The sequence below is a fragment of the Polypterus senegalus genome, chromosome 12, assembly GCF_016835505.1.
Source record: "Polypterus senegalus isolate Bchr_013 chromosome 12, ASM1683550v1, whole genome shotgun sequence".
Lineage (NCBI taxonomy): Eukaryota > Metazoa > Chordata > Cladistia > Polypteriformes > Polypteridae > Polypterus > Polypterus senegalus.
The window spans coordinates 123,161,865-123,306,043 of record NC_053165.1 but is presented as its reverse complement, the minus strand read 5'-3'; the positions used below and the strand labels follow the sequence as shown (position 1 = coordinate 123,306,043).

General features: G+C 38.8%; 3 protein-coding genes across 3 annotated transcripts in view; 2 read left to right on the top strand and 1 right to left on the bottom strand.

Moving 5' to 3' along the window:
* Window positions 1-21,310, top strand: part of LOC120540515 (guanosine-3',5'-bis(diphosphate) 3'-pyrophosphohydrolase MESH1-like) — a 73,479-nt gene extending 52,169 nt beyond the window's left edge. Inside the window, exon 4 of the mRNA XM_039771357.1 lies at window positions 20,807-21,310. Within this exon, the coding sequence (XP_039627291.1) occupies window positions 20,807-20,937 (131 nt within the window). The 3' untranslated portion in view covers window positions 20,938-21,310. The remainder of the gene's footprint in view (window positions 1-20,806) is intronic.
* A 38,787-nt stretch (window positions 21,311-60,097) lies between these two features.
* Window positions 60,098-91,416, top strand: mfap1 (microfibril associated protein 1). The gene is made up of 8 exons (XM_039773356.1): window positions 60,098-60,292; window positions 66,845-67,061; window positions 67,829-67,961; window positions 68,403-68,590; window positions 78,911-79,180; window positions 79,280-79,439; window positions 81,967-82,056; window positions 90,687-91,416. Exons 1-8 carry the CDS (start codon window positions 60,211-60,213, stop codon window positions 90,864-90,866), a joined length of 1,320 nt encoding a protein of 439 aa, XP_039629290.1. The 5' UTR covers window positions 60,098-60,210; the 3' UTR covers window positions 90,867-91,416.
* Window positions 91,417-104,163: 12,747 nt separating this feature from the next.
* Window positions 104,164-132,505, bottom strand: hypk (huntingtin interacting protein K). The gene is made up of 4 exons (XM_039773355.1): window positions 132,303-132,505; window positions 110,263-110,318; window positions 109,927-109,978; window positions 104,164-104,478 (listed from the first exon to the last, which is right to left on the bottom strand). Exons 1-4 carry the CDS (start codon window positions 132,462-132,464, stop codon window positions 104,383-104,385), a joined length of 366 nt encoding a protein of 121 aa, XP_039629289.1. The 5' UTR covers window positions 132,465-132,505; the 3' UTR covers window positions 104,164-104,382.
* Between the last annotated feature and the right edge of the window lie 11,674 nt (window positions 132,506-144,179).

Genomic DNA, 144,179 nt, shown 5'->3' with positions numbered 1-144,179 from the left:
CGGATGAGTCGTCTCTGCGCTCTTGGGGTAATTTTGGTCGGCCGGCCACTCCCTAAGGTTCACCACTGTTCCATGTTTTTGCCATTTGTGGATAATGGCTCTCACTGTGGTTCGCTGGAGTCCCAAAGCTTTAGAAATGGCTTTATAACCTTTACCAGACTGATAGATCTCAATTACTTCTGTTCTCATTTGTTCCTGAATTTCTTTGGATCTTGGCATGATGTCTAGCTTTTGAGGTGCTTTTGGTCTACTTCTCTGTGTCAGGCAGCTCCTATTTAAGTGATTTCTTGATTGAAACAGGTGTGGCAGTAATCAGGCTTGGGGTTGGCTACGGAAATTGAACTCAGGTGTGATACACCGCAGTTAGGTTATTTTTAACAAGGGGCAATTACTTTTTCACACAGGGCCATGTAGGTTTGGATTTTTTCTCCCTAAATAATAAAAATCATCATTTAAAAACTGCATTTTGTGTTTACTTGTGTTATATTTGACTAATGGTTAAATGTGTTTGATGATCAGAAACATTGTGTGTGACAAACATGCAAAAGAATAAGAAATCAGGAAGAGTGCAAATAGTTTTTCACACCACTGTATGTATGTATGTATGTATGTATGTATATATATGTATATATATATATATGTATATATATATATATATATATATATATACACACATACACACACACACACACACACATATACATACATATAAATATACATATATATATATATATATATATATAGATATACATACATATATATATATATATATATATATATATATACACACACACACCTCAACATATATATATATACATATACATACACACATACATATAGATATATAGATATAGATCTACACATATATACAGTGGGTACGGAAAGTATTCAGGCCCCCTTTTTTCACTCTTTATTATTATATTGCAGCCATTTGCTAAAATCATTTAAATTAATTTTTTTCCTCATTAATGTACACACAGCACCCCCATATTGACAGACAAAAAAAAAGAATTTTTTAAATTGTTGCAGATTTATTAAAAAAGAAAAACTGAAATATCACATGGCTCTAAGTATTCAGACCTTTTGCTCAGTATTTAGTAGAAGCACCCTTTTGAGGTAATACAGCCATGAGTCTTCTTGGGAAAGATGCAACAAGGTTTTCCCACCTGGATTTGGGGATCCTCTGCCATTCCTCCTTGCAGATCCTCTCCAGTTCTGTCAGGTTGGATGGTAAACGTTGGTGGACAGCCATTTTTAGGTCTCTCCAGAGATGCTCAATTGGGTTTAAATCAGGGCTCTGGCTGGGCCATTCAAGAACGGTCACAGAGTTGTTGTGAAGCCACTCCTTCGTTATTTTAGCTGTGTGCTTAGGGTCATTGTCTTGTTGGAAGGTAAACCTTCGGCCCAGTTTGAGGTCCTTAGCACTCTGGAGAAGGTTTTTGTCCAGGATATTCCTGTACTTGGCCGCATTCATCTTTCTCTCGATTGCAACCAGTCGTCCTGTCCCTGCAGCTGAAAAACACCCCCACAGCATGATGCTACCACCGCCATGCTTCACTGTGGGGATTGTATTGGACAAGTGATGAGCAGTGCCTGGTTGTCTCCACACATACCACTTAGAATTAAGGTCAAAAAGTTCTATCTTGGTCTCATCAGACCAGAGAATCTTATTTCTCACCATCTTAGAGTCCTTCAGGTGTCTTTTAGCAAACTCCATGCGGACTGTCATGTGTCTTGCAAGGAGGAGAAGCTTCCGACAGGCCACTCTGCCATAAAGCCCTGACTAGTGGAGGGCTGCAATGATGGTTGACTTTCTACAACTTTCTCCCATCTCCTGGCTGCATCTCTGGAGCTCAGCCAAAGTGATCTTTGGGCTCTTCTCTCCCGGTAGCTCAGCTTGGCCGGATGGCCAGCTCTAGGAAGGGTTCTAGTCGTCCCAAATGTCTTCCATTTAAGGATTATGGAGGCCACTGTGCTCTTGGGAACCTTAAGTGCAGCAGAAGTTTTTTTGTAACCTTGGCCAGATCTGTGCCTTGCCACAATTCTGTCTCTCAGCTCTTCAGGCAGTTTCTTTGACCCTTTGACCTCATGATTCTCATTTGCTCTGACATGCATTGTGAGCTGTAAGGTCTTATATAGACAGGTGTGTGGCTTTCTTAATCAAGTCCAATCAGTATAATCAAACACAGCTGGACTCAAATGAAGGTGATCTCATGGATGATCAGAAGAAATGGAAAGCACCTGAGTTAAATATATGAGTGTCACAGCAAAGAGTCTGAATACTTAGGACCATGTGATATTTCAGTTTTTCTTTTTTAATAAATCTGCAACAATTTCAAAAATTATTTTTTTGTCTGTCAATATGGGGTGCTGTGTGTACATTAATGAGGAAAAAAATTAATTTAAACGATTTTAGCAAATGGCTGCAATATAACAAAGAGTGAAAAATTGAAGGGGGTTTGAATACTTTCCGTACCCACTGTATATACATATCTATATATATATATATATATATATATATATATATATATATATATATATATATATATATATATATATATATATATACTGTATTATAGCAAAATCCTTCATGCTGACGAAGAACTGCTTTTAAATTTTTATTAAGAAGAAAAGAAAACCTTTTTAAACTAAGGGAAAATATACCAATAACTATCTGTTAAGGATCTCTTTGTATACCACGTTATCAGTTCAGCACTCTGGTTGTAATATGACCAAGCTGTGCACTGAGATTACTTTTGAGAATGCAACGTATAGGTTTGTCCAGGAGAAAAGCAATGTTGCCTCATATCAATGGCAACCTTTTGTAGGGTCTGTCCCTGAGACTTATTAATTGTCATCGCGAAGCAGAGCCTTACTGGAAATTTGAGGCATTTCAATTGAAATGGGAGATCAGAGGGTATAACGGTGATGCAAGGAATACATTCAGAGTGTGGCGCTCTGCTGTTTTTTTGTGTAGCTACCTTCACACAGCTTCTCCGCTGCTTTATAAACGATCGCCATATAAGGCCGTCGTTCCTCCTTGCTTCGCGGTTCTGTACTGTTTTATTGTTCGTTTATTACGATTATTATAGTTATTGTGTAGCTATTCGAGACTTACTTTACTGTTCAGGTACCCATTTCCTTTATTTAATCCACGGCTTGTACGCTATTTTTTGTTCGTTTTTTTTACGATTATAGATATTTATTGATTCCCTTCTTTAGCTGACTGCCTGCTCTTATAAGGCGCTCCACTGTTTTTTTGTGAAGCAGCCTTTACACAGCTTCTCCGCTGTTTTATAAACGAACGACATATAAAGCCATCCTTTTTCCTTGCTTTGCCAATGAAGCTGCCTTTTTATTTAATCCACGGGTTCTCTGCTGTTTTATTGTTCATTTATTACGATTATTGTAGTTCTCTTTATATATCATGTTGTCAGTTCAGCACTCTGATTGTAATATGACGAATTAAAATGGGAGATCAGAGGGTATAAAGGGGATGCGAGGAATACATTGAGTGTGGAGAAACTCTAGAGACACCGTGTGTATTAACTTGTGGATTTTTCTGTGAGTATTTGGTGGCAGCGTGACGAAGTTGCTTCCGCAAGACCGCGTTAGCTGTGGAGCTCAGCTCGGAGCATATTCTTTTCCTACCTTGTCAATTGTGTAATGCGTTTTTTTAAACAGGTTTGATGCATGGAAGTGATCACTCGTACTGTGTTCAGTCAGTTCACGTGAGCTGCTCTCTTGTGTGATGTTGCGATGTCCACGGCTTTATTTAATGTTAGCTAAGACCTGGCACTTAAAAGTTTCTCGCTACAGCAATTTTAACTCCGTTACAAAGTGATCCAAAGTCTCGTTTATACCTTGTGTCTTCTCATTAAACTTGTATCTCGCGAATAAAGTATTCGCCGTTTTTCTTCAGCGCTCTTTGGGAGCTCTCTCTTCTTTTCTCTGTACTGCGGTCACAGTCAGTTCACGTGATTACGTGGGAGGCGTGATGTCACACACAGCTCCGCCCCCACGGCCATCGAGCTAAAGTCCATTACAGTATATGGAGAAAAATAGGTTCCAGTTATGACCATTACACGTAGAATTTCAAAATGAAACCTGCCCAACTTTTGTAAGTAAGCTGTAAGGAATGAGCTTGCCAAATTTCAGCCTTCTACCTACACGGGAAGTTGGAGAATTAGTGATGAGTGAGTGAGTGAGGGCTTTGCCTTTTATTAGTATAGATACACCCATTTTACTGACAGCACAATAACTGAGACCTGTTGTCTTATGAAATTTAATGGGCAAAGTCATGTAACACAGCATGGAAAAGATAGAAGGGATGAAACAAGTATTTGCTTTAAATTACAAAGAGTCTGCTTCTCAAGTTGCTGTAGTAGCTGGCATCATTAGCAGATATGAATTTATGAGCTTAAGAATAGGATAGCTGACCTGTTTTGCAATTGAGAGCTGAAGGAACTTGCCTAGATGTCCTTTCGATGTAGTATATATAATATATTCTTAGGTGGTGTGAAAGGGGAATCCATTTCAGAGAATTATGGAAAAGATGCAGATGGAACTAAGTTGTGCATAAATGATGTACAGTATTCTCAAATCTTCCTAAACAAATTAGGGATCACAGAGTGTGCCTGACCTTTCCCAGCAGCTATACAAAACAAAACAATTTATTTTTGTATAGCAAACAATCACACAAGAAGTGCCGCAATGGACTTCAACAGGCCCAGCCTTTTGAAAGCCCCCCAGCCTTGACTCTATAAGAAAACAAGGAAAAACACAAAAAAAATCCCTTGTAGGGAAAAAAATGGAAGAAACCTTGGGAAAGGCAGTTCAAAGAGAGACCCCTTTCCAGGTAGGTTGGGAGTGCAGTGGGTGTCAAAAAAGGGGGTCAATACAATACACAGAACACAAGTAATTCTTAATACAATAAATATAATAGTGCAATAGAAATATTACAAGTACAGAGCAGAATTCAACAGTTGATGATATTGCATAATGCACTTTGGATTTGTTCAGAGTCCTGGAGACCTCCGCCATCAAGCTGCCTCCCCCTATTGGCCATTCCACAGCTGAGTCAGTGCTGGGTCAGCCAGTCCGATGGAAGGACCCCTGTACCCGATGATTCCTGCAATCCTACATTAGAGATGACTTTACCTTAGGCAGGCAAAACAACTTGGCAGGTGGGCAGTGGCACCAAATGCCACTTTTGATTACTGAGAAGAGACGCAGAATAGGTAAGGGTTACTAACAAATTATAACTATCATATTACTTATGTTTTACTGCTAATGACTAGCAACAGAGATGCAGTCTGTACAGTTAATCAGCTCTACTCGGCATATGCTAAACTGAAATAGTGAGTCTTCAGCCGGCATTTGAAAGCTGAGACCGAAGGGGCATCTCTTATAGTAGCAGGCAAACAATTCCACAGTTTACGGGCCTTGTAACTAAAAGCTTGACCTCTCACTGTTGTTTTATTAATCCTTGAAAATAATAAGCAGACTGGTTTGTAAGTCGTGATAAGGTCAGATAAATAAGCCGTATTTTTGCCATTTAACACTTTAAAGTGTAAAAGCAGGATTTTGAAATCTGCCCTAATGATAGATCCCAGTGGAAGCATGTGAAATGAAAACAGTAAAGGTTTCAGTACTGAGCCCTGCAAGACACCTTATCTCAGTTCTGTGTATAATGATGGAGTACTGTTGGCACATTTCTGTATGTATTCTGTACTCTCGCCAACACCCCCAGGGGCCTGCACTACGCGTCAGCCTTTTCGCGTCTCTGCCGCTCGTGTATGTGGATTTCACTTTCACCAAACAACAAATCTTTTAATTCTTGCAGATACGCCTCTTCGTTGGGAAGAAATGCTACTTTTCCCAGATGGCAGCACAAATTGAACGATCTACAAGTCTCTGACTTAAAGTTTAAATCTGAACAATATATTCAATCTCTTTTTGCTGTTCCATTATTTCACCGAGTAATATTTTCCGTTTGTTTGTGCTAATGCGGTCTTTACTATAATTTTTTTTAGAGACTTTGGATTTTAGTACTTTCATTATCTCTTACCCACTCTGCATCTGTAATTCGCCAACGTTTTTGATTTATTTACGACATTCTACTTTGTCATCTACTCTTTGTCTTTTACGAGGTGTGGCAGAAAAGTAATGAGACTGATTTTTTATTTACCAAAGTTTTTATTTTTTTCAAACATCAATGTTATCCCTTCAAAGTAGTTCCCTTGGGCAGCTACACACCGATGGAGACGTTGTTCCCACTGTTGGTAGCAGCGCTGGAAGTCTTCAACCGGTATGGTCTTCAGCATGTCCGTTACACTCTTTTGGATTTTTTCTAAAGTCCCGAAATGACATTATTTGAGGACATTTTTCAGTTTAGGAAAAAGTCACACGGACTGAGGTCAGGTGAATAAGGGGGCTGGGGAACCACAGGAATGCCTTTTGAGGTCAAAAATTCTGTTATGGAGAGGGCAGTTTTTCGGCACCATTTTGGCACAGACCTTTTGCATGTGCAAATGTTCAGTCAAAATTTGATGAACGGTAAATCTGTTCAAATTTAATTGTTCACTCAACATTCTTAATGTTAAACGACGGTCTGATCTCACAAGAGTGTTCACACATTCGATGTTTTCATTGGTTTTCGAAGTTGAAGTCCTCCCTGAACGGTGTTCATCTTCAACGTGTTTTCTGCCATCCAAAAATGATTTGTGCCAGCGAAAAACTTGAGCTCGGGATAAAGAATGTTCCCCATAGGCCTGTTTTAACTTTTCAAACGTCACACTTACCGTTTAATGGCACAAAGTTGCTCCAAATTCCGATGTTCCATTTTGCGTGACACACAACCAAAAACACAACTTCGCTAATAGCAGTCACAAAAATCACGTAGTTAACGGAAGGAGTTGAAACTCGCACTGAGCTATGGGAGGGTACTGATACACGTGCTCTATTAAGGACAACAGTGCAGCATTGCCAGATCGCTTGCAGTGTTGCCAGTCTCATTACTTTTCTGCCACACCTCGTATTTCCAGCTTCAGGCATGGTTAAATCTCTTGGCACAAAGTCTCGTCTCATGGGACGTGAAAGTATCTCTGAAAAAGTCATGTCTTATCCCATGCTAAAAAATATATAAAATGTGTGTGTGTGTGTGTGTGTATATGTATGTATGTATGTATATATATATATACAGGTGCCGGTCATAAAATTAGAATATCATGAAAAAGTTGATTTATTTCAGTAATTCTATTCAAAAGTGAAACTTGTATATTAGATTCATTCATTACACACAGAGGGATGCATTTCAAATGTTTATTTCTTTTAATTTTGATGATTATAACTGACAACTAATGAAAGACCCAAATTCAGTATCTCGGAAAATTAGAATATTGTGAAAAGGTTCAATATTGAAGAGATCTGGTGCCACACTCTAATCAGCTAATTAACTCAAAACACCTGCAAAAGCCTTTAAATGGTCTCTCAGTCTAGTTCTGTAGGCTACACAATCATGGGGAAGACTGCTAACTTGACAGTTGTCCAAAAGACGACCATTGACACCAAGGAGGGCAACACACAAAAGGTCATTGCTAAAGAGGCTGGCTGTTCACAGAGCTCTGTGTCCAAGCACATTAATAGAGAGGCGAAGGGAAGAATAAGATGCGGTAGAAAAAAGTGTACAAGCAATAGGGATAACCACACCCTGGAGAGGATTGTGAAACAAAACCTATTCAAAACTGTGGGGGAGATTCACAAAGAGTGGACTGCAGCTGGAGCTGGAGCAGCTGGAGTCAGTGCTTCAAGAACCACCATGCACAGATGTATGCAAGACATGGCTTTCAGCTGTCGTATTCCTTGTGTCAAGCCGCTCTTGAACAAGAGACAGTGTCAGAAGCGTCTCGCCTGGGCTAAAGACAAAACTGCTGCTGACTGGTCCAAAGTTATGTTCTCTGATAAAAGTAAACTTTGCATTTCCTTTGGAAATCATTGTCCCAGAGTCTGGAGGAAGAGAGGAGAGGCACAGAATCCACGTTGCTTGAGGTCCAGTGTAAAGTTTCCACAGTCCGTGATGGTTTGGGGTGCCATGTCATCTGCTGGTGTTGGTCCATTGTGTTTTCTGAGGTCCAAGGTCAACGCAGCCGTCTACCAGGAAGTTTTAGAGCACTTCATGCTTTCTGCTGCTGACGAACTTTATGGAGATGCAGATTTCATTTTCCAACAGGACCTGGCACCTGCACAAATTGCCAAAACTACCAGTACCTGGTTTAAGGACTATGGTATCCCTGTTCTTGATTGGCCAGCAAACTCGCCTGACCTTAACCCCATAGAAAATCTATCGGGTATCTTGAAGAGGAAGATGCAATATGCCAGACCCAACAATTCAGAAGAGCTGAAGGCCACTATCAGAGAGCAACATGGGCTCTCATAACACCTGAGCAGTGCCACAGACTGATCGACTCCATGCCACGCCACATTGCTGCAGTAATCCAGGCCAAAGGAGCCCCAACTAAATATTGAGTGCTGTACATGCTCATACTTTTCATGTTCATACCTTTCAGTTGGCCGACATTTCTAAAAAATCCTTTTTTTGCATTGGTCTTAATTGATATTCTAATTTTCTGAGATACTGAATTTGGGACTTTAATTAGTTGTCAGTTATAATCATCAAAATTAAAAGAAATAAACATTTGAAATACATCAGTCTGTGTGTAATGAATGAATCTAATATACAAGTTTCTCTTTTTGAATGGAATTACTGAAATAAATCAACTTTGTCATGATATTCTAATTTTATGACCGGCACCTGTGTGTGTGTGTATATATATATATATATATATATATATATATATATACACAGTGCATCCGGAAAGTATTCACAGCGCATCACTTTTTCCGCATTTTGTTATGTTACAGCCTTATTCCAAAATGGATTAAATTCATTTTTTTCCTCAGAATTCTACACACAACACCCCATAATGACAACATGAAAAAGTTGACTTGAGGTTTTTGCAAATTTATTAAAAATAAAAAAATTGAGAAATCACATGTACATAAGTATTCACAGCCTTTGCTCAATACTTTGTCGATGCATCTTTGGCAGCAATTACAGCCTGAAGTCTTTTTGAATATGATGCCACAAGCTTGGCACACCTATCCTTGGCCAGTTTGGCCAATTCCTCTTTGCAGCACCTCTCAAGCTCCACCAGGTTGAATGGGAAGCGTCGGTGCACAGCCATTTTAAGATCTCTCCAGAGATGTTCAATCAGATTCAAGTCTGGGCTCTGGCTGGGCCACTCAAGGACATTCACAGAGTTGTCCTGAAGCCACTCCTTTGATATCTTGGCTGTGTGCTTAGGGTCGTTGTCCTGCTGAAAGATGAACCGTCGCCCCAGTCTGAGGTCAAGAGCGCTCGGGAGCAGGTTTTCATCCAGGATGTCTCTGTAAATTGCTGCAGTCATCTTTCCCTTTATCCTGACTAGTCTCCCAGCATGATGCTGCTGCCACCACCATGCTTCACTGTAGGGATGGTATTGGCCTGGTGATGAGCGGTGCCTGGTTTCGTCCAAACGTGACGCCTGGCATTCACACCAAAGAATTTAATCTTTGTCTCATCAGACCAAAACATTTTGTTTCTCATGGTCTGAGAGTCCTTCAGGTGCCTTTTGGCAAACTCCAGACGGGCTGCCATGTGCCTTTTACTAAGGAGTGGCTTCCGTCTGGCCACTCTACCATACAGGCCTGATTGGTGGATTGCTGCAGAGATGGTTGTCCTTCTGGAAGGTTCTCCTCTCTCCACAGAGGACCTCTGGAGCTCTGGCAGAGTGACCATCGGATTCTTGGTCACCTCCCTGACTAAGGCCCTTCCCCCCCGATCGCTCAGTTTAGATGGCCGGCCAGCTCTAGTAAGAGTCCTGGTGGTTTCGAACTTCTACTTACGGATGATGGAGGCCACTGTGCGCATTGGGACCTTCAAATCAGCAGAAATGTTTCTGTAACCTTCCCCAGATTTGTGCCTCGAGACAATCCTGTCTCGGAGGTCTACAGACAATTCCTTTGACTTCATGCTTGGTTTGTGCTCTGACATGAACTGTCAACTGTGGGACCTTATATAGACAGGTGTGTGCCTTTTCAAATCATGTCCAATCAACTGAATTTACCACAGGTGGACTCCAATTAAGCTGCAGAAGCATATAAAGGATGATCAGAGGAAACGGGATGCACCTGAGCTCAATTTTGAGCTTCATGGCAAAGGCTGTGAATACTTATGAGTTTCAGTAGAACATACAGAAAGCAACTGTCAAAAGAGGTGTTAGATTGATTGATGACTTTAAGCCCCGCCCCAAATATGAAAATATAATTTATGAAAATACAATTATATAAAAATATGAAAATATGATTTATGAAAATATGGACTACGTCAATATGATTTATAAGCTATAAGATTTTGACTCATCGCTCTAAGTTATAAACTAATAGTAAGAAAATTAATTTTGTAAAAACGATATAAGATATTGACTCCCTGCTCTAAGTTATAAGTTCACGACACACGTCTTTATTTTATAAGCACTTATCTTTCCTGCATAGCCATAACTAAAACGATATTCACCCCCCCACTCACTCTTAAGTTATAAACTAATAGTAAGAAAATAAATATACAATTATCTGGCCGACCGTTTCTAAAAACGATATAAGTTGCACTAGAATTAAAAGGAAGAAAATACATAGCCACTCCTCATGCCTGCGCGCATCTTTGTAAATTTCACCAGTTCAAAACAATTAATCAAAAAGACTTGTTTTTCAATTACTTACCCCATCGGAAGGCGCCAAATATGATTTCAACCATATGATCGATCACAGCCTGTCTCTTTACACTTTAATTTAATTACCATGCCGTAAGAAGGCACTGCCTTTCTGATTACATCATAATAATCTAAAATGCGTACCTGCTGTTTTATACCTCAGCAATAAGACACCCAGACGTTGCAACAATTATGTCCCCACAGGGAGACGGCGCCTTTCTGTTTTCATGTTATCAACCTAAGCAATTAACAAAAGTCTTAATCTAATTTAAATGTGTTCTATTTTTTATATCATAAAGTAAAATACTTATTCTCACCCTGAATCAAAGCAATTAAGGACATATACACTCCCGATTTTTACTAAAATTCTTAACACGCTTTTCAGCACTGGCTCTGCAAACTTAATCACAAGACTGTTTTTTAAAAACTATAAAGGTCAAAAAAGACTTTTTACATTCCTATGGTCTAAGAACAAAATTATTAAATGAAATATTTTCCACTAACGACTCTCATATTCACAATGATCTTTACAAGCTCGCAAGAAAAGTTATTAAAACAGTTCTCGCTGTCTGTGGAACTTGATAAAAAGTTGTTTATATACCGAGTACAAACTCGGCTCTTTCGCCGGTATTTTAGCCTCGTTAATCGGGTAAATGTCAAAATAGACTTTACTTCACATTTACAGTATATCAACTTTAAAATACACGTGGCGATCTAAGAAACGGCTCTTTCCGATACTGTATTTTAGCCGCGTTAATCGTGTAAATGTCAAAATTGATCATGTTTCAAATTTACAGTATATCAACCTAAAAATACACGTGGCGATCTAAGAAACGGCTCCACATATCAAACGTCTGCGTTTAGCACATCGATCTCTCGGTAAAACAAAGTATTTGCTTAGATGTGAACCTTACAGCTGTGTGCGTTTGAAGGAGGCTTCCTTGCCGCTAGAAAGGGTCTCCCCGCCCCTTAGAGGAGGAACATCAACAACTCTAAACCTATGAGCTTTCTAACAAATGTCCCGCGTGTTACGCTCCGCCCTTCCAAGGTGGTACAGAACCCTAGGTGCTGCATAAAGTGTTCTTCTTAGCCTTCTCCCGCCACACAATCTTTTCTAGCATTCCAAGTGTCTCCAAGAGCTTTCCATAAGGTAGGCGTTTTCGCTTTTTTCTTCCGCAATGGCTGGCATGGCAAAAAATACTTTTGTGATTGTTGGTAAGTGTAGATTATCAAAATCTGTGCAGTTAATGATCGTCTCTCTTCAAACTGATGAAATGATGTTCTTTTATAAATCCGCTTTCTGACCGGTTGGTTGCGCAAAAAGTGAGTCAGTTCTTCTTTCGGCCGTACTTTTAAGTCAAAATGTTGTTTATAAGACCCCTAGATTTAATGTCTTTAAGTATGTACAAACGTAATAGTTTTTAATGGCAATGTACATTTCATGCTGATTACCTTTAATGGAAATGCACAAACGTATTACTTATATGAACGTTCAGGCATGTCCCTGTAGCTCCCACTTCTGCTCCATCTACTTTAGTATGCCCCTTTGCCCCCTCTGTTCCAGTCCCTGTAGCTCCCTCTACTTCAGTAGGCCCCTGTGCCCCCTCTGTCCCAGTCACTGTCTCCTCTGTTCCAGTCCCTGTAGCTCCCACTTCTGTCTTGGTAACCTCTGCTCCAGTCACTGTTTCTGTCCTTGTAGCTCCCTCTACTTTAGTATGCCCCTGTGCCCCCTCTGTTCCAGTTCCTGTAGCTCCCACTTCTGCTCCCTCTACTTCAGTAGGCCCCTGTGCCCCCTCTGTTCCAGTCCTTGTATCTCCCACTTCTGCTCCCTCTGCTTCTGTCTTGGCAACCTCTGCTCCAGTCACTGTCTCCTCTGTTCCAGTCCCTGTAGCTCCCACTTCTGCTCCCTCTACTTTAGTATGCCCCTGTGCCCCTTCTGTTCCAGTCCCTGTATCTTCAGGCCCTGTCTCCTCTGTTTCAGCCCCTGTAGCTACCACTTCTGCTCCCCTTGCTTCTGAGTTATTCTCAGACTATATCAAGCTTCATCTAAAAGGCAAGCTGGAGGCCTCGGGCTATCCTGCCTGGTGTACAGATGAGGCTTCCCGAGACCGTTATATTTTAGATTATTATCAGAAGGAAGGTGTACAATTGGACCGCGATAACATTGCCATAAATCCAGCCAAAAGACAAATTTCAAAGTTGTTTTTAAATTCTCTTTGGGGTAAATTTGGGCAAAAACCTCTCCATCTCACTACTAGCTTAGTCAAAGACGGTGAGGAATTCTTGCAATATATTTTCTCCAAACAGTATAATGTTTCTTATTTTGAATTTATCGATGATGAGATTGCTCAAATACAATGGAAGTACACTGATGAAAAGTATACCCTACCTGGTAGTGTTAATGTTGTCATTGCTGCTTTCACCACGGCCTATGCCCGGTTAGAGTTGTACGATTTACTGGACAGTCTGGGAGAAAGGGTGTTGTACCACGACACCGACTCAGTTATTTTTACTTCTCAGCCTGGTCAGTACAATCCTCCTCTGGGTGACTATTTAGGAGAGCTCACCAGTGAGTTAAATCCTGGTGATTATATTACTTAATTTGCTTCAGGCGGTCCAAAGACGTATGGGTATAAAATGGCACAAGGCAAAACGTGTATGAAGGTAAAAGGTATCAAATAAAATTATAAACCTCGAGTCACTAACCAATCTAGTTCAGAATTTTGTGACGTCTCATGAAGTCCCTCCTCAAGAGTTACTGGTTCATGGTAAGCAGATCCATTGATATAAAAAACGTTTCACTTTAGAAAACAGACCACTCAGGAAGAAATTCAGAGTGGTGTATAACAAGAGGGTTCTCCTAAAAGATTACAACACAAGACCTAAAAGAGATTTTGATGCCCGCCTTCAACACCCCTTCGCTAAAATTATCTCAGGACCCTCTTGTTCCGGTAAATCCTATTATGTGAAAAAATTATTGGAACATTCAAACCACGTTGTGTCTCAATCTTTTCAAAATATAATTTGGTTTTAGAGTTGCTGGTAGAAAATGTACGATGAGCTATTGGCTAAATTTCAGCAATTAAAATTTATTGAGGGGCTCCCAAAGTCTTTATGCGACGACGAAATTCTCCCTCCTGAGAAAATAAATTTGGTCATTATAGATGATCTGATGGAATCGGCTAGCGAAAGCCAGGAAATAGAAAAAGCTTTCACAAAATATACTCATCATCGGAATCTGTCTATCATTTACTTGGTTCAAAATTTATTCTTTCAAGGAAAGAAAAGCCGAACGATTAATCTTAGTGCCAATTATATTACTCTTTTTAAAAACCCCAGGGACAAATTGCAGATTACTACTTTGGCCTGCCAAATGTATCCGAGGCGTGTTAAGTTCTTTTTGGAGGCTTTCGAAGATGCTGCAAAACTACCGTACAGCTATCTCTTAGTGGATTTAAAGGCACAGACCCCCGACGACCTGCGTTTAAGAACAGGTCTGTTTCCGCCTGACTGGCTGGTCGTGTACACTGTGAAAAGATAAAAGAAGGTGTTCTGAGTCAAAGTTACATATTCTGTCAGCATGTCGGCCAGAATAAGCAGAAACTGCCGTAAAATTCTTATAAACACCTCTTCTGACGATTTAATTAATGCTTTGTCTGAAATAGCCTGTAATACTTTAAAAGGTAATATACCTCTTTCGCCCAAACAGTTTAAGCAACTGAAGAAGCATAAAACATCTGTCAGAAAAATAAGTGACAAAAACTAACCTTAAAAAAGAAGAAAGCTATTCTGAACCAGAAAGGAGGCTTTTTGGGAGCTCTTTTAATCGCCATGCCATTCATATCCAGTTTACTAGCTTCTAGAACATAAACATGGAATACGCTCAAAAAATGTATTTGGTCCCGCAGCAACAAATGTCTCTTTTTCAGCAAAAGAGTACTAACCCGAACAACCTCTTGAGTGCCACGGAAACTGAACTGGACAAAGAAATGAGAAACGTCCTGCAGCGCTGTGATATAGGGGTTGACGAGAAGGTAAAGCTTTACACTTCTATCTTGCAGAGATATCTGACACTAGTTAAAAAGGCCGATAAAGAAACTAGCAGTCTGACGCTCGTATTACCAAAAGAAGAAAATGGTGAAGGGGCCTGGAACAGTCAAGGTGTCTGAGGACAAGGTTTGGCTAGAGGTTTTGAGAAGCGCGCCTGTAAAATCAAAGAAAAATGTTGAATTTGTTTTACATAAAATGTCCGTTAATCCCCATCACGCGTTTTGGAATAATCGTGGAGAGCTGTTAGAAGGTAAACCTTTGGTCGGATCCAACATGGTGGATTTGGTCCGTAATCTGACCGCTTCTCATACAATACCTGAACATAGGAGACCGCGGGTGTGGAAGGAATTTGTAAACGCCATGGCCGGTTTGAACATTCCATTTTCTGTCGTACCTAATGATGAAACGAGAGAACTCCTTGAAAGTTTTAAGCCACCCGCCCCCCCCTCCCTGCCCATCAAACAGAAGTTAGCCCCTACAGACTGAAACAGAGAAAAAAAAGACTGGAATGGATTGCTTATTAATTTGTAAAATTATTTGTTTATTACATACAATTTTATCACATTACAGAGTCTCGTCATCCTTTAACCGTCTATTGAAATATTTATAGGTCTCTGATCTTTGCACGCAAGGGTACTGATAAAAACAGAGTCCCGGTGAAGGAAGCCAGGAACGAACAAATTTAGAGACCATAGAGTCATTACTGTTCACGTCCTCAGAATACTTTTTTATTACAGAGGTGTATGGGAGACCTTTTCCTCTCTGATGCAGATGGAAGAGGCAGTGTTGACCGCATTTGTCCGAGAACCAACTTTGAAGCTGTCGGTTATTGTAAATGATTTGTTTACAGTTTTGCTTAAGAAATGGTAAATGTCTTTCGGGAAGTAGATAAAGTCCGGGGGATTTCCATAGGAATCAAAAAACTCCCCCTTTCCGTCTTCTGTGAGGTAAATCCCCAGCCAGTGTTCTCCGGGTTGGGTTTGACGGTGAGTATTCACTACAAACATGGCAGCAAGCCGTTATTTTTTTCCGGTAGTTGATCACACGCCAGCACACCGCGGAAATATCTTTCGGTGTAGGGGTCTTGGGACAGTAGTTCTGTTAATTGTTTTGTATTCATGGTGTTTATTAGTAGTCATACAGAACATTACGTCTCTGGTTGATTTCAATGATGTTGTCAAAGACCGCATATACTATTAGATTGACGGTCCGAGGGAGAGGGACGCGGAAGCGTAATTCAAATCTCATGTTTCCAGTTTTAACTAATGAAAAATGATCGCCGCATTCTTGATCGGGGGTTAGATCAAAAGCGAAAAGAGTATATCCTTGCGAGAACTCTGAACGGCTGATAGCCAGAGCTTGATCCTTCAAATGCTTACCAGTGGCCAATACCAGGTTATAATATTCTCTGGCACTATTGCCGCTTACAAAGTCTGGTTGAAAAGGTTTGGCAGGAATCTGTTCACCGTCCATGTACAGAGCCAGGAACTCTACATCATTGTGTTTGAAATTGAACGGATTCTGTGTATAAGACCCGAAAAGGCCTCATTATCTACCATGCCAATCACCACATACTTTGGTAGTTGACCCAGAAACAGGTTTTCTTGATTGCATACGGATCCCTGGGCATACTGAATACTTTCATATTCACCCTTTCCACAGGGTATTTAGCATTGGCTGATGTAAGGGCATGAGCGTGTCCTAATTTCACGGCCGGTGAAACTTTTACTTTTTTTACAAACAGGGAGGCTGATGTTATGATTACTCTGTAACGTTCGGCATCACCGGACATTAAGCAGAATTCATCTTTGTTCCGAACCATTTTAATCTTCACGTCTAGGCCGTTCAATAGTAGTTTTTCCTGGAAAAAGAGATCTGTATGTATGTGCCCCAGAAGTTCAACAGTCCTGCTACCGGCTGTATAGGCGCTTCTGTTATTAAAACCGATGTTTTCTCCGTCGGGGTCTGTCTCTTCCAATTTGTTAAGTGTATCTTTGTAAAAAAGTCCTGTAGCAAACTGAGAATGAAGAGTCTCTTGGCTGTAATTTAGCAGGCCTTCTAAGACAGCTCGGTAAGGATAACAATTTGAACTCTGGGATATTAGACGGTCCCCAGGGTGACATCAACTTGGGAAAACAAACTGGCTATAGGGTAGTTGACAAATCCGACCTTTGCCCGGCAGGTATGTTAGTCCTCAGCATTCACTATCTTTCCCCTTAGGTGTAGAAGAGTGTTATTCAAGTCCAGGTAATCTTCCCCATTTCCGGCTATGAGAAATTCTAGCGGGGCTACTTCAGAGAGGGCTGAGAGTGGTGGGACTTCAACGTATATACTTTTATCTACACTCGTTTGAGTGAAAGGCACGTAAACAGATCCAGTTCAGATTTGACACACTCTTCGGACATTCTGTGTACGAAAGCCATCTTTTCTTAAAAAATGTCTCTCTTCTTTTTGCTTGCTTTAGTCTTGTTCCTCTTCTGACGACGTTTAGATAATGCTGCAAAAATAGTGCGCCTGGCCTTTTTAGCTGGCGGGGCCTGACGCGACCCCGGTGGTCTCTTGCGTTTGTCTTTCTCATGACCATCAAGCCCGCTCCCTCCTGTTTTCTAGGACTCCACCTGCAGCACTGGATATAGCCCGTGATCACATCTTTTACAATATTTTTAGACGCGGATTTGATATGTGGTTTTGCGATGTCAAAGCCTTTTTTCAGGAGAGGTAAAGCTCTTCTAAACAATCCTCGAAATATGCCTCCAATCCCCCCACCATACATTACAGGGGATCCAGAGACCCGCTTGGGTCTGATAATATTGGATGTAAGGTGTTGGATCCTGGTAAGACCTCATTGTTTCAGTCATGCATACAATGCCTGACGGTCTGAAATGCAACTTCACTATCACCTTACCAAACTGAAATGGCACGTTTTTGTTCTGGTCCGTCTTTATTTCAATAGTCACTGTGTCAAAATGATTCTTGCTGGCTGGGGCATAATGCGGTTTGTCATATGTGATGGTTGTAATTTTATTCGCCTGATCCTCTATATGAACACACCTCAAAAGGGTGCGTAGCTGTCTCTGACTCTCTGATGAGATACCATATCCCATACACGCATACAAAGTGTAAAAGCCGGCCCTGATGTCGGGGGAAAGGAGCCTTATAAGTTAAACCCGAGTCTGATCAGGATGCGCTCCTAATATTCGACCCAGCTGTCCTTTTAAGTGTATAGTTTCATCCTTTTCACCAGGTACCACGTAGACTCTTCTTTCCACAGCATTATAACTGAATTTCGCAGGGGTCTCAGAAGGGACAAATCCAGCTGCAACATGGAAGGCTTAAGGTTGTCGAATTCATAAAAGTTCAAATAAATAAATAAATTCGTGAATGCCTTTGTAATATCCGCATGGAATGTAGTAATGTTTTTTTTCCCCCCGGAGCTGAAACGTAGAATTCACTATCGGTTTGTCTATGGTATTCCACGTATGTGGGTACTGAAATTCGGCTAGACCGACTTAACAAGAACCTTCTAATTCTATGGGTTTAGCAAGCTTCGCCGTGAAATTGGAAATGTGTTGTTAGGGAAAATGTCTGAGAAGCGTTGCTTGGAAGAGTCACAAAAACTTTTGCTCCATCGTATACCGCTAGAGAATGAAGAGTCGATTAGGAGCACTGTGGATTTTATTGAACATCTTGGGCATGGCTCTCCGGTATCCAGCTGTTAAATTTTTCTGGCCAGCCGAGCCATTTGACTAAAATGAGTCGTTTTTTATTCTTAACTTTCCTAGCCAGTATTTTTTCGATCCTGTAAACATCTGTGGATCCGACTTTAAGTTTCTGTAATTCAGGGTCGTAAAAGGATCCTACAATCTCTTCACCATCATAGTCTTTCAGTTTGTATACCGCCGGCCCTAGGTACAAGTTCAGATACGGTAAAGATTTCATCTAAAAATGTATGTTCATAACCTTTCTCAAAAGGATGTCTGGTTTTAGACACCCTAACTGTGTCTCCTACTTTGAACTTAAACAACGGCGGACCCCAGGGGGTTGGCTACGCCATATAAATTTTTGAAAACTTTTCAGGAATTTAACGTGTTTACATCGGAAGGAGCCATTTTTATGCTTCGATGATAACTTTTGTTGTAAGAGTATACTAGATCCGGCAATTTATCGATGTAGGTTCTCGTGTTATAAGCTGAAATATTTCCACATTTTAGATTTTAATGTCGGTTAAATCTCTCCACCACAGAGGCCTTTAATTCGTTTCCTGTGGTGAAATGTTTTATTCCGATCTTCTTTAACAGCTTTTGAAAATCTTGGTTGAAAAACTCTTTCCCCTTATCGGTCTGGAGCTTCTTTGGAGTACACCCGGTGCTCAGAATGTCTTGGAAGGCTGTTGTCACTTCCTTACCCGTTTTGTTCTTCAGGGGTCGTACCCCACGTACTTAGTACGTCGATACATGTTAACAAATATTTATAACCCAGATTATGCTAGGACACATTTGTCATGTCCGCTAAATCCATCTGCCATTGTGAGTCTATATCGGATACATAAACCTTATTTCTCCTAAAATGCCTTCTAGCGGGTTTGTGAATTGTATAAGCATATTGACCGGATAACCAATCCGACACCTGTTGGTCATTACTTTTCTGACCGAAACCTCAAGAGCTCTTTTCAAAGAGTCTTTTCCCCCAAAGCTACCAGGATTTGCCGGGTTATAATAAACTTTTTTCAAGTAACCCTCCATCGCCGACAGTGAAAGAAAAATGTCAATGGTTTAACAATCAAATGAGGCTTTATTGGTAATTTTCAAAACATTATTAAAAATATTAAATTTCATAGCACCGGCACATTGAGTTCAGACACTTTGTCTGATTTTTCTATGTCGTACTCCCCGTAAAACCCCAAAGGTGCATCAGTCATGTCAAGTACAGAAAAATGCCTTTTAGAGAAAGCATCAGCTATTTCACGTATTTTTGAGTAAGAGGGATCGTCCATGTTGTGAAAGGCTTGTACAATAGCCTCGCTAATAGAATGTTCATTTTCCAGTTCATCTACAGCATTTTGAAGAAATGAATGAACCTTGTGAAAAGGCGGAAAGATGTTGTAGCATCCCAGAGTCTTTATGACCAGGCTCCTGAGCCACGGTTTGCGGAAAACAGTCAGAACCTCTTGAAAGCGGCCAACCTGATAAACAGAGTCAGGCTCAAACAGACACATATGCTGCGTCTGGCTGGGGTGGTCTATGAAACAACCTTGACAGGTGCTTTTTAGCTCCCAATCGACTATTATGTGCAGCAGAGCCGCAATCAAACTCTTGATCAGTTTCAGAGTCTTTCGAAGTGTTTCACCCAGGGGCCCATCAGTTTGTTCAATGTCCATGCCTACATGCACTGTTTTTATATATATATATATATATATATATATATATATATATATATATATATATATATATATATATATATATATATATATATATATATATATATATATATATATATTTATATAATGTTAATTACAATTATATAAACTCAATACAAATGAAAAGAACAAATTATCCAATATATGTAGACGACAAATGATAGTTAACCTAAAGTCTATGTGCCGTGCTTTGGTAGATTGGCCCCCTTTTTCAGGGATTGAGGTTAACACAGCGGGACAATAATCCACATACAAAAGAGAAAATAGGCAGAGAATATGCAAAATGTTTAAAACTAGTATGTTCAGTAAACCAGTAATAAACATAACCATGAAAGGAACAAAAGACATTATCTACAGTTATGTAATGGAAATAAATCAGTTTTAACAGTGCTTTATATAATATATAATAATATAAATATATATTTTTTTTTCTCCTCTCACTGTACTTTCTAGTTTACAAGGATTTTTTCTTTATTTTTAAAACTGTTCTGTAAAGCAGTCATGTATTGTACCTGTATGTTTTTCTTTACAGGATGGTCTGAGCAGCGTGTTCAGGAGTATTTTATATGGGCAGCCCAGGTGATAAAAGGTTTGCGAGGAACCAGTGCAACACTTGAAGAAAAACTGAATCAACTTTTTAAAGAGCGGGGAATTGAGATGTAATTTCCAAAAACTGAGACTGCGGCTAACAACAAAAGAGGAAATAGAAAAGTTCAAAACAGTGTCTAGAAATTCATTTTCCTTTTCAATACGTGCCTTGTGATGATTTATTATATGAAAATTACTATATAAAATAGTACTAGTACTTCTGTGTTGACGGTGAAAGTGTTGCAGAAGCAGTTCCCTGGTCTCACACACCTGAGGCCTGCATGTTAGAAAATTCAGCACCCAGTTCCGGAGAGAGATGTTCACTCCCAGGTCTTTAAGCTTTGTTGCCAATAAGTGGGAGACAATGGTGTTAGAGAAATGTAACTGTGTTCAAATATCATGTCAATACATGAATTTGTGAAATAAATATTGTTCATGTTGGATGTCATGGCTGTATCTGTTTATTTTTAAAATACATTTTATTTGCTCTTTACATGTGAAAATGTGTCTGATCTAAGCAGGAGGATGAAAACAATGTCATCAATATCCATTTAAAGTGACACAATACAAACGCATCTCTGTGTAAATCCTTCTCTATGTATATCTGGATTGTCATCCTCTTCTACTGGAGGATCTGGGTATCTATGAAGTTTCATATAGTTGTAAAAACTGCTATAGCAATGATGACAATGAAGCATCTTTTTTGGTTTGAACCCAAGTATTTTTTTTTACAAAGGCACCAAACATGCACTCTAGTACGCATATGAGCCTGGCTGTAGTGTAATCGCTCTGTTGTTGTTGGGTGAAAGTGTGGTGTGAACAAAAAAGAAATTCTGAACATACCAACTGTTTTAAAGTGTGGTACTAATGAATATCAATCCCCCCAGGTGACCCAAAATATTTACGAGAAAGCAGGCAGGAGGAAGCTTAAACCATAAACCATTTATAATCTTAAAAGTGGGAGACCTCCAACTACAGGATGGTGTGACTAGATGCACACAGCATACTGTAACAAGTGGCACACCTTTTCTGTTTGCTGAGGTCTTTTTATACACAAATAAAATGCACAAAGATTAGATAAATCATACAAAGTTTCTTATCATCATTGGCTGTTTCCAGTTGCTAGCTGGACACAGGGCAAAATTAACCAAACTAAATTATAAGTAAGCATGGTCTGCAAAAACACATACAATTTTCCTATAGACAGATTATTATTTTCCAGCATTGTTTTTGAGCTTTGCCATTTTCAGCTCCTTTCTTTATCGGCACATAAGCTGAAGGCACCTTCCTATTTCATTCAATAAATAAAACATATTTCCTGCTGTCAGCCTATCGTAGTCTGCTTGTGTCCTGTCTCAGCAGCCCTATGTTGCTGGAAAATGCCTTTCAATCACATAGTAAATGCACTAAATGTGCTTAATTACAGTATGATATAAAATTCAAACTTCACAACTATTAAAAATATAACAGGACAATAATCAGCTATGATCTCCTTTTATAAACTGACTAAAAAAAGATGACAAAAATCTGTGAATCACAAGTTGCAACTTTCCAAGATGCAACAATGATTGAAAACCAAAAGGGAAGTGCATACACCTTGGACATTTATAGAAAATCAGTTCTTGTGGCATCTGTATTCTTCAGCATCTGGATTAAAGGAATGATTTATGGGAATATGGGTTCCGACTATGCAGGCTGTGACTCCTGGGAAGTTCCCATATTCATAGAATTGTACCTTGGCCTTTTAGAGACCTAAAAATGGCTGTCCACCAACGTTTACCATCCAACCTGACAGAACTGGAGAGGATCTGCAAGGAGGAATGGCAGAGGATCCCCAAATCCAGGTGTGAAAAACTTGTTGCATCTTTCCCAAGAAGACTCATGGCTGTATTAGCTCAAAAGGGTGCTTCTACTAAATACTGAGCAAAGGGTCTGAATACTTCGGGCCATGTGATATTTCAGTTTTCTTTTTAATAAATCTGCAACAATTTAAAAAATTCTTTTTTTTGTCTGTCAATATGGGGTGCTGTGTGTACATTAATGAGGAAAAAAATTAATTTAAATGATTTTAGCAAATGGCTGCAATATAACAAAGAGTGAAAAATTGAAGGGGGTCTGAATACTTTCTGTACCCACTGTGTGTATGTATAATATACTAGGCAGTTATATAGTAATAATGTTTTTTTTTTTCTTTCTAGCAATATATTCATCTTGATTTTCATTCTACTTTTCCAGGTGTTCTAATTGTATAATTAATGCATTATTTACTAATTAGTTAGTCTGATGCTAAAGTAGTTGCAGTCTTTGATTCGGTGTGGTTTGCCTGGGTGTCTGGAAGCTACACAGGGAAAGGGTGAAATATAATGAAAGCAACAAAAGGGAGTTAATCATTTAAATCTATAGCAAAAGCAGAAATATTTCTAAATGTAAAAATCATGCCTCTGTGCTTTGTTAATGTAGAATAAGAGAAGAGAAAAAAAAAATACCAGCTAATTAATTGAGATCAGTTGTCACCGATTATAAATCTGGTTGGAACAAAAACCTGAAGCCACAGTGGGTCCCCAGGACCGACTTTGAGAAGCTCTGATATAGCGGGATGGACGATGACTGACTGACTGAATTTCATGATATTTTAAAATAAATCTTAGCTCTATTTATGATATATCTATACTAATAAAAGGCAAAGCCCTCACTCACTCACTCACTCACTGACTCATCACTAATTCTCCAACTTCCCGTGTGGGTGGAAGGCTGAAATTTGGCAGGTTCATTCCTTACAGCTTCCTTACAAAAGTTGGGCAGGTTTTATATCGAAATTCTACGCGTAATGGTCATAACTGGAAGCTGTTTTTCTCCATTTACTGTAATGGAGATGAGCTTCAACGCCGTGGGGGAGTTTAGTGTGACATCATCACGCCTCTCACGTAATCACGCAGTACATAGAAAACCAGGAAGACCTCAAAAAAGCGCTGAAGAAAACATGCATTATATAATTGAGAAGGCAGCGAAACAATAAGAAGCGAGCGAGTGACATATACAACCATGTTCATGAGTTCTGCTACTTCGGAAACAAAGCACGATGTAAACCTACACTTTAAATTAAGTTCATAGACAGGCTGCTGCTGGCGTTTGTAATTTAGTGCCTGCCCATATAAGGCCGTCCGTCAGCGGCAATCAATAGCAAACTCCACTAAATATTCACGGATGAAGGACTGTGCTTATGGAGAGGAAGATGAGATGGTCAGGGTGGTGTTTGACACAAACTCAGCGAAACTGCGAGAGAAAGTTTTAAGTGCCAGGACTAAGGTAACATTAAATACAGCCATGGACATAGCACGAGATGACACCAGCACAGCTGGGAAACTTCGATGCATGTACACCGAGTGGCTCACGTGAACTGGCGCAGTGCACAGATAAAAGCAACAGTTCCAAAAGCTGAACAAAACCGAATTACACAATTGAAAAGGCAGCAAAAATATGAAGCGTCTGATACATACAAGCATATTCATAAATCCAGCTACTGCGGAAACAAAGCACACGTTGGAAAAAGTCAATGTCCGCTAAAGGAAGACAGTGTAAAAAACCCGTGCATGCAGTGTGTCAGGTCTCAGATAAAGAAGAAGACGAGCTGTTTATTGATGCAGTAAGAAACGAATCGATGAATGAAACCTGTCATCTTTACAGCGATTGACAAACACGGAATGTAACTTGAACACAACACATCCTACAAATACGAACCTGATTGAAAGAAATAATGATAATCAAATCCTTGATGACAGCAACACTCAGTAACACTCACAAAACAAATACTGTATATTGACAGTCATGTTACGTTATTTTTAAAATGTTCCCTTTTCTTTTCTAGCTTTTTAACACACTACTTCTCCGCTGCGATCTGGCGGGTATATATATATATGTATATATATATATCCCGATCTACATACTCGAATAATGGATACTTTATTAGCCATCAATGATTGTTTTGGTAAAGCCATACTCAGTGTATTCATTAGATGAGCGGTAAAAAGTAAGAGCGAGGGAGGATGCAGGCTGTAGTCTTGGCGTCAACTCTATCTGAATTGCGATCACATTTGAAAAAATATATCTTTTCAAGTTCTATTTAGTCCATATTTGTCAAACTCAAGGGCCACGGGCCACATCCGCCCGGTGTAATTATATCCGCCCGAGATCATTTTATATACTGTATTATTGTTATTAATGGCCCAGGTATATGAAGCGCTGGTAACACAATAAACTACAGATCCCATAATGCAGCGCTTCAGCTGCCTTGCCGAACACTTACGCGTTAATCAAGTCTAGCTTATGATGCTGCAAGTTATTGCGAAGCTAGCTCACACGATGCTGAGAGAAAAGTTGATTCTGAAAATAGAGCCTTTAAAACCGATGGGAGGCTGAGTATATGTTTACTGAACCCGTGTGTCTCATTTGTGGAGCTAATGTGGCTGTAATTACAGAATTTAATCTAAGGCGGCACTATGAGACAAAACATCAGGGTAACCTGAATGCAATGCAGAAGATACAGAAAGCAGAATAATTAAATAAGAATCTGACACTTCAGCGGACGTTTTACCCGTGCACAATCACAAAGTGATTTCAAGTGAAGCTGCTTTTATGGGAGACACAAATGCACCAGTGCACCTTGCCCCACTTTCCCTGTTGCCAAGTAATGTTAAACCAAGTCGTCACTACGGTGTTCCCAAATCGCACTTTGCTGATAAACTGGCGCACTGAGTTTGCACGGCGCTTTGGTGACTTTGAAGAACAAAAAGTCCGTCTACATGCGGCTCGAACCTTGTGCATGTTTGGTAGCACATATCTGTGTGAGAAGCTCTTCTCAGTGATAAAGACGAACAAAACAGCACACAGGAGTCGCCTCACTGATGAGCACCTGCAATCCATCCTGAGAATCTCCACAACACAGAACCTCACACCAAACAGAAACGAACCTGTGCCAAAAAGATGCCAGGCGTCCAGCTCTAAAATGACATATGAGCAAAGACAACTGAATGATTTGATTTGTTATTGCTGAAAGGAACACATTTTATTTATATTTCCAGGTTTTGTTATGCAGCATGTTCATATTTGAATTTGTATAATTTTGACAGGATATATTTTTATGGAGAGCAAAATCTTTTGGGATATTTAAAATCTAAGTTTATTTTTATATAAAATTACATAAGAGTAAAGAAATTTGAATGTTTGTTCTTTTAATGTTTACTTTATTTCTAACTTGTATAATTTAGACAGGATATATTTTTATGGAGAGCAAAATATTATAAGTTGTTTAAGGTTTGAGTTGATTTATTCAGGAATAATATTCCTGTCTGTTTTACCATTCCTACCAAAGATATTTCTGTCGACTAAATAAAAATTCCTTCTATTTAAAATTTAAATAGAACTTGAACAAATCGATAGTTCATAATATCCACGCAGACTTGCGTAAGGCGGGAGTTATCCGTTTTAACAAGCAGCGTATTGCACTGATACTGAAATAGCTGTGTGTGTATATATGTAGATATGTATGTATATATATATATGTATATATATATATATATATATATGTATTTGTGTGTATATATGTGTGTGTATGTATGTATGTGTGTATGTATATGTATGTGTATATATGTAGATATATATATGTATGTATATATGTATAGATATGTATATATATATATGTTTATGTGTGTGTGTGTAATATATATATATATATATATATATATATATATATATATATATATATATGACAACAACACTCATCACTCACAACAGTGACAAAACAATTACATTGACAATCATGTTACGTTATTTTCAAAATGTTTCCTTTTCTTTTTCATTGCTTCTTTAACACACTACTTCTCCGCTGCGAAGCGCGGGTATTTTGCTAGTAACATATATATTGTCACACACGTGCACATGGGAAGCAGCTAAAGGGCTCAAAAGTAGGTAATTCCACTCCAGGCCAGGGAGTGGCAGAGTATACTAATCATTTCTCTTTTATCCCTGCAAACCGAAACAGGGAAATTCTGCCTGAAACCAAGGATGTCACTTCCAGTTCTGGGCCCGATGATGTCACTTCCAACTCAAATTACATCACTTTCTGGTTCCGGGACTGATGACACCACTTCTGGTTCTGGGCCCGATGACATCACTTCCGGTACCTTGCCTGATGACGTCACTTCCCCTGACTGACCTTAAAAACTGACAAAATCCTCCTGTTTGTCAGTTTTGTGTTGGACTCTTGTCTGTAAAGACCTTCAATTGCTACTTTATACCATTTTTCAGACCTACTTCAAGTATGTGGGGACTCGGAGGCTGCCTGAAATCTTTTTGTGGTGTCAAAGCATTTCATTTCACAATATATATATTGTAGCGACCCGTGGTCGAGTCTTGAAGTTTTTAAAGCCGATCTCTGCCGTGCACCTCTCCCAAGCTGTCGGCTAGCGGATTGCCAGCGTTGTGCACGCAGTTGTACCCAGCTCTTTAAGTAACGAGCACTCGTGTCCCATACACCGCACGACTACGAGTGTTCGGCAGCACGCAGCTGTACCCAGCTCCTTAAGTAACGAGCACTCGTGTCCCATACACCGCCGCGACTCGAAAGTGTCTCGGCATTAATTGCTTAGATGAAATCTTAGCAATGAATACAGCTCTGTCCTGTTGTATCTCTTTATTCACAGATAGCCAGTAAACAAAGCTTGACATTATTGCACGGCCATTGTCAAGGTCATGCACGAAGACACATTTCACATCACTGGTACTTTTTACAAAATAAATAACCCCGGACGGCGATGACCCAAACCCACCCAACTAATTGAACACAAACACAACATTATTTACAAGTTAAGAAATTAATAAATACAACAGGAAAAACATTAGCAAAATCAGTGAACGTACAACCTTCCCACAATGCATCACTCCGCAGCGCTGACTGCCGGTCGCTACATATATATATATGTATATATATATATATATATATATATATATATATATATATATATATATATATATATATATAATGTGTCTATTATATAAAAAATTTTGGGGTGAGATGTAATCATCTCGGGAGACACTTTGAAGTCCTGCGAGACCCTTTTGCACGTCACGCCCTACTTACAAACAATTACTTGGAGACACTTTCATCCCGGGAGAAAAGGAAGTGAGACAAAAGGGCGGTTGCTGTACAGGCTTTTAAATGATCGTTGTGCAGTGCAATATGCAGAACACGCAGCTCGGTAGAAGTAGCTGCAAACCAGCAACTGACAAATCAGCATCTCCTTAGCGTGCGTTCAGCATATATATATATATATATATATATATATTGTGAGTTGGAGGGCTGATCGCACCCCAAGAAGATACAGATGCCCCTGGGAAAACCCCAATCCCTGAAACACATACTATCCTCATCATTGCTCCTTACCTTCTCACTTGTGCTATAACACGTAATACAAGCCTCGCGCAATACTCCACTAACTTAAAAGCCTTGTGCAGCGCCTGTCAGTTTTGGAATTGATTGTTTTGCTTTTATCTCTCTCTCTCTCTGACATTCTCTGCTCCTAGCGGAACTGTCATCTCTGACTTGTCATGGAGCACGTTTAAGCTTTTGAAAAAGAAACAAATGTTTGTTTGCAGTGTTTGAATAAAATTCGTGTTTTCTACAACCACCTGTCTCTCTGTGCAAATCTGTGACCCAAGCGTGACAAGTGGTACCAGGAGTGGTTGCACAGATGGATACCGCCGAAGACTTATTTCAAATGGCTAAAAGTTATGCACTTAAAGACTGGAAATTAAACATGGATGACCCAATCCGTGCGCAAATTCAAGATTTGATACATTAAGTGCACTGCTGGTTTGAAGGAGACATGATGGAAAAAGTTGTCATGATTATACTACTGACCGGGATACCTGCAGTTCTTCGAGATGAATTTCTGCGTTATGATATTAAATCATTAACGATTTTGTCAAGACAATTGGAGGGTTCACAGTCCGCTTGGAGAAAGAGCAGTGGATTTGGTGCTGCTTCGCAACCTATGAACAAACGTCCAGGACATTCTCCTCGCTTCGATCGACGGCAACAACATCGACAAGCTGCCGGACCTGAAAATCGAATGGGGTCAGGTAGGACCGCAGGGAATCCAGTCGTAGAAGAGATGCCTGTTTCTAAGGAAATGGCAACAGCGGGTTGAGGAAACCGTGGACATCGCAGAGGATATTTCTGAAGCGGAGCCGACCATAGATGTTTCCTGTGTGATCAACTCGGCCATTTGGCAAGAGAATGTCGCTTGTCTCCAGCTCAATCAATGAAAGTTGGACTGGCCGAAGTTTGTTGCGCAAATATTACATATTCTTCAGATAGAAAAGATGGCTTGTTGATCCCGGTGAAATTGGGGGGCAGAGAAATCTCAGCTTTGTTAGACTCAGGAAGTGACCTTTGTATTGTAAGATGAGACTGTCTTGATGAACGATGCCTTAAAGACTGTGAGACTGTAAAAATACGCTGTGTACATGGTGATGTTAAAGATTATCAGACATTACTTCTTCCTTTAACTTATAGGGGTCGCCACTTTAAGGTTTGGTCTGCTGTTTCAGACTCGTGCCCATGGCCATTACTCATAGGACAGAGAAATGCCCTTTTTCCTAAACTGATTAATAAATGTCAGGGACCATTAGTCCAGTCCAATATTGCCCCACAGAGAAGAAAACCAAGAAGAACAACTGGTAGCGGCCGGGGAAAATCTAAAGCCCAACTTAGATATTGAACCCGATCTCTCCAGTGAGACGGAGGTCACTCCCGACAATTTTCCAGAATGGGCTGGTCCTTCTACATCTTGCCAGATTGCAAAGTCCTCCAAACACAAACCAAGCATTAACAAACAATCAGATTTTGTGCGTTTGCAGCATACTGATAGCTCATTAGAATATGCATTTAAACAGGCTCGCTCTGCCAATGACTCTTATTACCAAGAGCATGATTCCGTGGGCGTGAAAACCCCGCACTTTATAGAAAAGGACGGTTGCCTTTTCAGAGTGATCTCAGATCATATAAAGGGGGAATTTATTGAACAACTGGTTGTACCTGAAGCACATAGGGAAGCTGTTTTGCATCTGGCATATTCTCACATCTTGGGAGGGCACCACAGTGCTGACAAAACCAGAGGGCAGTTATCAAAATGATTTTATTGGCTTAATATGGGAAAAGATGTTGAAAGGTTTTGTACTTCATGTCCAGGAATGGGTTAACACTTCCTTGGCTGCTGTTTCTCAGACCGATGTTGCCATTGGTAACGATCTTACTGACACGCAAAAGACAGTACTGTTATCTTTGATAGAACGGAACACTGATGTCTTTTCAGATTTACCAGGCAAGACTAACATTACAAAGCATAAAATCACTACTGAACCTGATGTTCGCGTACAGATGCAGCCGTTCTGGATACCAGAAGCGTGGCGAAATATAGTGCGCGAAGAGGTAAAAAAGATGCTGACATTGGGTGTAATTCGTGAAAGTAAAAGTGACTGGTGCAGCCCGGTCGTATTAGTCCCAGCGCAAGATGCTTCGGTTCGCTTCTGTATCGATTTCAGACGCTTGAATAAGGTCTCTAAATTCGACGCTTATCCAATGCCCTGTGTCGATGAACTGTTGGAAAAACTGGGTCAGGCAAGCTATATCTCCACGCTAGATCTCATGAAAGGCTATTGGCAGGTGCCTTTAGAGGCTAGCAGTTGTGAGAAAACACCATTCGCGACTCCTATCGGACTCTATGAATTTACAAGACTGCAGTTTGGTCTTCATGGGGCACCTCTAACTTTTCAGCGTATGATGGATCAGATCCTGCATCCTCATTCTGAATATTCCGGGGCATACCTTAATGATGTTGTGATTTTTAGTAATGATTGGAAAACACACTTAGAGCGGCTTCAAGCCGTTCTTGAAAGCTTGAGACAGGCTGGCCTTACTGCTAACCCTAAGAAATGTAAACTGGGCATGTCCGAGACTCATTACTTAGGCTATTCTATGGGCAAGGGTTTACTTAGGCCGCAGTTAAGGAAAATAGAAGAAATGCTTGTTTACCCGAGACCTGAGGCACAGAAACAAGTACGCGCTTTTCTGGGGCTTGCTTGTTACTACAGAATATTCATTCCAAATTTTGCACATAGAGCTGCTCCTCTTACAGAACTTACTAGAGGCAGAAAAAACCAACCTATCTTGTGGACAGAAAATTGCGAACATTCTTTCAGCGATTTAACAAAAGCATTGTCTTCTTACCCAGTTCTAAGGAACCCGGATTTCACAAAAGATTTTACCTTGCAAACAGACGCAAGTGCATTTGGTGTGGGCGCAGTCCTGTCACAGATATTTGATGGAGAAGAACATCCAATCACATATTTGAGCAGGAAATTACTTCCTAGGGAACATAATTATTCTACAATTGAAAAAGAATGCTTGGCAATTAGGTGGGCTGTGGAAGCGCTTTGTTATTACTTGTGGGGACGAAACTTCACTTTGGTAACTGATCATGCTCCACTTCAATGGTTATACCGACAGAAAGATATAAACTCTCGTCTCATGAGATGGTTTCTGGGCTTACAACCTAACAGTTTCACAGTAAAACACGTTCTGAACACGTCAACGCAGACATATTATCACGACTACATGAACCTGGTACAGAGAGTCGCCTGATTCACGGGAATGTAAATAAAGCTGAGGGGGAGGATGTGAATTGGAGGGCTGATTGCACCCCAAAAAGATACAGACACCCCTGAGAAAACCCCAATAACCCCAATCCCTGAAACACGTTACCCTCACATTGCTCCTTACCTTCTCACTTGCGCTATAATGCACAATACAAGCCTCGCACGATACTCCGCTAACTTAAAAGCCTTGTGCAGCGCCTGTCAGTTTTGGAATTGCTTATTTTGCTTTTCTCTCTCTCTCTCTGACATTCTCTGCTCCTAGTGGAACTGTCATCTCTGACTTGTCATGGAGCACTTTTAAGCTTTTGAAAAAGAAACAAATGTTTGCAGTGTTTGAATAAAATTCCTGTTTTCTACAACCACCTGTCTCTCTGTGCAAATCCCAAGCGTGACAATATATATATAGTGAACACTAGAGGGCACTGAGGACACAAGTTAAAAGCACCAAGATTTGTTTTATTCTTTCTTTAAATTCTTCACAGTGCTCTCTTCACCACCACAGCCACAAGTAAATATGCAATACTGCCCACAATTATTCTCCTTTTCTTTCTTTCTTTTCTCCTCCACACTTCCCAGCAAGCTTTATCCACCTTCTTTATATATTGTTCAACCTGGAAGTGCTTCTGCTCTTCCACCCACATGGCCTTTCAGCACTTCCGGGTCATATGGATAGCTCATGTCTCCTGGTTCATTCACAGGATCCCCTGGTGGCACACACAGCACCCAACATGGGTGAGATACCGAACTACAATTCCCATGGTGGCCTGTGGGAATCCGGGGCACGGTTGTAAACCAGGGGAGCTGTCATCTAGCGTCTTGGGGGAGGCAGTGCCCTACAAAAACTGCCTTCCCCCATCTTTTCATTTCTGGGGTGTCCCAGTCGGGTGTTACAATATATGTATTGTATATATTTATAGAGTATATACAGCGGTCAAAATAAGGTACTACAGGTCACAGAAGAAGTATTCAGGTAAAAAGCCAATCATTCCCATTTAATTTCAGTCCCAGAAATTAAACAAATAGGGCTGCTATATGCACCTCTGTTACAAGCAATTGCATACAAACAAATTTATGGCAATTATTATTTATTTATTTTATAGTATTTAAGGAACTTGAAACTCCATCCTTTGGCTCAGTCTAGTCAAAAGTGATTTTGGCAGCAGTGGACTTTAAAGCCAGAAAACTGGAAGAAGCAGAGTTGATTGCCCTTTCCGGGGGTCTTCTTGCCGCTGCAGAGGGAAAAAATGCACCTAGTGAGTGAAGGCTAAGCCCTTCTGATCCAGTCCCACAGATGTGCTGCTGTAGCACATATTGCTGAAAACATAATACTGGCAATTAGAGAAAGGTGACAGAACACACAGTGAATTGCAGTGATGTGTAGCTGCTGATCAGTCAGAGTGCCTGTGCTGACCCCTGTCCACTGCTAAAAGTGCCTGATGAATAACATTTTCTTTTAGATTATGTGGATGGCTGAGTGTATGCTTCATTTACCTGGGGAAGAGATGACAGTAGTGTGCACTACAAGTAGAAGGTAAGTTGGCTAAGGCAGTGTGATGCTTTGGGTAATGTTCTGCTGAGAAGCCTTGGGTACTTGGCATTCATGTGGATTATTTTGACACGTACCATCTACCTAAAGGTTGTTGCAGAGCACGTACACCCCTTCATGGTAATAGCATTCCCTGGTGGTTGGGGCCTCTTTTAGCAAAATAATGTTCCCTGCCATGCTGCAAAAATAGTTCAGGAATGGTTTAAGGAACATAACAAAAAGAGTTCAGGATGTTGACATAGCCTTCAAAGTCCCCAGATCTCAGTCTGATTGAGTATATGTGGGATGTTGGAAAAACAAGTCTGATCCACGAGGGAGACCTACACAATATTTTGTTGGTGGTTTGAATTTTGTGGCTAATTAGTGTACAGTATATTCCATTCTTAAAACCACGTAATCCAATTCCTGGCATCCTGGCACAAGTATGTGTGTGAGGGCTGTATTTCAGTATGCTGTGTATTTGCTTTAGTCTACAGTTTAAGCATATAAAACATTTTGTTCATTATAAGGACCACCTAAATGTGCAGCCTGTAAACTTCATTGCCAATTTTAATGAGTTAAAGTAAAGCATGATTAAATGTTACAGCTCCATTGGCTGGCTATGGCTATTGCTGTTTCAAATAAATTGAAGATTGAACGTACAACTTACAAAAAAAAAACTAAAAGTAATGCTTGAATGAACAATGTAAATAAATGAAAATTGCTAACATATAAAAATAATAATGAGCAGGCTTGAGGGGAAGCTGGAACTTATATCAGCAAGCATAGGGTGCAAAGCAGGTGGACATAAATACTTAAAATTCATGTTATTACTAATCCATGTCAATTTAAAATAACACATTCCTGTAATGTTGTGCTTCATATTGATATTAATTTTAATAATAATTAATGAAATTAATGAAAATGTAATAATTTTAATAATATAATTTTCAGATATCTCTAAATATGAATTTGACTTGCCATGCAGTTCATACCCCAACACTGACCATTCCTTGCTCTAGCAAAGTTTTGTTTGCTTCCTGTATTTATTTCTTTTTACCTAATTTGTGCTTTAATATGTTGCTTGTTTTTTGCAATGCACATGTTTCATGATTAACATTTTGACTGAACAACTTACTGGCCTTTTAAAGTCAAAACATATGTTATTGTCTTTTGAACATTTATGTTAACACACGGCTAAAGAATGTTAGATGAAAGAGAAAGACCTGGTACACAACAGGAACTGAATTGCTGCATTTGGTTGATGATGTCTGTCTGTGGTGTAGTGGTATGTTCTGTGGTTAGCTGGGACTTTATTAATATCTAAGCTGTGTTGCATTCACTTATTTTGTTTACTAATTCAGCTTCATGTTCTAAAACTTTTACATGTTTTTATTGTTTACAAAATTGTCACCTTTTATAACAGGTTTTCACATATGCACTCATCTCATGTTTTAATGATTGTAGAGTTTGTTTTATTTTTGCTAACTTACAGCAGCTGTAATAAAGTGATTAAAAAAGTTATTACAAACTCCATGTAGAGAGCTGGTTTGTTCATCATCAGCGTGTGATCTGATAGTGACGCGGTTGCAGACCTCACTGCCCAGCCAGCTCCTAGGATCTAGTTGCAAATAAATTACAGTTTTGCTAGACTGGAGGGGCCCACCTCAAGGTGCTGCACAGGGGCCTTCAGCAAGCTAGCTACGCCACTGGGAGGGGGGTGGTATATGAATTTGAGGTAGGAGTGTGGGGGGAGGAGGATTCTGTGCAGGGAACCAGAATTTTCTTTTGAGGCTGAAGTTGGCTACCTATTCGAAGCTCTTTATTTGGTGGGTTACTTACTCAGGGCTCCTTATTCCAAGTATCTAGCCAAATAAGAGAGAGGTTCCTTGCTAACCCTTATTCGGCTAGACACTTATTCATATTCTTTGTGCAAAGCAGTTCGTTATTCTCTGTTAACAGAAAGACAAATGCTTTTGATAAACTACATTTTGCCCGGCCCAAAATGGGTAATTAATAAGATTTACTGTGATGTTTAAATGGAAATATGAAGGATTAAATGTCATTGGACCACCCCGATTTGAACAGTTTCAAGAGAAGAAAGATGCCTTTGTAAAGTTTTTTTTTTTGGCACAATGCAAATTATATCTATTGATGGAGATTTACTGTAATGTTTAAAGGGCACTGTAAAGGGTTAAATGCCGTTAAGCCAGCCTAAATTTTAACAGTTATGACAAAAGATGATTTTTTTTATTAAACTGCAGTTGGGTTCAATCAATCAACCAACATTTATTTATATAGCACATATTCATACAAAAAATGTAGCTCAAAGTGGGTTTTGCCCAGCTGAACATGGGAATATAGTAATATGGGTCAAATGTGCTGGTAAAGTTGATCTAATAAATGTGATTGCCTCCGATGTTTGATGAGTGCTGTAAAGGTTTAAAAGCCGTTGGGCCACCTGAATTTTAACAGTTTAGACAAAAGACAGATGCATTGGTTAAGATGCAGTTGGGTTATGCTCGGCCCTAAGTGAGTATATTGGCCAAATGGACTGGCAAAGCTGGCATACTTTCATATAGAATGAATGTTTCTGCGAAGTTTAATGGGTACCATAAAGGGTTAAATGCCATCTGGCCAAATTAAATTTCACATTATTGACAAAAATAGATAACTTTATTAAATTGTATTTGGGTTTTACCTGGGTCACTGCAAGGTAGATTGTTCAATTTTCTTTGAAATTTTCTCAAAAATGCATTGATTTAAGTCAAAATATATTCTGTTCCATTATTCACAAACACTACTTTAGTTGTATGTTACATTTTTAATAATTTGTAAATCAACTATTAACTACAATATAGTATATACTCAAATATAATATATGCATTTCTGAAATCAACATCTTATTATTTTGTTTCATTTGATTAGATAGGATAGAAGGAGATAAGCATCTTGCCGGAGAAACAAGACTACCCGGATGAGGCGCCTCAAACTGGGACCCGAGTGCTGCCATGCAGCGGGCGACGCTTCAGCACCACACCAGTTCTGATCCCCAACAGACCTGAGCCCATTGGCTCTCCAATGGTTTCGACTCTTCTGGAGATGGAGTTCCAGAGGGCTTTCCCCCATCCCTTCATGATGCGAGCAGCCTTCCTATAGGCGGCTGCAGCAGAGCTACTCCCGCAGAGAGCAAAAAGGAGTCCTTTCTGTCATTTCGGAGCTGTGTGAAGTTTTTTTACGGTGGCTGGAGTGCCAATCCTGCCACCAACCCCCATGATTTCCCTGAAAATTGGAGGACCACTTGCAGGGCTAGATGTATTGTGAGAGAGTGTCAGTTACGGCACTACAGCCATGTGGTGCGTTTCCCAGAGGGTGATCCAGCTCGTAGGATCCTCATTGTTGGGGAGCCAAATGGCTGGACAAGGCCAAGGGGTCGCCCACGTAACACCTGGCTGTGGCAGATAGAGGGTCGCTTCTGGAGTGTGGGTCTGGACCGTGTCTCTGCCTGGAGGTGGGTCACCAACTGGGATTCCGAGCTGTTTCATTGTGTGGTGGGTGCAGCAACACATTGTACCAGTGCATGCTCCCCAACTTGACTTGAGTGATAGAAATGCCTCCATTTCTTCAGATTTGTAGAAAGTAAATATAAACTGCTCTAAACTCTCTATCCTTTGTTCCTCATCCCCACAGTTTTTGGAGTCTTCTTAGTACTTGCATCCATTGCATCTTTACGCTTAATTTCCATTTCTGAGGTCTCATATTATTCCAGTAAACACTTCCTTCTTTTTGTTCACCCAGTAACTTGCACTTACAATATTCTTCAGCACTGATAATTCATGTCAAAGTAATTTCGGAAATATTCATTCAGATATGGAAGAGTGCGTAAACTACTCTGTATATATAAAATCCTAAGCCTAAAAGTGCAACGATTTTGTGCAACAATTTTATGTGATGTTTTTATGCTACGTTTTTTGTCATGCTTTAAATCGGCTAATTTTAAAACATACGCATATATGTTTGGTATAATTCTTTTCAGAATTTATCAAACTTTAATGTGATGTTGTTAGATTTTCAGATTCTTATTCCGTTTTTAAATTATAAGCTAAAAAATATCAAGAACTCATCTCCCGTGAGATGAGACTTAACCAAGAGTGCCAAGAGATTTAACCACGCCCGGGGCTGGAAATAAAAGACTGGACAGCTGCTGTACAGGCTTTTAAATGTTCAAAGTGCCGCACGAAATGCAGATCAGGTGGCACGGCAGCAGCAGCAAGCCAGCAGCTGATTGAGCAAAGAGGAGGTAAAAAAAAAGACATTTATTTTTTCATGTTTTAAACTTTGCAATAATGAACCACGCATGATGATTTCAAATTGTGAAATACTGTATGTGAAACATTTATGATGTCAACTTAAATGTCATTTTGATATATCAGAAGTTTGTGTCATTCTGACTCCTGGTTTAAGTACATCCTTCAGTAGCTCAGCTACAGCCAACTTTGTTTCCACTACTAGAGTTGTTTAGTTCTTTTTTCTTTTCAGTTCTTCTTTGATAAGTGGTAAGAACACATATGGATTCCTTTGTTGTGTGTTATGACTACTGGATCATACCTTTAAGTGAAATGTCACAAAACATCATACTGATAACAATTATCCAATTAACTTTTCATCAGAACAACTGTATACTGTACATCTAAGAAAGGGGATTTTATCTTATTCCTCCCCAATTCAAGTTTACAGAACCTTTCTAATGAATTAAGCAATAAATGAGGCAACTTAATTTCATGTGTTCACATTAGAAAAGATAATTGAGACCACAAAGTTTCTAATTATTTACCAACATCTGACCCAGAGAAGACACCCCAGGAAATGTTAAATCCTGCTCACAGTTTCCATTTGTCTGTTACTTAACCGCTGAGTGTGGATTCCATTCAGATATGGACTGACTAATTATTAGACTGAAGTCAGAACACACTTGAAAGTTCAAGTCAACATAATACAACACTGCCAACATTAACATTATGTTTGCAAAGGACATCAGCTGGAAAAGAAAACTCGGTTAATCAAATGTGGAGAACCAGGAGTAAACCTGGTTATTTAAGTTAGCATGCCTGCAAGGTTATGTGAAATGCCATCATTCAGACAATGTGTTTCTTCTCTTGACCCCAAATTTAGCATGCTATGTGTTGCACAAATAAATACAGTCATCTTACATAAAACTGATACAGCAACAAAGTAACCCTTTTTGTAGACGAATGGAGTAAAAAGAATCTGACAGCTTCATTTTTCAGAATCTCTGTAAGGTTTCACCATTCACTAACAAATAAAATACACCATGCTTTGTTAAGTTTACGTGGTGTATATCATCTGTGCTTCGGAGAAGCTTTGGCAAATGCCCTTGACCATATTCTGGATGAGCCAGATGATACCAAGTTGTAACGGCCGCCCTTTACCCGGCCGGCAGCTACACCTCCAAGACCTGTGGCCTGGATTAATTGCTGAGGTTGAATCTAATCAAACCGTACCTTTAACAAATTAAACCTTTTCCCCACAATCGACTGTGGAAATAAGCACAAAAGCAAAACAGATATGTAAACTTAAACTTATAAAATGTATTAAATGAAACAGAAAAGCTAAATAAATTATAAATATCCCTCCACCAAAGCAACACCGTGACAAATCCCTAGATGAATATAACTACCCCTCCCTTGCCCTTGTAACATATAACACAAATACCAAAAAAGAATGAAATACGGAAATGAATGGTTGTGAACTTGAGTCCGAGTAACAATTGTCCTGAGTGCAGATGACTGGTTAACCGATATATGGAGTGTTTGTAATTCCCGGAAACAAAAATGGAACAGCCTCACCGTATATCCTCGGCGGTGGTGGAAAATGATCCGACCCCGGGGTCTCTCGATGATGAAGGTGTTGGAGTGAGTCCAGCGGAATGAAAAACAAACTGGATGGAAATGCGCGATGTGAAATACAGCAGGCACAGGTGGTTCGTGGTCGTATATCGAAAATCTCCTTCTCTCCACTTTTCCTCTTCTCTTGATTGTTTTTATAGTCCTGTGACGAATGTAATTGATTAATTGAAAAATGGTGTTTTCCAGGTTTGGGGCTGCAATCTCCTTCCATCATCCATCCCCCTTTACGGGGACGGCATTCACTGACATACACAAACAGTAAACGGGACGATGGAAACAAGACGCACGTGGTACCAACACAAACACTATTACTACTATGTAGCCCCGCTACATCCCCACCAACCTTGGACAAGGGAGGGCCAAAGTACGGCTTGATATTGGCCACATGAATAGTGTCAATCTTGGAGTTAGTGCCGATACCCCTTTGAATTTGGAAATTAACTGGACCGGTTTGTCTCACGATCACTGCTGGACCTAACCATTTAGGCGCAAGCTTGGCGGAGAACCGCTTGCTGGCATCCGAGAGGTGGTGGGCTTTAGTCCAGACCAAGTCTCCCGGCTTGAAGTGCGCTTCCTTCCGCCGGGCATTATATAACCGGGCATGTCTGGACGTCGATTCCACCAACCTCTGTTGGATTCTCTGCCAAAATTCTTCTAATTTTAAAGTGTTATTGTGAAGGGTGATTTGTGAACTAGGGGCTCCGGATAAGAGTCGGTCGAACGGGCCCTTCAGCTGCCTGCCTAGTGCCACCAAAGGAGGCGTTTCACCTGTGGCCTCTTGCACTGCGGTGTTCAGGGCAAACCAGAACTCCGGGAGCCATTTATCCCAGTCCTGATGGCATTCACTCACATAGGAGGCAATCATGTGCTTCAGGGTCCTGTTCACTCGTTCAGTCATGTTGGCCTGGGGATGGTATGCTGTAGTAAGATTTTTCTTCACTCCCCAGGCTGTATAGAGATCATCAAGGACTGAACTCGTGAACTGGGGACCGCTATCCGAGATGTTCTTCGGGACCCCCCAGCGGATGAATATCTCATTCTTCAGGGTGGAGCTCACCTTGCTGGCATGGGCATCAGACAGTGCAAATAGCTCCACCCACTTAGAGAAATAATCCACTACCACCATCAGGACAGTCTTCCGTGAGCTGGTCATCGGAAATGGCCCCATCAGATCGAACCCCAAAGTTTCTCCTGGTCCAACTGCGATAGTCGATTGCAACATCCCGGATGGTTTACCAGGTGGGTTCTTTAGCTGTTGACACGTGTGGCAGTTCACGTGACGGCAAACATCTGTCCGGACCGATGGCCACCACGCCACCCCCAGAATCTTCAAGAGGGTTTTCATCCGGCCAAGATGACCACCTAAAGGGCTGTCGTGAAAAAAGTTCAAAAACTCGGGGATGAGCGCCTCCGGGACCACAAGTTGTTGTTGCAGGCCCCCCCAAGGATGATGGAACAGATCTATACAGAACTCCCTGGAGGTCCACAAAGTGTACCCGGTCAGTGCGTTGTTTATCCAGCTCCTTCCTAATATTTTGGCAAAAAGGGCTGGAAGCTTGTGCTTGGGCCAGATCATAAAGTGTACTAGGTAGTGATGGAAATACCTTCTTTGCTTCTGCCAAGCACACCATCCCCGAGGACTCTGATACCCTAGACAGAGCGTCAGGCACGATGTTGCTACAGCCCTTCCGGTACGTCACCTTGAAGGCGAAATTCTGGAGGCGCAGCACCCACCTGGTCAGTCGGGAAGATGTCTTCGGGCGATTAAACACCCAGGTCAGAGCATGAAGTGTATACTTCAACCCCTTCTAGAAAATGTTTCCATTTTTCCACGGCCCACACTACCGCCAGGCACTCTTTTTCTGCTGTTGAGTAATTGAGCTCGGCGCCGTGTAGCGCTCGCGAAGCGTATGCAATGACGCGCTCTTCCTGGTTCTTTTTTTGTATGAGCACGGCCCCGAGCCCCAGGTTGCTGGCGTCCGTATGTACTTGAAAAGGGAGCCGTGGATCAGGCTGGGCCAGGACGGGTGGCTTTTGTAGATGTTCTTTCAATTGCTTGACGGCGTCCTGGCATTCTTTGGTCCATTCCCACGGGACATCCTTCTTTCTTAATTGGTTTAAGGGAGCCGCTATGTTGGCCAACCGAGGGATGTATTTATGGTACCACCCCACCAATCCCAAGAAACGCTGTAAAGATTTTAAGTCTGTGGGTGTGGGGTAGTCTCGGATGGCCGAAATCTTTTCTGGGTCTACAGCGACCCCCTCTGCAGACACGATATGCCCAAGGAAATGGATTTGGGGCTGAATGAAGGTACACTTTGTGTTCAGGGTGAGGTGTGCTTGCTGGAGACGATGAAAGATGGTATCCAAATCCTCGAGATGCTGTTCAATTGAAGGGGAGTAAATAATAACATCATCAATGTATACAAAGCAGATTTTCCCGATTAACCCCCTCAGCACTTCTTCCATGAGCCGTTGAAAAGTGGCACCAGCGTTCTTTAGGCCAAATGGCATGGTTTTAAATTGGAACAAGCCCTCAGGGGCGATTACGGCCGTCTTCTTTTTACTCCCCTCATCCATCGGCACCTGCCAATAGCCACTACGGAGGTCCAATGTACTAAAAACAGCTGCTCCATGCAGTGACTCGAGTATTTCACGAACCAGAGGCATGGGATATGCGTCCGGGTTTATCTTCGCGTTCACACCCCTGTAGTCCACGCAGAAACAAAAGGTGTCATCTGTTTTCTTTACTAGGACTACAGGGGACGCCCAGGAGGAGAATGATGGTTCAATTATTCCCTCGGCGAGCATTTTCTCTAGATGTTGTTTAATAATATCCTTCTTCAGTGGAGAAACCCGGTGTCTCACAGGGACTTCATCGGAGGTATGAATCACGTGGGTAACCCCCCGTGCAACTCCTAATTTCTCTGTCCATACCCCCAACCACTTCTTCAGGACTGGCCTGACCTCTTCGAGTTGTTCCTCCACTGGGGCAGCCGCTGAGGTTTGATTTTCCCTCCTCACTGCTGCGTAAAAGTTGATTGGATTCAGACTTAAGTCTTCCCTAGGTTTATGTACAAAATCGCATACCCCTTCCCCTGGCACCATATACCCCCTGGGACAGAGATAATAGTCATCTTCATTGCTGTTAAAGAATCCAGCCCAAGGAGTAACGGGACGGACAGGTGCTGGTCATCCAGAACGTAGGTCTCCATTTCCCAGGTGGTGGACAGTACGCTGTACCTCAGGGGGACTCTGCCCAAAGCCTGGTGTTCACTCCCATCCTCCAACAAGAATCGGACAGATGGGGCAGGTGTCGTTTTATCTGACGGTCGGCAAATCTTCCTCCAATTATTTTGTCTGATGAGGGTATGATGGCTTCCGGTGTCCACCACTGCATTCACCAGCCACCCCCGCAGCGACACTGGGACGACCCGGAGGGATGCACTGACCTGCATAATCGTGAGATCGGCCTCCAAACGGCCAGGCTTGACTCGCTGGGGTCTTAAGGACTGGGTTTCTTTTGCACTGGACTGTATTTTACTCCAGTACGACTTGGAGTTACCCCAGTCCCGCTCCACCTGTGAGCCAACCCTAACCAGATCTTCAACCGACCCCACAACCCCCCTGAGACACCCAGCTAGCCGCGGGTTACAGGCATTAAGGATGCGGCAGACCACCTCCTCTTCGGACATGGCCGGCCGCCACTTTAAACACAAAGCCCTATATTCATAGGTAAAGTCCCGGATGGAATGTGTTGGAAGTTGCACCATGGATCGCAGCTTGTCTTCAAGTTCGGTCTCATAATCCTCAGGAAGAAAAGCTGCGAGGAAAGCGTCGATCCCGTCTCTGGAGGCACAGCACGATCTCTTGTCCCAGGAGTTTAAGTTGTTCATTAACATATTCTTTCATCTGCTCCTGGGTGCTGCTGATACGGGTCCGTAAGGCTTCTTCGCGTTCTAATGCGCTTTCGGCTACCTCACAGACCCTCTCATTTACGCGAGCAAGTTGCTGCGCCAGATCTTCCCACGGAGGCGAAACATCTTCCTGGCCATCCTCTTCAGGTCCATGGTGATTTTCAAGGTACAGCGACTGTAAAGAATCTACCACCTGCTGCACCGCTGAACATGCTCTGACCGTGACGTGGCGAGCCCCGGCTACTCCTTCCTCACACCGTGGCGAAGCAATGGTGTCGTCCAGCTCGGCACGCACTACAGACATGATGTTATTCTGAGGGGAAGATTGTTATTTTTTAATTTATATATATATATATATATATATATATATATATATATATATATATATATATATATATATATATTATGAGGGGCCGTTCAGGAAAAAAAGATTGGTTCGTAAATACAGTATATACATTGGTTCATATATATATATATATTGGTTCAGATACATTGGTTTGAATATATACATTGGTTTTAATACATCCGTTCAGATATATACATTGGTTTAGATACATTGGTTGAGATATATATATAAATTGGTTTGTATAGATCCGTTCTGATATATATACATTGGTTGAGATACATGCGTTCAGATATATACATTGGTTTGAATACATCCGTTTAAATATATACATTGGTTGAGATATATATATTGGTTGATATACATTGGTTTAAATATATATATATTGGTTAAAATAGATTGGCTTAGATATATACATCGGTTCAGATACATCCGTTCTGATATATATATCGGTTCAGATAGATCGGTTCAGATATATACATTGGTTGGTATTTATGGGCAGGCACAACGCGGCCACCCATGTTTAGCATCTCCCTTTTGCTTCATCATTGCTTCAACACTTTTGTAATTATTGTGCATATTTTATACAAGCAGCATACGCTTGTCTGTCGCGTTTTGTTTCGTAAGCCCTATTTGTTGGGGGTCCTCGATTTCAAAGCACTTTTTTTCCTTTCATTATTTAAAACACTCGCAGAGATACCGCCTCTTAGCCTCGCTCCGTCCCGCCCCGGCTCATTGTACCCGCCTCACTCACTCCCTCTTGTCCCACCCATGACAGATTCTTCTCAAAAGCAGAGTTACCAGAAAGCATTAATCGCAACCACAGTACGTCCCATTTTTTCACCTCATCAGACGCTGGTTTATCATTGGTGGAAAGCCGCCCGGTGATATCTGTTATTCCGTATTGGTAGCATTTCATTAAAGGGCGATCTGCTTCAGCAAGGAACTTAGTCCTGTTTGCTGAAAGGATTTTATGAAGGAAAACACTGGAGTTGCCCTGTTTCTTTAAATGTTGATCAGGGATCAAAATGACCAGAATATTCCCGCATCACAAATAACTGACGTTTAACTATTTTTATAGTAAAACTAACAAAACCACACACACTCACAAATCGTGGGTCGCACGTACTACTGATTAAGCGTATCTGTCAAGGACGATTATTTTTTCACCCCATAAAACAGATTCTTCTCAAAAGCTGAGTTACCAGGAAGCATTGATAGCAACCGCAGTACCTCCCATTTTTTCACCTCAACAGACGCTGGTTTATCATTGACCGAAAGCCGCCCGGTGATTTGTTATTCCGTATTGGCAGCATTTCATTAAAGGGTGATCTGTTTCAGCAAGGAACTTAGTCCTGTTTGCTGAAAGGATGTTATGGAGGAAAACACTGGAATAGCGCTGTTTCTTCTGAATGTTTATCAGTGATCAGGGACCAGAATGATCAGAATATTCCTGCTTCACAAATAACTGATGTCTGTTTTTATTGTAAAACTGAGAAAACCACACACACTCAAACTCAAAAAATCGTGTGTCGCACACACTACTTGATTAAGTGTATCTGTCACGGAAGATCATTTTTTTCACCCAATAAAACTTTAGTTTGTCAAAGTTGGAAAGCAGCGCGGTGATTTCTATTATTCCTTATTGGCAGCATTTAATTTAAAGATGATTCACGTCAACAAGGTGAAAGAGTCTCTTATTTTGACAGGGCGATCTTTATTTAGGCTTAAGCATTTTGATTGACTTACAAAAGAAAATAGCTATTACTTACCCTCTTTGCTTCAAATTGGCTTTTTAAAAAACCTTTTTGATATAATTTATTTATGACAGTATAAAATAAAAAAAGTAGTGCTCAAAATTATAATGCGCGTATCTAACAGGAAGAGGTGGCGGTAAGAGTAAGATTGCTGACTCGCAGTTAAATGATCACTGGTTTGTGTCCGGGGGCTTCCATTCTGTTATTTTATTTATTTATTTATTTATTTTTACAAATTGCTTTGAGTAGTAAGAAAGGCGCTATAAAAACGTAAGGAATTAATAACAATAACAATAGTAGTAGTAATATTATTATTATTATACGTGTGAATGCATGATCAAAATCAGCCGCTGCGTAGTGGGGTATGAATAGGGACAATACCACGAGTTCATTGAAATAATTACACAGCAAGGTGCACACGCAATGTAAACATAATGTGTATATTATTGAAGTAAAGGTTCATATAAATTAATTATATACAACTTTTTAACAAGTTGAGAGATGTCAACTGGTTAAAATGCATGAAATTATACATGTATTGCTTTATAGTCCACACATAGTGTATGTATATTATTAAAATAATGATATAAAATTCCTATAAAATGGTATAGAATCTGCGTCGTAGACTTATGTTGTGTCAAATTTCTTCAAAGTAGTTTTTGCTTTAAAAAATCTTACGGCAAACATGTGAACGTTGAAAATCGCTGATCTTAATCAATTTGTTTTAACGCATGCTCCGTGCAAAATGCTGTCATATCTGTTAGTAAACATGCACGCGCAGCGATGTCCTGATGTCTGCGTTCTACGGCTGCAGGTGTATTAAACGCTATTGACGTTTTACCGGGGTGCTCTGGGATTGAGGGCGGACAGTAAACTTTGTTAAAATGATATCGAAAAATACCAGTCGTCAGTTGTGTTTTCAGTCGTTTTGGCGTGTTTACTGTTCTTTTACCAAAAATTCTTCAACGGGGCTCATCAACAAAGAAACGTGGATAGTAAGATTTAGTAACATATCAGTAATAATAATACATTGCTCGACACCCAGTAACACTTTACAAAGACATTTAAAAAACAGCTCGTTAAAATAAATGTAGCAATCCATTGTCATGCTATAAGTGACAACTTGCTCTTAAACATTTACACAGGTAGTTTTTCCTGGGAATAAAAAAGGAGAAAAAAATCCACGGGAAATGTTTTGTTGTTGAACTCAAATTTCAACTCCGCCATGTGAGTCATTAAAACTCACAGAGCACCCCGGTAAAACGTCAATAGCGTTTAATACACCTGCAGCCGTAGAACGCAGACATCAGGACATCGCTGCGCGTGCATGTTTACTAACAGATATGACAGCATTTTGCACGGAGCATGCGTTAAAACAAATTGATTAAGATCAGCGATTTTCAACGTTCACATGTTTGCCGTAAGATTTTTTAAAGCAAAAACTACTTTGAAGAGATTTGACACAACATAAGTCTACGACGCAGATTCTATACCATTTTACAGGAATTTTATATCATTATTTTAATAATATACATACACTATGTGTGGACTATAAAGCAATACATGTATAATTTCGTGCATTTTAACCAGTTGACATCTCTCAACTTGTTAAAAAGTTGTATACAATTAATTTATATGAACCTTTACTTCAATAATATACACAGTATGTTTGCATTGCGTGTGCACCTTGCTGTGTAATTATTTCAATGAACTCGTGGTATTGTCCCTATTCATACCCCACTACGCAGCGGCTGAATTTGATCATGCATTCACACGTATAATAATAATAATATTACTACTACTATTATTATTATTGTTATTAATTCCTTACGTTTTTATAGCGCCTTTCTTACTACTCAAAGCAATTTGTAAAAATAAATAAATAAAATAACAGAATGGAAGCCCCCGGGACACAAACCAGTGATCATTTAACTGCGACTCAGCAATCTTACTCTTACCGCCACCTCTTCCTGTTAGATACGCGCATTATAATTTTGAGCGCTAGTTTTTTTTATTTTATACTGTCATAAATAAATTATATCAAAAAGGTTTTTTAAAAAGCGAGTGTTTTAAATAATGAAAGGAAAAAAAAGTGCTTTGAAATCGAGGACCCCCAACAAATAGGGCTTACGAAACAAAACGCGACAGACAAGCGTATGCTGCTTGTATAAAATGTGCACAATAATTACAACAGTGTTGAAGCAATGATGAAGCAAAAGGGAGATGCTAAACATGGGTGGCCGCGTTGTGCCTGCCCATAAATACCAACCAATGTATATATCTGAACCGATGTATCTGAACCGATGTATATATCTAAACCAATCTATTTTAACCAATATATATATTTGAACGGATGTATCTCAACCAATGTATATATTTGAACGGATGTATCTCAACCAATGTATATATATCAGAACGGATCTATTCAAACCGATGTATATATCTTAACCAATATATCCCAACCAATGGATATATTTGAACCGAAATATATATCTAAACGGATGTATTAAAACCAATTTATATATTCAAACCAATGTATCTGAACCGATATATATATATCTGAACCAATGTATATATTTACGAACCAATCTTTTTTTCCTGAATATCATATCATATCATATCATATCATATCATATCATATCATATATATATATAAAGGCAGACGGCGATGGTTTTTTTTCTTCAAAGATTCCTCAGAGAGGGCACCACTTATGTAACGGCCGCCCTTTACCCGGCCGGCAGCTACACCTCCAAGACCTGTGGCCTGGATTAATTGCTGAGGTTGAATCTAATCAAGCCGTACCTTTAACAAATTAAACCTTTTCCCCACAATCGACGGTGGAAATAAGCACAAAAGCAAAACAGATATGTAAACTTAAACTGATAAAATGTATTAAATGAAATAGAAAAGCTAAATAAATTATAAATATCCCTCCACCAAAGCAACACCGTGATAAATCCCTAAATGAATATAACTACCCCTCCCTTGCCCTTGTAACATATAACAAACAACACAAATACCAAAAAAGAATGAATGAAATACGGAAATGAACAGTCGTGAACTTGAGTCCCAGTAACAATTGTCCTGAATGCAGATGACTGGTTAACCGATATATGGAGTGTTTGTAATTCCCGGAAACAAAAATGGAACAGCCTCACCGTGTATCATCGGCGGTGGTGGAAAATGATCCGACCCGGGGTCTCTCGATGATGAGGGTGTTGGAGTGAGTCTGGCAGAATGAAAAACAAACTGGATGGAAATGCGCGATGTGAAATACAGCAGGTACAGGTGGTTCGTGGTCGTATATCAAAAATCTCCTTCTCTCCTCTCTTCCTCTTCTCTTGATTGTTTTTATAGTCCTGTGACGAATGTAATTGATTAATTGAAAACCGGTGTTTTCCAGGTTTGGGGCTGCAATCTCCTTCCATCAGCATTCACTGACATACACAAACAGTAAACGGGATGATGGAAACAACGCACGTGGTACGAACAGAAACACTATTACTACTATGTAGCCCCGCTACATTGTGATACCAGATGAACCAGGTGATACCAGAAGACAAGATTTTAATAGTGACAACCACATGGAGAAAATGTATCAAAAGCTGTGGATATATAGTGGAAGTTGCAGAAGCGACGAGACTATTATAATTGACAATATACAAGTATACAAGATATATACTGTATGTTACATTGATTTTTTTCCTCCATCCTTTCTTTATGTCATGACAAAAGTATCTATTTTTAATGTGAAATAACAACTTCTATGTATGGAAGAGCCAATCCTAACATTTCAAGCAAAATTTACATTGGTGCTTATTTATACAGAATAAGAATAGAATGCTAATTTTGCATAACTGCATTGATAATGGAAGATTTTATTTTTATTCACAATACATTGGCATGTTAATTTAATATTTTAAGCAGTGTTTAAAACTTTAATATATAAGGTGGAAAAATATGTTGTTCCAAAATAATTTTAGGGACTTTATGAAAGAAGAGGCAGAAAAATGTGTTTTGCACAGATTGCTAGTTAGTCTCAAACATATTAGAATATATGCACACAGCTCTAACATCATCATTAATTCGGGGATGATACAATGGTGGTAGGTCTCTTCAGTAATGGAGATGGATCAGCTTACAGAATGGAAATACAATGACTGTCGGAGTGGCGCAAGTGCACACAACTTGTATCTTACTGTGGACAAAACAAAAGATAGTTGTTGATTTCAAGAAGTCCCAAGCTGTGCACTCCCCACTGCACATCGAGAGTTTTGTGGTGGAACTGATCAAGAGCACCAAATCCCTTGGTGTGCACCAGGTAGCTGCCCTGTATAGCTAAGAAGATGCAGTAGTGTTTCCACCTCCTTCCGTGGCTATAGAAGGCAAGATTACCTCACCCCATTCTCACAACATTCTACAGGGGCACCATCAAGACCGTTTGAACCAGTACCTACACTGTCTGGTTTGGGAACTGCAGTGTCTCTGACTATAAGGTCTTACAATGCCCTCCATTGAAGTCATCTTTGTAAAGCTTATAGAATTGTGAAGGACTGCTCCCACTCCTCCCATGGTCTGTTTGTGCCACTTCCATCTGGCAGAAGGTACTGTCGCATCAGCAGAAATTCTACCAGATACTATCAATAGCTGCTACCCCCTGGCTTCTAAAAGGACACCTAGCCTAATTAAATGAGCCATTACTTCCTACTTTCTGTGTTTTGGGTCAATTAAGAAATTACAATAGTAAGTGTGGTAAAGCATCTCTCTATTATAATAAAAAAAATCCTGGAACGAGATGTGACTTTTTCAGAGAAATACTTTGTGCCAAGAGATTTAACCACAGGGCCGTAAAATAAAAGACAAAGAGTAGATGACAAAGCAGAACGTTGTAAAGAATTCAAAAACATTGGTGCGATACACATGCAGAGCAGGTTAGAGATAATGAAAGTGCTAAAATTTGAAAGTCTCAAAAAAATTATAGTAAAAATTGCATTAGCGTAAACAGATGGAAATTATTACTCGGTGAATAACAGAACAGCGAAAAGAGATTGAATATATTGTTTGGATTAAAACTTAAAGTCGGAGACTTGTAGATTGTCTAATTCATGTTGCCATCAGGAAGAAGTAGTGTTTCTTCCCAATGAAGAGGCATATCCTCAAGAATTATAAGATTTGTTGTTTGGTGAATGTGAAATCCACATACGTGAGCAGCAGAGACAAGAAGTGAGTGGTGCATAGCGCGGAATGGGTTGGTTTGGTGGTACTGTCAAGCGAAGCCCCCTAGTTTTAATAAAAATTAATACTAATTAATACTAATACTAATTACACTAAAACTATCAATGTTGTTAGTAAAGTAAATTGTACAATGGAGAAAGTAGTATTTGTTGTTTCATTTATACCATTTAAATTTGCTTTAAAAAATTAGAATTCAAAAATGCAGTTTGTTCCATACAAATGATCACAAAATATAAGCATCTTTTAACAAGATATACCTATAGGCGTCTGCTGACATTAAACAAATATTATTTTAAAACCTATTGAATCTACAGTCCGCTCTTTGTGATGCAAAATTAATTTGCATAACTTTGTTTTAGCAATAACATAATTACAAAATGCCCTGCGTTGGGCTGGCACCCTACTCGGGGTTTGTTTCCAGCCTTGCGCCCTGTGTTGGCTGGGATTAGCTCCAGCAGATCCACGTGACCCTGTAGTTAGGATATAGTGGGTTGGATAATGGATGGATGGATAATTACTAAAACTTACAAATATATGATATATAGTACCTGCCAAATAATACAAAAAATACATGACACATGTTTTGCCCTACTTGACCTTGAAAGGCAGGTCAAAGAACATGGGAGTGTAAACCTCCATCCATCCATTATCCAACCCGCTATATCCTAACTACAGGGTCACGGGGGTCTGCTGGAGCCAATCCCAGCCAACAAAGTGTGTAAGGCAGGAAACAAACCCTGGGCAGGGCACCAGCCCACCACAGGGCACACATACACACACACACCAAGCACACACTAGGGACAATTTAGAATCACCAATGCACCTAACCTGCATGTCTTTGGACTGTGGGAGGAAACTGGAGTACCTGGAGGAAACCCATGCAGACAAGGGGAGAACATGCAAACTCCACGCAGAGAGGACCTGGGAATTTGAATGTGAATTTCCCCCTGGGATTAATAAAGTATCTATCTATCTATCTATCTATCTATCTATCTATCTATCTATCTATCTATCTATCTATCTATCTATCTATCTATCTATCTATCTATCTATCTATCTATCTAAGTGAACCTGGGTCTCCTAACTGCGAGGCAGCGCTATCCACTGTGCCACTGTGCCACCACTGAGTGTAAACCTTTCACAGACAAATCCCAGCGTATGTGAGTCTTCTTGTGGTATGCCACCTGGGCCCACATCAGTTGGCGTATCAGGCAAAAATTGGAGTTGAAGATACAATTGTGAACATTATGTTTTTTTATTTCTCCAGTGCAATCAATACCATCCAGCCATCCTTGTTAAGAAGTAAGCTCATAGATATGCAGGTGTCACCTTTTTCTTCACCCTGTACACCTCAAACTATAAATATAACAGCAGGTCATGTCACATGTAAAACATTCTGATGATTCTGCACTTATGGGGTGTATTGATAAAGGTGATGAGACAGAGTGTAGGAGTCAAGTGGAGACCATTGTTTCTTTGTGCATAGAGAATTGTCTGCAACTTAACTTCAGCAAAACCAAGGTCTTTCACCTCACCAAAGAGCTTCTATGACCAGTCACTATTCAGGGAGTGGATGTGGTGCACTGCTTAAGGTTCTTGGGAGTCCTGGGCAGGGTGCCAACCCACCGCAGGACACACACAAACACACCCACACACCAAGCACACACTAGGGCCAATGTAGAATCGCCAATCCACCTAACCTGCATGTCTTTGGATTGTGGGAGGAAACCGGAGCGCCCGGAGGAAACCCACGCAGACACGGGGAGAACATGCAAACTCCACGCAGGGAGGACCCGGGAAGTGAACCTGGGTCTCCTAACTGCGAGGCTTATTACTACATGTTTTACAAAATACATTCCAATACATAGTGCAATGCAAATGTTAAAGCTGAGGTCTTAATTGATTACATAGATTTAAAATCGTCTTAGCACAGCAAATATCTGTATAATGCCACAATGTGACTGTAACAGCCAAGTCAAAAGTTTTTCTTTTTCTTTCTTTTTAGTTTTCTTTCTTTTTAGTCTGGTGACTCTTTGAGAAGGACTTGTTGTCTGTCAAAGATAGATAGATAGATAGATAGATAGATAGATAGATAGATAGATAGATAGATATTCACTATTTCCAAGGAAATTAATACTTTACAAAAACAGGGAATACTATTGTCATGAAAGGGTGTATGTGACGTCTTTGTTGGTGTGTAACAATCATAGTTAGATGTTATGTGTCAATGTAACAATCACATGAGTACCCAAAGTTTCCCAGTACAACATTGCCCAGAGCATCACACTGTGCCTCTGTTAGCTTGCCTTCTGCCCAAGGTAAATCCTGCTGCCTTATTGAGTAATATTTACTTACCATTTGTTTTAATCTTTACTGTTGCTTTATTTCTGTATGTGGCAGAAAACTAAATTTTCTCATGATAATGTGGCAGTTCAAGTCTTCCAATATAATTCAAAACATATAATTCCTATATAATAAAAAATACAAGAATCAACAGGAGTGCTCTGATGTCATTCGTTACTTTAATCTGCAACCAATTTACGCAAATGGCTATTTAAAAGCAGCCTGTTTTTCTTGCGCATTATCTCAAGTCTTCACCCATCAATTCATACATTCTGAAATCCTTTTAATTCACTTAACAAATCTACGGGAGGTATTTTCTGCATAATTTAAATGTGCTCTTGAAGTACAATACTCCTTCCAAACATTAGTTGGCAGTAGTAACACTTACTCGGGGAAAATGCGTCAGGTTATTACGATCACGTGGAAAAGAGTACTTCCGGTATTTCCCACTCGAAGTTGTGGTTTGGTGTTGGTGGAATTTGCTGTATACTTTCATACATACTTGTAGTTTTTCGGGTATCGTCTGGTGTTTTATTCAAGACAATCATGTCGGTGACCAATTCGCTAAATATTAAGCAGCCACCGATCCAATCGACGGCGGGAGCCGTACCTGTTCGCAATGAAAAGGTAATGAAACTTTTGTGTGGTTATGGAGGCCGTATCGTCAATGTTGGAGGTGATAGAGTAGTTGGATTGCTCTCTGAATGTTAGTCCATACGTCACGTAAATGAGCGCAGAATACCAACGATGCATATATTTGGTACAAACTTTGTTTGTGGGCTAGTGGTTGCAGGCACACTCTGTGGTGTTTAGTTCCAAAGAACAGGAGTTTTAGCACTGTGCTTGATATGCTTAGTGAGCATCACCGTGCCGCATGGATCCAGTGTCGTAGGGTTTTCCCTGTTCACTGATTTTATGGAATTCGCGAGTTCTTCATTTGGCAAACTAGAAAATACTTGTCAATACGCGAACCAGAACTGGATTACGCGGTTTGAGAATTTTATGTTACTTTTACTACTTTTACTATTAAAACAGTAAGGTGCTATCACCAAATCCACTGAAAAGCTTTCCCAACTTTGATGCATAAAGTGTAAATATTGTCATAGAAAACTTCTTAAATAAAAAGTCGTTGTATAAATGTATTAAAATAAAAATGCAGCTCGTTTTTAACAGATATAGTGTACCCCACCACACTGTACTGTTTTTGAAAGGCACTTACACTAAAAATGTGATTGCAGTACTCATTCACCTTGAATTTTCAGTTTCATCATATTACTAGACATTATATCACATGTATAATGACACCAAAGAACTTGAGATACTACTTTGAACCATGAAAGAAAAATATACATACAGTGGCCAAAAGTTTGGGCATCTTTGTTTAAAATGTCTTGTTACTGTGAATTGTTAGGGGAACAAAGATGAACTGATCACCAAAAGGCATAAACGTGACACATTTCTTTTCAGCATTTTATGCAAGATTAGTGTGTTGTTTTTGTTTTATACAATTGTACAGTGAAGAAAGGAAAGGAGCACCATACAAAAGTTTGGTTCAGCCCAAGATATGTGAGATTTCAGATAATTTTAACCAAGGTCTCAGACTTTAATTAGCTTGTTAGGGCTATGGCTTTTGTTCTCAGTCATTGTTAGTAAACTGCAGGTGATACAAAGTGTAAAGCTATACAAATTCTCTGAATTCTCAAACCTTGTCCAAACAATTAGTAGCTGTCTAGCCTCTGAAAAATAAATTAAGTGATGCTCATAAAGTAGGAGAAGGCAACAAGAAGAGAGCATAGCTTTTGCAGGTAACTGTTTTCTCAGTTTGTATTGTTATTAAGAAATGTCAAAAACAGGAAAAGTGGAGGTCAAATTGAGAGTTGGAAGACAAAACCTTCTGAAAGAGCTGCTTGTTGGATTGCTAGAAAGGCAAATAAAAACCTATGTTTGACTGCAAAAGACCTTCAGGGAGATTTAGCAGACTCTGAAGTGGTGGCGCACTGTTCTACTGTGCAGCAACTCCTGAATAAATATGAACTTCATGGTAGAGTCGGCAGAAGAAAACTTTTCCTGCATACTAGCCACAAAATTCAGCACCTGAAGTTTGTAAATAAACATCTAAACAAGCCTGATGCATTTTGGAAGCCAGACCTGTGAACCAATGAAGTCAAAATGGACATTCAATTTTGGCCACAGTGGGCAAAGGTGTGTTTTGAGTAAAAGGGTGCCACATTCCAGGAAAAGAACACTTCTCCAACTATTAAGCATGGGGGTGGATTGATCATGCTTTGGGCTTGGGTTGCAGTCAGTGACACAGGGAACATATCATGGGTAGAGGGAAGAATTGATTCAAATAAATACCAGCAAATTGTGGAAGCAAACATCACACCATCTGTTAAAAAGCTTGATACTAAAAAGATGATGGGTCCTATAACAATACAATGATACGAAACACACCTCAAAATCTACAATATTATACCTCAGGAGTCATAAGCTGACAGTTTTGTAATGGCCCTCAAAGTCCCCCAACCTAAGCGTCATTGAAAATCTGTGCATGTGAATGATGGAAGTAAAATGTAATCTTGCTTAAAATATTAAAGGTGCCTTCTTAAACTTCATGCCTTTTAGTGATCAGTTCACCTGTGCATGATAGCTTAGCACTTAGTCTTCCTGTACAACAACCTCTCGTCCCCTGGTTGGTGGTTTCCTCCTGACGGACCACATCACTTTTCATGCCATGTGGTTGTTTTTGTTTTGGTCCATATTTGTGTGAGAATTTGCACGCGAATGGAAAACGTATCCTTACCATGAGAAAAATAGTACCAGGAAAATTCAATAAAATGATTATTTCCATATTCCTCTTATTGTCATAAACCTGCATCAGAAACATGGAAAGCTTGGATTAATAATTGTCAAATATCTTGGCTTGAAAAATGAATGTATTTGGTAAGTTCTTAAGCTTTTCTTCTCTGCCCCATGCCCTTCATTATAAAGCGCCAATAAGTACAAGTTACTATCTTTAAATTTATGGAAAGTGCTTAAATTTAGAACACAATTTGCATATACACCATGTTTGTGAAGAAATAACTTCAACTTGAAAAATAAGACTATTATAATTGACAATATACAAGTATACAAGATATATACTGTATGTTACATTGATTTTTTTCCTCCATCCTTTCTTTATGTCATGACAAAAGTATCTATTTTTAATGTGAAATAACAACTTCTATGTATGGAAGAGCCAATCCTAACATTTCAAGCAAAATTTACATTGGTGCTTATTTATACAGAATAAGAATAGAATGCTAATTTTGCATAACTGCATTGATAATGGAAGATTTTATTTTTATTCACAATACATTGGCATGTTAATTTAATATTTTAAGCAGTGTTTAAAACTTTAATATATAAGGTGGAAAAATATGTTGTTCCAAAATAATTTTAGGGACTTTATGAAAGAAGAGGCAGAAAAATGTGTTTTGCACAGATTGCTAGTTAGTCTCAAACATATTAGAATATATGCACACAGCTCTAACATCATCATTAATTCGGGGATGATACAATGGTGGTAGGTCTCTTCAGTAATGGAGATGGATCAGCTTACAGAATGGAAATACAATGACTGTCGGAGTGGCGCAAGTGCACACAACTTGTATCTTACTGTGGACAAAACAAAAGATAGTTGTTGATTTCAAGAAGTCCCAAGCTGTGCACTCCCCACTGCACATCGAGAGTTTTGTGGTGGAACTGATCAAGAGCACCAAATCCCTTGGTGTGCACCAGGTAGCTGCCCTGTATAGCTAAGAAGATGCAGTAGTGTTTCCACCTCCTTCCGTGGCTATAGAAGGCAAGATTACCTCACCCCATTCTCACAACATTCTACAGGGGCACCATCAAGACCGTTTGAACCAGTACCTACACTGTCTGGTTTGGGAACTGCAGTGTCTCTGACTATAAGGTCTTACAATGCCCTCCATTGAAGTCATCTTTGTAAAGCTTATAGAATTGTGAAGGACTGCTCCCACTCCTCCCATGGTCTGTTTGTGCCACTTCCATCTGGCAGAAGGTACTGTCGCATCAGCAGAAATTCTACCAGATACTATCAATAGCTGCTACCCCCTGGCTTCTAAAAGGACACCTAGCCTAATTAAATGAGCCATTACTTCCTACTTTCTGTGTTTTGGGTCAATTAAGAAATTACAATAGTAAGTGTGGTAAAGCATCTCTCTATTATAATAAAAAAAATCCTGGAACGAGATGTGACTTTTTCAGAGAAATACTTTGTGCCAAGAGATTTAACCACGCCCAGGGCCGTAAAATAAAAGACAAAGAGTAGATGACAAAGCAGAACGTTGTAAAGAATTCAAAAACATTGGTGCGATACACATGCAGAGCAGGTTAGAGATAATGAAAGTGCTAAAATTTGAAAGTCTCAAAAAAATTATAGTAAAAATTGCATTAGCGTAAACAGATGGAAATTATTACTCGGTGAATAACAGAACAGCGAAAAGAGATTGAATATATTGTTTGATTAAAACTTAAAGTCGGAGACTTGTAGATTGTCTAATTCATGTTGCCATCAGGAAGAAGTAGTGTTTCTTCCCAATGAAGAGGCATATCCTCAAGAATTATAAGATTTGTTGTTTGGTGAATGTGAAATCCACATACGTGAGCAGCAGAGACAAGAAGTGAGTGGTGCATAGCGCGGAATGGGTTGGTTTGGTGGTACTGTCAAGCGAAGCCCCCTAGTTTTAATAAAAATTAATACTAATTAATACTAATACTAATTACACTAAAACTATCAATGTTGTTAGTAAAGTAAATTGTACAATGGAGAAAGTAGTATTTGTTGTTTCATTTATACCATTTAAATTTGCTTTAAAAAATTAGAATTCAAAAATGCAGTTTGTTCCATACAAATGATCACAAAATATAAGCATCTTTTAACAAGATATACCTATAGGCGTCTGCTGACATTAAACAAATATTATTTTAAAACCTATTGAATCTACAGTCCGCTCTTTGTGATGCAAAATTAATTTGCATAACTTTGTTTTAGCAATAACATAATTACAAAATGCCCTGCGTTGGGCTGGCACCCTACTCGGGGTTTGTTTCCAGCCTTGCGCCCTGTGTTGGCTGGGATTAGCTCCAGCAGATCCACGTGACCCTGTAGTTAGGATATAGTGGGTTGGATAATGGATGGATGGATAATTACTAAAACTTACAAATATATGATATATAGTACCTGCCAAATAATACAAAAAATACATGACACATGTTTTGCCCTACTTGACCTTGAAAGGCAGGTCAAAGAACATGGGAGTGTAAACCTCCATCCATCCATTATCCAACCCGCTATATCCTAACTACAGGGTCACGGGGGTCTGCTGGAGCCAATCCCAGCCAACAAAGTGTGTAAGGCAGGAAACAAACCCTGGGCAGGGCACCAGCCCACCACAGGGCACACATACACACACACACCAAGCACACACTAGGGACAATTTAGAATCACCAATGCACCTAACCTGCATGTCTTTGGACTGTGGGAGGAAACTGGAGTACCTGGAGGAAACCCATGCAGACAAGGGGAGAACATGCAAACTCCACGCAGAGAGGACCTGGGAATTTGAATGTGAATTTCCCCCTGGGATTAATAAAGTATCTATCTATCTATCTATCTATCTATCTATCTATCTATCTATCTATCTATCTATCTATCTATCTATCTATCTATCTATCTATCTATCTATCTATCTAAGTGAACCTGGGTCTCCTAACTGCGAGGCAGCAGCGCTATCCACTGTGCCACTGTGCCACCACTGAGTGTAAACCTTTCACAGACAAATCCCAGCGTATGTGAGTCTTCTTGTGGTATGCCACCTGGGCCCACATCAGTTGGCGTATCAGGCAAAAATTGGAGTTGAAGATACAATTGTGAACATTATGTTTTTTTATTTCTCCAGTGCAATCAATACCATCCAGCCATCCTTGTTAAGAAGTAAGCTCATAGATATGCAGGTGTCACCTTTTTCTTCACCCTGTACACCTCAAACTATAAATATAACAGCAGGTCATGTCACATGTAAAACATTCTGATGATTCTGCACTTATGGGGTGTATTGATAAAGGTGATGAGACAGAGTGTAGGAGTCAAGTGGAGACCATTGTTTCTTTGTGCATAGAGAATTGTCTGCAACTTAACTTCAGCAAAACCAAGGTCTTTCACCTCACCAAAGAGCTTCTATGACCAGTCACTATTCAGGGAGTGGATGTGGTGCACTGCTTAAGGTTCTTGGGAGTCCTGGGCAGGGTGCCAACCCACCGCAGGACACACACAAACACACCCACACACCAAGCACACACTAGGGCCAATGTAGAATCGCCAATCCACCTAACCTGCATGTCTTTGGATTGTGGGAGGAAACCGGAGCGCCCGGAGGAAACCCACGCGAGACACGGGAGAACATGCAAACTCCACGCAGGGAGGACCCGGAAGTGAACCTGGGTCTCCTAACTGAGGCTTATTACTACATGTTTTACAAAATACATTCCAATACATAGTGCAATGCAAATGTTAAAGCTGAGGTCTTAATTGATTACATAGATTTAAAATCGTCTTAGCACAGCAAATATCTGTATAATGCCACAATGTGACTGTAACAGCCAAGTCAAAAGTTTTTCTTTTTCTTTCTTTTTAGTTTTCTTTCTTTTTAGTCTGGTGACTCTTTGAGAAGGACTTGTTGTCTGTCAAAGATAGATAGATAGATAGATAGATAGATAGATAGATAGATAGATAGATAGATATTCACTATTTCCAAGGGGAAATTAATACTTTACAAAAACAGGGAATACTATTGTCATGAAAGGGTGTATGTGACGTCTTTGTTGGTGTGTAACAATCATAGTTAGATGTTATGTGTCAATGTAACAATCACATGAGTACCCAAAGTTTCCCAGTACAACATTGCCCAGAGCATCACACTGTGCCTCTGTTAGCTTGCCTTCTGCCCAAGGTAAATCCTGCTGCCTTATTGAGTAATATTTACTTACCATTTGTTTTAATCTTTACTGTTGCTTTATTTCTGTATGTGGCAGAAAACTAAATTTTCTCATGATAATGTGGCAGTTCAAGTCTTCCAATATAATTCAAAACATATAATTCCTATATAATAAAAAATACAAGAATCAACAGGAGTGCTCTGATGTCATTCGTTACTTTAATCTGCAACCAATTTACGCAAATGGCTATTTAAAAGCAGCCTGTTTTTCTTGCGCATTATCTCAAGTCTTCACCCATCAATTCATACATTCTGAAATCCTTTTAATTCACTTAACAAATCTACGGGAGGTATTTTCTGCATAATTTAAATGTGCTCTTGAAGTACAATACTCCTTCCAAACATTAGTTGGCAGTAGTAACACTTACTCGGGGAAAATGCGTCAGGTTATTACGATCACGTGGAAAAGAGTACTTCCGGTATTTCCCACTCGAAGTTGTGGTTTGGTGTTGGTGGAATTTGCTGTATACTTTCATACATACTTGTAGTTTTTCGGGTATCGTCTGGTGTTTTATTCAAGACAATCATGTCGGTGACCAATTCGCTAAATATTAAGCAGCCACCGATCCAATCGACGGCGGGAGCCGTACCTGTTCGCAATGAAAAAGGTAATGAAACTTTTGTGTGGTTATGGAGGCCGTATCGTCAATGTTGGAGGTGATAGAGTAGTTGGATTGCTCTCTGAATGTTAGTCCATACGTCACGTAAATGAGCGCAGAATACCAACGATGCATATATTTGGTACAAACTTTGTTTGTGGGCTAGTGGTTGCAGGCACACTCTGTGGTGTTTAGTTCCAAAGAACAGGAGTTTTAGCACTGTGCTTGATATGCTTAGTGAGCATCACCGTGCCGCATGGATCCAGTGTCGTAGGGTTTTCCCTGTTCACTGATTTTATGGAATTCGCGAGTTCTTCATTTGGCAAACTAGAAAATACTTGTCAATACGCGAACCAGAACTGGATTACGCGGTTTGAGAATTTTATGTTACTTTTACTACTTTTACTATTAAAACAGTAAGGTGCTATCACCAAATCCACTGAAAAGCTTTCCCAACTTTGATGCATAAAGTGTAAATATTGTCATAGAAAACTTCTTAAATAAAAAGTCGTTGTATAAATGTATTAAAATAAAAATGCAGCTCGTTTTTAACAGATATAGTGTACCCCACCACACTGTACTGTTTTTGAAAGGCACTTACACTAAAAATGTGATTGCAGTACTCATTCACCTTGAATTTTCAGTTTCATCATATTACTAGACATTATATCACATGTATAATGACACCAAAGAACTTGAGATACTACTTTGAACCATGAAAGAAAAATATACATACAGTGGCCAAAAGTTTGGGCATCTTTGTTTAAAATGTCTTGTTACTGTGAATTGTTAGGGGAACAAAGATGAACTGATCACCAAAAGGCATAAACGTGACACATTTCTTTTCAGCATTTTATGCAAGATTAGTGTGTTGTTTTTGTTTTATACAATTGTACAGTGAAGAAAGGAAAGGAGCACCATACAAAAGTTTGGTTCAGCCCAAGATATGTGAGATTTCAGATAATTTTAACCAAGGTCTCAGACTTTAATTAGCTTGTTAGGGCTATGGCTTTTGTTCTCAGTCATTGTTAGTAAACTGCAGGTGATACAAAGTGTAAAGCTATACAAATTCTCTGAATTCTCAAACCTTGTCCAAACAATTAGTAGCTGTCTAGCCTCTGAAAAATAAATTAAGTGATGCTCATAAAGTAGGAGAAGGCAACAAGAAGAGAGCATAGCTTTTGCAGGTAACTGTTTTCTCAGTTTGTATTGTTATTAAGAAATGTCAAAAAAACAGGAAAAGTGGAGGTCAAATTGAGAGTTGGAAGACAAAACCTTCTGAAAGAGCTGCTTGTTGGATTGCTAGAAAGGCAAATAAAAACCTATGTTTGACTGCAAAAGACCTTCAGGGAGATTTAGCAGACTCTGAAGTGGTGGCGCACTGTTCTACTGTGCAGCAACTCCTGAATAAATATGAACTTCATGGTAGAGTCGGCAGAAGAAAACTTTTCCTGCATACTAGCCACAAAATTCAGCACCTGAAGTTTGTAAATAAACATCTAAACAAGCCTGATGCATTTTGGAAGCCAGACCTGTGAACCAATGAAGTCAAAATGGACATTCAATTTTGGCCACAGTGGGCAAAGGTGTGTTTTGAGTAAAAAGGGTGCCACATTCCAGGAAAAGAACACTTCTCCAACTATTAAGCATGGGGGTGGATTGATCATGCTTTGGGCTTGGGTTGCAGTCAGTGACACAGGGAACATATCATGGGTAGAGGGAAGAATTGATTCAAATAAATACCAGCAAATTGTGGAAGCAAACATCACACCATCTGTTAAAAAGCTTGATACTAAAAAGATGATGGGTCCTATAACAATACAATGATACGAAACACACCTCAAAATCTACAATATTATACCTCAGGAGTCATAAGCTGACAGTTTTGTAATGGCCCTCAAAGTCCCCCAACCTAAACGTCATTGAAAATCTGTGCATGTGAATGATGGAAGTAAAAATGTAATCTTGCTTAAAATATTAAAGGTGCCTTCTTAAACTTCATGCCTTTTAGTGATCAGTTCACCTGTGCATGATAGCTTAGCACTTAGTCTTCCTGTACAACAACCTCTCGTCCCCTGGTTGGTGGTTTCCTCCTGACGGACCACATCACTTTTCATGCCATGTGGTTGTTTTTGTTTTGGTCCATATTTGTGTGAGAATTTGCACAAGCGAATGGAAAACGTATCCTTACCATGAGAAAAATAGTACCAGGAAAATTCAATAAAATGATTATTTCCATATTCCTCTTATTGTCATAAACCTGCATCAGAAACATGGAAAGCTTGGATTAATAATTGTCAAATATCTTGGCTTGAAAAATGAATGTATTTGGTAAGTTCTTAAGCTTTTCTTCTCTGCCCCATGCCCTTCATTATAAAGCGCCAATAAGTACAAGTTACTATCTTTAAATTTATGGAAAGTGCTTAAATTTAGAACACAATTTGCATATACACCATGTTTGTGAAGAAATAACTTCAACTTGAAAAATATCGAACCTGTCCTTTAAGTTTTTACGTATTTTTTTAAGCATTTCATTGTTTTTATTAAAATCAAATAACATTCTATGCAAGCAAGTCTTTAACAAAACTATGTTTGAAACAAATCAACCCCCAACCATGAGAAAGAGAGCTAGGCCAACAGAGTTAAGACTTTAAACTAGTAAAAATAAGTAAATAGATAAATTAGTATATTAATAAAAATAAATAGAATAAAAAGAGGGGAGAGAATTTTCAATAGTGTAGAAAAGGCAATTTGTTTGTCCTTCTCCACTTTAAGCTCATCTGGGAGTACACTAAACACAGCTGTTAATGGATTAGAAGGGATTGTGACACCAATGCCATCTGAAAGGCATTTAAAGATTTTGGTCCAAAATGATGTCAATTTGGTGAACGCCTAAAACATATGGCCCAATGAGTCTAGAACTTGATTGCGATGTTCACCGGTTGGATTTTGCACTGGAAACATTTTGGACAATTTTAAACGAGACAAATGTGCTCAATATATAATTTTAAGTTGAATAATTATATTCTTTGCACATATGGAGGCTGAATGAATTCTGTGCATTGCTACCTTCCACTCCTTTTCTGAGATTATGAGTTGGAGATCCTTTTCCCACTGTACTCTGGGATCTTTGAAAGGGAAGGACTTTAAAATGTTTTTATATATTACAGAGATGCTGTCTGATTCCTCAAGATTGATCAATATTATTTTTTTGTATTAAAATAATCTTAAATATTTTAATGAACAATGACTGAAGACTGAGATGGAAATGTACACGCCAGAGTGACAATTAAGCCTAAGAACAGGTGCATTTATTTAACAATGAAACATTGTACTCTGAGAATTAGCACCTTCCCACTGTTATCACCATAGGAAAGGACACACAAAGTAGCAGACACCAAATGATAGTTAGCCATGGCTATTCTTGTCCCCCATTGTCTTCTGCTTTCAGTTTTTGGTCTTTCCCTGTAATTCATTAAAAACCACTTATCTTTTGTTGAGGCTTTTATTTTAACCTTACTCCAAAGTCTCTTCTTGCATTCTTGGAACTTCCTGGGCTTTTAAGATGTGTTATGAATAATTCTGGGGTTTAGGGGATGTATTGAGTTTACTGTGTGACAGTCCTCTGTCAATCATGTATTCAGCTTCTTCATTAATCATGCATTCGACTCTGCCTATGTTCAGTCAATCTGCAGACTGCTTTAATATTAAAATAAAATATTTGCATTGCAATAAAATAATGTGTTGCAAGTTAATTTCTGCATCCAAGTAAGAATTTCACCCTATATAACTATAATCTAAAGTTACTGCATGTCAAAACCATCCAAATTTAAAATGAACCTTTTTGTTTTCTCAGTTAACATCAAACAGTATTCCAGCAATAGCTGCTCTTTTATCCTGCTTGAATGCCTTACTAGCCCATTAACTGTGAATCCTGACTGGATGTATGAAGAACTTGTTATATTTCCCTTTAAGAAAAATGAGAACATAAACAGTCTACATATCTTTGAAGCTGAGACCTCTCCACTCTGACAGTGTGACCCGCAATTGAAATGATTGCTTACTACAGATGTGGCAGGGACTGCTTTCTGTCTTCACGATGCTAGAGGACTGACAGAAGTCCAGTATTCAATGTTGTATAATTCCTCATTGTTATAATGTACTCTTGTTTTTGAATCAGTATCAGTGAAAGGTGTATCAATGTGTCGAGTACTATGGGCTCGTTTATGCTTCACGCTTAGAACGCGGATGCGCATGCATCATGGCTGCCCTGTGTTCCCAGCGTTCATTTGATGCGTCCTCTGAGCAGGTCCTCAAAATTTAACACGACGCGTGCTTGAGTTGCAGTACCAGCAAAAAGTCAGGGGGTGCAGTGTGATAAAAGTTGGAACATGACGTCAGTGTCTCTGTTTATTATCTACATGTGACAGAAAGCCGCTTTGTGGATCCTATGGGATCGATGTGCGTGCTTCGATGTTTGATGAATGGTTCGATGTGGTGAAGCAAAATGCCGACATACAGATGCAGTCATGGTCCTTTTATATTGAAGGATTGCGTATTCCCAATCGTATTGACACGATACATTTTAAAAGTCTCACATACCTTCTTTTGTGCCTTCTTTTTTTCTGGGTCTTCCTCCTGACCTGACAGCAGAGGCAAACAGCAATATGTAGATCACCACACAGAACACATTAAATGTATGATATTCCAACTCTATGCACATTTAGATTCCTTAGATTTATACTTGATATCACTTTCATGTTACATTTTACAGATAAATCGTTAATTTAGTTTAAATAATGAATACTGTTAATAATTACACACATGGGGGTGACACAATGGCAGAGTGGTAGTGTTGCTGTCTTGCAGTGACTCATGTCGCTGGTATTCCTTGCCTGGAGTTTACATGTTTTCCTGCTGGGTTTCCTCAGTGTGCTCTGGTTTCCATTCAAAGACATGCAGATTTGGTGACACTGAAATGACGCTAGTGTATGTGAGTGCTTGTATTCACCTTGCGATGAGGTGAAGCCCCGTCCAGGGATTGTTTCTGCTTTGTGCCCAATGGTTGCTGGAATGGACACATCACTGGATTGATAGATTTAATCATTAAACATCCTTTTCAGAGATATTGTGGTAAGGTGTCACAGAATTTAATGGGTGTTCCAGGCAATTCACAACACAGCAACGCCGAATTTGTTCTCACCGTGATAATATCCCTAACTGCCACCTGGTGGATTTCTCCAGATTTATGTAAAGTACACGCGCAAGTATAAACAGTACAATGTTTGTTTAGCAGGAGCATTCACTGGAGCATGTGTCGCGTGAAGTATAAACCTGGCCTATTTCTCATGTTCATGGCTCATGATAGCTGAAGTAACTTAGGCTTAATTGCTGTTCTCAGTAGTGTATGAGTATACCGTGTATATCATTAGAACTAATACAATATGATTGTAAATTTTGTGCTGTGCTGATTCCAATGGAGCTTGAACTGAAAATAAACCTGTCGATGCATTATTGTTGTCATGAAACAATGTTTCCATTCGACATGCTCTTCTAAGGATGCCACTCGTTAAATAAAGTGCAAGTGTGAAACACTTATTCTTCATTCCGTGCCCATCTTCATGTACAGTGATGTTTATGTTATGAGCTAGCAATTCTTCCAAGTACAGTCAGTCTGTCATGTTATATCCTAGTTCTTATTTTTCAGTCAGATTTTTAAATTCCCTGTTTCGACAAAAGATGTTTTTCATTTCCGTCATCTAATATGTAATGTCATACAATACATGATACAGGGCCATATTTCATATTAGCAGCTTTTTGTATCAAAGATTTGATAAAATAAAACCCTTTGTTTTGCCTGTTTAACATTTTCTGCTGAGCAGATTGTTGATCTGGACGCTAGGTACCTTTTGATGTCTTAAGATGTCATTCTGAAATATTCATTCTGAGTTGGTGATGCTGCCTTTTTGGCCACTGATTCATTACATTGGGGCCAGAGGACTCAAGACCAGATAAGTGATGACCAAATGATCTCCATAAACCAAGACTTTCCAAATTAGGTTTCGTTTAAAATTTTTAGGGTCCTAATGTCATTCTCCATATTTCTTTTATTCACTGTACATTTTTTGCTTGTTTAAATGCCAAAGGTTAGGTGCACATGCTACATTGGATGATGCCAAAGAAGCACATGTAGTACTTCTGGAAAAGTATTGTAAAAATGTGCTTGAATAAACTGCACTAAAATATTTTAATTTGCTTTAGTATTAGGTGATTTGTTTACTTTAGTGCTGATATAGACACACATTTTTTCCATGTCTTCGAAGATAAAGTTCTGTAAATTGTGGTGTAATAGGAAGAGATCCTCTTGGAAAATGAAAAACCTTTTCCTGCTCCAATTGTGGCTTACTGACTTTTCTGGAGGTCTGATGTGAGGCTTAAATCTGCCCTGTTTTATTCTTGTGGTGCTCTTGCCAGAAGGGGCAACTCTTTACAGTGGTTTGAATAAATCATGAATCTCTAAGGAGATTCCTCAGCTAAACATATTTCTGCATTCACCTGTAGGTGAGATTTCGATGGAGAAGGTTAAAGTGAAGCGCTATGTCTCTGGAAAGCGCCCTGATTATGCTCCAATGGAGTCTTCAGATGAAGAGGAAGATGACTTCCAGTTTATGAAGAAAGGGAAAGAGGCTGAACCTGAGGCTGAAGTGGAGGAGGAAGAGGTCTCAGATCCTCGTCTTAAGCGTCTACTTAACCGTGTTAATGAAGATGTGGAGGAAAGGTATGAGGAAGAAACCAGATTTGGCACTTTTTAGCCAAATTAATTTGGGAAGTTTATACATTTTCTCGAGCTGAGAATGCATATGTGGGGACAACTCGCTACAAATGTTGTAGTGAATAGTAACACAATCTGCTGCTGAAAAAACTACGCCCACAGCATTTAGTTCTCATTCATATTTTATAGTTCCTCTTTTTGCAAGAGTACCTTCCAATTTGTTCAATTTAACATTGACTCCAACCATATCATTGTAACTGTGAGCCAACATACAGCCCATGACAATGCACAGTTCATATTTACCACTAGCCCAGTGATGTCTACAAATGCCAAAGTATAATTTAGTTTTGCAAAATGATTTTTCCTTACAATAGGTTATTTTTTTACAGGTGTATTGTGTCTCTGTAAACGTGACATGCATTTATTTTTCCCAGGTATTTTTTGGTATTTTTCAGCCATAGAAGTTTTATACATCATAACCACAGACTTGCTGCTGTTTGGACCATGTTGTCAAGTTCTCCATTGTTCTTTGCTGTTTAATGCTTGCCCATTTTCTGAGTACTGCCTTAATGAGGTATTGGATTAATTAAGAAATGTCACACTCGGTCAACTGTCTAGTTGTCCCCACCCTCATTTAAGCCAGACTTGCTGATAGCTATCTCCAAATGTGCTGTATATATTATATATATGCTCTGAAAGACTATGATATAAAAATGATGAATACATACATAAACATTGGTGTAATGCATATTATAATTTATGTACCTATGTAGGTTAGCAAGACACAGGCAAATTGCAGAACCAGAAGTGGTTGTGGAGAGTGGCTCTGAGTCAGAAGAAGGAGGTTGGCATCCAGACCGAGAAGATAGTAGTGAGGAAGAGGAAGAAGAGGAGGTGGATGATGAGGTAAGAAGTGGATATATAAAACTGTTATAATTTAAGTAATGTAAACACAATAGTTGTACAGAAAATGACTCAAGTATAGAATGCTAAAATGCAATATTGTGTATTTGGTATGTTTTTCACTACATGTATTTTTGCTGGAAGTTTGAAAGCTTACCTTTTTACTTGGTAAAACTTTTCATATTTCTGAAGAACAGTATTTTTTTTTGTATTTTAAAACAACCTTGTTTTTGTCTGTCTTTAATTTTGGAAAAATTGTATTTGTCTGATTTTTGTGAACACATTACTTGATACTTCAGTATTGTATCTTTGTGGATGATAGAATGTTGCTTACCTAGTTGTTACTGCTGCAGAAAATTCAAGTGAGATTAATATATTTGAATACTCGTTTATTTAGGCTCACTTATTCTTTATTAAAATATATATGTTTGCCCTCATCCAAAGGAAATTGAACGGCGACGTGCAATGATGCGCCAGCGTGCACAGGAAAGAAAGAATGAAGAACTGGAAATAATGGAAGTAGAGGAAGAGGGCAAGTCTGGAGATGAATCTGAATCAGAGTCTGAGTATGAGGAGTACACAGATAGTGAGGATGAAACTGAGCCCCGTCTAAAGCCAGTGTTTATCAGAAAGTAAGCAAGTAGTTCTTTTTCATTTAACTTGGAATTTATGTTATGTATGCACAGATACTATAGATTTAAGTTGAATTGGCTAAACCACCTCTGTATAAAACGTAAAGTAAAATAAAAAATAGGGGTGAGGTACTCACAAGCAATGATTAACTTTTAGAGTTCTATCTTCATATCTAAAAGAGGATTGTGGATTTAAGTTACATTTTTCCACAAGGTCTCCATCATCAAAGTTGTTTTGGGCATAATTTAACTGCAGGAAAGAGCTGGAATTGTCACTTGTAAGGTACCACTCATTTATTAGAATGGAGTAAATTTCTAGTGTGTGTGTGTTTTTTTTTTAAGTTGGATGAATGTGATGATGTGGGTTCTCTTCCATGCTGTCCTTGTCCATTTGGGAACCCTGAACCTAACACCGTCAATAATGTCACCGAGTTGAGCTGACAAATGGGGACAAATCTCTCAAAGCCAGGGGATATATTCCAAAAGTGAAAAAGTGCTTAATTAAAAACAATCAAAAACAAAAAGTGCAGTGCTTCAAGTTCCATAAATAAATCCATAAAAACAAGTGTCCAGTGGGGTTAAAAAAAAACAACAATAAATAAACCCTTTAAAATCTGAGGTTAAAAATGTAGAAGTTAAAAAAAAAACTTAAAAAAAAATGCAGTCTCTCACTCCCATGTTATTCTCTGGCCCACCTCCATCACTCTCTCCTCGGCTCACCATTACTCGCAGCCGCGGAGACCCAACAGCCACGAGCTCCTTCTGTCAACCTCCGTCTTGGCCTCGAAATGGACGTCACTGCCAGACCGACGAGGTTGGCTCTCCTCCCGTGGTCTTTTGCACACCCGTAGTCGCTCCTCAGATCCAACGGGATGACACCTCTCCTGCTCACCCCACTCGCTAGTTGTCACTAGGGCAAACTAGCCCCAGAGCGCATTGGCCAAACACTCCTTAGCGGGGCCCCAGCTTGTGGTGTCTCCTTTATAGGTCGCCAGATCCTCCCACCTAGACTGACTATTCCCGACTTTTAACCTCATTTTTACTTGCTCAATCTCTCTTTTTTCATGATTTATCCCAAGCCCCCACCCACCCCCCTCCCTGTGTACCTACGTTTTTATATACATACAACTCTACCTCCGTGGGCACAGCGTCTTAATTACACACCGCAGGAAGCCAATGAGGCAAACAAGAACGACCGCACCCACACGTGCAGGTGTGACTCGCTCCAATCACCACATTAATTCCCCGCGGTCGTGCAATTGCGCCCACTGAGAATGACACGGCTATACGGATTTAAAAACCCGACCTTTTTTTTTCAGAAGCCGTGGACCCGCTATACCACAATGAAGCTTAGACATTAGGATGATGTTTAGTATACATATGTTTTTTGTTTTCCACAGTCATGGAAAACCACGTATGTATTAACGTATTACCAAAATGTGCATTGTTAAGTAAGGAGATATACATACACTGGGTACGGAAAGTATTCAGACCCCCTTCAATTTTTCACTCTTTGTTATATTGCAGCCATTTGCTAAAATCATTTAAATTAATTTTTTTTCCTCATTAATGTACACACAGCACCCCATATTGACAGACAAAAAAAAAGAATTTTTGAAATTGTTGCAGATTTATTAAAAAAGAAAAACTGAAATATCACATGGTCCTAAGTATTCAGACCCTTTGCTGTGACACTCATATATTTAACTCGGGTGCTTTCCATTTCTTCTGATCATCCTTGAGATCACCTTCATTTGAGTCCAGCTGTGTTTGATTATACTGATTGGACTTGATTAGGAAAGCCACACACCTGTCTATATAAGACCTTACAGCTCACAATGCATGTCAGAGCAAATGAGAATTATGAGGTCAAAGAAACTGCCTGAAGAGCTCAGAGACAGAATTGTGGCAAGGCACAGATCTGGCCAAGGTTAAAAAAAAATTTCTGCTGCACTTAAGGTTCTTAAGAGCACAGTGGCCTCCATAATCCTTAAATGGAAGGCGTTTGGGACGACCAGAACCCTTCCTAGAGCTGGCCATCCGGCCAACCTGAGCTACCGGGGGAGAAGAGCCTTGGTGAGAGAGGTAAAGAAGAACCCAAAGATCACTTTGGCTGAGCTCCAGAGATGCAGTCAGGAGATAGGAGAAAGTTGTAGAAAGTCAACCATCACTGCAGCCCTCCACCAGTCACGGCTTTATGGCAGAGTGGCCTGTCGGAAGCCTCTCCTCAGTGCCTGACACATGACAGCCCGCATGGAGTTTGCTAAAAGACACCTGAAGGACTCTGAGATGGTGAGAAATAAGATTCTCTGGTCTGATGAGACCAAGATAGAACTTTTTGGCCTTAATTCTAAGTGGTATGTGTGGAGACAACCAGGCACTGCTCATCAGTTGTCCAATACAGTCCCCACAGTGAAGCATGGCGGTGGCAGCATCATGCTGTGGGGGTGTTTTTCAGCTGCAGGGACAGTACGACTGGTTGCAATCGAGGAAAGATGAATGTGGCCAAGTACAGGGATATCCTGGACAAAAACCTTCTCCAGAGTGCTAAGGACCTCAGTCTGGCCCGAAGGTTTACCTTCCAAAAAGACAATGACCCTAAGCACACAGCTAAAATAACGAAGGAGTGGCTTCACAACAACTCTGTGACTGTTATTGAATGGCCCAGCCAGAGCCCTGACTTAAACCCAATTGAGCATCCCTGGAGAGACCTAAAAATGGCTGTCCACCAACGTTTACCATCCAACCTGACAGAACTGGAGAGGATCTGCAAGGAGGAATGGCAGAGGATACCCAAATTCAGGTGTGAAAAACTTGTTGCATCTTTCCCAAGAAGACTCATGGCTGTATTAGCTCAAAAGGGTGCTTCTACTAAATACTGAGCAAAGGGTCTGAATACTTAGGACCATGAAATATTTCAGTTTTTCTTTTTTAATAAATCTGCAACAATTTAAAAAATTATTTTTTTGTCTGTCAATATGGGGTGCTGTGTGTACATTAATGAGGAAAAAATTAATTTAAATGATTTTAGCAAATGGCTGCAATATAACAAAGAGTGAAAAATTGAAGGGGGTCTGAATACTTTCCGTACCCACTGTATATGTATGTGCGTGATATTTAAAAAAAAATATATATATATATATATATATATATATATATATATATATATATATATATATATATATATAAATTATCTCTATATTATTAAAAAACACTTGTGACAAGATTTTTTCCCTGGGGATGAGATGTGATCTTTTGAAGAGAGGCAGGCACTTTCAGGTCCCACGAGACAGTCAAGTGACATCATACTTCAGATGTAAGTCCAATAATACACATGCAGAGCGGGTTAGAGATAATGGAAGTTGGGATAATCAAAAGTCTCCAAGAATGAGAGTAAAGATCACATTAGCGCAAACAATCAGAAAATATTACCTTGGTTTGACAGCGAAAAGAGATTGAATATATAGGTGCTGTACAGGCTTTTAAACGTTCGAAGCTCCAAACGAAATGCAGATCACGAGGAACGCAGGAGCAGCAAGCCAACAGCTTCTTGAGCAAAGAGGATTTAGAAAAAAAAACATCAGTTACTTGTTTCCCAATGTATCACCATTTAAGAGGGGTTTCAGAGGAGCGGCCACGTCAACAACCTGAAAATATTACTCTCAATAACGGAATGGACAGCACAGTGCCTCGCAGTAAGGAGACCTGGGTTTGCTTCCCGGGTCCACCCTGCATAGAGTTTTCATGTTTTCCCCGTGTCTGTGTGGGTTACCTCCCACAGTCCAAAGATATGCAGGTTAGGTGCATTGGCGATCCAAAATTGTCCCTAGTGTGTGCTTGATGTGTGAGGGTGTGTGCCCTGCAGTGGGCTGGCGTCCGCCCCGGGTTTGTTTCCTGCCTTGCACCCTGTGTTGGCTGGGATTGGCTCCAGTAGATCACCGTGACCCTGTAGTTAGGATATAATGGGTTGGATAATGGATGGATGGAAATAACAGAACAGCGAAAACAGATCGAATATTCAGGTGATGTACAGGCTTTAAAGGTTTGCAACTCCACACGAAATATAGATCTTGTGACTTGCAACAAGACAGCAGCTTCTCGAGCAAACGGGAGGTGAAAATAACACTTGTTACTTATTTCCTAATGTATCACCATTTAAGAGAGGTTTCGGATGAGCGGCCACGTCAACAGACTGAAAATATTACTCAGGGAAATAATGGAACAGCGAAAAGAGATTGAATATTCAGGTGCTGTACAGGCTTTAAAATGTTTGCAACTCCATACGAAATGCAGGTCACGCAGCAGCAGCAAGACCGCAGGTTCTCGAGCAAAGAGGAGGTGATAAAAACACCTGTTACTCGTTTCCCAATGTATCACCGTTTAAGAGGGGTTTCGGAGGAGTGGCCATGGCCGTGTTTCCATGGGGAGTGCTCGGCCCCCTTCTTCACAATGGTGCCTACTGCTGGCGGGAGAGGGTAGGCAAGCGAATTGCAGAATACACCTAAGGGCAGCAGCACGCTAGCAGCTGCTCGAGCAAAGAGGAGTTAATTAAAAAAAAGTCTTTGTTTCCCAATCTCTCTCTGTTTAAGAGGGGTTTTGGAGAGGCGGCAGCTGGTATGGGGGAAAGGGATTGGCGAGTGAAGAGCGAAGGGGGTGAAGCCCCCTAGGTTAACAATATTCTATTCTACAAGTAGTTTATAATTTTCTTGCTTGTAAATTGCGGCATCAAGAGCAGCCTTACCAAAGGAATAGTATTTTATATACAGGTGGAATCTCATTATAATGAAACTCATGGGACCATTGCACATGTTGTGGCTCCTATCTTGAGTGCTGAATTAATAGCTCCTATTCTGAATGACGTTTTGAGGCTGTATATATATATATATACTATATATATACTATATATATACTATATATATATACTATATATATATACTGTATATATATATATATATATATATATATATATACTGTATATGTATGTATATATATATATATATATACTGTATATATACTGTATATGTATATATATATATACTGTATATGTGTATATATATATATACTGTATATGTGTATATATATATATACTGTATATGTATATATATATATATATATGTATATGTGTATATGTATATATATATATATATATATATATATATATATATATATATATATATATATATATATATATATATATATACTGTATATATATATATATATATATATATATATATACTGTGTATATATGTATATATATATATACTGTATATATATATATATATGTGTGTAAAAAAAAAAGCTTCTTAAACTGCAAGAAAATATTTAATTTGACATTTTTTTTTATAGAAATACAGGTATGAATTCAGAACAGTACATTATCTGTACATGTCACAATTACCCATGCAGAGACTCTGTGAAGGACAGAGTCAGAATTCTCCTATATGGTATTGCACTTATTTCTCTTTCTCTTAATCTAACAAGAAAGAGACAGCCTGTTGCAGGGTTCCTGAGACTCTATGAAAAGAAGATGCACAGCACTAACTGTTTCTTTGTATTGCATTATTGTTTCCGGTGGCCATTTTTGTTCGGAAAATGTTAGATATACTGAAATTTACATACAAAATAAAAAAATCCTTTAAACATAATGTTGTATGAACATTTGTTCAGGCCCACAAAAAGTATTCTTTACTTTGCAAATTTTGTTACTTCAGTATTCGTTATAATGGGATTTGACTTGCATGTTGTGCTGTCCAGTCATTCTTGCTTAATCAAATGTACCTGTTTTTCACTGAAGTTATTGAAGTCTCTTACATCCAAATGTGGTTTGAAGGTTCTTATCAATGACAAAATGTCTTTATTGTCAAATGCCAAAGACAGAAAGTAAGATTTGGAGCTGAAAAGTAAACTACAACAGAAAGGCTTAGAATTGGTAATGGATTTGTCACAGACCCCAGATAGTGTGCAAAAGCAGTTAAAGGGCCAGTAAGATTATAGTTACGCTCTTGATAGTCCACAAAACATTTTAATGCTTAAATTGTATAGTGTGCAGTTATTGGTTTCCAAGATATAAAAATTACATGTCATTACTAGTTAAAGGTTATGGGGGGAGATGCTAGGTATATTCCTGTACTATAGGGGTTCAGCACTGTGGAAGGAGTGAGCTAAATGTTTTCAGCTTATTCAAACAAATATTATGGGGCAGCGTGACAGAACAGCCTTCCATTACTACAGATAAAGTCAGAGAGGAGTTTATTTCAAAGATTAGTATTAAAAGTGGAATTGTGCAAGTTCATTGTCCTGTGTTGCTTATGGTTTAGTGATAGACTTTTTGGCAAATTTTAAACATGCCTGATTTAAACAGTTCCAACTGTTAAAGAATCAGATGCATCAAGCAATTTAAGCAATTATTACTAAACCTTATTGTCAAAATGTTTCTGTAGTTTTCCAGAAAAAACTGTTTATGAAGTACACGTTGCATAATATGCTGTAGCTTGTTTTCTAGGAGTCAGTAACATGGCTGTCAAATGACACTGTAGTTCCCTGAAAATTTATAAAACAAAGTGGAAGTGAAGGTCTGTGATAAAGTTTGGATAATTTTAGATAGAAATCCACAAAGTGAGAAGATCACGTATCTTAAAAGTTTTTTATTTCTAAACTTTCAACCCCCACCAGGAGTCATCATCAGAGGAAAATGATTACACAGGAGTCGAAGACAGTATGTAGCAAATGAGAAGACAGGGCTGGAATGATAAGGTGGGGCTAGGAGGGTGTTGGTCATAAAATCATATTTAATATGTGAATGTTCTTCCTTTAAGTCTGCATATACTGGGTTCATGTCCAAGTGTCTGATGGTGTTTTTATTTGATAGCCACAATTCTTCAGAGTGTCCGTTGGTGGACTAAATCTTAGGCACTTTGGAGTTATTTTGTGTCTGATCAACTGATACTTGGTTATGAATGCAGCATATGCAGGCTTCAAAGGAAAACATCCAAATATTAAATTTAATAGTTTATTATTCCCACATTCTAAACTCTTAAATTCTAGGACCTTTCCACCCAGAATTAAGCACCTCTAAATCTTCCAGTTTTGGTACAAACAGTACATTTTTGGCTAGTCCATAGCGATTTAAATGTAATTTTCTGCTCCCAAACCATTAGGTAATTGTGGTCTAAATCATCTATCCATCCATTATCCAACCACCACATTGTTTCTTAAACTATGTGACATGTATGTGGTGAGTCACCTCATGATTAAGAATAAAATTTCCAAGTTTGTCCAACTATAAATTCTGAGTCAAAGATAGTCCACACATGTACCATTTATTGTATCATTATGTGAAACAACAGCGTTGACACCTACTTGATAGATTTTGTTTTTTGTAGCACCAAAATATAATAAGTGTTTCCCCACCTTCCATCTCACAACCTATTAAACAGTCAGCATAAGAAGACTGACTGCAAAGGCATGTATAAGAAAGAGGAAGAGAGTGAAGGAAATGTCAGAGGAGATTGCGAGGTGAACAGATAAAACTTCTAGATTCAAATGTAGTAGTGACAATGACAGATGTAGAACAAGAAGGTGACAATTTTCAGGGTGTTATGAAAGACAAGTGAATTGGGTGGGAGTATGTATGGTGTGATGGCAATGTTGTACGCTAAATGCAGCTTCAGTGATCATGAAATTGGGGCCTTATTGTTTGATGTTATGGCGTACATTGAATCTAAATCTGTAGCAGAGGTGCAAAGAAGATTTTGCATTAAGGTTAATGTTCCTTGGCGAGGAAGGATTCTTTATCATCACAGTTATTTTAAAGTAGTTTGGTAAATGGCCAACAATTGTTAGTGTGAAGGATGTGTTTGTTGGACCACTGACAATTCTTAGAATATCAGATACTGTCATGGATGACATTCAGCACAATATTGGTCAGTAGAGTCAAACATTTCAAATTGGACTGTTCACTAAAATCTTCATCTAGATTTATTCTTTTATCCATGTAAAATAAAAGTAATGCAAGTGTTTTTCAATAAGCTTTTTTAATTTTGTTTTACTTGGTATTCTCCCAAGCAGTAATATACCACATAAATCTATTCCCTGTTTTGAATGATAGTTTTTTAGTTTTAAGCCCCAGGTGCTCTCTGTGTAAAGATTACACATTCTTCCTGTGTGCACGTGAGTTTCCTCCATGTGCTTCAGTTTCCTCCCACAGTCCAAAGACAAGCAAATGAGGTTGACTGCTGGTTCTAAATTGGCCCTGGTGTGTGTTCTAAATCTAAATGTGTTCACGCAGTAATAGACTGGTGCCCTATCAAGGGGTCGTTCCTGCCTTGCCCCCTATGCTTGGTTGTGTTGGCATCAGCTGTCTGCAACCTTGCTCAGAGTTAAGGGGGGTTTGGAAAATTGATAGATGGAGTATTGTTCTAACACTTTTCTCTTTTAGTAATATTCATGTGAGAAATAACTTTGAAAGGAAAAAAAACTTGTTTTATTATACACAATTGTTAATCGTCCCTTTATGAATTCACTGTCATTATTGTAATACTCTTCTTTAGTCCCAGTGTGTTACTGATTTTCTAGTTTGGGTCCCCACATTAAAATGTTTAAGAACCTCAGCTGTACATGAATATTAGATCAGAGATTCTCTTAATTTATGCATCAGAAGAAATCATACAATTTTTGTTGACCTATCCACTGCTTGGTTATTTCTCCAGTCTTTTTTTATTTTCAGAAAGAAAAAAAATATAAAGGGAAGTGACAGAAGCTTTTGTGTAATATTTGTGCATTTTTTAATATATTTTGCTTCTGGATAGTTGGGCTACTGCACTGTATGAAATGCACTGGTAGAAGACTGTGGTCAGGCCCAAGATTCGTTGAATGGATTATCTTTCAGCTGGCCTGAGAGCACAATGGAATTCCCCAGGAGGGGCTGAAAGAATTTGCTGAGGGTATGATGACACTGCCAGTTACCCTCGACATTATGCCTCTTTGACATTTATTAGGATGAGTGGAATGAAAATGATGATGATTGAAAAGATAGTTTAAATGTGTATTATTTATGGAGAAAAGTTTTCTTTTGAAGAATTTTAGCCAAGGAATCCTTTATAGATCAGAAAAAAACAACAAGAAAGACCTGAAGTGGATTTGTATAATTAAAGAATGAAAATGTAAGTATTGTACAACAGAAGAGAGATTAAGAATAGATGTTTGTAGGGTGTACAGTGATCAGTAGAGAATATGGAGTATAAAAGAGGTCAACTTAAAAATACTTTGTGTTGAAAATTAAGAAGGCATTAGGTAAAGCAGGAAAAGCATATGATATGTATGGGTACAAGTTGAAATTTGCAGAAAGCACTGGCAAAGAGTTGCAGTTCTGGGTGGTAGAATGGATGAGAGCAGTAGGGAATGAGATATCAGACAACTAGAGAATAGGTTATTTATAGATGAGGAAGATTAACTAAACCCAACATCAGGCCCCACAGTCCAGTAAAAGGAGCTCAAGATGAAAATTAGAAAAAGTTAATATTCTTGATAGCAGTCCATAACACATTTTAATGTCTAGACTGTATAGTGTGCAGTTATTGGTTTCCAGGATATACAGATTACACATCATTGCTAGTTAAAAATTATGAGGGGAGATGCTAGATATATTACAGTACAATAGGGGTTGAGCTCTGTGGAAAAAAATGAGCTAAATGTTTTCGAATTATTCAAATAAATATTAAGGAGCAGCCTTCCATTAAAACAGATAAAAAAAAAAGTTTGAGGAAATGAAAACCAGTATCATGTATTTACATATCTGTAGAAAGCCTACAATAGAGTCCCAAAGAAAGTAGGGTTCTGGTGTCTAAGGAAGAGGAAAGGTCAGGAAAAGTTGTGATGATTGGTAGAAATGATGTATAATCTGTAAAAACAGTGCAAACTACAATATTTAAACATTTGTGTGTCTCAGTAGATTTACATAAAGGTTTGGCTTGTTAACCCTTTCTTCTTTGTCCTGTTGGTAGATGTTTTTAGTGTCACTACCTGAGGGGTGAATTCTGAGAATAGTTACGGCTGATGACCTTGTGATAATGGCATAGTCAGTGGAAGAACTGAAGATATTAATCTGTGAATATATATTTTTTCTATACCTTTAATTTATTGTAAAAGATCTGTATTTCCATATAGTAGTCCAGGTTCTGCTTAAGACCGCCTGAGAAAAAATCCTGGTAACAGCAGATTATTTATGCAATGCTAGATTTACTTAGTATTGTTCGCATGAGTTAGGCCTTGGGGTAGGCTTTTCAGACCTGCAGTTAATTGAAGCTCACATTCATCTTGCAGGAAGGATCGTGTAACTGTTGCAGAGCGGGAAGCACAAGAACAACGGAAGAAGGAGCTGGAGGCAGAAGCAAAGAAACAGGCAGAGGAACGTAGACGGTATACATTGAAAATAGTTGAGGAAGAAGCCAAAAAGGAGTTTGAGGAGAACCGCCGTACATTAGCTGCACTTGAAGCGCTTGACACTGATGGAGAAAATGAAGAGGAGGAGTATGAAGCTTGGAAGGTTCGTGAGCTGAAACGTATTAAAAGGGATCGTGAAGCTCGAGAAATGTAAGTTTTGTCAGATACATTGTCACAGTTAGTGCTGAATTTTACGGCCACAGTTGTGGTGCTTGTTTTGTTAATATTGTTCTTGCCAATTACCTATAGGATGGAGCGTGAGAAGGCAGAGATTGAAAGGTTCCATAATCTAACTGAGGAAGAACGCAGAGCCGAGCTAAGATCCAATGGTAAAGTCATCACCAACAAAGCTACAAAGGGGAAATACAAATTTCTACAGAAGTACTATCACAGAGGAGCATTCTTCATGGTAAGCAATTAAAGCATCCAACAGAATTTTCATTTATATGAATCCGAGTAAGAAGAACTAACAGTGGTGTAATTTTATTAAGAAATATTTTATCTCTTCTGTTTTTTTTCAAACTCAATCAAACATTATTATCCTTTTTTTAAACATATAAGCTATAGTTTTTAATAGCCAGTTACTCATATCACAAAGTTAACGTATCTGTACTCTGTACAAATGACAGTAATAACTAGAAAGCCCCACAAGAAGTTGCAGGTTCAAAGCATTTTTTCAGTAGTAGTTTTACTATTGTCAGATCAAAGAAAGGTTATAATTACTGTTTCATTGATATGTGTACACTTCTTCTTGAATGTTATCCTAATACAAAACAAATGTGTGTGATTCTATTTAAATTGTTTTAATAAACATGGATGTAGCCAGCTTTTTAGATGTCAGGCTTGCTGATATCTCCATCCTTTGTCACATGACCACTAAGATGCCCTCCTGGTAGGAATCCGTTAGTCAGTCCTGGTCACTTTCAACTTTGAGTTGTGCAAAATGCAATACTGCTTTTGGCATTCTTGCCTTCTCTGCTCAGTGCAATTTGCTTTCTGAATGAAACATGCCTTGCATTGTTTGGACCTTTCTCAAGAATCTATATAAATAATTCACTAAGGGCACACAAGATAGAGAGCGCACACAAGACACAGAGCCACGCCCACCAACTCTAAGACCATGGGATACACATGACAGGGCCAGGCCTGCCAACTCAGAGCCCCGCCCACCAACTCTAAGACCATGGGATATGCTCAACAGAGTCCCACCCTCTAACTCTAACTCTCCTCCCGCGTCCATAAACCGGTCCTGCCCACACGCAGCCGACACGGCATTTCTTGCCAAGCATCTGCACTACGCTTACAAAATAAAGCAAACTTTACATGCAGTGAAAATTTACTTCTCCAGTTAGATTCCATGCTCAGAACCATCAAACCCTTCGCTAAATCATACAAACACATGCATGAAATCGCTCAGTCCAATCCAACAGCATCTGTACGAATGCCTTTTGAAGAAAACCCTAGGCAGGATTTACAACAATATAATGCCCCGACATGTCACACCAATGTTGCAGTGATTTTCGTCGGAGAGGATGGCGAACCGCCTGCCGAAAGAGACATTTGCATCTGTCCCATAAGCAACTCCTATAAACAGATTTCCACGCTCAATAGGAATTGCGATCCTATGGTTTACCCACTTTTATTCCCTTATGGAGACATTGACTGGCACAAAGATTTACAACATATTCCCGATAAAAGAACCTCCAAGCGAAGAAGGCTTACTCAGTGCCAATTTAGCAATGGGGAATATATTTAGTATTTTGCACTCCAGCGGTGAACTATTCCAACAGTACATCGTATATGCGTATGTTAAAACAGAGGGCGCGCATCTCAGCTGTCTCAGATTAGATCAACAAGATTTGCGCGGGGAACAATACCAAGAACTGTCAGATGCACTGCAAGCAAATGCTGAAAATAACAACGTACGTGTAGACAAAATGATCATATTATCATACACATTTCCAGGAAGTCTAAGATACATGCAACAAAACTAGCAGGATGCCATGGCCATAGTACGTAAATTCGGACAGCATCATTTGTTTATCACTTTCACATGTAATCCTGCTTGGCTGGAAATTCCACAATCGCTGTTGGATACCCAAAGATCAGAGCACAGACCTTATATTGTAGTACGAGTCTTTTGGATTAAGCTGCAGGAATTACTTAGAGACATTCTACAACAACACCTTTTTCAGGTTGTTATTGATTATTTTTACGTAATCGAATTTCAGAAGCACGACCTTCCTCATACCCACATACTGTTTACTCTTCACAATAATTCTAACAACCAGTCTTCATCCACGATCAGTTGTGCGTGGCATTTTCTAGGGTTAGATCTTTCGACTCATTATCTGTTGTCACCACCAGAACACCTATTCACACCTGTGTCTTTCAAGAAGTATTTATTTCTTCTTGATTTCTGAATTCCTTTCTCACCATTTTCCGTTCCTATTCTTACACCGCCGTATGCTACGGCGAGCTTCGGCTAGTAAGCTATAAAGACGTACAACTCAATTTTGAAATGTACAGTGTTACAACTGCTCATTACTTGAGTTCTATCATGATATGAAAAATGGAAAAGAATTAACATAGAATAGCACAGCACATTGCACAAATCCACTTTCAGAGAGGTCATTATGCAAACTAATAGTATTTGCAGTTATGGGCCCTAATTAATATAATACTTTAAATGAAAAAAGTTCTGAAATAGTAATTATTTGAGCTCAGGTTTACAAATAGATATTTAACTATGATTGTGTATTCCTCATGCCCTAAAATTTAAAGAATAACATTTAGTATTTCTTGTCAGAAATTTACAAAAGTGCATAGAGTTAAATTGAAAAAAGTCCACAGTGAAACAGAGTAAGAAGTATGTTTGACTTTTGCATTTTTCTTAATGCAACAATTCAATTAATTCTGTATAATTTTAATTTTAGGATGAAGAGCAAGATGTCTACAAACGAGACTTCAGTGCACCAACATTGGAAGACCATTTCAACAAGACAATCCTGCCCAAAGTTATGCAGGTAGGTTGAATAACCATGATAATTCTTAACAGGTGGCAGGCACTATGTCATTTATAGCAGAAGGAACTTAATTCTACATATTATTCTTAAGCACCAACATTAATATAGAAATTTAAATAGTATTACTCAGAAATTAGTTGACATTTATTAGGGAATGTTTCTTTTTGAACACTTATGTTTTTTTCAATAGGGAAATCACTCATTTAATGTTTTATGTAAGAAGAATTCCTCTGCTATAGTTTGTATCAAGCACATCTTTGATGTCCTCAACGCTTTGCTAGCATGAGCTATACATGACTACTGTCTCTCAACTTTCATGCGCTGACTCGAGTGGCAGCTTAACCACTAGCTCTGTCTACATTCCAAACATTTTTCTTTCTTTTCTTATAGTGTATAGTTTCTAATTGACTGTATAGTTTCTTATTGACCGTTTGTCTACTACATGTGGAGTGCTTTTGTTTAAGTTTACTATGGATATTAGCAAATCATGTGTGTGAAAATTTCACAAGAATAAAAGCGTTAATGAAGAGATGATGAGGAAGAGAAGAACATCACATGTTATAGTAAGAAAGGAGATTATTTTAATAAGTAGTGACTTGTGAGAGGGCTTGGTATTACAATAGTCACATGATTAGTATGGGAAATTATTATAGTCACTTAAAACAGCATGAGTATTTACAATACAAAGTGTAATATGAACAGGTTAACAGAACATATTGGATAAGAAGGGAAATTCTGGGCACATGTAAGTATGTGTGAATGTGACCGTCTGGTAATGTAGTATACCGACATCTATAATAATTATCAGAAAACGCAATTTGTTGCATAAACGTTATTGTCAGCGAAAATATTCCCCTGTGTGTAACCTGCAAATACCTGTGTGTTTAACCTGAGTTTTGGTGTAACTCTGGCCTTGGGTAAAAACAGGGCCTGGCAACTAAACTCCCTGTTATTAAACGTTTGTCCTTGTGACTTGGTGATAGTCATACAGTATGCTAAATGAACAGAGAATTGCCTATGCCGTAATATAAAGGGGATATCTTGTTTTGAGTTATGAGTGTTATGGATTCCCTGCAGTTTTCCTGTCATAATGTTTTTTGTTGTCTGGCAGTTTGCCGCTGCACTTCAGAAAGGTTATGTGTATAATTTGTTTTTCATTCACTAGGTGCAAGACTTGCTGCTGCTGATCATCGGATAATGTTGCTCTGTGGTTTGTCATATGTTGTCTTTGTTGTTCTAAGGCATCTTGCCTGTGCTGGTTGGTCTGGCATGATGTAAATGTTTCTGCTTCTGTGCCTCTGTCTGAGTATGTAGGCTGGAGAAAACGTTTCTTTTGGTCGCAGCTAGGCTGTATGTGCCTTTTCATTTTATTAGGAGGCTTGCGTTGAAGTGAAGGAAAAAGGAAGTGTAAAGTGGTATTGTCATAATGCAGTTTCAGTCAGTAGCAAAGTATGGACCGAATAAACAGTTAAATACCACAGTTGATAATTGGTCACATTGAAGAACTGAAGACTTGAAGATAAGCCTAAGACCAAAACTCTGGCAGGAGCACTGATTCCTCGCTGCTGTTGTGGAGGGATATAGTAGTTGTGGCAACCATTGTTTATATTGAGCACGGACTGACACAACTGAAATAAAATAAAGATATATAAGGATATATCTTTTTACAATGCAAGTGAGAGGCAGAAACTTTGTTTACACAAAGGAAAAGCTACTCACACTCCGAAGTGGTGCGGATTGCATCTCATTCCGGAAGAACTGAGGCACAGGTAGTGCTGCGCGGTATGACCAAAATTCTATATCACTGTATTTTTCAAAATTGTACCGGTTTCACGGTATTCGACGGTATTTTTTCCCATGCATGAGTTAACCACATTTTCCACTGCAATTACTGCAGTAGACTGGCTAAGAATAACATATTCCATTGTCATGAGAATTGTACATTGTACAAAAAAACAGTTTAATGTGCACACAAGTATTAATACAGGTTTGCATGGCCTCATAAAGTGATAGTTTTCAAGGAGGAGGCACTAATGAAGAGAAGGAATCACATTGCATGACAGTTGCTGTCAAAAAATAAAACCTTTTTATTTAACAAATTTTGCAAACAACTTAAACTAAAATTTTAACAACAAATTGTCAACCATCCAAAGAGGCATTTAGACTTAGCAAAATATCCAGAGGTGCTTGTCAAAAGTTGTATTGCCCTGAACATGTCTTAGAAACGGAACAATTGATAAATATTTTTTGTAAACCAACTATACTTTCTGTTAATGTTATTAATCTCTGTCCACTGACATGTTAAAGTGACTTTTTAAACAACTTTACCATTATTAAACTGCATTCTATTTAAACTAATAAATACTAACAATAAAATAAATAATAGTGAAACTTCCAGTAATAATACTATTACTTCAAAACTTCAAGCCCAGGTACATTACACAGTATTCACCCAAAAAAATAAAATAAAACAAGTGCAACTTGGTGATGACATCTTTACCAATTGAACCGTCATTAAGGCAAATTGCATATGAACCTTGCTTCAAGCTAAGCTATATACTGTACATAAGTAATAAAACTGCAACTCGCATTTAAAATGCTATTTGTGGTATAGTGGGTCTGTGGCTTCAAAAAAAAGTTAGTTTTTAAATCCAGTTTACTGTGCCTGTCTCCGTGGGCGCGATTGCATGACCGCTGGGAGTTGATGAGGTGATTGGGGTGAGTTGCACCTGATCATTCTCAATTGCTTCGTTGGCTTACTGCGGTATGTGAGTAAGGCGCTGTGCCCACGGAGACGTATATTTATGGGCCGGCAGGATAGGGGGAAGGAAAAAAGAAAAGATAGAACACAAGGAGGTTAAAGAAGGGAAAAGGCAGTCATGGGAGACGATCCAGACACCAGGAAGGAGAAGGCAGCACGAGCTGGGGCTCTGTTAGAGAGCGCAGGCTTAGGCGATCTAGGGGCTGGTTCACCCCACTGACTAAGCGTGTAGAGTGGGGCGAGCAAAATGTCTGACCTTCCAATGGATCTGAGGAGCGTCTGAATGAGCACGAAGGGAGACAGGAGGTGTGCCGACCTCAGACGGTCTGGCTGTGCAGTGTGGCGGCAGCCAAAACAGGGGTTGGCAGAAATCAGTTCGTGCTGCAAAGGCTCCACCAGCAATGCCAGTGAAGGGTGAGCTGTGGAGACAGAAGGTGGTGTGCTGCGATAGGGCGAGGAGAGAGACTGCATTTTAACGGATTTATTTATTATGGATTTTATCCCCACGTTTCACTGGCTTTATGGATTTTCTATTTATTTGGGTACTATAATTTTCTGAACACTGCACAATGGACACTTTTGGTTTTACTTTGACTGTTTTTAACAAAAGCACTTGAGCACTTTCCACCATCCCCTGGCTTTAATGAGATTTCTCGGCTCATCTCGGTCATAACTATCGACGGTGTTGGTTCAACAGACTCCCATGTAGGAAGAGGGAGTCTGCAGGGTAATGGCGTTGTCACACTACTACACAATAATCAGTTACATTACACAGTATTAAAAAAAAAATAAAAGAAAACAATTAAAACTTGGCTTGCAGTATTATCCAGTAGTATAGAAACAGTATTCACACGTTTGAACATAATGGTCTGAATTCGCCTTTTTAAAACCAAAGTATCTCCAGACAACAGATACAGCACCTTTTTTTGTCAAAAGTTGTTCTATGTCATCATGTTCAACTTTATCGTCTGCTTCAGTTTCAGAACGTTCTCTGTCCATTTTCACCGCTCAATACCTCCACTAATGCATGTACTCCGTTGCATATGTATTTTGTGGTGCATCAGTGAAAAATGTCCCCCCTTAAACAGTTCCCCACTGAGCCACGTTCCGAATGTTGTTTAGGCTATTTAAACCGGTGTTCCGGTATAAGAAAAATCCATATCATAACAAAAATAAACTGTTTTTGGTATGAACCGGTATATTGCCCAGCACTAGACACAGGTATCAGGGATGCAGGACTGGTGGTAATGTAGGCAAAATTTTAGATCAAACACAGGAAATATAAACCTCTGTTCCATCGATGGTAATGTGGAATGTAAACTCACTGGTCAACAAAATAGATAAGCTTGAAGCACTAGTTGAAAACCATCAGGTCTATTGGGAGTGTAGTTTGTTGTGTCTGACTGAGATGTGGCTAACCAACAATATTCCCGGTGCTAGCATGGACATTCTGGGGTTCACAAGCGTAAGAGCCAAAAGGGATGCTAAATGCTGTGGCAAAAGCAAAGGTGCAGGACTTGTACTGTTTATTAACATCATATGGTGTAACCAGGAGCATGTAACATCTAAGGAAACAATCGGCTGTCAGGACATTGAACTGGGTGATGGATCTCTGTCCATACTACCTGCATGGAGTTTTGTAGTTGTTGTTTACTTTCCTCCATGGGTGGATTGCAAGGATGGTGTGTGACATCATAGTCGCAACCATAAACAGGCTGCAGATGCAACACCCAGAGGCTTTCATTGCCATTTCTGCCGACTTCAGTCACATTACACTGGACTCGAATCTGACTTCCTTCATTCGGTATTTTGATTGTCCTACCAGGAAGAACAGGACAGTTGACCTTATGTATGCAAATGTGATGGATGCTTACCAAGAAACTCCCCTCCCCCAACTGGGTAAATCTGGCTATAATCTTGTTTCCCAACGATAACCTATAACTACGTGCCCGTTCAGGAAATGGTCTACTGAAGCTGAAAATGCTGTTAGGGACTGTTTTGAGTAAAGTGACTGGAGTGTTCTGCGGGGATTACAAACTGCATGACAGACTATCTGAACTTCTGTATAAACACTGTTTTCCTGTTATAACTGTATGCTTCTTTGCTAATAATAAGCACTGAATTACCAGTGATGCTCAAGGTCTTTTTAACTAGAAAAAGAAAGCTTTCAAAAACAAGGACCAGGCACAGGTGAGGAGTGTACAGAAGAAGCTTAAGGTTTGACTAAGGCTAAGGAGTCCTACAGGAAGAAGGTAGAGTACAAGTTGCAGCAAAATAACATCAGGGAGGTGTGGGATGGTATGAAGACCATCACAGTCTACAAACAAAGGACCAGGTGGTAAGAGCGATTGAGTTGAATCTCTTCTACAAGTGGTTTGACTGCCCTGCTTCTGCCTTAACTGCCACTAACTCACTGGCCCTCGCCCCCTCCATCATAGCTGCTCATCCATCCCACCAACATAGCAGCATGTTACAAAGTGCTAACAACTCCCCTGCCTCTCTGCCCCCAGTTTTTCACACCGCCACTGCTGATGTTATTAGAGGAGAACTGAGGGTGCTTTGTCTTAGGAAGGCAGTTAGCCCATATAAGGTGTGCTTAAGACTTCCAAGGGCCTGTGCTGCTGAGACTGCCTGTGCTGCAGCCCACATTCCTGGTGGGTTTTCACATTGAGCTCCAGTTTTCTTCCAAGGACATGCAGGGATTTGGTGATGCTAAAATGAAAAGGTGTGCTTATATTCACCTTGCAATGAGCTGATGCGCTGTCCAGGGATTGTTTCTGCCACGCGTGTCCTGGGAATTTAATGGATGTTTCAGGCAATTCACAACACAGTAAGGCCGAATGTTGTTTTCTCACGATGATGATATCTCAGCCACCTGGTTGAATTCTCCAGATTTACATAAAGTATGCATGCAAATATAAACGGTACACTACTTGCATAGCAGTAGTGTCCACTGGTGCACGTGTCGCGTCATATGAAGTATAAATGCAGCCTAACTCTTCTCAACAGGTGCAGGGGGTGGTTGAGTTCAGGGCCTGATGCTACTTCTCTGCTCATAACTACTGTATATTAGCTGTTTTAGCTATGCATTACATCAGACAGTATTTGTTATTTGTACCGTGTGTAATTAAGTGTATGTATTTAACATGGTAGAATTTTTGGCTACTGTTTCTTAAATTTCTCTTGGGATCAACAAAGTATCTATCCATCCATCTATGATCATTAGTTGCAACTGACAGGTCTGACATGGCTAATTGTTTTCAATTCTCACTTTCTTTCTAAATTTGCTTCTATACGCTGGTTATATGCCTATAGTTAACATGTAATGCGAATGTATTTTATTTGCAATTCTGTAAGCTTTTCTGTCTACTGAAGTCTTTGCTGTCTCAATTTACAATTTTTAAAGATAACTACAGAATATTTTGTCAGCTGATATTTAAGATGATTACTTGCTTATCCCGCATTTATTGTCCTAGTGTAATTTTTTTGTAATGTTTAGTATTTGAAATATCCAGGTTGCTATAAGTGATATGAATTATTAATGTAATAGGTTGAGATGAGTAGGGTCAACAACTTTTTAATAACAGTCTAATATGGCAGACTTTTTATTGATTTTAAATTGTAATTAGCATAGTGCACATCCATTAATAAAAATGTTTTCATAAGTCAACACTAAGCACTTTGCAGTTCATGAAGGGCCCATTGTGCTAGAAGTATACAATAATTACAGTTTGAAAACATTGTGGCTGCTGTGCTGAGCTGGAAATAAACATCACCTTTCCTCTTAGTCCCCAATTTATTGCTCTGTTATATTCTGCGTATACTTTCCAATCCACAGGATAGATATTTACTAATTTAATTTATTGTTCTAAAGTAACTCAGTAGTACTTTTACTTGAGTATTTTTCCAAGGATACATTTTTACTTTTACTTGAATAGTTTCCATGTTGGTTTTAATTCACTTAGTTTTACTTAAATACATTTTTTCTATTTAGTACTACTTTGGTTTTTTTTTTTTTGGTTTTTTTTTTACTTTCTCATATACAAAGTATAGAGAAAGTATTGCAATCATCCAAAACTTTGATGTCAAGATTTTGATGAATCTCAGCGTTTTAGACCTCCCTGAGTCCGAAAATACCATTTTTGGAATTGTGTGTGTGTGTGTTTAAACACGAGTATGCTTTCACTCAGGTCAACCAAATTTTGCACATAAGTGTTGGGTACAAAACGTAGATCAACTTTTGGGCTGTTTCTGCTAACTGGAAGTGGTACTTTACCTTTTATTCATGCAGCTACAGAGCGATTTATTCAACTTTTATTATAATTGTTCAATATATTATTAATTTGATTTTGTTGTTGATGGTTCTTTAATGTACATAATTTAAAAATATCATTGTCTTGCGGTTTGCTTCTCAAATATCCATCTCCATATCTGAGTATACAAGAAAGTCTAGGGGAGACCCACTGCTGATTTTTTTTTTTGTATTGTTTCCATTTCTGTTACTTTGTTATATCTCTAACATACAGTATTCAATCTTTATTTGCAAAATGTAATCGTATTAAAAATTTCGTTCAGTTCTGCTTATTCTTGTAAAGCACACTGACATTTAAAAGTCCACGCCACTCTAAACATGTGCAATCACAGTTAAAATAAAATACTAAAAATGATGCATTAACATTTATTTGTCTGACACCTTTATCCAAGGCAACTTACAACATTTATGATACAGTTGGTTCCATTTTTTTTTTCGTTTTCCAATAGGAGCAAAGGCAGGTCATGTGACTTGCTCATGCTCACACCGTGTCAGTAGTGAGATTTAAACCCACATCCTCAGTGTTTGAAGTCCAAAGACTTAACCACAGACTGCCTGCCTGGGCATGTAGATTCATATTGCTTAAAAGGAATATTTGAGACAACGTCCTTTCAACCAAATACAGAGGTTTGTCTTAAATTTATCCAAGAGCAATAAGTAAACTACTACAGATTTCTCTAATTCTTAATTGAGATGTTTGAATTTGTTTAACACTTTACTAAAGCCAACTGTCCATGCTTGTGGTGTAACCAAAGTGGAAGCAGAAGAAAAGTAAAAGAGCTGTACTGTATTCCTAATACCACAAAAGGCAACATTATAGGTAAAGGAGGTGTAGACACACAAATAAGGAGATGGGGAAAATGACATTAAACAATGATGGGCACAGAATGCAAGAAACGGCAATATTGGTGGACAAGTCAGTATAATGTACTGTTTAAAAAAAAAAAAACTCGTTCGTTATGAATCCATCAGTAAATTACAACCGAGGAAATTCACTGAGCTCCTTTGTCCTAACGTGCATATTGGTTACATTAAAGCACAATAGAAACTGGCTGTTTAAATCTGGTTCAAAAAGTAACAAGTGTATTTTATTTAGTCAGGTTTCAGTAATGCCAAAATAGATGGATAAAGGTGCATAAAATTAAAGTCTTATTCCAAACCTATAGATGAAATGTATTTGTAGGTATAAGATTAAAATTGTAAATAATTTTCTTCTGCCTATATACAGAAAATGCAATTAAATTCAGGTTTAAAGCAACTTCTTTGGCGCTATTAGCCCACTGAGTATGCAATCGAAAGGTGAGCATGAGTTGGAGAGACTAGAGAGATGAAAGGTTAAGCTATTTTGATACAAGTTTGGTACGTTGAGTGGGGCAATTTTGAAGATATTTTTATAACTGCATGTGTTAAACAGGAGCATTCATTATATTTAAATCTGTGGAATACTTCCCATATATTTGCTATGTTTAACATAAACATGCACTGTTATGTTTTAGTCAGTTTGCTTGGGATAACAGATCTAGATATCATTTCTTTTCTATTTTTCTTTTTTTTAAGGTCAAGAACTTTGGGCGATCTGGCCGCACTAAGTACACTCATCTGGTGGATCAGGACACTACTTCCTTTGACTCTGCCTGGGCTCAAGAAACTGCACAAAACAGTAAATTCTTCAAACAAAAAGCAGGAGGTGTGAGAGATGTATTTGAGAGACCTTCTGTGAAGAAGAGAAAAACCTGAGAAATATTTAATAAGTTTTGATTTAGTGATGGTGCATCTCGCTAACATCATTGAACTTTACTTGATTCACCATGGCATAATTTCCTAACCTTTAGTGCTTTACAATTAAAACAACTATGATTAACATAGGGAGAAATTGGTAGATTCAAGATTAGACTAAGGGTTCATCAAGTTAAGATTGAACAGGACAAGTTGAAGAAAATAAGGTTTTTGAATTGAAGCTTTTTTCCTTAGAACAAATTCTTCTTTTGCTTTTCTACCCTTTTTATTTTTTGTATTTATAAGTCAGGTTGTATTGTGTTTTTTAAATTGTTTTGTGATTGATATATTATAATAAAGTTTATGGGAATTAAGTTGATTTGTCAAAAGAGATACCATTTCTTTTTCTGTATCCTTTATATAATATTCACTTCAAGTTTTGCCTTGCATTGTGTGTAGCGTTAGAAATCTTATGTAGTTTTTTTATCTCAGCAAAGAAAAAAAGGAAATAATTTGAATGTGGAATTCTGTGTGCCAAAAATAATAATAAAAAATAGAGCATTAAACTGTACACCAGTGTTCATGGTTTAATGTTAAAATGATCATATTCAATAGTCTCTCTGATGATGGATTGCAGCCTTGCATTTTTTGATTACACTGCAGGCCTTGAACTGTCTCATTATCAGGAGACCATTTATTTCCGTCACAGGCAGTCATATCATAATATTTCATGTGTCATGTTGAGCCTTATGCAAGGTGACTAATACACAGTTTGTCAACTATAAAGAAAACTTTGTTTTTAAACTTCAGAACATTGTGTGGATGTTTTTGGTTAATAGTACAAAAATAATAAAATGTGGGGAAAAAAAAAAGTTAATTGATGAAAAGCTAAATTGAAATTAAAAACTAAATTCAAAAAATTGTGAAACTAAAAAAATAGGATTAAAGACTGCAAAAAAGAAACACATTTTAAAACTAGAAAAACACTGGTGTAGTCCGTCCATCTATTTTCTACACCCACGTATGCAGAGCAGAGTGAAGGTGAAACTGGAGCCTACCCAGCTTGTCTAATTATGACCTGCATTTGTAACACTAACTCCATACCCAGGAGAGGGTTACACAAAGCACACTTAGCAGGGAAGCCTTGATTAAATCGAGAAGCTGGGCTTACTGAGCTGGTTTCAGTGCCACCAAAGGAAATTGGGGCAAGTCATACTTGGTCACTGAGGTGACAATACATCATGTCTTAGCTTGCTGTGTTCCAGCCTAAAGATGAAGCTTAGTGTAGTGCTATGAATTAAGAGTGCATGAAATTCACGATTGATTAGAATCAAAATCAAAGGGAGAGGTTCTGAGGACATTTTTTAAGCATATCTTATGTTGCGAAGTTCTTGTTTAAATTACTTTTGTACGTTCATTACAAAATAGTAAAATATTTCAATGCATAGTTTAGGCTGTACATGCTAAGAATTACTAATATATGACATTTATAATGCATGTCATTCATGACAAGGTACAACTGGCACTAAGCGCCAAAATGGACCCTTTGCTTTGCTACATGGCTCTTCTTGATGGTTCACTAGCCTGAAAATGACTGCTTGTCATTGCTGCTAGAGTTGGCATTCTGTTTATGATTTTACAGGTTTGATATTTTTATAGCCTTTCCTGCCTCTGGATCTGAATCTGCTCATTGGCATCATGGAATGCCCCTCATACCTGGCTATTGCAACTTCTCAGTGCCATTAATACATTAAAAATACAAAATGAGTTATTATTGAGTATCTGCCACTAAAAAGGAAATGAGATGTTTGTGGTTCCATTCAATGCATGAAGAGTCAGGTTGCTTTCACCAACATGGCGTGATAATCCGATGAATGAGGGAGCTTGGATTGTCCGTAACAAATATTGTTAAAGGATAATAGACAAGTAATAGGAAATAATACACATGTGCACCTCTCAGTTGTGGATTTGGTTACATCTGAGAATGTCTGAATTAGAACTCCATATTTGTATATCCTCTTGTGTGTGTTATGTATTCATCAATGCTTGAAGACCTCTGTGAGTCATTTTGCAAGTATGCTGATCAGATTCACACACCAACAAATCAGATTAACTGTTTACTAATCCTAGTCTGTGCATCTGTGAGGGTATTGCTGTATTTTTCAGTCAAAAAATTAATGATATTAGAAATAATATAGTATATCTCCCCAACACTGCAGATCCTCCTGAGCCCCAGCACTCCGTTATAAACAAATTCTTTCACCAGGATAGATTTACCTGATTTACATATAATAATTTATCAACTGAGACCCTCCACTTGCGTCCTTGACCCAATACCAACAAGTTTTTTCAAAGAAGTATCAGGTGTGCTAATTGATAATATTCTTGACATTGTAAACTCGTCATTAGATATGGGGGTCTTCACGCTTTTGTTTTCAGTCATCTAGATTACTGTAACTGTTGTTGTATTCGGCACAAGTTTTGGCAATGGCCTACAGTGATACTGGGAAGTGTGAATCCTTCACAATGTTTTTAATTTCTGCATAAATTTATCTTAAAATGTGTAACATCCTCATCCAAGCCATAAAAACAGAGAAAGAAAATGCACTAAAAGAAATAAAGCACAAAATGGTACTTTATTATGCACTGATCCACAATTAATACCTTTGTCTGAAGTAGTATGTGCTGATCTTGGAATATCAGGCCTTTTAAGGCAGGGAGACCCAAAAACAACACTTTATATACTCAATGCGGGCCATAATAAATCAGTAGCCACTGGCACATTTACTTTACTAACAAGACAAACAGATGAGGTGCCCTTCTGCCCATCACAATCATGTATTCTGTCTTTTGGCTCTCTTCTATTGTTTTCCCTTTCAATCAATTTTCTTTTATTGGACATTGCAGCAGATTAGGGAAGCTACCAGCAACCACTGGACTGAAATCACCATTGAGTCAGAAAAAAAAACTCAGCAAATAAAGAGAGCAGACACAGAAGAAAATTTATAGTTAAAACATCTGTTTACACCTGCATTGATGTGCACCATGATCAGATGATGGGAGTAAACATGCAGATGATGAATTACACGGGACACATTTGAAATGGGTCAGAAACAGCAATCTGATTTAAAACAAATGGAAATGCATATCCATTTTCTATCCACATAACAAAAAAGTCAGTGGTAAAGAGAAAAGCATTGTGTAGGGTGATAGCTACAGTCAGAGACAGGAGTATCAACCAGTGGGACAAGTCTTGGCATTTGTACCCCATTTAAAAAATATATATATATAGTCTTCACTTCCAAACTCAGACCTTCACCTTCACAACTAAGCATCTGTGGGCTTCTCATGCAGCACAGAGTATTTCCGCTTTCATGAGTCCACGACAAACTACTACTATTATTGCCTTATTAAAGTTTGCTAACAACCACCTGGATGAACCAGATGACTACTGGAAAAATGGTCTGTGGGCTGCAGAGTTAATAATAGAACTTTCTAGCTAAAATTCAACTTATTTTGTGAAAATCAAACACTGCCTTTCATCTTAAGAACCCCATCCCAACCTTGAAACACAGTAGTGGCAGTATGATGGATTAGGCCTGTTCTGCTACCATAGGACAAGAACAGATTGCAAATCATTGATGGAGTTATGAATCATGGATTGCACCAACAAGTTCTACACAAGAATGTCAAAGTATCCAACCATTAACAGCAGCAGAACAGAAAGTGAATCTTACATAAAGAAACTGTCCCTTAATGCAAAAATCTGTCTACCCAAGGGATAGTCAAAGTAAAAGATACTTCACATTTTGGAAAGCCCAAGTCAGAGTCCACATCTTAATCCAACAGAAGTCTTGTGTGAGGATGTGAATTGGGGACTTCAAGCAACAATAGCCACCAAGCCAATATGTGGAACTGACCGACAATCACTGCTGCTCACAGGAATCAAATGCTTTACTATAGTTTTTCTGACAAAGACATTTAATGCTGGCTCATTTTTATCAGTTAATTAAAATGTATAACATTCTGTGTGTGATTTCATTGTGGTCTCTCTTTCTGTTTGTATGACTTTGATGAAGACCCAATTACATTTTAGAAGAAATTTATACAGAATTTCAACAATATTTTAAATGTTAACCATAATTTGCATACTATTTAAAAAGTAAAATTCAAGACCTGTAATTTTTACAAACACAGAATAAAGGTACAAGCTGGCCAGAAGGAAAAGACAGGCATGACTTTAAAACAAAAGCAATAAATGACCGTTGGAGAAGTACAGTATGAAGGTATTACCATCTTAAGTACACAATGGGCCAATATGAGTTAGTGCAAGCTCTTTTTTTAGACTTTATGCAAAATCTCAAAACTGACAAAAACAGATTTGGGAAGCTACATAGAAATATAGTTGAAGAGGATTTTTGAACATTAGAAAAACTGTGACAAGTACAAGCCATTCAGCCCAACAAGCTCATGCATCTTATTCATTTAGAATAGACTGTCCAAAATAACAAACTTGAGATTTGAAGGTACCTAAAATCTTACACTATGTCACACTACCTGATAATTTATTCCATGAGTCTATGGCTCTTTGCGTGAAGAAAAACTTCCTAACATTTGTACAAAATATGCCCTTAACAAGTTTTTAACTGTCCTTGTTGCAGAATTTATTTTAAACTAACAGCAAGGATTCACTATGCTAATTTTTTTCAGAATTTTAAACATTTTAATAATGTGACCTCTTAATCTGTATGTTCTTAAACTGATACAGTTCAGCTATTTCAACCTTACCTCCTAGCCCAGGAATTAGCCTAGTCGCTCTCTTCAGACTTTCTCTAATATGGAGACCAAAATCGAACACAGTACTCAAGGTGAAGTCTCACTGATGTGTTACACAGGTTAAGCATACCTCCATTGCCATACTCTACAGCACCAGATATACTTGTATGACCTAACATCAATTTTTTGTGTAAGGTTTAATTTTAAACCTCCTATTTTGTATTCAAATTGAGTATGTCTGCATCCTATATGTAATACTTTACATTTACAGTACTTACACTAAAATTCATTTGCCACTAATATGCCCAAGCCTATATGCTATCCAAATCCCACTGTTGACAATTTGGCTGACCCAACAATATCTGCCCTTCCACCCTTCAAATTTAATCAGTATATTCATTATGTTCTTGTCCAGATCATTTATGTATGTTAAAAAGACCAGAGGCCCCAGCACTGATCCCTGAGGATCACAACTTTTAACATCAGCTAATTTGAAAAGTTCTCCTCTCCATTACACTTTGCTTCCTGTGTTTGTGCCAAATTTGTAACCAACTGCAGACTGTTCACTGAATTCTCAGTTTTTAGTTTAATCACTAACCATTCATGTGGTACCTAATTATTTATCTTGATTTTCAGAAGATTTGTGATATCATTTGTACCCCCTTTGATCTTATTTTGTTGCTTCCTTAAATAGTGGAAAGATTAGTGAAACATGATCTTCCACATTTAAACTAATGCCGACTATTCCATAAAATTCCTGTTCTAGATATGTGATGCTCAGTCTTTTCCTTAAAAAGTCAAATTTTATTTGTCACACACAAATTATGCACACAGTACAGTCCATGGGGAAATATTTAGTTGCTAAACTCAAAGGTTGTGCCATTTAAGTAGAACATAAAAGAACAATGACATATACATTACTTTATCTATATACAGTATTGTATATATAAAAGTCAATGTAGAGTTAGGTCCATAAATATTTGGACAGAGACAACTTTTTTCTAATTTTGGTTCTGTACATTACCACAATGAATTTTAAATGAAACAACTCCGATGCAGTTGAAGTGCAGACTTTCAGCTTTAATTCAGTGGACTGAACAAAAAGATTGCATAAAATGTGATGCAACTAAAGCATTTTTTTAACACAATGCCTTCATTTCAGGGGCTCAAAAGTAATTGGACAATTGACTCAAAGGCTATTTCATGGGCAGGTGTGGGCAAGTCCGTCATTGTGTCATTATCAATTATGCAGATAAAAGGCCTGGGGCCTCATGTATAAACGGTGCGTACGCACAGAAATGTTGCGTAAGAACTTTTCCACGTTCAAATCGCGATGTATAAAACCTACACTTGGCGTAAAGCCACGCACTTTTCCACGGTACCTCATGCCTTGTCGTACGCAAGTTCTCCGCTCGGTTTTGCAAACTGGCGGCACCCAGCGTCAAAGCAATGGTACTGTTCTTGTGTGATTACTCATTATTTTCATGACGCGGCTTTATAAATACACAGAAACTAACCGCATATTGTTTATTAGTGTAATGCATCTGATTGTAATTAACTCGTAACAATATAATGGTCCCAGGGAACAGCCATAGTATTCCAAATACCATAACTGCTTTAGCGTTGTTACTCTCACTTCTATTTCTTCTTCTTCTTTCAGCTCCTCCCGTTAGGAGTTGCCACAGCGGATCATCTTTTTCCATATTACTCTCACTGCACGACTCGGAGTATTTATATCACTGTATCTGAGTGTGAATCACAGCAGCAGCTGATCGGAAGAGAATTATCGGTATACAGCTTAAGCACACGCTGTCTCTGCCACTGCAAAATGTTTTAAAGCCTTTCCTGTACGGACCTCGCGGTTCAGAAACAGTTTAATCCCAAGAACTTTAAATGCACTCAATCAATTGCTCCTTGTAGAACGGTTTGTACTTATAAGTACAATCACCCCACTGTAAACTTGCACTACAGTTATAATATCTCACAACCTGGGCCACTTTATAAAGCGCGTATTTACATATGATGCGATATCATTTTAAGGTGAAATGCAGCAAAATATGTTTGTTAAATTATACACATAAAACTTTAACTTCATTTAAATAATCTATATTCTTCACTGGGAGTGTCGTGAAGGATAGAATAATTAAACATGTACTACGAAGATATTTCAATGTTCTTTAAACGTTTTGAAGAATCGGCGCTAAGCTTACAGATGGCTTAACGTCTATTACAGAGCTGATTGTATGGCGATCGGTTACTTGGGAAAGAAAAGCAAGGACTCTTGGGGCGCGCCAATATATATTGAATATAAAACAGAAAGAAAATAACAACACAGCTAAAAACGCAGCGACAAATTTCGACAAAGATAAATGCTTGTCATGAGCACAGGCTCATGAAACACATGTTTAATAATGTGCTTTAGCTCCTATCATCATGAAAATGACATCACGTATACATCTCAGTATTTTAGTTATTCAGAGAGCTGTAATATCACAAATGTAATGGACTCTGTGTCCAGTTGGAGGAAGAGAGCCAGTTTAAGAAGCAAGTAGTGATTCACACACATAGATCACATACAGTAGAAGATCAAATACAAAACAAAGCATTTAACGTGCTACTTTAATTACGATGTAATTTTGAGAAACTGGTTAATTAAACGATTTTAAGATGAAGTTTATAATGTTCTACTAAATGACAAAATAAACTACGTGATTAAAGTGGAAAATTCGAGATTAAAGTTGACATTTAGTGCTTTTCCCCACCGTGTGCCTTTTTCTCTGTACCTAATAAACTTTCATATGACACTCAGACAGTGGGCTTACAACTCTTCTTTTCACGGCAACTTTGATATGTGACTTCTTTTTTATTTCCGGCACTGTGCGATTTTGTGAATGTGAGCTTTCAAGTTTCTCCAACACGCTATGTCACTCGATCAACTTCATTTTGTTGATTATACCACGGTTTATTTGAACAAATAGTATGTTTTCCTTTGCCTCCACTTGGTATTCGCTGAAATTCTTATATTTTCCCCGTGCTTTTCCCATTGTCTTTTCACAGAAGGCTGCGCTTAAGGGCGATTTATATTGATTTGCATATTCAAATAAGTAATTCTGGGAGGATTTGGGGCGTTACATAATGCGCGTGCACGGCGTTAGTTTTCACGCTGATCGGGATTTATGTAGCGGAAGAGCGTGGAAGTTAGATGCGCACAGATTTCTGCATCTGGATTTTTCTGTGCGTAAGCACATTTCGCTTTTTGCTTACGCCATGTTATAGTGCGAGTTCTATGCACGGCGTTATACATGAGGCCCCTGGAGTTGATTTGAGGTGTGGTGCTTGCATGTGGAAGATTTTGCTGTGAACAGACAACATGCGGTCAAAGGAGCTCTCCATGCAGGTGAAAGAAGCCATCTTTAAGCTGCGAAAACAGAAAAAACCCGTCCGAGAAATTGCTACAATATTACGAGTGGCAAAATCTACAGTTTGGTACATCCTGAGAAAGAAAGCAAGCACTGGTGAACTCAGCAACGCAAAAAGACCTGGGGCCTCATGTATAACGCCGTGCGTAGAACTCGCACTATAACATGGCGTAAGCACAAAAGCCGAAATGTGCTTACGCACAGAAAAATCCAGATGCAGGAATCTGTGCGTACTCCAACTTCCACGTTCTTCCGCTACATAAATCCCGATCAGCGTGAAAACTAACGCCGTGCACGCATTTTGTAACGCCCCAAATCCTCCCAGAATTACGCCTATTTGAATATGCAAATCAATATAAATCGCCCTTAAGCGCAGCCTTCTGTGAAAAGACAATGGGAAAAGCACGGGGAAAATATAAGAATTTCAGCGAATACCAAGTGGAGGCAAAGGAAAAACATACTATTTGTTCAAATAAACCGTGGTATAATCAACAAAATGAAGTTGATCGAGTGACATAGCGTGTTGGAGAAACTTGAAAGCTCACATTCACAAAATCGCACAGTGCCGGAAATAAAAAGAAGTCACATATCAAAGTTGCCGTGAAAAGAAGAGTTGTAAGCCCACTGTCTGAGTGTCATATGAAAGCTTATTAGGGTACAGAGAAAAAAGGCACACGGTAGGGAAAAAGCACGAAATGTCAACTTTAATCTCGAATTTTCCACTTTAATCACGTAGTTTATTTTGTCATTTAGTAGAACATTATAAACTTCATCTTAAAATCGTTTAATTAACCAGTTTCTCAAAATTACATCGTAATTAAAGTAGCACGTTAAATGCTTTGTTTTGTATTTGATCTTCTACTGTATGTGATCTATGTGTGTGAATCACTACTTGCTTCTTAAACTGGCTCTCTTCCTCCAACTGGACACAGAGTCCATTACATTTGTGATATTACAGCTCTCTGAATAACTAAAATACTGAGATGTATACGTGATGTCATTTTCATGATGATAGGAGCTAAAGCACATTATTAAACATGTGTTTCATGAGCCTCGTGCTCATGACAAGCATTTATCTTTTGTCGAAATTTGTCGCTGCGCTTTTAGCTGTGTTGTTATTTTCTTTCTGTTTTATATTCAATATATATTGCGTACGCCCAAGAGTCCTTGCTTTTCTTTCCCCAAGTAACCGATCGTCACACAATCAGCTCTGTAATAGACGTTAAGCCATCTGTAAGCTTAGCGCCGATTCTTCAAAACGCTTAAAGAACATTGAAATATCTTCGTAGTACATGTTTAATTATTCTATCCTTCACGACACTCCCAGTGAAGAATATAGATTATTTAAATGAAGTTAAAGTTTTATGTGTATAATTTAACAAACATATTTTGCTGCATTTCACCTTAAAAATGATATCGTCATCATATGTAAATACGCGCTTTATAAAGTGGCTCAGGTTGTGAGATATTATAACTGTAGTGCAAGTTTACAGTGGGGTGATTGTACTTATAAGTACAAACAGTTCTACAAGGAGCAATTGATTGAGTGCATTTAAAGTTCTTGGGATTAAACTGTTTCTGAACCGCGAGGTCCGTACAGGAAAGGCTTTAAAACGTTTTGCAGTGGCTGAGACAGCGTGTCCTTAAAGTTGTATAGAGATAATTCTCTTTCCGATCAGCTGCTGCTGTGATTCACACTCAGATACAGTGATATAAATACTCCGAGTCGTGCAGTGAGAGAAATATGGAAAAAGATGATCCGCTGTGGCAACTCCTAACGGGAGGAGCTGAAAGAAGAAGAAGAAATAGAAGTGAGAGTAACAACGCTAAAGCAGTTATGGTATTTGGAATACTATGGCTATTCCCTGGACCATAATATTGTTACGAGTTAATTACAATCAGATGCATTACACTAATAAACAATATGCGGTTAGTTTCTGTGTATTTATAAAGCCGCGTCATGAAAATAATGAGTAATAACACAAGAACAGTACCATTGCTTTGCGCTGGGTGCCGCCAGTTTGCAAAACCGAGCGGAGAACTTGCGTACGACAAGTCATGAGGTACCGTGGAAAAGTGCGTGGCTTTACGCCAAGTGTAGGTTTTATACATCGCGATTTGAACGTGGAAAAGTTCTTACGCAACATTTCTGTGCGTACGCACCGTTTATACATGAGGCCCCTGGACATCCACAGAAGACAACAGAGGTGGATAATCGCAGAATAATTTCCATGGTGAAGAGAAACCCCTTCACAACAGCCAACCAAGTGAACAACAATCTCCAGGGGGTAGGCATATCGATATCCAAGTCTACCATAAAGAAAAGACTGTATTAAAGTAAATACAGAGGGTGCACTGCAAGGTGCAAGCCACTCATAAGCCTCAAGAATAGAAAGACTAGATTGGACTTTGCTAAAAAAACATCTAAAAAAAGCCAGCACAGTTCAGGAAAACATTCTTTGGACAGATGAAACCAAGATCAACCTCTACCAGAATGATGGCAAGAAAAAAGTATGGAGAAGGCGTGGAACAGCTCATTATCCAAAGCATACCCACATCATCTGTTAAACACAGTGGAGGCAGTGTGATGGCTTGGGCGTGCATGGCTGCCAGTGGCACTGGGACACTAGTGTTTATTGATGATGTGACACAGGACAGAAGCAGACGAATGAATTCTGAGGTGTTCAGAAACATACGTGTTTGCTCAAATACAGCTAAATGCAGTCAAATTGATTGGGTGGCGTTTCATGATACAGATGGACAATGACCCAAAACATACAGCCAAAGCAACCCAGGAGTTTATTGAATGGACTAGTCAGTCACCTGATCTTAACCCAATTGAGCATGCATTTCACTTGTTGAAGACTAAACTTCGGCCAGAAAGGCCCACAAACAAACAGCAACTGAGAGCTGCTGCAGTAAAGGCCTGGCAGAGCATTCAAAAGGAGGAAACCCAGCATCTGGTGATGTCCATGAGTTCAAGACTCCAGGCTGTTATTGCCAGCAAAGGGTTTTCAACCAAGTATTAGAAATGAACATTTTATTTCCAGTTATTTATTTTGTCCAATTACTTTTGATCCCCAGAAATGAAAGGATTGTGTTAAAAAGATACTTTAGTTCCATCACATTTTTATGCAATCTTTTTGTTCAACTCACTGAATTAAAGCCGAATGTCTGCACTTCAACTGCATCTGTTTCATTTAAACTTCATTGTGTTTAATGTACAGAACCAAAATTAGAAAAACAAGTTGTCTCTGTCCAAAGATTTATGGATCTAACTGTGTGTATGTATGTATGTTCCAGCATCACTTCTGAACAGCTAGAGCGATTTTCATGAAACTTGGTACACGTTTCTCATTGGTCAACTAAAAATACTGTAGAGTGAAATCAACCCTAGCCCACCCCCTTCTGGGCAGGGTCGGGGTAATCTTGCGGTCTTGTATGCATGTCATAATCCAGTTGACACTCGGAATGACTACCAGAAGGCGAACTGGAGGTGACTGGCAGCATTCTTTATGTTTGAGCACCACTTCACCCATTTTTTTTCAATTAAATAGAGTTGGCCAGTTCCGAGCAGCAACTGGATAACGTACACCAGGCCGCAGGACAAGCACATTAGTGAGTCTTCATTGTCATTTTTAAAGTTGTTTTTTTTTTTATTATATTTTTCTCAAAACAATTAAAAAAAAACCAAAAAAAAAAAAACACTATTTTAAACCAGGGCAACATCAGGTATTTCAGCAATGTTAGCTAGTAAATAATAAAAATCATTGTCAAATGAGTGCAATAGTATGCATTGTAAGAAAATTATGAAATGTAATAACAAAATAAATTTAATGCAAAGGAGTTATCAATAGGGCTCCACATAATTCTAGATACTTTCCTCATTTAAGATGCGGATAGCCTGGAAAAAAGCACCTCCACACCTCCTCTGAGCTGGTCTTAAGGCAGCGGTAGTTTTCCTGACCACAGCCTAGAGAAGAGGCCATTGTTGGGATGTCTGTTGTCACTGATAATTCTCACCACCTGGTGTAGATGTTCTGGAGGTTTGCGACTGCACACCCAGTGATGCGCTCAACTGACCTCACCACTGTCTACAGAGCCTTGTGTTCCTGCTATGTGCTATTCCCAAACCAGACAGTAATACTTCTTGAACTCCCGGAGGCATTTGAGGTGGTAAAGACATTGTGCTTTGTTCACCAAGGTGTTGATGTGTTTGGACTAGGTCAGGCCCTCTGTGGACACCAAGGTATCCATTACAATAATCCTTTTATTGATTTACCTGTGATGCACGTTTAGCTTACTGGCCAATAGTTGCTTGGATCAGCGCAATCACTATTTTTTATGTATTTGTTAGCCTCCAGTCTTTAGGAACTGCCACAGTGTGCAGAGATTTTTGAAAAAATGTGCCAAGGGTTTATACTGTATATGTACTCACTAACCCCATTAAGCACTTTAGATTAAATGTTAGCTAATGCTGGTGATTTGTTAGATTTCAGCCTATTTAATCAAAGCAGCACTTCTCCCTCTACAATTTCCAAGTCACTAAGTACCTCCTTAGTAATCACTTTTACATGTAGGAGGTTACTGCCTGTCTGAGCAGTAAACAGTTTGAAAATCTCAGGATATGGTTAGTGACTACTTAACAAAGGTGAATACAAATGGCAATGAAGGAAATAGAGAAAAAAATGTTTTCCATAATTGCTATATAACCACAATTAAAATATTCAGACCACATACTGATATTAAAAGGTAAGGAGACATTAAGAGTGCTCTCCCCCCCTAGACTTGAGCTTCATCTTGTGTGTTTAAAATAGTTGTATAATATATTCTTTGTAAGGTTAATTTATAGCCTCTATTCTGCCACCTGAAAATATTCTAAGTGAACCAGACAGACTTTTAACACTTTTCATAGTTAATAGCTCATATAATATGACCAATTGTTTGTGTTTTATTTATACCCAATATTCTTTTGTGACATTCAGTACAAATAAACTAAACAAATTATTAATTAATTAATGCAATACTTGACTAATGTTTTGAATTTTTAAGCTTCCAACTTTTTCTTATAAGATGATATTGCATTGTTAGGGATTTTTTTTAAACAAGTGAACAAATTTAAGTTTTAGTCAACACTCAATTTTTTTTTTATTACAGATTTCCTTAAAATACAAATATTCGCCCTGGAGTCTGAAGTGAACAGAACCATTAGATGCAGTCAAACGATATGCTGCAAGACAAGCACAGTCCCATCTGAAGAATTTCATCTTCACTTGAAGTGCAGTAGCTCAGCAGCACACTTCCCAGTAGTATGAAGTCTTTCAGTAGAGCAAAGAGAATTTTCAGTTGGTGAGTGCAATTAGTGCTTCAACAACATTACCCATGTGCTCTCTGAGACTGCGCTCAGCAACTCCCCGGGGAATCTCCATTTCACTCATCTGTAAAGACAAGAGCTTTTATTAGGAACAGTAGAACAAATCAAAGGGTGAAATTGTCTGTGAATTAGTCTGCCTGTATCTTAATACTATGTAGATAGACGTACAGCTCTGCCTGCCAATCCTTCTACAACATGACAACATATGCAGTAAATGTCCTCACTATATTGTGGATCAATTTCTGTGGAAAGCAAATGATGTGTTCAGTGGCTTTATATTTATGAACAATCGTGTTACCATGTGTTTGGTAATGAACACTCCAGGGCACACTAATGATGCACTAGATTTAGGGGATGTACTCATGATCACTTATGTTACTGTAACTGTTGGTTTGAAAAAGTTATATTACATTCTATCTGTCAATACTGGTACATTTGTGTAAAATGTTAGAGTGAAAGGCTTAGGGAGCATTTTGGAAGTAGATACTACAAATGGAAAAATCACTTCTACCAGTCTCTGAGAGAAAACAACCTTGACATTGGGAAATAATGCAGTATTCATGACATATTCATTTTTATACCATCTTTACATTAAATCTCATAAAGCAACCTTTTAATGAGCTTCTTCAAGTTTTCTTTTAATTAATGAAAATTTAATTATACAGACTTAAATATAATAATTTAAATGGAAAAAGTAATGTGGAGAAGCCCTCACTTTCAAATTAAAATGGAGATAAAGACATTTACATAAATTACATGAATCCTCAAAGTTGCTTAATCCAATCAAAAATTATTAGAAGCTATAGCCTACAGCAACATCATTCAGTGTAAGATGGCTATTAGTCACAGATAGGGTGCCAATCCATCATGTGCATACCCATATAAGGCAAATTTGGCAACTCCAATCAACATAATGTGCATTTCTTTGGAGTGTGCCAAGAAAACAATGCTAGAACAAAAAAACAAATATAGTCATAACAAACAAACGCAACAAGAAAAATGCCTGGGTGCGGGTACTATGGGTGATGAAGCTTTTAGTGCAGGGGTCCCCAACTCTAGTCTTGGAGGGCCCCAGTGACTGCAGATTTTCATTCTAACCCTTTTCTTAATTAGTGCATGGTTTTTGCTGCTAATTTAACTTCTTTTGAATTAATTTTAACTGAATCGTTTAACATTTGTTCCCCAGTGTTTCTTCATCGTTTCTCTGAATTGCTTCTTTTCTTTCCTTAAATGGCACTTAAACAGAAATAAAATGTGAAATAAGTGAGCTAACAGAAGACCAACTATGTCAAGGCCTGAAAGTCCAACCAATTAATTCCAACCAGTTGCTTAATTAGGATCGGATTCTTGTTGTTGATTAAACCCCTTCATTAATTCCATGGCTTGTTGCTGCTCTCATTGTGCAATAGCAAACATTTCCAAAATTGTTGCTTTTCTCTTTTCTAAGAGCACAACTAAAATGTTTTGGGGACCTGCTCAGATCAGCATTCCTGAGACCGTCGCCTTTCTTTATTTTCAGATATTGTATGATGGACAATGTTGGTCATGTTTTGGCTCATTTTGTATCTCATTATTGTTTGGCTGCTAATTAAGAAAAACAAAACAATGAAGGGGTCTGAATCTTTAAGAGCAAGTCAAATAAAATTAATTCAAAGGAAGTTAATTAGGAGCAAAAACAGGTCACTACCATATATACTTGTGTTTAAGTTCTCCCGCGGATAAGTCAGGGTTTGATTTTACCATACAATTTCCCATATTTTACTATTTTGGTCGTATAAAATCGAATGCGGAAAACTCACGCTATTGCTCTAAGAGATTATGATATGGTAAAGCCCACCTGAGAGAGTAACCACAGAGCACACTGCCTTTTTTTTTTTTTCTCTATGTATTGTGCCTACGTGAGCACACGGTAATACCTGAACTATTCTGAAGCAACGTTTGCACTGTTTTGTGTTTTTTGTATCTCACACCCTCATACACCTTTATCGTAAGAGCATCCCTTATCTATGATGGAGCATTCGATCAGAAGAAAATATGAAGCTGGGTTTAAATTAAAAGTCATTGAAGTCGCGAAAGAAACTGGTAACTGCACTGCTGCAACAAAATTCAATGTGTCTGAGAAACTGGTGCAACACTAGAGGAAGCAGGAAGATGTAAAAAACAAACAATAAAAAAAAAAAAAAAAATTAAGTGTCGTATTATTGAATGGGCGTATAAGTCGGGGTCTGATTTTATGATCAATTTTTCAGGTTTCATGACCTGACTTATACGTAAGTATATATGGTAATTAAGAAAAACTTTGGAATGAGAACCTGCAGCAATTAGGGCCCTCCAGGACCAGAGTTGGGGACCCCTTTTTCAGTGTGTCCAGCCCACAGTTATGGAATGTTTTGTGCCTTTGCATTTGTACCTCACTTTCTGTTTTTAAACCTAAACTTTGAAATTATCTTTTTAATTATTTTTGTTAATTTTATTAATTATGCACACATATTGGACTGTAATGATACGTTTTAATATTTTATATTAAAAGTGTCCTTGGTTATTTTGAAAGGCACTTTTGATTAAAATTACTTATTATTATACAAAAATTATATATCTGTCAAACAAGTTTTATTTCACAAGTTATATTGGTTTGACATCCTTGTTAGCAAAACACATTTCTCCCCAACAACCACGTTATTTGACAAATCATGCTGATCACATCTCCCAGTCTGCTCCCCTTGCTCTGTCTCTTTCATTATAAATCGTTCTCAGAAGCCAGCTTTTTGGTTGCACAAAAAATAGAAAAAATCTGATATTTCAGAAGGTGCTGAACATAGTGTGATTACACTACACAGTCTATCTTGGTTGACATATAAAGTTTCAAAGTCAGTCTTTGTAATCTGTAGCTCGATTTTCACAAAATAAAATCAGCATAGCCAAATTAATGCTTTATATTTAAGATCACTTAAGGAAAATAAACACATTCAAAGAAAATAAATACATTGACAGAACTAAGGGGCTTTTAACTATTGGCAACTTAATTCAATACACCAGTTCAGATTATCCTTTATTCAGTTCTCAGGGAACTGACCAACAGGTCAAGTGTGGTCGAAATCATTAAGGAACTTGGGGATCGCTATATCCAATTTTCGTATGGTGTGGGTGTACATACATAAAAAAGAACATGTTTTTAGGCAATTTGCAGCAGTGTCCAGTTTTCCTGACAATCATAATTGACTGCTCTCAAACTGCAATAAGGGCATCTAGCAAAAATGAAGCTGCTTTTGTTAACCATAAGCAATTTCATTACACATAAGTAAGGCCCTATGATTTCCACAATGCAGAAAACAGAGACGGAATCATGGAATTAATAATTAAAAATGGATTTTAGATTTAAAAATGGAAATGTGCGGAATTTAGAGACTGAAGGGGTGACTGTTACAAAACCTCCCAATAAATTAAACAATTGAATAATCTGTAGTTCTATCATTCAGAAAGCGAATGAAACTCTTTGTAGAAATCCTGTTGTGCCTCTGTTTGTGTGCGTCTTTCCTGTATGTTTTCTCATTAAAAGGCACGCGAATTAGCTAACTGCATGAGACAAATGTCGAAGCGAGCAGTATCAGATACCCTAACTACATTGAAAAAATGAAAACACGAGCTTAAGGGCAAAATTCAGTGCACAACAATATCCTGGCAACTTTTACAAATCTGGCCAACTTTTCTGCAAGTTTTGCCTGCATAACATAGACTGGACATGAAAAGATACTTTCAATGACCACATCAAATCTAAAACCCATCTCAAAATCAAGGAGAAATTAAGATCAAAAAGTGTTCCACTTCAGGTAACAACCGAGGAAACAATTGTCAGATGCAAGATGCCAGTTTGTGTCCACGCGAGTCAGACATACTGCTGGAAAAAATGGCAAAGATGCACCCTTTTTGCAAACAAAGAGGCGGGCTGCCAGAAAATGACAGCAGTCTTCGTAGAACTCATTTGCCCTGTGTCTTTGAACAACATATGTACACTGTTCTTCGATTTGTGGCAAGAAAATATATGTTGTAGTTGATGAAACCAGTAATAGCTGAGACCACATAGGTGAGTAAACATTTGGTATGGTATGGCAATTCTTTTATGTAGGCAGTTCTAATTGTACGTGATGTATTTACTGTAAATAACTTAACTGATTAAATTATACAGGTATTTAACCGGTATTAACAGTCTTTCCTGTAGAAAAATGTTATTAGTGAACAGCACTGGTTGTGAACGGGTTCCTTTTTAAAAATTAACAACTTTTTGGGATTTACTAAATGTTTGCCTCACAGTGACAAGGCACGCAAGGTCCACAATTGACTCTTCTGTTACAAACTCAGCACTTACAAACCTGGGCAGAAGAACAGGCTTTTTCTAAGATGCAGCGAGCCCTTAAAAGTGGGTCACTATTTCTTTTTTTCTAAAAATGATGCTGACCTTCATCTCAGAAGGTTGCATCAAACTAGTAACAGCTGTTACTACAGCATCATGGAGGGTCTGGGCTCCTACCTGATGAACTTAACTGCAAAATAAGGATCAGTTGTGCTAGTGTGTTGTTTCATTAAAAGGAATGTATAACCCGAAAAAAGTCATCTGTGATGCCAAGACCAGACCGACAAACATTATGGCTTGGGGACATGGGCTTACCTATGATTCATTTATTTTGAGGCAAAGTAGCTTTGGCACGCATGATGATATCGTACATGGTGGCTGGCTTTTACTATTGCTGTTACTACGAATAGTACAGGCCAAATGAAAAATTGATGTCTTTAGTTAGTTGTCTTAAATTACAGCAATCAAATCCGGATTCTACGTCTCATTTTCATTAATTCTTAATGTTTTGTTAAACTTTGCATCTTTCATATTTTATTAATTTATACTGTAATATTGTATAGTATTACAAATTTATTATGATACTTGTTGTTTAAATATATATAGTTCTGTTAATATTACTGTATTTGTGAACAGTAAGAAATGTTATTACATGTAACAAACATGTAAATATCACAACATCATCTTAAATACAGTACATAAGGTATGTCTAGTGAGCACTGCTTTACTGATGCACATATAATACATGTCCTTGGATTAGTAGAACTGTGTTTTTTGTGCACTTTTTTTTTTTCAGTTGGCAAGTGTCATTTTGATTTTGTGTTGTTTCCTACTAACTTAACTTTGATATGTAATCTTTCTGTTATAGTGCAGGCTAAAAACTGCTAATTTATTTATTCATGGACTACAGGAATAAAAAATAGTATACAGCATTACCCATTACCACATAACGTGTGAAGAACTAATACGTTTTGTTATTACTTTTCTTTCCTCTTGTAATTATGTTAAGGCTGAAATTGCAACTGTTCAGGCCAATAAGACTAAACACAAATACATTTCTTTAATGAAGGAGAATGAAAAACTACTGTTTATATGATAACTTTGCATCTGTTAACAGGATTTTGACTATCTGTTCTTAATACATATCTGCAATACAATACTTACTATGAGTTCAACATCTTCTTTCTTGATAGTCACCTTTGCCAATTCCTTCTCTCTAAGGAGGAAAGAGAAAATAATGTATATTTAACAATGGATATGTTTAAGTATTTAAAAAAACACATTTTAGAACTTGCTAATGCAAATAATACATACACAGTAAAGTGTAAAGATTATGTAGCAAAAATAAGGGTAGGTGAATTAAAGGGCAACAGAAGCAGGTACAGATAATAAATGAATTACAGAAATATCACTACATAACTTAAGCATTGGGTATTTACAGTAGTACTAAAAGGAGGCAAAGTAAAACACTTGTAAAACAAATAATGAATCACAAATCACCTTTCTTGTTTAGCTTTCTGTTCCCTTGACCTTCTGTCTCCAATCACTGACATGGCCTGTTGATAAAACAAGAACAAAATGTTAAAAATAAACATTCTTCACCAAAGATTTACTTCCTGTACCAGCCATTTAATTTTGGTGTTACAACTTCCAGTAACTAGAAACATCCCTCTAGAAAAGAGTTCTACTTAATTAAAAACCAGGGATGCTCCAATTGATTGGCTGCTGACGTAAATCGGCTGATTTTCACAAAAAAAGACTTCATCGGTGATTGGTAAATTGGCCAATCACAAAATCTGATCTTTTCAGCCCCAGCTTTTCTAAGATTTATGGTGATTTAGTTGCAGTGCTCGTTTATGCAAGGTATTGCAGTAGTTGAGCCAATGTGCACAACATTTTTCAGTGTTCCTTAAAATTTCTGAACACTCAGTGTTCTAAGTTTATAGCTAATTTTACTTTCATGAAGACTTTATTATGTGGATAAAGAAAACGGAAGGATAGGAACTTGGGTTTGGTACATTTGAAAGACACAGCAGAGCGGCAATAAAGAAAGCTTGCTCAGAAGAACATCCATTGAATTAAAAATTTTTAAGGAACATTGAAAAATCTCACAAGGAAGGAACAATCCCTGGACGCGACCCAGCTCATTGCAAGCCGAATACGAGCACACATATACGCTAGCGTCAACTTAGCATCACCTAACCTGAATACCTTTGGATAAAACCTAAAGCAAGCCAAGGAATCCCACCAGGGAAACATACAAACTCCAGGATGAGAACATCTGGGATGTGACCCTGATACTAGAAGCAGCAGTGCAACTTCTGTGCCCTGAAGATGTTTAATTATTAAATTATTTAAATTAACAATTTATCTGTAAAATGTAATATACATATTTTAATGTATTTCATCATGAAAATGGAATTAAGTATAAATCTCAATATTCTAAATCTTCAAAAATCTATAAAAGCACGAAGTTAACGTATTCTCTGTCATGATTGCTGCCTGTGGCTCCTCTTAACGCACAAGAAAGCCAGTTTAAAAAGAATGTAGCAGTAAATGACCAGGTTGGGGGGGCACTTAGATTACAAAACATTTAACATGCTACTTCATTTACAATGGGGCTTGAGAAACTCTAGTCAATAAAAAATCAATTTTAAGATGAAATTTAAAGACATTCTTCTTTAATGACAAAGTATGAGATTAAAGTCAAAATGTCGACATAAACTATAAAATTAAAGTGTACATTTTGAGATTAAGGTTGAAATGTCCACTTTAATCTTAGAATAGGCCTTTTTTTCTACACTGTGTGGCCTTTTTTTTTCTTTTCCCTAATACATGTCTGTACATGTGTACACAATCAGGGAGTGAATGTTTCCTGTGAAACATGTAGGTTTTATAGAAGAAAAAAAAAAAAAGTGTCTGCTAAAAGTGAAATCCCTTAATGCTTGTAATTTAATGCAGGCTAAAAATCACAAACAGGAACAGCTGAATTTAGCCCAGTGGAAGCCAATATCAACAATACTATAATTGTCAATCAGCCAATTGATGACCAGCAAAATCATCTCCAAAGGCAGTCCGGGAGACACTGGTGAACAAGCTTCTCTATGTTAAGATGGGATATCAAGACCTATCGGACAATGGCAGTCATCTTCATTCTATCGATTACAAACAGGCACATTTTACTTGTCTCTCCAATGGCCCCAGGCATTCTCCACACACATCAGAAAACTGAAGTTGCCAGGAAGATACTATTGTCATTTTGGTAATTTCTAAATCACTGTCTGTCTCATGCAGCTGATCACCCATATCGCCTTAATGAAGAAACTTACACATTTTTAAATTAAAACACTCTTGACGAGAACAGGCCATTCAGCCCAACAAAGCTCGCCAGTCCTATCCACTTATTTCCTTCAAGAAAACATCAAGTTGAGTTCTGAAAGTCCCTAACGTCTTACTGTCTACCACACTACTTGGTAGCTTATTCTAAGTGTCTATCGTTCTTTGTGTAAAAAAAAAAACTTCCTAATGTTCCTCATGTAGAGAAAAGCCAAGCAAAATGACACCTTTTATTGGCTAACTAAAAAGATTACAGTTCTTCTTAGGCCCTTCTTCAGGCAAGATAATCTCTTGCCTGAAGAAGGGCCCTCAGCTGCCTCAAAGCTTGCATACTGTAATCTTTTTAGTTAGCCAATAAAAGGTGTCATTTTGCTTAGCTTTTCTCTACATTCATAATGGCTAACACGGTACAACAACCTAGTACTAATGTTCCTAATGTAATACCCTTAACAAGTTTCCAACTGTGTCCCCGTGTTCTTGATGATCTCATTTTAAAATACAAGTCTCGATCCACTCTACTAATTCCCTTTATAATTTTAAACACTTCAATCATGTCACCTTTTAATCTTCTTTTGCTTAAACTGTAAAGGCTCAGTCAGCTCTTTTAATCTTTCCTCATAATTCAACCCCTGTAGATCTGGAATCAGCCTAGTCGCTCTTCTCTGGACCTTTTCTAGCGCTGCTATGTCCTTTTTGTAGTCTGGAGATCAAAACTGCACTAAGTAACCTTTATAATGGTTGAGCATAACCTACTTGGACTTGTACTCCACACATCGTGCTATATATTCTAACATTCTGTTAGGCTTCTTAATGGCTTCTGAACAGTGTCGGGAAGTTGATAGCTTAGAGTCCACTATGACTCCGAAATCCTTCTCATAAGGTGTACTCTTGATTTTCCGACCGCCCATTGTATATTCAAACCTAACATTTTTACTTCCTATGTGTAATACTTTACATTTACTGACAATAAATTTCATCTGCCACAATACAGGGAGTGCAGAATTATTAGGCAAGTTGTATTTTTGAGGATTAATTTTAATATGGAACAAACACAGTGCTATCAGTCAATCCAAAATGTTAATAAACCTGAAACCTGAATGTTTTACAACGGAAATGTGAGTGTGAACATCATCAGGGGAATACATATAAAGCACAATTATTAGGCAACTATTAGTGTGCAGATTTATTATGCAACTAAAGGAAAAATGAAAATTTTCCCATCTCACTTGTTTATTTTCATCTGTTATAGTGAGAATAATAAACAAACACCTCAAAATTTACAAATAAACATCTCTGACATTTCAAAAAAAATAAATCAATCAATCAATGACCAATATAGCCACCCCTCTTTCCAATAACAGTCTCAAGCCTTTCCATTCATGGAGTCTGTCAGTTTTTTGATCTGTTGACGATCAGCTTTTTGTGGAGCAGTGACTACAGCCTCCCAGACACTCTTCAGAGAGGTGTATTGTTTTTCTCCCCCGTAAATCTAGCGTTTAAGAAGTGCCCACAAGTTCTCGATAGGGTTTAGGTCAGATGAGGAAGGGGGCCATGTGATTATTCCTTCATCTTTAAGGCCTTTACTGGCTGGCCACGCAGTGGAGAACTTCGATGCAAGTGATGGAGCATTGGCCTGCATCAAAATAATGGTCTTTTTCCTGTATCACTGTTTGAAGAAAGTGTCTTCGAAAAACTGGCAGTAGGTTTGGGAGTTGATTTTGAGTTCATCTTCAATGCAAAAAGGTCCAACTAGCTCATCTTTAAAGATACCAGCTCATACCAGTACCCCACCTCTACGTTGGAGTGGAGCTCTGTGCCCATTACTGATCCACAGGTCCATCCATCTGGTCCATCAAGAGTCACTCTCATCTCATCGGTCCATAAAACCTTTGAAAAAATCTGTCTTCAGATATTTCTTGGCCCAGTTTTGACGTTTCAAATTATGTTTCTTGTTCAGTGGTGGTTGGGTTTCAGCCCTCCTTACCTTGGCCATGTCTTTGAGCACTGAACACCTTGGAGTTCTGGTCACTCCAGGTAGGTTGCAGCTCTGGAATATGAAAGTACTGGAGGATAATGGGTTCCTGGTAGCTTCACGTTTGATTCTTCTCAAATCTTTGGCAGCTAATTTGCGTCTTTTGTTCTCAACACGTTTCTTGCGACCCTGTTGACTATTTGCAACAAAATGTTTGATGGTTCTGTGATCACACACCAATATCTTAGCAATTCCAAAAGTGCTGCATCCCTCTGAAAGACTTTTTACAATTTTTGACTTTTCAGAGTCAGTTAAATCTCTTTTTTGGCCCATTTTGCCGGAGGAAAACTAGCTGCCTAATAATTCTGCACAAATTGATATAGGGTGTTGATCTCCTTAGGCCACACCCTCCCTCATTACACAAATACACATCACCTGACGTGCTTAAATCCAATAAGCATTCAAGTTAATACAGCTTGGAGTTGGAATATACGCATTAAAAATGATGATATGGTCAAAATACTCACTTGCCTAATAATTGTGCACACAGTGTATAACAGATTCCAAATTATCTGCTAATCAACCTATCTTGGTATCATCTGCAAACTTAACCAGCTTGTTACTTATATTCCTATCTAAATCATTTATACATTGTCACGCTTGGGTCACAGATTTGCACAGAGACACAGAAGGTCGTAGAAAAAAAGAAGGATTTTTATTCAGACACCGCAAACACATGAGCTTAAACGTGCTCCATGACAAGTCAGATATAACAGTTCCGCTAGGAGCAGAGAGAGATATAAGCCTTGCGCAGCGCCTGTCAGTTTGGGAATTGATTGTTTGCTTTTAAGTCGGCGGAGTACCGCGCGAGGCTTGTATTACGCGTTATAGTGCAAGGATAAGGAGCAATGTGTAGTCAGTGTTTCAGGGTTTCTGGTTTTCCCAGGGGCGTCTGTCTCTATTTGGGGTGCGATCAGCCCTCCGGCTCACAATATATATTAAAAATAGCAGTGGCCCTAGCACTGACCCCTGTGGAACACCACTCTTAACATCAGCCAGTTCTGACGAGGTTCCTTGCACCATCACCCACTGCTTCCTGTGTCTGAGCCAATTCTGCACCAATCTAAAAACCATCACCCTGAACTCCCACTTCTTTTAACTTGATGCCCAACCTATCATGTGGCACCTTATTAAATGCTTTCTGAAAGTCCAGATAAATAATATCATAAACTCCACTTTGATCGTATCCTTTTGTTGCCTCCTCATAGAATTCCAGCATGTTAGAACAAAACACGACCTCCCTCTTCTGAACCCATGCTGACTGTTCAGAATAACTCCTGTCCTTGCCATGTGCTGCTCAATCTTATCATTAATAATTCCTTCCATTAAATTTTCCTGTGATGCATGTTAAGCTTACTGGCCTATAGTTGCATGGATCTGCCCTGTCAACCTTTTTATATAATGGGATGATATTTGCCATTTTTTATTCAAACTATTCAAAGGACATGGATTAACAGGTTTGCAGAAAGGTTTAAGTAACAACATATCCATATATCTTAGACAGCTGATGATAGAGACTGCTCATAAAGAGCTGGCAACTGTTTTTCTGTGCTTTGATAGTTATGAGTACTAAGCATGCCAGTTCCATAGAACTGTTCTAGTTGTTTCAATTCTTGATAAGCAGGGATACATCTGCAGAACAGCTTCTTTTCAAGGTGTCATTGGCTCTTTATATTTGGCTTAAAAAAAAAAATTGGCCAAACAAAATATCATGAAATTCTACAGTCTTCTTCTAACAGTTCTATAATATTACATTTTGTGTGATTTCTTTTCATCTAAGCAAGGGGAGTTTCAACATTTTCTTTTATAAATTGACCATAAAAGGTATCAATTGCCTGCAGTATAAGAATGGGTACCTTCTGGGAATGTGACCTTTACTTTCAAAACGCATTTACAAATGCACAAGAAAGATTTCAACACTCACATGGTAAAAGATGGTGTAATCTAAACTATAAACTATAAAAAGTAAATTCTTAAAGTTGATGATTTACATATATTCAAAAATAATCATAAGCATGTATGAAAATAAGCAGTATATCCGAATGTACACTAGTATACTAAGGGTTAAATCACAAAAAAGCCTGTGCCTGCATATTTTATTATTTTTCTCTTTGCAGCTGCAAACCAATATCTTGCTGCAAAGTTTAAAACTTAAGTCAAGGACACCGTTTACTTTGAGAGAGCTAAACAAACTTTTATTTTAACAAATGCAGCTACTGAGACTTCAACCACGAGAGAAAGACAAATAGGCCACTTATTTTCATTAGCAGCAGATAGGCCTCTGCCTGCCTGTCCACCAGCTTGGGCACTAACATGAAGTGATGATATGACAAGAAAAGTATGTTCTATAAGAAACCGTGCCATTCTCTTAGAGATGCAGCAGCTTAGACTTTAGGGTTAAGGGATGTTTGTGCAACAAGAAACTATTAATTTGAGCGGCTCAGTATCTTACGTGTGTTCCCCTGATACTGACTTGCTGGTGAGAAATGATCGATAAACAGGTCTCAAACAGGGTATGAAGTAATGAAGGCAGTTTCGGTCAAGTGATGCACATTAGATAATGGTGGGCTTGAACATTAGATAGTGATAGGAAGAACTAGAAGGAGAGTATTTTGTTTAAGTGATTCAGGAAGTGGTCCCTTGAGGCAGAGCAGGCTCTGAGAGACTGCTTTGGAACTACAGACTGGGATATATTGCTGGGGTCACATAGTGAGAACATTGAAGAGGTTGTTGAATGTACAACTGATTACATCAACTTCTGTATGGACATTGTGTCTCCAGTAAGAACAGTACGCTGCTATGCTAACAACAAGACATGGATTACAAGTGACATCAAAGGCCTTTTGAACCAGAAGAAAAGGGCTTTTAAAGGTGGTGATCAGCATGAGCTCAAACGCGTGCAGAAGGAACTCCGAGTCCAGCTCAGGGAAGCTAAGGAGCAGTACAGGAGAAAGCTGGAGCAGACGTTGCAGAACAACAGCATGAAGGAAGTGTGGGATGGAATGAAGATTATCACTGGCTGCAGCTCGAAGCGGGGTGCCGCCATCGAGACAGACGTGGAGAGAGCAAACCAAATGAACAACTTCTTTAATAGGTTTGATCACCCTAACCCACTCTCACCCCGGAGTACTGCATCCTCCAACCATCCTTCTGCTGATACCAGCATAGGTGAGACATCCCCAACCACAATTACAGCAGCCCATGTGAGCAGAGAGCTGAAAAGACTGCCAGCAAAGCAGAGGGTCCAGATGGTGTATTGCCACGACTGCTAAAGGCCTGTGCGTTGGAACTGGGGAGTCCTCTACAGCGCATCTTCAACCTGAGCCTGGAACAGGGGAGAGTCCCAAGGCTTTGGAAAACATCTTGTATCACCCCTGTCCCAAAGATATCACGTCCTAGTGAGCTGAATGACTTCCGGCCTGTTGCTCTGACGTCACATCTGATGAAGACCATGGAGCGGCTGCTGCTTCACCACCTGAGGCCACAGGTCCACCACGCCCTCGACCCTCTGCAGTTCGCATACCAGGAGAAGGTAGGAGCGGAGGATGCCATCATCTATATGCTACACTGATCCCTCTCTCACCTGGACAGATGCAGTGGTGCTGTAAGAATTGTTTTTGGACTTCTCTAGCACCTTCAACACCATCCACCCTCTGCTCCTTAGAGACAAGCTGACTGAGATGGGAGTAGACTCACACCTGGTGGCATGGATTGTGGACTATCTTACAGACAGACCTCAATATGTGCGTCTTGGGAACTGCAGGTCTGACATTGTGTTCAGCAATACAGGGGCGCTGCAGGGGACTGTACTTTCTCTGGTCCTGTTCAATCTATATACATCAGACTTCCAATATGACTCAGAGTCCTGTCAAGTGCAAAGGTTCGCGGATGACACTGCTATTGTGGGCTGCATCAGGAGGGGGCAGGAGGAGGAGTACAGGAAGCTAATCAAAGACTTTGTTAAATGGTGCGACTCAAACCACTTACATCTTAACACCAGCAAAACCAAGGAGCTGGTGGTGGATTTTAGGAGGCCCAAGCCCCTCATGGACCATGTGATCATCAGAGGTGACTGTATGCAGACCTATAAATATCTGGGAGTGCAGCTGGATGACAAATTGGAATGGACTGCCAATACTGATGCTCTATGTAAGAAAGGTCAGAGCAGACTATACTTTCTGAGAAGGTTGGCATCCTTCAACATCTGCAATAAAATGCTGCAGATGTTCTACCAGACGGTTGTGGCAAGTGCCCTCTTCTACGCGGTGGTGTGCTGGAGAGGCAGCATAAAGATGAAAGACGCCTCATGCCTGGACAAACTTGTTAAGAAGGCAGGCTCTAATGTAGGAGTAAAGTTGGACAGTTTAACATCTGTGGCAGAGCAAAGGGCATTAAGCAAACTCCTGTCAATCATGAAGAATCCACTGCATCCACTGAACAGTGTCATTTCCAGGCAGAGGAGTAGCTTCAGTAACAGACTTTTGTCACGGTCTTGCTCCACTGACAGACTGAGGAGATCGTTCCTCCCCCACACTATGCGACTCTTCAATTCCACCCGGGGGAGTAAATGCTAACATTACTCAAAGTTATTGTCGGCTTTTTTATTTTTATTTTTTCATTCTTCATTTTTATTACTATTTAATTTAATATTGTTTCTTTGTATCAGTATACTGCTGCTGGATTATGTGAATTTCCCCTTGGGATTAATAAAGTATCTATCTAATAAATGTAAGCTCGCTGAATTTACTAATTACTCATTTCATGAACTTTGTGAGCTGTGCAACTGCTTCCTATGCTATGCAATAAATTCTGAATTCAGACCTCCTTTCTGAAGGCTGTATGTTTTTAACTGAAGATTTCTCCACAACCCGATGTAAATCCAAATGAACCATTTATTATTGAATGTATTTTGACGAGACATGCATGCAGTTACATCTTATATAAATAGACAAGTTTAAGATGGGGCCTGTCCCGGAACACTATGCACGAGACAGAATAAACCCCCTGAATGGGATGTCAGAGGGTCCACTCACTCACACACCCACAAAAAATCTGGATAAATCTGGAATCATCATTCAACATACTACAATCAGCACATCTGTAATGGAAGGATTTTTCTCTGTAAAAAGCAAAGGTGAAATAAAGAGAGGGAGGGGGAATCAAGAGAGCAGATGGGCGTTAGTCGCTTCAGCGCAGAATCAGCTATAGAAACTAATGTTTTGGGAAAAACAGCCGGGAATGTTCTAAAGATACAGCCAAGGCTATGTAAGGAGTTGTTTTTCACTTCGAGAGGCTTTTTTCACATGTAAGCATATTACTGTGTCTTCTGGTATCAGGCACTAGTGTCAAGGCCGAGTAGAAGAAAAAATAGCGCCGTGTCCCGTGGAAGGAGGGGGTAGGCTGAAACTGATCACTTCTGCATACACTGCTTCCACGTAGGCCGCTTTTGGGCAAGGACACCTAATTAGTATATAAGGGAAGGTTCCGCCCTCAGTTTCTTTGGACGCTCAACCGTGGGAAAGGCACACCACCCGGTCTTATCTGATAAAAGGCACACGGGGTTGATCCTCTGACGAGACTGACATGCAGGCTCCCTCAGTCTACTGGTCTAGGATGATGGCTCTGGGTCTTTTGATGTATGTTACTGTATGTATGTATGTTATTGTAAGTATAAGTTTGTCTCTTTAAGCATATATATTTATTTCTACTAGCAGAATACCCGCGCTTCGCAGCGGAGAAGTAGTGTTTTAAAGAAGGTACGAAAAAGAAAAGGAAAAATTTTAAAAATAACGTAACATTATTGTTAATGTAATTGTTTTGTCATTGATATGAATGTTGTTCTCATATCTATCTATCTATCTATCTATGTTGTTCTCATATCTCTCTCTCTCTCTCTCTCTCTCAAAATACCCGCGCTTGGCAGCGGAGAAGTAGTGTGTTAAAGAAGAGAAAGAAAAGGAAACATTTTGAAAATAACGTAACATGATTGTCAATGTAATTGTTTTGTCACTGTTATGAGTGTCGCTGTGATATATATATATATATAGCAAAATACCAGCCCAGCGATGTCATGTGTTAAAGAAGTTATGAAAAGAAAAGGAAACATTTTAAATATAATGTAACATGATTGTCAAAGTAATTGTTTTGTGTATTTGGTGGCAGCGTCACAAAGTTGTTTTCGTAGCTGCATCAGAAAATGTACCTGACGTCTGACACGCCTCCTTTTTACTGTTTTCTCACAGCTTGGATTGCTGCTGTCATATATATATATATATATATATTTATATATATATATACACACACATATATATATATATATATATATATATATATATATATATATATATATATATATATATATATATATATATATATATATATATATATACATATACACACATACATACATACATATATATACACATACATATACTTGTGTGTATGTTTGTATGTGTCTATATGTGTGTGTATAGCTTTGGTCACTGAGTGCAAGGGAAAAATAATGAAATATAGTCTATAAGTTATTAAACAGTAAAACATTAACGTTTTAAGAAGTACAGGTACATTGAGCACTACTGGAGTGGTTTTGGGTAAACTACATTTTAAAGACTGTGTAACAAAACAGGTAAGTAACTAACAGCAGCTAAAATGTATATGGATCATCTCTCGGTAGTAGATCCCTTTTGAAAGCGCTACACGACGGCTGTGGTATAGAAATTACATTTTCTATGTGAACGTTCAAATTTGTGCCTCTGGTAATGTGCCTTACCGGCAATTAAAGAAAATTATTTTTGTGTCCTCTGCCGTGTTAAGAGAGAAAGGCTTTGGTTTGGGATAAAAGGAAAAAAGGTGTAAAGAAAGGAAAGTTTATATAGTATAGAGATGTGTTCGCTGACGTTATGATCGCCTTTTGGGGACAGTCGCGGTGGGTCTTGTGTAGACTGGTGAGACGTCCCGCCATTAATCGGCTGTGATGGCACTGTGAGTCCTCCACTGTACGCGCGTGTGTTCATAATCCGAGCTGAGGACCTGATAATCGTATACGTGCAAAAGAAAGTGTGAATCGCCTTAATATTATTTTGCCGTGGTGTAGAAAAGGGGTCCCGTGTTTGCACTTGTCTGGGCTATAGCTCAGGGGGCGGATGAAAAAAATTAAAAGTGCTCACTTTGACTTAAGGCAGAAGCGCAGTCAGCGTCTCAAAGGCGGCACAGCTATGCACGCAGCGCTGGCTGCTCGACTTTTGCTGGGCAGGAGACCCCTTTGTACACACGTTCATGATATCAAAAGTCTCAGCGCTCTTTGGAGGTAATTCATATATTATATATATAGCAAAATACCCGCAGCGGAGAAGTAGTGTGTTAAAGAAGTAATGAAAAAGAAAAGGAAACATTTTAATAATAACGTAACATGATTGACATTGTCATGAGTGTTGCTGTCATATATATTCCTGCCTAAATAAGTCACCCCGCCGCTCTTACTTTTTACCGTTCATTTAATCATGGCTAGTGGCGGAAAAATTATAAAATGGAAGGAGGATGGCTTTACCAAAACAATTATTGATGGCGAATCGATTATTCATAAAGCTTGAATTGGTGATCTGTTTTTCTGTGTTAACCTCATATTTTTTCATACTTCTTCTCAAACTAAGGTGGTGCGAGGGTAAAATGAATCGGGATGCGCTGATCAATGTAATCGTGTACCAGGAAATCATGCATTGACAAAAGCTCCCCTTTGCTTGTAATGCAAAGTGTGATTAAATGCATTATTTTTCAGCGCGTTATGGAGCACATGCATGAAGCTTCTCAGCTGTGCTTGTGCTAAGAAAAAGAAAGATTTTAAAAATAGCGTAACACGATTGTCAATGTGACCTTTTGTAAGTAGTGCCTGGAGGATTCAGTGTGTTGAAACTCTAGAGACAGCGTGTGTATTAACTTGAGGTAAATGGGAGGGGAGATGATGACGTGACTCCCCAACCCGCCTTAACTGTCAATCCCCACAAACACAGTCTCGGAATTTGCATAAGCACACCCCTTCACCTACAATTTTAACTTAGTTACAAAGTGATCAAAACTCTCGTTTATATCCTGCGTCCTCTCATTAAACTTGTATCCCGCATTACCTGTGGGCATGTGAAACACCAGCGTAGCCTGTCTATGAACTTAATTTAAAGTTTAGGTTTACACCTTGCTTTCTTTCCGAGGTAGCAGCACTCATGAATATGGTAGTATATGCCACTCGCTCGCTTCTTATTGTTTCGCTGCCTTCTCAATTATATAATGCATGTTTTCTTAAGCGCTTTTTGTAGGTCTTCCTGGTTTTCTACGTACTGCGTTGACAGTCAGTTCACGTGATTACGTGGGAGGCGTGATGATGTCACACCGAAACTCCCCCTACGTCTTTGCAGCTCTAATCCATTACAGTTAATGGAGAAAAATACCTTCCAGTTATGACCATTAGGCGTAGAATTTCGAAATGAAACCTGTCCAACTTTTGTAAGTAAGCTGTAAGGAATGAGCCTGCCAAATTTCAGTCTTCTACCTACACGGGAAGTTGGAGAATTAGTGATGAGTGAGTGAGTGAGTGAGTGCGTGCTTTGCCTTTTATTAGTATAGATAACCCATTCATATGTATTTATATGTTATAATTGAATAAGTAAATTTTATTGAAGTATCGGACCTCTTCTCTCTGATTTTTGCCCACTTATTTTAAAAGAACCCCTTGAACCATTTTCCCAAATCAAAACAACATCTATAGAAATGAGGGAGGAAACCCATATAGAGAGAAAAAGGGAAAAAACCTGCAAACTACAGAAGGAAAATCCTCCATGTGAAGAATATTAAACCAGGACATTGAGTCTGTAAGTCTGCACCACCCACCATTCCACCTTTGTCAATTTTCAGGTAAAAATATATTTACCACAATTTTAACGTGAGGAAAAAAAATTAAAACAACTTTAGCAGGAGTAATGTTTAAGTTGGCACCAAAATATTCAGTACCAAAGGACTTTAAAATTGACCATATGTCTCAACAATGGAAATAATGTCAAAGGTTTACATTATTTAATTTATAAGAGATATGTCTTATCAAGAAGAAATCACAGTATAGGAGAGTAAGACTTGACTAGTAAACATCCTGCTATACTCTGCAGCTCTTACACAAACTTGAGCCAACCCATCAGACTGATAGTGTTTCATCTACTCACCCACCTCTCATATGCCACAAATATCACTCTCTCCCACTTGTCATCATACTCTCCTTCTAAACTGCTAGTCAGCCTTCCATCAATTCTATCCTAGGACTCTATGCTGAAAGTCTTCTATTTTGTAAGAGTCTTGCCAGGGATCACTTCCAGGGTCAGGAGCAGACCTCCTTTGCAAAAAGGGGTCTCAAGCTTTAAGAACTTTTAGTTGACGCTGTACTTCTTGTGAGGCTGTGTAAGGATAAGAATTTTCCACATACCATTCTACTCAGTCAAGAAGTGCCAGGTGGCTTTTACCAACAAATGTTAAGTATGTATCTACAACCAGCCAAATAGAAACAGAGCCAGTTCCAACAGGTGGAGGTCTTATGGAGAGTCCTTTGAGGTATTCAAGACAAGCTGTGGACTGCATCTTCCCTTTCAAAGACAACAGGATTCTACCCCTGCTTCGAAGATGGCTCTTACAGATGTCACTTTATATTGAAGGAATTTGTCTAATCTCATATCGTTCTAAACAGTTGTGGTGTCTTACTGTTGCTAAATCTGGAAAACCCTTATCAAATATGAGGTGTACAGCTTCAGTCTCCCTACCCTGGTATTTAAAAATTCACACCCATTGTCAATGAAGGGTTTCAAATAATTTTTTCCCCTGGGGTCTGTTACAGAAGGAGAGATTAGATAATCTTGGACCACAGGACAAACTCTGTTTTGCTGTAGAGCGATTTTACACCAGCGGATTATATGGTTCTGCAAAACCGGATTTCAATCAGCTCACACAATCCCAGACAGGCTGATCCACATTAACAAGTGTTCACAGCAAAATTTATAAGCCCTGAATACTCGATCAACCATAGACTACAAGTCTGAGAAACAGAGGGAACATCCTTCATACCAGGACAGCAAAATGTGCTAGTGGCAATGTGTGACAATTATCGGCATATTCTCCAAAACAGGAGTAACACAGCAGCAGTAACCAAAGAAAGGGAGCTGATGTAAAGAAATATCACTGAAAGAATAAATGTGTAAAACAGTTAAATCAGCTTGTGTAGTAAATTGTTTCATTGTGCCAAAATGTACACCTGGCAATACTACTTTACTTGAAAAATTATATGCCCTCAAGTAAGCAATGTATTACATTTTCACTATATTATATATATATATATATATATATATATATATATATACACACACACACACATATATACATACACATACACACAGTAATCCCTCGCTATATCGCGCTTTGACTTTCAGCGGTTTCGCTCTATCGCAGATTTTATATGAAAGCATAACTAAATATATAACGCTGGATTTTTCGCTGCTTCGCTGGTTCTGCGGACAATGTGTCTTTTTACTTCCTGTACATGCTTCCTCAGTTGGTTTGCCCAGTTGATTTCATACAAGGGTCGCTATTGGCGGATGACTGAGAAGCTATCCAATCAGAGCACGCAGTTAAGTCCTCCTGACTGAGAAGCTAACCAATCAGAGCACGCAGTTAAGTTCCTGCTTGCTGAATGCAGTGTTAACCAGGAAGTCTCGTCTTGCTCATTCAGCATCAACGTGTTTCGCTGTGTAAAGAGTTGTGCTCTTTTGTGTTTATCTTTGTGCATAGTCAAGCCCTTCATTATGGCTCCAAAACGATCTGCTACTGGTTCAGGGCGTGCCCAGCAAACGGAAGATGTTAACGCGATTGCGAAAAGGTAAACGCTTTGGATTTGTTGACGGCTACGATTCTTTTATTTAAAAAGTAAGAAAGGAATATAAGATCTACGGCCGCAGTGTCCTTTTAACCAGGGTGCAAAACAAGTTGTAAGTGGATGTAATAAGGCAGTAGTCTGGATGGAATCTGCTTTAGGGATTTGGATTGAAGACTGCCAGAAGAAGAACAACGGCAGTGCTTCACAATCGCCTGAAGTGGCTCCTTTAAGGACTGTAACGCTCTCCTTTGTTGTGCAGTAAAATAAAACTCATTGTTATCGGACAAGTCATCGTGTCATTGTTGGTGAGTAACCATAATTAATTTTCTACTTACAGTACTTAGTACATGTACGTACGTTTAGTGTCACTGTACACACACATTTAATGTATACTATTTTTGTTGCATTGTACGTATTTATTGCTGGTGGCATGTCTATCGTAATGGCTGTAACATGTGATATCGGAGACACTATCTTTAAAATAATATTTAGGTTTTACTGTATATAAACAGTGTGTTTATATACATAATTTCAATGAATCTTACCTAATATCTAAGAGAATACAAAGGGATTATGCTGTATAACTCTGCGGGGAATATTTATAAACAGTGTGGGAGAGTTTATAAGGGCTTAAAATATATAAAAATAACCATACAAACATATGGTTTCTACTTCGCGGATTTTCACCTATCGCGGGGGGGTCTGGAACGCAACCCCCGCGATCGAGGAGAGATTACTGTGTATATATATATATATATATATATATAAAGTTTAAGACCCATGATGTTAAGTTCCCAGCATTCATGGAGTCGTTCTAGTCATTACAGGGAGAGAAGTGGAACATTATCCTGCCTGCACTGAACCATGAATTGACCAAAAATGATATGCTAAAAGAAAGTTTTAGCAACAATATGCTTACATATGCTCCATCTGGCATATATGTCATTAAATTGTGAAACAAACACATTATTAAATAAATATGAATTAATTATTATGAAATAAAATATTTTGTTTTGGTTCAATAATGTATTTACCTTACATTTTATTACTGAGGGTTTTATTTTAAAATGGCTTTGTTTTTAAGTCTAAGCGCCTTGAGCATGGGAAAGGTGCTATGTATATAAAATGCATTATGATTATTATTATTATTAAGTCTGTTTTTATTTCACAACACTAATTTCCCAAATACCATGATTCTAAATGGTTCCTTTAATGCCAGAGCTACTCAAGTTACCTCTTTGCATGATGATTTTGTCACTTGTCAATCTAGACAAAGGAACGATCCCTATTGGTTAATCCATTCTGTTGATTATCTTTCCCTGATTGAAGGAGGTACAGTACCAAAGATTTTTATCACTACCTGCATTCCAACTGGTAAAGATAAAATAGAAAATTAGGAGTTGGGAAAGTTAGTTTTCTAGACAAAATAGAAGACCATGATATTTTGAGATGAATTGCTGATATATTGAAAATGCTCCAAACAGACAAGAACTCTTCAAAACATCGATAAAGAAGTCGTTAGTAGCTTAAGACTGATTGAGCGCCACTGACGCACAAAAGAGGTCCTTGAAGAAATTACGTAGACCAGGAGTACCCAGATGGCTGCAGGTTTTCATTTAACTAATTAATTTCTTAATTAGTGACCTGTTTTTCCTCCAAATTAGATTCATTTGGATTAATGTTATTTGACCAGGGGGGTATTTTTCGTACGTGGATTACTCATTTAGCCGGATGTAATTGTTGAAGATTTGGCATGATCCTGGATCTGTCGGTTTTTTTCTAAACCTTGCTAGATATTTTGTCATAGCAGCATATCCTAATCCTCAAATCCTTCTATGTAAACAAGGATTAGCTCACACACTTTATCAGTTTCCGTGCATGGAATTCATTCAGTCATGGATTCACCGTTCATTAATGAGCAACCAATTGATATCGGTGCGCAAATTATAAGAACAGAATTTCATGTAGAGAGGGTTTTACATGATCGGCAAGATCCTTTATTGCTCCCGGAGGAAATTATTTTCGAAAGATACCACTTTAGCCGAGGGGGAATATTGTACCTTAAAGATTTATTAGCACCTTATATTCAAAGTCAAACTAGGCGAAGTCGGGCTCTCACAACCACACAGACAGTATGCATTGCTTTGAGTTTTTCTGCAAGCAGCACTTTTTGTTATATACTATCTAAAAGTGCAGATTGCCAGGCAATTCATAAAGTCTGTTTGGCTCTGAAATATTTTGTTCGGGTTTTCATAGTGTTTTCTGGAAACCTGCATGTGCAGACAACAAGAGAGGCATTCATGCGATTTCAAGTACACAGGCAAAAACACCCACAGACCCATAAATAATCTCACAATCAGCCTAACATTCTCATTACCCAGGATTTCCAAATGTGATTGGGGCTCATATGACTGATCATAGTGAAGTTTGATCAAACACTATTTGGAAAATGTACCTCTCCTCTTGATGAATAATCAGACACAGTGTCTTCACCAAATATTTGATCTTCGTCAATATCTTGTTGGTCAGACACAAGTTCTAGGGATGTGACATTCCCTTCAACTGACCCAACAAAAAAAAAAAAATGCCCTCAGAAACAGGGCGATGGGCATTTTGCTGGAGAGCCAACTCTTCTGCAGAGATTAGGTCTGGACTGCGTGGACCTCCACCTGTTTTTTGCTTGGCTGCCTTCTTATTAAATTTAAATTTAATGTTTTTTATATTTTATATATGATTCTTTATGTCAACAATTCTTTAAATAGTTATATACCAATATTCACCAGTTTGAAGTATATTCTTGTACTTCACTTTAACCTGTTCCCATGTTCTCCTTGTGCTCACGTTTGATCTGGAATTATGACATATTAAATAATAATTAATCTGACATATAGGAAATGAAACGCTACATTCAGTAAGTACAATGCACACTACTTCGCGTTTAATTTGTCGGCCACTTTTTGCCAGCCGTCTTTTCTGGTTTGGGCTGCCTTTGCAGCGTTTCCCCTTGTGCATATTAAATCTTGAAATTCTTCATATCCTTTGAATAAAAGGTTCAGCTCCGCTTGTGTGAAAAAAAAAATGCACCCGTTCTTTCATCATTTTGTTGCTGCCTATCAAAGACTTGCTGATCATGTTTTCTAGTCTCAATATATATGGGCTTTTCAATCAGCACGGGTGCACGCATTCATCTCGGATGATTAGATCCAGCTAGTCTAATCAACTACACAGCTGCGTTTGAAAAACTGACTTATACCGGATGAGCTTCACTGGCATTAACTCATCCAAGATGAGGCATCTGATCTCGGATGATTTAAGCGATGTACGGAAAATACCCCTCTGCTCTTGAAGACTCAGGCCCTTTAATTGTTTCTTTTTCCTTAATTAGCAGCCAAACAATTATGATACAAAATTAACCTAAACATGACCAGCAAACTGTGTCTATCATACAATATCTGAAAATAAAGAAAGGTGAAGGTCTCAGAAAGCTGATCTGCTCAGGTCCCCAAAACATTTTAACACTGCTCTTAGAAAAGAAAAAAAAATCTACAATGTTGGAAATGTACGCTATTGCACAATGAGAGCAGCAATAGGCCATGGAATTGAAGAGTGGGTTTAAATAACAAGAATCAGCACCCAACTAAGCAGCTGTTTTGAGTGAAATTGGTTTAAGTTTGAGGCCCTGGGTTAGTTGGTCTTCTGTTGGCTCAGTTACTTTACATTTCATTTCTGTTTGGGTGCCATTTAAGGAAAGAAATGAAACAATTCAGAGGAACGATGAAGAAATTCAGGGGAACAAATCTTAAAAAACAAGTCCTTAAAATTAATTCAAAAGAAGTTAATTAGTAACAAAAACAGTGCACTCATTAAAAAAAGAATTAGAATGAAAACCTGCAGCCACTGGGGCCCTACAGGACTGGAGATGGGGACCCCGACAAAGAACATCTACAGCTATAAATTCCATGAGACGTGCTTCTAGTTGACCTTCTGTGCAGACACAGTGTTTAACTGACCTCACTCTCTCTCAGACATTTACGCCTCAATATTGTCCAAGTTTAAATGTCAGTACTACTAAAATCTTTGGTAGCCTGCTGTCCACAGAGGCAAAAGTAATCAACAGGAAAGAACACAACCTGTGTCTTTATTTTAACTGACAAGTAACAAAATCATCCTGAAATAAGGCATTCTTGATTAAATAACAATGGCATTAAAACCGCCATTAGAAATGTGCCATTCTGAAAACTCCCACTGTTATATTAAAATAGTCTTCAAAAATATGGCCATTTTGAAAGAAAGCCTGCAATAATCAAAGAGTTTAATCACAATAGATTAATATTGCTTAATCAAAATAAATCAATATAGTTTAATATGGTTTAATTAAAAAAAATAAGAGCATTGTATTTCATAAAAATTAGATGGCTTAAATTTAATCATGTTTTTATTTCTCAATTAAATGATGCATCTATATACAGTATATCGCTGTATTTTTTCATGGGACAATTTGTATCATAACTGTAATTTTATTTAATTTGGGCACAAATGCTATTCCATGTCTTAATAGGTGAAACAGGGAGACAGCTAGCAGACATTTTAGAGGACACATTTGAGCCATTAAAACTAAAACCATACTATAGAACACTTTCTCACCCCTTGACCACAGCAACATTGACCTCTCTTAAGTACTCTTTATTCTTTCACAGGACTTCAAAGACACTTACTAAAACAAAAAAAAAACACAGAAGCTCTTTCCCTGGCTAGATTCACATATTTATCCAAGTCTTAATGACAGACTGACTTTGCTATTGGAAAAGATGAAGAGAGAAATTACAGCTTTTTCTCACCTACTCTCACCTTTATCTGCCCTGCCTTTGTTACCTCCTTCCCTCCAAAATACACTGATCAGAAACAACATTAAAACCATGGACAGATTAAATGAATGACATTGATTATCTTGTTACAATGGCATCTGTCAAGAGGAAGGATATACACTGCTCAAAAAAATTCAGGGAACACTTCACAGTCTAACACCAAGTCAGTTAAACTTCAGGGATAGCAATTTGTACAGTTAGGAGCATAAGTGATTGAGAATCAACTTCACCTGACTTTGGTGCAAACGCAAGTGCCAACAACTGCACTGGAGAGGTGACAGCAAGACAACCCTCAAAAAAGGAATGGTTTTGCAGGTGGTGGCCACAGACAATTGCTCTCTCTTTATTCTCCCTGACTGATCCTTCTCTAGTGCTGTACTGTTGATAGTGTCCTTGTCACTACTGGTAGCATGAGGAGGTACCTGTAGTCCATCTCCTCCAGGAAAGCACATCCTTACATTAAGTAAGTAACAAGAAGGTCTCTCACGTAGAGAGAGTTTATTTTTTTCTCCAGCCGTCTGGAGTTTTTTTTGTTTTTTCGGTCCCCCCCTGGCCATTGGACCTTACTCTAATTCGATGTAAATTAATGTTGATTTATTTTGTTTTCTTATTGTGTCTTATTTTTCTATTCTTTATTATGTAAAGCACTTTGAGCTACTGTTTGTATGAAAATGTGCTATATAAATAAATGTTGTTGTTGTTGTTGTAGAGCATGAAGGAGATACCAGGAGACATGCCATTAAACAAGAGGAGCTGGACAGGGCTGTAGAAGGGCATCAACCCAGCAGCAGGCCCTGTACCTGTTCCTTTGTCTGAGGAAGAACAGGAGAAGCACTGCCAGAGCCCTACAAAATGACCTCCAGCTTGCTACTGGGATGCATGTTTCTGGCCAAACTGTCAGAAACAGACTACATGAGGTTGGCATGAGGGCTCGACATCCTCTACTGGAACCTGTGCACATAGCCCATAATCATGCAGCTCAACTGGGATTCACCTAAGAATACCACTATTGGCAGCTCCGCCACAGGTGCCCTGTTCTCTTCACAGATGAGAGCAGGTTCACAGTAAGCATGTGACAAACGTGAAAGAGACCGGAGACACCATGGTGAATGTTACGCAGCCAGCATCATGATCCAGCATGACCAGTTTGGCAGACCTCCACATGCTAGGCAACGGTTCCCCGACTGTTAGGTATCGGGATAAAATCCTTAGAGCCACTGTCAGAGCTTATGGCCTCATGTGGGCCAGAGGGTGAAGGCAGTTGCTGGATGACGAAGACACTGATGGACTTGACTGACCCACACATTCCCCTGACCTGAATCCAACTGAGAACCTCTGGGAAGTTTTGAATAAGTGCATCTGACGCCGCCAAGTATCGCTACAGACTGTCCAGGAGCTCACTGATGCCCTGATGAAGGTTGGGAAGGAGATCCCCCAGGACAACATCTCATCAGGAGCATGCCCTGATGTTGCGAGTACATACAGGCACCTGGAAGCCATACACATTATGAGTCGCCATGATGTAATTCACACAAGTTGAAATCGCAAGCTCATCCAATTTTTGACTTTGATATTTGGTGCGATGTTGAAACCAGCTCTTAATGGGTTGGCGATTTTGGTTTCAATTGACCATCGTTACATCAGTTTCTCTGAAATGTTGTGCAAGCATGAAACATAGTTGTTGTAAATTTACGCCTGTTCCCTCGTCAACATTTCTTTTATAAATTCTAACATTTGTGTGAGCAACAGTGGAGGGCTGGAAAAACAAGTTCGATTCACGGAGGCACCAACTAACAACTTACAAGACTTAAAAGGATCTGCTGTTAATGTTTTGGTGCCACATACCACAGAACACCTTCAGTTGTCTTGTGGAGTCCATGTCTCGAAGGGCCAGAACTCTTTTGGCAGCATTAAGATGACCTCCAACTATACCAAGCAGATAGTTTTAATTTTGTGGCCGATCAGTGAATGTTTACCACTTTCCTTTTTTATTTGCATACATGATGAACGCTTTACAATCAAAATATTTTGTTTTTTTTTCTTTTGAAAGTGAAAATCTTTAAACTTTTTTTACACTTTATTCGGATACATTTTAACACTGGGTCCACACAATTACTAAGCAAGATATATCCATTTTCGCCACCGAGACATAACACTGCAACTAGAAAAATGAAAATAGGTTTTACCACACACGGACACGTGTACTGGAATATGTAAAAAAAAAAAAAAAAAAATTAAAAGAAAGCTATTTTGCTTAACGCATCATAGCCAGATTACGAAATATTCCGTTGTCCACGGCTGCCACCCATACAACTTATTTACATGTATACAAATATGTTACCCAACAGCAATCACGTTTCTCGCACACCGACTGCTTGTATCTAACAATCCATGCTGGGCCATACCATACCGTTTCCAGATCGGAGCTTGAGATCTCCTTCTCTTCCGCATAATCGGTGACGCGCTCCAAATCTGCAGCGCCGCTGTCATGCTTGCGAGGCTTCTCGACTGGCTTGCCGGTACAGTTCTCATCGGCCTCTAAGTCTAAATCCACATCTCCCTCAGTCGCCATTTTTCCGCGTGAAGCATTAACAAACCTTCAACCCGGTTAAGAACGTATGTTTTTATGTCATGTCCGGTGGAATGACTATCTATTGCAGTATTTCTGACACCTACTGTCTGGAGGGAGAATTGTTTCTATATACTGTATATCAGTTCTTTTTTACTAAGAAGACTTTTTTAATCAGAGCTTTCGTTACATTTGCATTTCATTTATTGGCTTAGCAGAAGCTTTTATTCAAAGATACAAAATAAGTTATCATAATTAAATAATTAAGTATTAAGAATTTAGATTAAGGATCATTGTGCCTTGTTATTGGTTTTAGAACTACTGACTATTAAAAGCAGATGCTTGACATCTTTTTTAAGTGGCTTACTGTAGACATGCACTATTATTTTACAGGTCACTGCTTTTGTGTTTAATGTGGCCTGCTTGTGTTTCACTTGCCTTGTTTTCTATGAACCAAGGACGCTGTGTTTTTTGAGGGAACTGAGTAAGCAAGGTTTTGTTTTGGGACATGGTGGATCTGTAGGGCCGTCTGGCTAACAAAAGACTAGATTTTCCAAAAGCCTCCAAGGCCCTTAATCTTTACGAAAACTAAGAAAGCTTGCACACTAGCGCATAAACAATTTAAACATATAAACATTTTTAAATTGCATTTAAATTTCTATACTGTATTGTGGCTTATGAGTATCCTAGATGATCAAGTTAAAAGCAAGCTGCATTGTGTTAGCTAGTTTGAGCTATACAGTACAGGAGTTTAAGAGTTGATTATTAAAAAGCTTGGATGTCTGTGAGCACATGGCCGTCTGTACTCATCTCCAGCAGCTCAGTCCCTTTGCTGTCCAGTCAGACAGTATGTGGCTGCGTGCTGCTGCCTAATGACGCAGCTTCCTACGCTCGCAGGCTGCCACATTGGTACATATACACTCTAGATAGCGTTTAAGTTCATCTGTAAATGTTTCTTCATGAATCATTATGATAATAAATCAAGTTACAGCAGAATATATTAAAATAGTTGGATATAATCTGTAAGGGATGGATTTACCCAGCAGGGATACCTCCTTAAAGGAAGGAGAGGGGGAAATCGCTTTTAATGGGTTCTATCTTCAGAGCCCTACTTTGGACTTCTGCCATAATGGGGAGTATTTCCAGACCTGTCTAATGAGCAACCTGGAATACTCCCTGGTGCATCTTAAAAAGGAGCCAGCTGCCTCACAGAGCCAGAGTCGGGAGGAAGAGGGACAAACCTTCTCAGTGGAGGAGTTTGAGTTGAGTTGACTTGAGTCAGAAGGAAAGAAAGAGAAAAGAAGTGCTGTGTGCTGTATTCTTACCCTATACTGTAATTGGTGCTAGTGAGAAAAGGGTGGAAAATGTTTCTCACTGTAAAAAAAGCCTTTTATTTTGCAGCACTTGTGTCTGTGTCTATCGTGTCTGGTGTTTGAGCAGCTGGTGTGCCTCCTTGCTGTTGACACTATGTAAGAATTAAATGTTAAAGACTTGTATTTTTCCTTTCTTTTAAGCAGTCAGGAAGCACTGCACTGTCATTTTCAAGGTCTGCCACAGCCCTGTGAAGCTGTGCACAGTTGCTTACCAGCACAGATGCATGTGATTTTGGTTTTAAGGGATGCTGGTTCAACAAGCAATTAATTATTAATTGAACAGTTGAATTTCACATACAGGTGCCGGTCATAAAAATAGGATATCATGACAAAGTTGATTTATTTCAGTAATTCCATTCAAAAAGTGAAACTTGTATATTAGATTTATTCATTACACACAGACTGATGTATTTCAAATGTTTATTTCTTTTAATTTTGATGATTATAACTCACAACTAATGAAAGACCCAAATTCAGTATCTCGGAAAATTAGAATATTGTGAAAAGGTTCAATATTGAAGACACCTGGTGCCACACTCTAATCAGCTAATTAACTCAAAACACCTGCAAAAGCCTTTAAATTGTCTCTCAGTCTAGTTCTGTAGGCTATACAATCATGGGGAAGACTGCTGACTTGACAGTTGTCCAAAAGACGACCATTGACACCTTGCACAAGGAGGGCAAGACACGAAAGGTCATTGCTAAAGAGGCTGGCTGTTCACAGAGCTCTGTATCCAAGCATATTAATAGAGAGGCAAACGGAAGGACAAGATGTGGTAGAAAAAAGTGTACAAGCAATAGGGATAACCGCACCCTGGAGAGGATTGTGAAACAAAACCCATTCAAAACTGTGGGGAATATTCACAAAAAGTGGACTGCAGCTGGAGTCAGTGCTTCAAGAACCACCACGCACAGACATATGCAAGACATGGGTTTCAGCTGTCGCATTCCTTGTGTCAAGCCACTCTTGAACAAGAGCCAGCATCAGAAGCGTCTTGCCTGGGCTAAAGACAAAACTGCTGCTGAGTGGTTCAAAGTTATGTTCTCTGATGAAAGTAAATTTTGCATTTCCTTTGGAAATCAAGGTCCCAGAGTCTGGAGGAACAACAACAACATATGCTTTACATATTAAAGAATAGAAAAATGAAAGACACAATTATAAAACAAAATAAATCAACATTAACATCGAATAAGAGTAAGGTTCAATGGCCAGGGGGGACAGAAAAAACAAAAAAACTCCAGATGGCTGGAGAAAAAATAAAATCTGTAGGAAGAGAGGAGAAGCACATAATCCACGTTGCTTGAGGTCCAGGGTAAAGTTTCCACAGTCCGTGATGGTTTGGGGTGCCATGTCATCTGCTGGTGTTGGTCCATTGTGTTTTCTGAGTTCCAAGGTCAACGCAACCATCTACCAGGAAGTTTTAGAGCACTTCATGCTTCCTGTTGCTGACGAACTTTATGGAGATGCAGATTTCATTTTCCAACAGGACCTGGCACCTGCACAAAGTGCCAAAACTACCAGTACCTGGTTTAAGGACCATGGTATCTCTGTTCTTGATTGGCCAGCAAACTCGCCTGACCTTAACCCCATAGAAACTCTATGGGACATTATGAAGAGGAAGATGCAATACGCCAGACCTAACAATTCAGAAGAGCTGAAGGCCACTATCAGAGCAACATGGGCTCTCATAACACCTGAGCAGTGCCACAGACTGATCGACTCCATGCCACGCCGCATTGCTGCAGTAATCCAGGCCAAAGGAGCCCCAACTAAATATTGAGTGCTGTACATGCTCATACTTTTCATGTTCATACCTTTCAGTTGGCCGACATTTCTAAAAATCCTTTTCTTATATTGGTCTTAATTGATATTCTAATTTTCCGAGATACTGAATTTGGGACTTTCATTAGTTGTCAGTTATAATCATCAAAATTAAAAGAAATAAACATTTGAAATACATCAGTCTGTGTGTAATAAATAAATCTAATATACAAGTTTCACTTTTTGAATGGAATTACTGAAATAAATCAACTTTGTCATGATATTCTAATTTTATGACCGGCACCTGTATGTGGGTCATCTTGGCACCAGGACACCCTAGGCCTCAGTTCGATAATTGACTTTGTGGTCATGTCATCGGAATTGCGGCCACATGTCTTGGACACTCAGGTGAAGAGAGGGGTGGAGCTGTCAACTGATCACCACCTGGTGGTGAGTTGGCTTCGATGGTGGGGGAGGATGTCGGTCAGGCCTGGTAGGTCCAAACGTGTTGTGAGGGTCTGCTGGGAATGGCTGGCAGAGTCCCCTGTCAGAAGTAGCTTCAACTCCCACCTTCGGCAGAACTTCGACCACATCCCGAGGGAGGTGGGGGACATTGAGTCTGAATGGGCCATGTTCCATGCCTCTAAAGCAGAGCCTGGGGACTCTGAGGTGGGCTCTCCCATCTCTGGGACTGAGGTCACCGAGGTGGTCAAAAAACTCCTTGGTGGCAGGGCCCCAGGGGTGGATGAGATATGCCAGGAGTTCCTCAAGGCTCTGGATGTTGTAGGACTGTCTTGGCTGACATGTCTCTGCAACATCGCATGGACATCGGGGACAGTGCCTCTGGATTGGCAGACCGGGGTGGTGGTCCTCCTCTTTAAAAAGGGGAACCGGAGGGTGTGTTCCAACTACAGAGGGATCACACTCCTCAGCCTCCCTGGAAAAGTCTATTCGGGGGTTCTATAGAGGAGGGTCCGTCGGATAGTCGAACCTCAGATTCAGGAGGAACAGTGTGGTTTTCGTCCTGGTCGTGGAATAGTGGACCAGCTCTACACCCTTAGCAGAATCCTAGAGGGTGCATGGGAGTTTGCCCAACCAGTCTACATGTGTTTTGTGGACTTGGAAAAGGCATTTGACCGTATCCCTCAGGGAACCCTGTGGGGGGTGCTCCGGTAGTATTGGGTACCGGACCCCCTCATAAGAGTTGTTCGGTCCCTGTACAACCGGTGTCAGAGCTTGGCCCGCATTGCTGGCAGTAAGTCGAGCACGTTTCCAGTGAGAGTTGGACTCAGCCAGGGCTGCCCTTTGTCACCAATTCTGTTCATAACTTTTATGGACAGAATTTCTAGGCGCAGCCAGGGTGTTGAAGGGGCCCGGTTTGGTGGACTCAGAATTGGGTCACTGCTTTTTGCAGATGATGTTGTCCTGTTTGCTTCATCAGGCCGTGATCTTCAGCTCTCTCTGGATCGGTTCGCAGCTGAGTGTGAAGCGGCTGGGATGAGAATCAGCACCTCAAAATCCAAGACCATGGTCCTCAGCCGGAAAAGAGTGGAGTGTCCTCTCAGGGTTGGGGGAGAGATCCTGCCCCAAGTGGAGGAGTTCAAGTATCTCAGGGTCTTGTTCACAAGTGAGGGAAGAATGGACCATGAGATCAACAGGTGGATCGGTGCGGAATCTGCAGTGATGTGGGCTCTGCATCGGTCTGTCGTGGTGAAATTTACCAGTCGATCTACGTTCCTACCCTCACCTATGGTCATGAGCCTGAAAGAATGAGATTGCGAATACAAACGGCTGAAATGAGTTTCCTCCGCAGGGTGTCTGGGCTTTCCCTTAAAGATAGGGTGAGAAACTCAGTCATCCGGGAGAGGCTCAGAGTAGAGCCGCTACTCCTCCGCATCGAGAGGAATCAGATGAGGTGGCTCGGGCATCTGATCAGGATGCCTCCTGGACACCTCCCTGGTGATGTGTTCCGGGCACGTCCAACCGGGAGGATGCCCCGGGGAAGGCCCAGAACACGCTGGAGGGACTATGTCTCCCGGCTGGCCTGGGAACGCCTTGGGATTCTCCCAGAAAAGCTGGAAGAAGTGGCCGGGGAGAGGGAAGTCTGGGCCTCTCTGCTTAAGCTGCTGCCCCTGTGACCCGACCCCGGAAAAGCGGAAGAGGATGGACGGATGGGTCATCTTGTTTCCAACTTAATGATGAGGATTTATCAATTAAGAGGCCAGTTTTTTAATAGCTCAAGATTAGAAATGTGAGAATGTGAAGAATGTAAAAGATTACTAGGTGATAGTCATCTCGGGGAGACGCAACAAGTAGAACCTTTGAGTTCTAATGAAAAAAGTAAAGTATACATTAAGCTGAAAAAAGAAGAGTACAAAAGATGAATATGGCCCAGACATGTTCACCACTACTTACCTTGTTCAAAAGGCAGTTTTATTGGCACTGATGTAGAGGGTGTGACAGATTATGGGTATGCTCGCACCCTTGCACCCTCAGACACCACGTCAGACACAATACAATACAATACAGTTTATTTTTGTATAGCTCAAAATCACACAGGAAGTGCCGCAATGGGCTTTAACAGGCCCTGCCTTTTGACAGCCCCCCAGCCTTCCCAGCCTTGACTCTCTGAGAAGACAAGGAAAAACTCCCAATAAAAACCTTGTAGGGAAAATGGAAGAAACCTCGGGAAAGGCAGTTCAAAGAGAGTCCCCTTTCCAGGTAGGTTGGGCGTGTAGTGGGTGTCAAAAGTAGGGGGTCAATACAATACAATATACAGAACAGAACAATTCCTTAAGACAGCATAATAGTAAAAATTTTAGAAGTACGATTTAACAGTAGATGATATGACATAATTAGGTTTGGATATTTTTAGAGTCCTGGAGACCTCATCCATCTAGCTGCCTCCCCATTTGGCCATGCCACGGCTGAAACGTTGCTCCGATGAAAGGACCCTCTTTCCCATGATTCCTGTGATCCTCCATCAGGGATGACTTTACCATAGGCAGGCAAACAACTTGGCAGGTGGGCCGTGGCACCAATTGCCACATTTGGGTACCGAGAAAAGAAACAGAATAGGTGAGGGTTAGTATTCAAATATAATTATCATGTTACTTATGTTATAGTGCTAATGACTAACAACAGAGATGCAGTATGTACAGTTAATCAGCAGCTCTAGTCAGGATATGCTAAACTGAAGTAGTGAGTCTTCAGCCGGGATTTAAAGGCTGAGACTGAAGGGGCATCTCTTATGGAAGCAGGAAGACCATTCCACAGTTTAGGGGCCCTGTAACTAAAAGCTCGACCTCCCACTGTTATTTTATTAATCCTTGGAATCCTAAGCAGACCGGCATCTTGAGATCTTAATGTGCTCAGGTTTGTAAGTCATGATAAGTTCAGACAAGTAAGCGGACCTTGGCCATTTAATGCTTTATATGTTAAAAGGAGGATTTTGAAATCTGCCCTAAACTTAACTGGGAGCCAGTGTAAAGATTTAAGAACTGGGGTTATGTGTTCATATTTTCTTGTTCTTGTAATAATTCTTGCAGCGCATTTTGGATTAACTGGAGGCTGTATAGAGAACAGTTTGAACAGCCAGTGAACACCGCATTGCAGTAGTCAATCCTACTAGAGATAAATGCATGAATTAATTTCTCACAATCCTGTTTATTTAGAAAGCGCCTTAATTTCCTAACATTTTTAAGATGGAAAAACATGTTTTGGACGACTTTGTAATATGCGCTTTAAATGACATGCTAGAGTCAAAGATAACTCCTAGATTGCGGGCCGATTCAGTAAAATTAATTGGGATTCCAACTGAGTTAAATGACGACAAAATATTGCTGTGATCAGCGTCATTCCCTCCAACAATTAACATCTCTGTTTTATCTGTATTTAAAGACAAGTAGTTCTCATTCATCCATTCCTTTAATTCACTAACACAACTAATTAAAGACAACATCGGAGAAACTTCATTTGATTTAAATGAAAGGTATAACTGGGTGTCATCTGCATACGAGTGAAAATTAACATTATGTTTCCTAATGAGAGATCCCAGTGGAAGCATGTAAAGTGAAAACAGTAAAGGTCCCAGTACTGAGCCCTGCGGACACCATATTGAACTTCTGTGTATAATGATGGAGTACTGTCTGCACATTTCTGTACATACTGGAATCGATTTGATAAATAAGAACTGAACCAAGCGAGCACGGGCCTGTAAGCCCAACATCGTTTTCTAGCCTGTGCAGTAAAATAGAATGGTCAATGGTGTCAAATGCTGCACTTAAGTCCAACAACATAATTACAGTGGAATTTCCTTCATCAGAGGATATCAGAATGTCATTTACAACCCGTGTTAGTGCCGTTTCTGTACTATGACCAGTGCGAAAGCCAGACTGGAATTTCTCAAATAAATTGTAATGCATAAGGTGTGACTGAAGCTGACTGGCGACTACTTTTCTAGTATTTTAGAGAGAAATGGTAAATTTGAAATAGGCCTATAGTTATTTAGTATGTGTGGGTCTAGGTCTGACTTTTTAAGTAAAGGTTTAATGACTGACACTTTTAGTGCATCAGGTACTGTGCCATGCAGTAATGAACTATTGATAACGGTTAGAATAGGGCTGCAAGAACATCCATTGCACTTTTACTAGTTTTGTTGGCACTGGATCTAGGGAACAAGTAGTGGGCTTCATTTTAGTAATTAAAGTTAAGACTTCCTGGTGAGTTACAGGATTAAAATTATTAAAGTGCTGAATGCAATGTGACAGGGTCTGCTAAGCTAGTATTTGGTTTGTACTGTGATGCTGAGATCTGGGATCTTATATTTTTAATTTTCTCATTGAAGAAGTTCATAAAGTCTGTACTGCTAATATCTGTTGGTATTTTGCACTGTTGATCTGAATTCCCATTTGTTAATTTAGCCACTGCTCTAAAAAGTACCCTAGGATTTTTATTATTGCTATCTATTAATGTAGAATAGTATTCTGAGCGAGCTTTAAAGAGGGCTTTTTATATTTATTAACACTCTCTGTCCATGCAATTTGAAAGACATGTAGCTTTGTTGTTCTCCATCTGCTCCAGTTTTCGACACTCTAATTTAAGAGCTCGAGTATTTTCATTAAACCAGGGAGAGTTTCTATGTGCTTTGATCACTTTTGTTTTAGGGGAGCCACTGTGTCCAGAGCATCTCTCAAGGTCACATTATAATGTGATATTAGCTGATCTAAATTGTTTTCCACGTTTACATTTGATGTTAACTGATCTAAATGGTTTTCCACAATTACACTCGACTTACTCAAGGTATCTATAAATTTTGAAGCAGAATTACAATCTAGATGTCGCACTGTCTTTGTTTTAATCTGCGAGTGCTGGCATGGGCAGAACTAAATCAAATGTAATTAAGAAGTGATCGGAAATAACTACATTTAATGGAGTAATATTTAAATTTTGAATTTCAACTTTGTAAGTTATAATTAAATCTAATGTATGGTTATGATTATGAGTTGGACCTTTGACAATCTGACAAAATCCTACTGAATTTAACAAATAAGTAAAACATTTGCTAAAAGTGTCAGTTTCCACATCAATGTGTACATTAAAATCCCCATCAGAACTACGTGATCATAATTTATAGCCAAATCAGACAGAAGGTTGCTAAATTCAGTCATGAACAATGAATATGGCCCTGGTGGTCTGTAGACTAGCACTATAATTGTGTTGGAATCTGTTTTAATATTTAAAATGAATGCCTCAAAGGATGTAAAGTTGCCTAAATTTTTAGGAGTGATTTGCATTTTGTTACAATGAATTATTCCAAGGCCTCCTCCTCGACCAGAATCTCTAGACTTATGAAGGAACGAGTATCCATCTGGTGACGCCTCAGCTAGGGAACAGTGTCACATTTACTAAGCCAGGTTTCAGTAAGAAGACACAGATCAGATTTTGTACTTAATATGATATCATTTACCAAAACAGCTTTAGTGCCAAGAGAGCGAATGTTCAATAAACAGCATTTAAAACTGCATGGTTCTTTCTGAACTGCTGATATATTTTTGTTTTAATTTGAATTAAATTTCTATTACAGATGCCCCTGGTGGAGTGTCTGGTTTTATCCCTTGGTCTAATTATACACCTTATTTTTTGGTTATCAATTAATTTATGGTTTGTATCAAGACTAAATTTACTGGATGCCCCACAACAGGGATTATGGGTAACAGCTTCAGGAAAATAACAGGTGGGATAAAGAACAGCCTGTGATTTAAGATCACATGACTGCGGCCTGGATGGTGTTCTAATCAGTCAACCAGGCAGTTTTGCTGCCATATTTTGGGATAATACATAAAATCCCCAGGTAAACACCAGGTAAAAGTCCAATAATAATATTTATTATAATAACTAGCAAAATACCCGCGCTTCGCAGCGGAGAAGTAGTGTGTTAAAGAAGCAATGAAAAAGAAAAGGAAACATTTTGAAAATAACGTAACATGATTGTCAATGTAATTGTTTTGTCACTGTTGTGAGTGATGAGTGTTGCTGTCATATATATATATATATATATATATTTACACACACACACACATAAACATATATATATACATATCTATACATATACACATATATATTACACACACAGCTATTTCGTATCAGTGCAATATGCTGCTTGTTAAAACGGATAACTCCCGCTCTTACGTGCAAGTCTGCATGGATATTATGAACTATCGTATTTGTTCAAGTTCTATTTAAATTTTTAAATAGAAGGAATTTTTATTTAGTCGACAGAAATATCTTTGGTAGGAATGGTAAAAACAGACAGAAATATTATTCGTGAATAAATCAACTCAAACCTTAAACAACTTATAATATTTTGCTCTCCATAAAAATATATCCTGTCTAAATTATACAAGTTAGAAATAAAGTAAACGTTAAAAGAACATTCAAATTTCTTTACTCTTATGTAATTTTATATAAAAAACTAGCAGAATTCCCGCGCTTCGCAGCGGAGAAGTAGTGTGTTAAAGAAATTATGAAAAAGAAAAGCAAACATTTTAAAAATAACGTAAGATGATTGTTAATGTAATTGTTTTGTCATTGATATGAGTGTTGTTGTCATATCTATCTATTTATATTATATATATATATATATATATATATAGCAAAATACCCGATTGGCAGCGGAGAAGTAAAAAGAAAAGGAAACATTTTAATAATAACGTAACATGATTGACAATGTAATTGTTTTGTCATGAGTGTTGCTGGCATATATATATATATATATATATATATATATATATATATATACACACATCTATACACATACATATATACAGTTATATATATATACATATACATATATACACATACTGCATATACAATATATACATATCTACATATATACTGTATATACACATATATATATACAAATCTACATATATATATCTACATATATATATTAGGGGTGGGACTCGATTAAACAAATTAATCCAATTAATTAGAGGCTGTGTAAGAATTAATCTTGATTAATCATACGTAATCGCACACGTAAATTTGCCCCAAATCGCAAATGTTTTTTTTTTTTTAATTTAAAACGGTTTTAGTGGGCGACAGAATCAAATAATAGACATGGACATGAATATTGTAAACTGAAGCTGTTTTAATTTCTGAAAAAAAAGCTTTTAAACTGCATTTGAATTCAAAACAGAAACAAAAATATCATCCCTGGTTAAAATTGGGCAGACTTAAAAATAAAGTGGTAGTTTAAGTACTTTAAGTACATTTTCAGAATAGTATTGTCTTTAAATAATAATAACCAAAATTTCAACATAAAGTGCAGTTTTCTTCTTAAAAAAATAAGTCAGAAACATAAAAGGTAATTTGACCAGTTTACTCTTTAAACTCTGAGTAACATTAGCCAAAATTATTTTGTACATTAGGCTAAAACAGTGTGATCATTGAACATTTTGTAATTAGATGTATTTAGAATTACTAACGGTCACGGAAGTCCAATGATCCCCAGTAAGAGCCACAAAGTCCGCTTTCTGTAATGCATCTAATTTTGCTTGCTTTTCAGTGTGCACAAAACCATGCTTTTATCAAGGGCTTCGGGTAGTCGAAATGATCAGTCGTAGGAACACGCTTTATTCCGACTCTAACATTTTTGTAGCTGTGATGTGTGCATCAGTGTAATGGATGTACCAGGAAATCATGCATTGACAAAAGTTCCCGTTTGCTTGGAATTGAAAGTGTGATTAAATGCGTTATTTTTTAACGCGTTATGGAGTACATGCATCGAAGCTTCTCAGCTGTGCTTGTGCTAAGAAAGGGAAAATTTTAAAATAACGTAACATGATTCTGCGTTAACCTAATATTTTTTCATACGTCCCAAACCAAGGAGATGCGAAGGTAAAATGAATCAGGTAGCGCGCGTACATAGTCAGTACACCCCCTCTCGGGAATCAAACCTCGAATGTCGGCGTTAGAGGCGAAGACTCTACAATTGCGCCACAGCGTGTGGCTTGTCTATGCTAAAGTATGTATTGTAGATCGGGGTTATATATACATTTATATATATATACCCGTGTACCG

Excerpts from the sequence above, each read along its gene's own strand:
- mfap1 (XM_039773356.1), top strand. The coding sequence starts at position 60,211 with ATGTCGGTGACCAATTCGCTAAATATTAAGCAGCCACCGATCCAATCG. Across the intron at positions 60,293-66,844 it reads ACCTGTTCGCAATGAAAAAG|GTGAGATTTCGATGGAGAAG; the intron begins GTAATGAAACTT and ends ATTCACCTGTAG. Across the intron at positions 67,062-67,828 it reads AATGAAGATGTGGAGGAAAG|GTTAGCAAGACACAGGCAAA; the intron begins GTATGAGGAAGA and ends GTACCTATGTAG.
- hypk (XM_039773355.1), bottom strand. The coding sequence starts at position 132,464 with ATGGCGACTGAGGGAGATGTGGATTTAGACTTAGAGGCCGATGAGAAC. Across the intron at positions 110,319-132,302 it reads CAAGCTCCGATCTGGAAACG|GCCATGTCAGTGATTGGAGA; the intron begins GTATGGTATGGC and ends TTTTATCAACAG. Across the intron at positions 104,479-109,926 it reads AAGAAGATGTTGAACTCATA|ATGAGTGAAATGGAGATTCC; the intron begins GTAAGTATTGTA and ends TTGTCTTTACAG.